This window comes from Siniperca chuatsi, linkage group LG24 (genome assembly GCF_020085105.1).
Source record: "Siniperca chuatsi isolate FFG_IHB_CAS linkage group LG24, ASM2008510v1, whole genome shotgun sequence".
Classification (NCBI taxonomy): Eukaryota; Metazoa; Chordata; class Actinopteri; order Centrarchiformes; family Sinipercidae; genus Siniperca; species Siniperca chuatsi.
Window position 1 is genome coordinate 13,851,277 of NC_058065.1, and position 143,862 is coordinate 13,995,138.

At 39.9% G+C, this 143,862-nt stretch overlaps 8 protein-coding genes across 23 annotated transcripts; 3 read left to right on the plus strand and 5 right to left on the minus strand.

Moving 5' to 3' along the window:
- Nucleotides 1–23,397: 23,397 nt before the first annotated feature.
- ptger2a (prostaglandin E receptor 2a (subtype EP2)) lies at nt 23,398–40,219 on the minus strand. Of its 3 annotated transcripts, XR_006377057.1 has the most exons (5): nt 40,021–40,218; nt 39,202–39,455; nt 37,185–38,116; nt 25,964–27,327; nt 23,398–24,785 (listed from the first exon to the last, which is right to left on the minus strand). XR_006377057.1 is itself a non-coding variant. In XM_044188227.1 (4 exons), the coding sequence occupies exons 3-4, from the start codon at nt 38,019–38,021 to the stop codon at nt 27,037–27,039; spliced, it is 1,128 nt and encodes a 375-aa protein (XP_044044162.1). In that variant the 5' UTR covers nt 38,022–38,116; nt 39,202–39,455; nt 40,021–40,219; the 3' UTR covers nt 23,398–27,036. The 3 variants fall into 3 exon arrangements, 2 of the variants coding, with proteins under 2 accessions (XP_044044162.1, XP_044044161.1); XM_044188227.1 differs by having other exon boundaries at nt 23,398–27,327; nt 40,021–40,219; XM_044188226.1 differs by having other exon boundaries at nt 23,398–27,327; nt 39,206–39,455.
- A 5,781-nt stretch (nt 40,220–46,000) lies between these two features.
- On the plus strand, nt 46,001–95,148 carry nid2a (nidogen 2a (osteonidogen)). 4 transcript variants are annotated; one of them, XM_044188194.1, is made up of 46 exons: nt 46,001–46,351; nt 47,573–47,758; nt 48,006–48,122; nt 57,736–57,837; nt 57,997–58,136; nt 58,748–58,871; nt 58,974–59,288; nt 59,885–59,996; nt 61,760–61,799; nt 62,655–62,764; nt 62,902–63,035; nt 63,197–63,308; nt 63,685–63,885; nt 63,973–64,203; nt 70,429–70,575; nt 71,324–71,452; nt 73,366–73,491; nt 73,956–74,092; nt 74,180–74,285; nt 75,551–75,684; nt 75,796–75,901; nt 76,585–76,718; nt 76,826–76,931; nt 78,031–78,164; nt 78,277–78,382; nt 78,541–78,674; nt 78,751–78,856; nt 80,149–80,282; nt 80,389–80,494; nt 80,653–80,786; nt 80,863–80,968; nt 81,671–81,804; nt 81,895–82,000; nt 82,622–82,755; nt 82,861–82,966; nt 84,452–84,576; nt 84,679–84,784; nt 86,486–86,615; nt 86,699–86,799; nt 86,934–87,106; nt 87,735–87,864; nt 87,965–88,136; nt 90,029–90,186; nt 92,163–92,286; nt 92,444–92,556; nt 94,136–95,148. In XM_044188194.1, exons 1-46 carry the CDS (start codon nt 46,145–46,147, stop codon nt 94,144–94,146), a joined length of 6,039 nt encoding a protein of 2,012 aa, XP_044044129.1. In that variant the 5' UTR covers nt 46,001–46,144; the 3' UTR covers nt 94,147–95,148. The 4 variants fall into 4 exon arrangements, with proteins under 4 accessions (XP_044044129.1, XP_044044132.1, XP_044044131.1 ...); XM_044188195.1 differs by lacking the exons at nt 80,863–80,968; nt 81,671–81,804 and having other exon boundaries at nt 46,029–46,351; XM_044188196.1 differs by lacking the exons at nt 80,149–80,282; nt 80,389–80,494; nt 80,653–80,786; nt 80,863–80,968 and having other exon boundaries at nt 46,023–46,351.
- Nucleotides 95,149–95,274: 126 nt separating this feature from the next.
- rtraf (RNA transcription, translation and transport factor) lies at nt 95,275–98,927 on the minus strand. The gene is made up of 8 exons (XM_044188228.1): nt 98,758–98,927; nt 98,055–98,179; nt 97,725–97,824; nt 97,071–97,151; nt 96,846–96,934; nt 96,567–96,635; nt 96,262–96,310; nt 95,275–95,941 (listed from the first exon to the last, which is right to left on the minus strand). The coding sequence occupies exons 1-8, from the start codon at nt 98,816–98,818 to the stop codon at nt 95,787–95,789; spliced, it is 729 nt and encodes a 242-aa protein (XP_044044163.1). The 5' UTR covers nt 98,819–98,927; the 3' UTR covers nt 95,275–95,786.
- A 440-nt stretch (nt 98,928–99,367) lies between these two features.
- sap18 (Sin3A-associated protein) lies at nt 99,368–101,506 on the minus strand. Its single transcript, XM_044188229.1, has 4 exons — nt 101,327–101,506; nt 100,004–100,113; nt 99,789–99,911; nt 99,368–99,674 (listed from the first exon to the last, which is right to left on the minus strand). Exons 1-4 carry the CDS (start codon nt 101,396–101,398, stop codon nt 99,518–99,520), a joined length of 462 nt encoding a protein of 153 aa, XP_044044164.1. The 5' UTR covers nt 101,399–101,506; the 3' UTR covers nt 99,368–99,517.
- On the plus strand, nt 100,120–108,306 carry LOC122872254 (gap junction beta-2 protein-like). 10 transcript variants are annotated; one of them, XM_044188215.1, is made up of 8 exons: nt 100,120–100,806; nt 104,404–104,492; nt 104,608–104,656; nt 105,258–105,429; nt 106,320–106,472; nt 106,993–107,141; nt 107,235–107,470; nt 107,678–108,306. In XM_044188215.1, exons 1-7 carry the CDS (start codon nt 100,559–100,561, stop codon nt 107,443–107,445), a joined length of 1,071 nt encoding a protein of 356 aa, XP_044044150.1. In that variant the 5' UTR covers nt 100,120–100,558; the 3' UTR covers nt 107,446–107,470; nt 107,678–108,306. The 10 variants fall into 10 exon arrangements, with proteins under 10 accessions (XP_044044150.1, XP_044044151.1, XP_044044149.1 ...); XM_044188216.1 differs by having other exon boundaries at nt 107,235–107,447; XM_044188214.1 differs by having other exon boundaries at nt 107,235–107,441.
- Nucleotides 108,307–109,979: 1,673 nt separating this feature from the next.
- LOC122872250 (gap junction alpha-3 protein-like) lies at nt 109,980–120,271 on the plus strand. The gene is made up of 5 exons (XM_044188207.1): nt 109,980–110,323; nt 114,848–114,909; nt 115,608–115,696; nt 116,470–117,032; nt 118,551–120,271. Exons 3-5 carry the CDS (start codon nt 115,628–115,630, stop codon nt 119,413–119,415), a joined length of 1,497 nt encoding a protein of 498 aa, XP_044044142.1. The 5' UTR covers nt 109,980–110,323; nt 114,848–114,909; nt 115,608–115,627; the 3' UTR covers nt 119,416–120,271.
- Nucleotides 120,272–127,202: 6,931 nt separating this feature from the next.
- Nucleotides 127,203–132,656, minus strand: hpxb (hemopexin b). The gene is made up of 10 exons (XM_044188212.1): nt 132,521–132,656; nt 131,255–131,280; nt 130,993–131,079; nt 130,594–130,751; nt 130,331–130,484; nt 129,613–129,825; nt 129,412–129,504; nt 128,079–128,209; nt 127,651–127,798; nt 127,203–127,502 (listed from the first exon to the last, which is right to left on the minus strand). Exons 1-10 carry the CDS (start codon nt 132,583–132,585, stop codon nt 127,276–127,278), a joined length of 1,302 nt encoding a protein of 433 aa, XP_044044147.1. The 5' UTR covers nt 132,586–132,656; the 3' UTR covers nt 127,203–127,275.
- Nucleotides 132,657–133,198: 542 nt separating this feature from the next.
- LOC122872247 lies at nt 133,199–138,480 on the minus strand. Of its 2 annotated transcripts, XM_044188198.1 has the most exons (3): nt 138,415–138,480; nt 137,619–137,701; nt 133,199–136,437 (listed from the first exon to the last, which is right to left on the minus strand). In XM_044188198.1, exon 3 carries the CDS (start codon nt 136,364–136,366, stop codon nt 133,760–133,762), a length of 2,607 nt encoding a protein of 868 aa, XP_044044133.1. In that variant the 5' UTR covers nt 136,367–136,437; nt 137,619–137,701; nt 138,415–138,480; the 3' UTR covers nt 133,199–133,759. The 2 variants fall into 2 exon arrangements, with proteins under 2 accessions (XP_044044133.1, XP_044044134.1); XM_044188199.1 differs by lacking the exon at nt 137,619–137,701 and having other exon boundaries at nt 138,415–138,474.
- Between the last annotated feature and the right edge of the window lie 5,382 nt (nt 138,481–143,862).

Here is a 143,862-nt window from a genome sequence, read left to right on the forward strand (position 1 = left end):
AGAAAATCTACTGATAAATGCAGACCCGAACTGTGACGATGATGAAGTGCTGAAATTTAATCACCATCACGCACTGCAGTCCTACTTACGTCATAGACTCAGTAGGGCATTAAATAGCTCCCATGTGGTGACTGCAGAGGTCACCTACATGCATTAAACGTGATGTATTTTTGAATGGGGAATGATGAATGGAGGTGCGAGGAGAGAAGTGAAGAGATCGGGCGATTTCTCTATTCTGGTCAGTGTGTGATTCAAGAATGATGCGGGAATATCAACTACAACTCGGATCTGTAAGCTGCATGAATGGTGTGTGTGTCTGTGTGTGCAGAGTTGAAGTGGTCGTAGAAAACTGGAGCAGATAAATCACCTGAATGTGGCAGTATTGCGTGGTGATCTCAAGCATACACACACACACACACACAGAGTGTGATTTGAAGCACTGTATGAATAATAATAATAATATATGGTGTGTGTATCATAAGAGAAAGAACAAACTCAGTAACAGCATCATTTGTATCAGACTGCGTGAAGTGTGTTTTTTCTTGCTCTCTGAAGAAAAGATATAGAGTTGGTTTGAGGGTTTTTTTTTTTTTTTTTTTACAGAAACCATTTACAGAGGAACTGTAGCTATGGCATGTGATATATATAATTAGCAAGTAATTTGTGCAATATTAAATCAAATAAAAAGTAAAACTTGTAATTGTCCCATTACAAAACTGAACAAAACATCTTGAAGCCAGCAAATCATTATATAAAACAGCCATTAGTAGCAGCTTGAATAGGTGTGCAATTGCTCTTTTTCTACTGGTTGGGACTGGGTTTTTTGATGCAACACTTTAGCTGTGTCCCAATTCCACACTACCAATTGTATACAGTATGTACTGTTATACTATTCTTTACAGTACATTGTTTTTTGCAGTTAGGGAAGTAAGTATTTCTTGTTTACTATTTTATAATAACAGGAAATTCTGTATATGTGCCGTTGGGAGTCAAGCAAACTTACAAGCGACTTTAGAATGCCACTGCCAGTGTAACTTCACAGATACTATAATATTATAATAACTGAGATATTTCTGAAGCTGTCTCACCACCTTTCATAATTTATTCAAATGGGACACAGGGAAACAAGCCAAAGCAAGGCTACAGTGAGGGCAGAAAGTGTTCTGTGTTCAATACAGTGAATACAGTGTGTGTGTGTGTGTGTGTTGATTGTGAATGAGAACCACATGATACAAATAGACTGCAAAGGACCTCACAACAGGAAATTAAAGAGCTTTTTTCATTATGGGGGTGTAGCCGCACTGAGCCATGAAGAGCCACAAGCACAACTCGACTGTTTTTTTTTTCTTTCATTACAACGTGGTGTTGCAATAAAAGGCATTGCCTACGTTGCTCACCTTTATCGTGTGTGTGTGTGGGGGGGGGGTGTCTAGCAGCCGATGTAATCAAAGCGACATCTTACTCCTCGGTGTTGGTGTAAACGACAGCATTCAGCACGGAGCTCTTGGTGCTCTCTTGTCACTTGCATATGACGACACATTCTATTCACAAGCTCATCCATACCTCTAATGTAGGAGAGTAAAGAACACTTGATATTTTCATTCCAGACATGTGCACGAATAATCATGTCTTGTATTGTTCTGCAACTGACAAATTCATACGTGAGTTTTCACACATACATGCTTACATGTTCTGTGGCCTTTATAGATCCAGTGTGTATGTCTGTAAAGCTTGTGGTCTCACTTCCTCTCCAGTGATCTGCTCTACTCTCTGTGTGGTTCACTTTTCAAATAACTGCAAAAATTGACTCCCTGGGGTCCCCGTAGCTCACAGTCCTTACTGCAGCGACCCGGGTTTGAATTCCCCGCGCCCCTTTGCTGCATGGCATAACACTTGAACACAACCTGTTGCGATAAAGAGAGAAAAAATCTCTGACTGCACTTACAGTAAGTATACTAAAAATGTCCCGACTTCTCAAGAAAGCAGAGGTCGGTGATCTAATCTCTGAAATTAGTTTAAGTAAACACATCACAGCTATGGTAGGTTTCAGTTTGTTAACAGCCTAGTTGCACTGATGTTCTAACACTTTCACAACTTTTAATGAATTCCAGGAATAATGTGTGTATATTGAAACTTGATATTAGTCAAACAGAGTGCTTTCTAGGAATTAATTCAGTACCTTCCTGTGAACCTTTTGTTCACTAGTGGTTACTTGTGGTTGCAGACAATAAAATGGGTTTTACAAAATCAGGTATTTCTTGTGTTAAAACATACTAAGACTTGATATTTTACAAATTGCTAGAAGAACACCAGCGAGCTGTTTGGGACTTCAGGCCATGCTTCCAGAAGTGCTGCTTTTTGCCATAATTCACGAGGACGCGCAGAGAGTAATGAGGGAGTATAGACATGGCAGAAAAGGAGAGATAAGGAGACGTCTATCAGTATTTATGGATGATTAAACGTCAGAGGGAGATGAAGTTTGACATGGAAAGTGAACAGAAGAAGGTAGAGGTAGATTATGTATGAGGGGGAGAGCAGAGGAAAGAGGGAAGGGAGTGGATAAACAGAGATATTTGGAGATATGTCAAAATTTCTAAGTTTGTTAGAGGGTTAAAAATAATATTTTTACTCCGGCGTACATGCAATTTTAGTCTGAGCTCTTCCTTCTTCAATCTTTTATTTGGAGCAGCAGTTTTATGTTACTGTCACTGCAGGACAGTGTACTGTAGTTTTATCATTTAGCACACATGCAAAAATACACTTTGCTTTAGCTCACAGCTAATTAAAACATACTGATTTATTAGCAGAGAGGCTGACTCGTAGTGAAGAATAAGAGTAAGAAAAAGACTTGAAAGTATGTAAATATGAAAACATTCCCTTTCCTGTCCCCCTTTTGCTCATCAGCAAATATATTGATATATTGCATATCCCATCCAGCTATTAAGCATTTATTAACTTGTAATTGAAATGTATTGGTATTATTATTTACTGTAAAAATGTGTCTTCATTATAGCCTGATATACTGTATTTCTTTCTATTTAAACAAATCACTTTCTTTAATCAGTGCATCATAATTTAACATTGAACAGTTTTTAGTTTTGCTGATTAGTCAGGGTATGTCTCATCTGTTTATCACCTACGTTTCTAACAGCTTGTGAAAAAATATGCAGAAAAATGTTTATACTGGGATATGAATTTTCTGTTAACATCAGTCTATCCACTTAAAGTAGACCAGATGTCCTCCAGCTCTTCCTGGGAGATCCTGAGGCATTCCCAGACCAGATGAGATTTACTGTATAATCCCTCCAGTGTTCACTGAAGTAAACAGTGGAAGTGATCTGTGCCTTCACTGCTATGTAAGAGCATTTATTTCCCACTGTCAGGATGACTAAAGGCAACCGCAATAGAAATGCCGGCGACTGAAGCCTGGTTTATGCTTGACGCAGCGTCCCTGGTGTGAGGGTCTGCGGGCCAAAAATGGCGTCATTGTGCCTTTCGCGTAGAGCCACAAGCTGTCGCGGCGCTTGGTCGTGCACCTCTAAATTTTTGTAACTAGGCGCCCCAGGCGCACGGCGCGCTTTCATTTCAGCGTGGATGCTGAAGGTAGACTGGCCGTGCAGGTTCGCCTCTCCAAACACCTCTACCACCCTTTTTTGAGAGACCACAGGGACGGCCAAATGACTCTCAATTCATGGACAGAGATCGCCAAAACCGCACTGGCAAAAGATAAGTCATTTTGTAGGAAAGTGTGGAAAAGAATGAGGGATCGCCATGCTGGATAATGACATTATTCCGGTAACACTCGCTGACTTCTTGCTTATTCACATGATATTTTGTTTGTACGCCCCCTGGCGTGTCGGAGAATATTGCAACGGACAGCGCGTCGAGCGTAAACGCCTCTTTGCAATGTTTAAACAGCTTAGGGATCATTTTTCTAATAATCGCCATATTTATGGTCGGCCATCCAATCCTCAGAACCAGATTTCACTCTATTTTTTGTGATCTTTCATCAGCTGCACTTATTTCACTGACCTTTTAATAGTTCTGAACTAGTGAATATGCCGACACGCGTGGTCTCCTGTGCTTTTGAGTTCAGCACATTATCTGTCTTGAAATTCAAAGCCTTAAAAAGGAGAAGAAATGTTAGGAAAGAGTGTGAAGGAGACCTGTGAGAAGCAGTGCGACATATTGTATTGACAAACAAAACCTTACCCTTACATTAATCAGCTGCCGTAGTTGCCTAAGCCAATTAGCAGTTCAAGCTACTGACTGATACGTTACCCTTTTGAGGAGCATAACCTCCACATAATTCATGTTGACAAAACTGTTTTGCCTCTTGTGTTAGATTTAGTACCAGGTGGTGCCTCGTTTTCTGCTTTTAGGGAGAGATTTGATGAAGTTGACAAATTCAAAGTGAACTGGCTGAGGTCACGAGAAGAAATATTATGGGGTTTATGGTGGATTTTCCCTTTAGACTGGAGCCTCACAGGGACTCATTGACCTTCACTTTATTGATCTTCAGGAAGCCGCTGCCAGAATGCTTCCTGTTCTATAGCATTGCCTCATATCAGCAATATTACAAAAGTGCACTTAAATATACGACCAACAACAAGATCAACCAAACTGCAGAATTAATGAAAATGTTCCCTCCAAAATAAGATTTCAAAGGATTCCTGCTCCGACTAAGTGAATTTTCAAAAAATGGCCCTCACTGTGGAATATATATTTTAAATAACCACTTTACCATTGACAGTTACAACAACAAAGAGACATACACAAAAAGAAAAGAAAAATTAAGCCAAAGAAAATAAATTTTATGGAAGCTCATTTCTGCCTGAGGAAAAAAAAAATGGATAAAAGGTTATGCATGGTAGAAATAGAAATACTCATGGTAAGTCACAATTATGAGATAGTAAGTCATAATAATGGAATACTATGTCAGTATTCTGAGATTAAATTTAACAGTCAAAATCATGAAATGCTAAGTTGAAAAACTAAGGCAAAATTAGGAAAAACTAAGTTAAAATTAGTAAATCAAAATTATGAGATACTAAAGTCAATGTTTAGTATCTCAATTAAGTAAATTATAAGATAGTCAAAATTATGACTTACTACTACTACTTTTTATTTTTTGATCATCCTTAACTTTTCAAGTATTTTCATTTTCTTTTCTTGGCAGAAATGGGCTTCCTTAAAAATTCTGACTTCATTAAGAGAAAATGTCACAGTGCCGGACATTGTGTTTGACTGGTGATTTCTGGAAAATGCAGTACAAAACATCACAACAATATAAACCAGCAGTGCAGACGGAGCCAAAGTGTGTGATATTTAAAACAGACACTGGTTACTCAATCTCTTGCTGACACAAGATGCTGGGAAATAGCCGCACAAACACACACACACACACACACACACACACACACACACACACACACACACACACACACACACCCTGCATTGCAATAAGTGATAAAGCTTCATTAAAACACACAGAAAAGGCACAGCAGCTGATGGCTAAAAGGCTGCAGCCTCATCAGATAAGTTTTTAGCATGTGGTTAGACATTGATCTTGAAAACAGACTGAGCCTGCTGTTCTGGTTTAATTGCAAAGTCTAACAATGTGGTCGTGTTTCTGCCAAGGATGAATGGAGCATGGAAATACTGAGCTGGTCACATTTTGGTCTTATATGAAACCAGATTGCTTTTTTTGTAGTAAAGACACAATTTCCTTTAGAAATAAATAAACAGCCTACAATACATGCATGTCAGCTAAAAACATCAATTCCAGTCTATTATGAGTACTGTATGGGGATGTATTAATTAAATCAGTACATCTTTAAAATCTCCTCTTAAGACAAGTTTTTAAGACTGTATTTTATTATCTTCAAACTGAGACATTTCACATTTCTTGACAGTTTAAAATCGATATAGAGCGCTCGATGTGACGTCTAAATGTAGTAAGTCTGGGAAATGATTTATGTGAAGAAAGTAATATGGTCGGTGGAATAAGTGGCAGCCTAAACAATATTGCAACATGTGAGGTATGGGTCAACTAAACTCCAATAAAAAGTTAACAAACATTTGCGATGAAACAAACTACTTTCTTTATTGATAATACCAATTAATTGTTATTGGTATCTTAATGCAAACTGATTAAATATGATTTTTACAACTCAATTTTTAGTAGAACACTAAAAATATTGTAGATGAGACCTAAAGGAGATATTTGTTTCCAATGAAAAGGCTTCTTTGTTTTGGGCAGTAAACATCATACATTTAGATTTATTGGCATGTATAGAAAATTTGCTTAAATAAAACCACTTGGAAATTGTATAAAATTTAGAATTTGCTTAAGAAAAAGGTGGAAAAAGCTAGTATCATTAGCACAAAGGAACGGCAATATAGATGAAGGTGATGCAGTGACCACGCCTTTAATGTAGATTAGGAACAAAAGGGGTCCAAGAATGGACCCTTAAGTTTTTGAAAAACATGGAAGGACAGAGAGAATTTAAAACTGCATTATATATAACTAAACCAATATCAAAATCTTGTCCAGAGTTCTGTGGCGTCACTTGTTTTTTTTTTTTTTTTTTTTTGGTCTGGCTTGGAAGGAGACACGACTTGCAATCAATAACATCCATTCATCCCCAGCGTGGCCACAAGAACATCAACAGGAAGACCACAGCAGCATCCGCCTGCCATCGGTCTCTGAAGAAGACAAATACTTTGTCTGCTGACTGTAGATCCTGGAATTTATTTCATAAAGCTGATGGATGCAACTATGCTCCTAGCTCTGCCTGTTTGCCAGGATTATTCAGACATCCGTTTCTTACAGCAAGTCCTGACAAGGCTCGCTGTTGGCTCACATACAGAACTAACGCACTTCCACAAACACACCCCCATGCACACACAAATGTGCACCCAGTGAGAAAGACACCTTACAACATTGCACTGTTTTGTTGAAGCGAAAGACTCATCCCCCCCAAAATGCAGCACAGAGCGCCACAGGAAGTCATTCCTGCCTGTGGCCATCAAACTCTTTAACTCCTCCCTCTAAGTGTCAGTCTGTATGACCCTAGGTCATTAAACTGGACATTGATCATTAACATCAGTGTAATATATTCTCTGTTTAATACTCCTGTGCAATATATCCTGATTTCAGTTTAATATTCCCTGTTTATTGATATTTATTAATACTTATATTATTGCTGTGCAGTATCCACCGTCTAATAATCTGGTTTATCTGCTACACTTAATTTGACAGTACTCATTATTGCACTATTACTTATTACCTATATTATTACATTGTATTATACATACTATATTTATCAACCTGTAAATCCACTTTTCTTACTAGAAATTTCTTATTAGAAATAATTGTCTCGTTGCGGACTTATTTTATTATTATTTATTTTTCTATTCTGTTAGAACTTCTATTCCTGTGTGCATTGACGTAACAGTGAGCAGCTGTAACGAAAGAGTTTCCCCGCAGGGATCAATAAAGTATTTCTCATTCTGATTTAGTTTTAGCTGCCCCCTTGGCCGAGTAGAGAATCTCACATGAATTGTTTGTTTGTTTGTTTGTTTGTATGTAGATGAACTGAAAGAGGAAACGGAGGGGAGAGTTTCTTAGAGCTCAGAGTTTGCTTCCTCATGGGAAGAAGTTGGCTTTGCTCCCTGGATTAGCTCATTGCTATTCACAAAAAGCAGGTAGGGAGACAATTAACTGAGTCGACTGGCCTTTTGGCAACAAATCAATGACTCAGATCACCTACAGCAGGTCCTTTGATGCTGTAATAATTTGAGTTATAGCATAACCTCAGGAAATGGGCTATCATCGCTTTTTAAGCTGACCTTGCTCTGAGGAGCAGTAAGAAAATATTCCACTTCTACGAGCTCACATTAGTGAAAACATCACTGGAAAAGTTGAGAAATACAACGATTCAGCAGGAATTTTAGGATAAAAGTGTGTTTGGCAGGAATCAAGGCTCTGAAGTACAACAGGTGGGACACATCAATATAATGAGGGCGGTACAGGACAAAGTCAAATGTCATTTGAATTAGTGTATAGTGAAATATATGGAGCCCTGAAACTGACAAAATGCAATAAAAGGTTATCAGACAAATCAAAAATGTAACTGAATACATCAATAAATAAAATGGAGTGTAAAACACAGCGCTTTATACTTTTTCTTTATCCTCTAATCAGTTGGTGAAATGAATCAAAACTTTATTTTACTCTTCTATTCATTTTTCTCTAGCTCGTTTTATATTTCAACTCGAAGCATGTCTCTTTTCTTATAATGTCACACAAACCAAGCTAAAAACTTCTAAGTAGCATTAGCTAGCTAACTTTGTTAGCATTACCTTACCAACTAAAATGCTTTTACTATTACAAGAGTCTATACAGTAATGCTACAGCGGTATGCAGTGCAGTATAATGATTAGCATTATCCACACTGGGTGGTGTAGTTTTATGACTGATGTTTTCTGCAACTTGGTGGCTAGCTGAAAAGCCTAGTGCTCAGTGTGTTTAGCCACCATTGTTTTCAGTTCAGCTGGCTAGCCACTCAGTCCTCTCAGCTGCTCCACTCATACACATACTGATACACATGCACACACACTGGACCAATTGTTGCCGTGGACATAGGACATAGGACACGCCCATTTTAATATTAAATAATGATATATTTTAATTAATTATCTAACAATATTGATGTACTCAATTACATTTTGTCAGTTTGGGCGCTCCATAGAATTTCAGGTGTATATGTCCTGCAGCGAGGTGGTTCTAGTGATACTGAACTGTCACCATTTTCACAAACAGAAGTGAACCTTAAAAGCTGAAATGAAATCTTCCTCTTCTGCGATGGGTTATTCATTGTACAGTATTCAAGTAAAAAAAAAAAAAGTTCAAAAGGCTATGATGAATAGAAAGACATTCAAGGTCAACACATTTTGCATGGCCTTTAAGCAACCATTATGTAAGCCATATTTGTGTGTAATAAACTAAAACAAAGTGTGTTTTGTGCTTGTCGTAATCAGCTAAACAAAATATAAAGGGCATTTGACATTTTCAGCTGGTCTTAATAAACTCTCAGACAGACCTGTTGAGAGTTTAATAAGTGCAGCTCTCAGAGAGTCAGAGGACGGGAGGACAATTCCAACAATGTCAGAGTGAAACTGGATGTGTTCAGACCTGAAACAGAGTCGGAGAGTCTTGTGCAAACTGCTCATTGCTGTGGTTTTGTACTACACTTTAGTTTTAGATAGTTCTGTTTATAAAGTTAGAGTTTTAGGTGTTCTCTAGGTGACTCTCGCTGCTCATGCTAAATATCCAGTTCTTGTCCAGTTTTTCCCCCCAAATAAACCAGAAATGTTATTAAAGTTAAAATCCTCAAGATTTCATTCCTGGTTGATTTGGTGACCCCCGTGGTTACTGTTGTAACAGCAAGTGCAGTGATTACTACAGTAAACACATGTTGAGCAGCTACTTTGTCAGAAATACAACAGAAGAGCAGCTAATGTATCCGTTTACGGTGCAACCAAACAAACTTTTAATAAAGAAGTCCGTCAACAGGCATTTTTATTCTGCGTCCGCACCGGCGATAGCTGTGGCCATATCTCAATAACTGATGACCATATTTCACAATTGGTGGACAATGAATTGGTGACACTTTTGACTCAAAGGTCAAGGTCACTGTGACCTCAAAATGACCTTGACAAACATGTTTTTGGCCATAACTCAAGAGTTGATGCGGTAATTATGACAAACTTTCACACAGATGTTTAATGTACAACGGTGAAGTGAAAACATTTTTTACCCAAAAGGTCAACTTCACTGTGACATCATAATATTCTGGAAAAACACTTTGTTGGCCTTTATTCAACGCCATAACTCAGGAACAGAAGGGGAGACTGTGACCATATTTCCGAGTTGATCGGACTCTGAATAGGAGACACTTTTGACTCAAAGGTCAAAGGTCACTGTGACCTCAAAATAGATTTTTAGCCGTAATTAAAAAATGAATTGGGCGATTCCAGTTTCCACACACATGTTGACGGGGACGACACAATGAGTAAACAATAACTAGCACAGTACGGGCTTTCCTCCATCTCGCCCATTCTGCCTTTCACTTCCTGCCTCATTCTGAATTTCAAGCTTCATCGGAATTCCGTGACTGCAAATAATGTATTGGAGCGCGGCTAGCTAATCGTGATCCTGTGAGTGAGTGAGTTTCACCTACAGCTCTTAGAGAGGCTTCACATCTAAAACTGCCAGGAGGAAACAAAAGCACCACATTTTGTGTAGCTGTACTCCTACTATACTAATACTACTACTATAATAATAATCCATCTTTACATAGTAATCAAGTACATGTGTACCTGTTTAGCCATTGCATCTATGATAATCCTTCATTAATCAGTTCAACAATGTATATTCAACTTCCATTTACCAAAAAAACCCAAAACACTTTATACCTTTTATTCACTCAAGTGTTTCTCCAGTTGAACGCTTTTAATGTGAAGCTGTGAAAATGTTGGGTTAGCATTAGCAGTAACTTAACACAGCTCTGATACGGCTGTAGGAGAGTGAACAGTAGACGGTCAGGCTGACATCAGTGAGACAGAATTAAAAACAGTAACCCTGGATTACACTAATTGATTTCATGAAAATCTTAAGGATTAAAGCTTTAAACTGAATATACTGTGCATAGCTTGAGTCACATGTTGTCTGATGACAATTTAATTAGATATTAAAATGCAATGGGATCACAACTCATCTCAACTTCATTGTCCCCATATGCAAAATGTAGCAGACGTTATTACAGTATCCCCTCTAGTAAAACAGGTTTAAAAATTACAGTTAATTCAAGTACGAGTTACAGGAAGATGCTTCCTGACTCTCTGCACTCTGCACACTTCTGCTCTTACTGTGGTTCAATACTAACTGTGGCAGCCTGAGTGATTTATCGTTTTATCTGCAAAAAATGAGAAATGGTAAGACACACACAAACACTCACACACACACTCTTAACTTCTCCCCCAGACAAGACATGTCTAGACCACTGACTTCTCACCCCATCAACTCTCATACACAAACACACACACACACACACACACACACATTTTACCTAGTCAACTTTGGACACTTGCTATTGTCTTTGCGAGTTTCTCTGGACTCACAACATCACATGTCTGCGTTGCTCATGCTCAGAAACACTGTTTTTGTACTTTCCTCTGTGAACAGATGTATCCTGAAGGGACACACAGACCCATCTCTGTGTATCCTCAAAGAACAGATAGCGACTGCAGCTGCAAACCACACTGCTGTCACTCAAGCTCCTATTTTGAACAGTTAGGCAAGCATTAGTTGTGGGATACAGTTTGTTTTTATTTACAGTGGGTAACACATTGTTCTCTCACAGTTCAGACAGTTCTCTTTACCGACATGCAGCTTTGCACAAGTTATTCTCAACAGTTGTTCTCTATGTCTGAGCCATCCCTGGCAGTCTTCTGCAGAAATGTCCAGACATCCATTCATTGTGTCTAGGAGGGGCATCTGATCATGCGGCTCGTGGTCATAAACATTCCACCTCCACAAAGAAAAGACGTCCTCTGTGGGGTTGAGGAATGGAGAGTAAGGTGGAAGGAAACGTGACACCATCCTGGGATGGGCTGTAAAGCACTGTGTGACTTTCCTCACCTGGCAAGTCTTTTGTAGAGGTCATCAAGGAATCAAAAGTGTTCTATGTCCCAATTAGGAGTTTCTGGATTTTATTTTGTTAATTTCTTTTTAGATGTAGTAGAATGTAGCTAATTGCAGTCTCTTTTTTTTTTACTGTAATTTTGTGTTAAGTTAGGTTTTGAATGTAAATTTAACAGTTTTTACAATAGTATGTAAACATGCAGAATGGAGTGTGATTGAGTTTGAGTGAGAAAACCGTTTTTGAATTGTGAATGATTTCTGTCTTTTGTGCTGACTGTGTGAATGAGTGTGAGTCTCACTGTGTGAGTTTTGAAAGAGTGAACTCAGTATTGAGAAATGCGTGTTACCAATTGTCAAAAACTGTAATGTGTCATATCTGTGGTTTCATATTATTAGCATAAATACCTGCCGGGAACATGTCACACTAATCAGTGTTATTCCCACACATGATACACAGCCATGCCAAAAATCACCACAGAGCGCCACAGGAAGTCATTCCTGCCTGTGGCCATCACACTCTTTAACTCCTCCCTCTAAGTGTCAGTCTGTATGACCCTAAGTCACTAAACTGGATATTGGATCATTAACATCTCTGCAATACTTGACATAATTGTGCAATATTCTGTGTTAATACTCCAGTGCAATATATTCTGTTTCAGTTTAAAATTCCCTATTTATTGATATTTATTCATGCCTCTATTACTGCTGTGCAATATGCACCGTCTCATAAATAAGCTACACTTAACTTGGCAGTCCATGCACTATTACTTTATACCCTATTATTTTCACCAACCGGCAAACCCACTTTGTACTTCACACTTATTTTAATTTTATACTTATACCCACTTGGTACTTAATTTATTTATCTGACCTGTATTATAGTGTATTATATTTTTTGCTTAGTACTTCTATCCCTGTGTAACAAAGTGAGCTGCTGTAACAAAAGAGTTTCCCCTCGGGGATCAATAAAGTATTTATTCTGATTCTGATTCAAGTAGACAGTTTTAGCCAAACCTCACGTTGTTTTTCCCCTAGATTGCATTCCTGTCTTAATGAAAAAAGTTACACCTAGAAAATATTTAAGGTGGGCTTTACTTGGAGTTTATGTTGTATTGAGACACATTTTTTGGTCTTATACTAATTATTTTATCAAAACTGTCATCCTCAACAACACCAAGATTATAAAAACCTCATCAGCGCTGCTCTTCAGGAATACCTTTATATCTGCCTACCTCAGTTGCCAGTGGTAAGGTACCAGATCTTAACTGAATGCACAGGGACCCTGCCCTCGCTGTAAATTAAGTTTTATAAATAGTTCTCTGTAGTAATCCTCTTTGATTTTAATGGAATTTCTACAGTTTGGCTAACACCAAAAATCCCTCCTTCCTTAGTTCCGTACGGATCTTTAATTATTCCTGAAAAGAAACTGTAAATCAGAAAGAGAAAATGTTGTGACAACATTTTTCGACCAAGGATAATTGTGTGTTCTCTTTTGGGCCCACTGGACAAGGCAGTTCCTCAGCAAAGGAAAACCATATGAGCAAAGCTTGCATTGATTGACGGTGACCCTTAGCATTGTCTGGTTTTGTCCTTTATCTCTGGAAGTCTATTGAAATATTACTGCTCCTGCCTTGGAACAGCCAACCACACACAGTGCGCTGACTAAGACTAGGCTGGTGCGCTGTCTGGTTTCAAGTGACACTACCTTAGAAACAAGTGGAATTACCTCGTGTGTGCCCACAGACAGTTTTGTTGTTTTTGAGTCACAAAGTGCACTGTTATCATAGTCTAACTTTGGGTTCCAACCCAGTGTACAGCACTAACAGTGCTGCAGACTGGTGCTTGTTTAGGGAGGAAACTGTTTTCACACAGTTGTGATTGTAATACTGCTCTTACAGCTGGGTGAGTTGTGGAAAGACTGTGTTACTATATTTAACTATACTGGGTTTGTTACTGCAGTGTGTAATAGTGGACATTTAAGAGTTAGGCAATCCCCCTTCTGTTTTCTCTGTACTGTATGACCAAAGGGGAAATCCCTCTCTAGTTCGTCCATCCTTTCTCACTCCAACTCACTCTGATTCTTTCTGTCTTTGTCACTGTAAATGAGGCATGAGATCTGTATCGACGTTACAGTGAGAGTGGACGAGAGCGGTTGTGGTTTGCAGAGGAAGTGGTTTCATCATTGAAGGGGAGAGGAAAAAAGGAGAAGAAAAATGTTGGCCTACAGTCAGCCCTCTCCCTGGAATCAACACACCTCTCCCATGTGATTCATGTGTTGTATTTCTCAACAGCCAGTTAGGCAGCAATTACGCCTAATAGGCCTTCAGTGGGTCGATGGAGAAGATGTTATGAAACTTGATGGTTGCAAGATTCCTTTTAAAGTACTCCTCAAGATAGCTTTAATATTTTTCTACATTGTTTGGCATGTCGCATTCTGCGTCTGCTTGCTCCAACGCTTTACTGTTCACGTTCACAAGCAAAATGAGACTTTTATTGGGAAGCAACCCTCGGAAATGCATTGTATTGTCACCAAGGTCAGGGGTGTCAGCGTGCATCACTGCTATTGTCCGCTGTAACTTCGTGTTCAGACCTTTTTTCCCCCCAAGTGGATCACTTTTAAATATAGCAGGGAAGTACTGTAACAGGAGGAACAGAGTTAATGGGCTGGTTACTGGACCCAGCAAACCGCAGCAGCCAACATGTAACGTTAAAGTAAACAGCGCCTTTCATCGTGTAATCTTGTTTGATGGAAAAATCAGTCATGCCATCAAAGCAACCCAAAGCATGGCGCCACCCTATTATTACCCTGAGATCTTAAGCTTTTACATTGGAGGGTGTCTTATAAGCTTGTTTTGGGAGGAGGTGAGGGTGAAAAATTACCATCGTAAATCTATATATATATATATATATATATATATATATATATATATATATATATATATATATATGTGTGTGTGTGTGTGTGTGTGTATGTTGTCGGCAGGGTGTGAGTGTCTTTTTTTAGGCCAATATTTCCCTAAGAGTAGATCTTATCACTTTTCAAGTCCAAATATAAGCTCTTTGCTTGGAAAATGTTGGTGACCAGTGGTCTGCAGCCATGCTTGTGGCTCTATGAGGCTGTACTTTAGCAGGTAGTGTTTACCATGGTCACCTTTGCTAAGCTTATTAGCATGCTAACATTTGGGAAATAGCACAAAACACAAGTACAGCTGAGGCAATTCACCCAATAGTTGTTGAGACATTTCCGTAAAAACATGGCGTCACTAAATGAAAAGTCAGGAGATCATCAAAGTCCAAAAATAGCAAAAGTAGTATATACTATATATACTAGGCTATTTATTTAGAATCTGTTAGTGGTTGGTTGTGTTATGATGATCACTGACTAAAGAGGGCATACTTAGTCCTCTCCTTACCAAGAGTTGAAATCACTAAGAGTTAATATTACATGGCTTCTAGGTCACTTGACAGCACTGATATAGCTTCTCTTTAATGAAACAGATGAAATCGTGGCACTAAACCCTTCTGCCTTGTCTGATTTCATCCCAAGGCTTTCTCTGCCTCCTGTACAGCATTAGACCTATATATTGTGGGATGCAGTCAAATCTCCATCCTAAACTGATCATGAACTAGTGTATTTGTGTATAAACATATTTACTTTTATATATTGTTAGGATGCATGATGTATATGTGCATGCATTGCTTGATCTTAGAGAAACATTTGTTTAATTCAGTCATAAAGAAGGTCATTTACCATAACTGCCACCACCACATTTTAATGTGTTGCAAGATGCTTGTAGGTGGAAGTAGTTCCCACTTCCGGTTTGACAGTCGGACAAGGAAGCTCTGCATGAATTTGATAACAGACAAAACACTTTACCCCAAGAATATTTCAATAAATGACCTTGGAGTTAAACTGTGTGTTTCTTGATGGTAGTTCTTACTGGCTGTGATTACTGTTAATATGCATAGCACAGCCTAGCCTACCATGCTAATGCAAGCCTTAAAGACTGGCACTGATACTTGAACACTGGGGAAGTAGTGCAACAATGGGGTTAGCATAGCACAACACAAGTAGCAGCAATCCGATTAGCCAGCAAGATGGAATTAGAAAAGAATTGTATGTCTCTTAGCTGCGTGTAACAGCTGTGTGCAACCTGCTTAGTTAGAAGGCATGGGATAAACCCATGACAATGCTTCTCTCAAGGTCAAAGTTGATAGCTTTCAGAAACTTGAATAAACACTGCCCTGACTGATAACCACTTAGGTTCCTTTGAGCAAAGCAGCTAATCTCTATTTACTCCGATGCTCACAGGCCAGAGGCAGAAAACTGAGCTGAAGTTCAAATAATGACAAATCAACTTGCTCTGCAGAGAGGAAGGCTCTTGAGGTCAAATTATGCAGTTGTTCAAAACATCTTCTCTCATCCCACCACCTCCCCACATTCCCTCTCCCAAGTCATGCTGGTATCAGAGCAGCAGGGTGGCCCAAAGTTAAAGATTGAAGTGTCCTTCAGCAAGTCGCTGATTGCTATAAACTGTAACTCACTCTGAGGCACAGGAACACACAGTTTGCCTGGAGGCATCAGTAGCATCTCGTATATCACCTCCACCCAGGCTCTGCAGTTGTTGAAGCTGTAGATGGTGATATTTCTTTTCCTATCGCTTCACTCACAGACAACTCCCTCTTAAAAATAATTTTTTTTTGACTTCTTACACAAAATTAAATTAAATCATGTGTATAAATATTTGCAGGTAATGTTAGACTAAATAAACATACTGTTTAATCCAGTCCTTGCATTTATTCTATTAGTGCCAAATTAACAAGAAATATGTGTATAAATAATACATAAAGTTCTCAGTTTATGTAAGAATTGTCCCTGTGTGTTGTCCCTTCATTTTAGTAAATTGGTTTTTGTAAAGCTGCTAAATGACTTTTACCAGATTGGATGATGCATTGTGGCTAAGCTTAGCTATAGCAATATGATTCTAAGAGAGCCTGTTTAAGGCTCCTTTTAATGGAGGGCAAATGAGCTGGCATCGACTGTATATATAAAACCCACTCTTATTAGCCAGCAGTTTTTTCATGTCTTTTGTTCAAACAAGCCATTTACGGTATTTGTCTGCTATCTAGAGACACTCAACTAGAAAGCCCACTACTTGCATTTTGACTCTCCCTCAAATGAGGCAGAGTGGTCCTCAGCTCTCAAGTTTGTGGTTTCAGATGTCTTTGCAATGTGACTGGATGTGATTTCCGTGAGAAAAGCCTTGAGGACAAATGAAGCAGTTTTAAAAGCTATTACCAGAAGAATGTTCCTTCATCTTAGTCAGGATGAAGAAGATGAGTGTTAATTTTCAAATGGAAATCTTAAGTCAGGGTGGAAAAGCACAGCAACGAAGGAGTTTTAACCCTTTTTGCTACCTGACTTTCTCATTGGTTATGTTGGCTTAACTTGGTTGTGACGGACAAAGTCAGTTGAGAGAGCATCATCTGATTGAACCACTGTGCTGATCTGCATTTTAGTCTGAATTAGTCACTTCTCCTAAAGCTATACTTTACTGCGTACATCATGATCTAGTGACCTTTTGCTCAAAAGTTGCTTTTCCAACCTTTGACATGCTGTTACCTGTATTTCATCAGCTGATGTTTGCAGAGAAAATAAGGGCAACGCTCTTTATTATTGTCTGTTGGTTAGTAGTTAACTTTTATAAAAATTGTTAGGATAAAATGTTCAGGTTTGTTAACCCCAGTAAGCTTTTTTTGAAGTGCAACAATTAAAACTATCAGAGAGATTGCTTTTTCATAGAAGCTCAGTCCTGGCAGACTTAAAGTTACAAGCTGATACAGGAAACTCTTTTAATTTACCGTCTTTGATTTTATTTTTATCTACGTAACAGATTGTCTTTCTTGGAACTACAGAGGATTGAAATGTGCATATGAAAGTGGAAAATATTATTCATCATCAACTTGTTTGGCTTGTATGTTAACAGTTTTTTTTTATGAAAACCCAAACCACAAGCATTCCCTTAACCATAGCTGTGGCAGATCAGAAGATTATTATTTTTATTATTAATAATTCTTGTAACTGTTAACTTACTTAAATTTAACTCAGTGCTTACACTTCAGTTCAGTTTAATTTAATGCTTAACACTAAAACTGATATTTCAACTTCTTTCAGTATTCGTATAGGACCCAAAAGCAGGACTCAGACGAGGACTCAAAGTTCAAATAGTTCATTTCACACACAAATAGCACAGTGGTGTTGTCTGGTTTGGCAGGTAGTCTTAAGTTGACACGGAATCCAGGCAGACAGGCAGGCTCATAGGCAGACAGTACACAGGTGAGTATGATCCTGAGGCACAAGGAGAAACACAGGATATTCAAAGACATGTGGAAACAACAGGACACCACCTTGGCTCTGTGTCTGTACCACTTAAGTTAACTGGCGAAGAGTGGAGAGGAGAGCCGGGGTTATATACTGCTGGAGCTGGATGATTGGATGGGTCGCAGGTGTGCAGGAGGCTTGGCGGCAAGGCTTGATTGGTAGTTAGTTGCAGGTCTGCAGGAGAGTTAATGAAGGCCACGCCTAGACCAGATCACACACACACACACACATACACACCAATACAGACAGAAACCAACAGGGGACGAACAGGAAACACAAGGGAAGGGGGAGAACAGCTGGAAACACTAGGGATGAGGGAGAGGCAAAGCCGGACCATGACATGCCACTTCAACTGCTTCGACTCTTTCAGATGTCCAATTTAGTGAAATATCAGCAGCAAGCACGCATTAATGTTCTTCAGAAGATTTAGCCTTTCATAGTCCGAAAAAACTAAAATATGATATGATGAAATACTAAAAATGCCTTAGCAGTACAGTCATAAACTATATATACTGTATATATTATACAATATGTATATTAAATCATAATACAGTATCTGTTTCTTTGATAAAATCACATAAACAAACTTTGCTATGCTGATGACACCTAGCTCTATATCATCTTTAAACACAACGACAGTGTTTCTCCAAAACGTGTTTTTAAATGCTAAATGCTGAGTGGCAAGAAATTAAATTAAAAAGACTGAAGACATTCCATTCCCCCCAGAGATTATAAAACAACATGGCCTTCACATTCAACAAAAGTTCTGCTGTGAAAGTCAGTTCTCAAAAAGCTATAGCCACAACTAAGCCATTCCTCGTATTCTCAGATGTGGACAGTTACACATCAAATCTCATCTGGAATCTCATCTCATTTTCTGTTCATTTGTATTAATTACTCATATTCAGCTTGCCTGTAGCTGGTTAATAATGATGCTGCTACACTGCATGGCTCCCAGTTAACTACAAAGCTACAAATTTTAAGGTTTTATTCTTTGTTAAAGCTTTGAATGAATGCACCTTTCTATATTTGTTTGGGACCAACACCTATGATGAGTTTTAGGGTCACTGTTAGGGGGAAATATTTTTATAAATAATTTTTATAAATAACAACAACGTTCTTGAAATATTACAACTATTTCTCGTGACATTATCGAAATTTTGAATTATTATTTTTTATAACAGTAGCCCTAACACTCTTTGTAAATCCTCACAGTTATCACATCAGGGTCAGCCTCCAATATTATGTTGCCACTATCTGGAATCAGCAAAGTAATCTGCTTACTCTCAACTACAAACTGAACACACACGTCATTTCCTTCCTTCCTCTGACCTAATCAAAACACAAGAAGATATGAGATTATCAAATTAAACAGACAGGGTTAATTAATCAAATAATTAATAATGTGGAATAAACTCAGTTAAAGCTGATGTGTTCCCGATGTCTGGTTCATCAGGTGGATGTAATAGTTTATTGGTGGGACATTAATTGACAGAAGACAGGCAGGATATATAGTGAATTGTGGGTAATTACAAGGGGGAAATTATATTTTTGTCAAAATGTAAACAAATTACGGGTGCTTTCAAGGGTGCAGGTTTGAATCGGACTCTCAACACTTTGGTGCTGGTTTCCCATAATGGCCACAGTTTGATTGTAGGTGGTGTGAGCTTAGTAAGGAGGTGTCATTGATGGAGGACATTATTATACGGACTCCGACAAGCCAGTACCGCTAGTTAGTGTGAGCCTAGCAGTCAAATCATGTCTCATTGTGTTGCATTTGTTGTGTGAATTCATACTTTTAGGACATATATTACTGTTGAATTGCAGAATCTTTTAATATACTTTCCTATTTCCTAACTTTTCCTATAATTTGCTGCTCTTTTAGCCTATAGATAATATATAATAGATTAATTAATATAATGCTTACTTTGTTTTTATGTTAATTGGAATACTTTATCTCCACTGCGGTGGAAAAAATACTCAAATCTCGTATATAAGTAGCTAAATGTATCAGCGCTACAATTTGAAAATACTTGCATTCAATATTTTACTTAAATCTGCATTCATTGATTTTTTATTTTTTTTGGCCACATGGGAACAGTGCAACAAGCTGTAACCACAAAATTGACATATTATCACCTTATTGTTTATTTAAACATCGATCTGACATCGAGCAACATTAGCATTCATTCTGAGTCATGTTTGTGTCCACCTGGCGAATTGAAGTCCAATATTCACTTTCCTTTTAGCGCCGTCTTGCTCTCCACCAACTCCTGAGTGAATTATGCTGAGCAGGTCGTGTACAGTGGGTTTATCAGAGCTTTTGAAATCAGAGCTGAAAACAGCTGCCTGCTGCATCTGAAACTGTACAGTCAGTACAGCCAATTTGATCTGAACATTTTTCACCACAGACATTTTGGCATGTCATAGCGGGACAAACACGTAATTGATAACATTAAAAATGACTGCATTCCATTTAGGTAAGATAGTTGTCGCTGTGTTGTGCATACTGGCTCACTGGCATGGCTTACTGGGACACTTGAACTGAGCTGTTGTTAATGAAATTTGTTTCACCTGTGCTTTTCCTGCTATGACGAGATATATAACTATTGATTATAGTTTTACAGTAAAGTTTTGGTATTTTTCAACCTGGGTCTCATTCTGACTATGGGTCATAATAACTTTGCACTCACCACCTCCGTCAGAGAGATTTTGCCTCCAGCAAAACAACATACCGTACATCAGGGCAAGCATCGCGAGCCTCCCAAAACTTTCTGAATAACCTTCAGTTTTACATCTGTGTACTCTGGTGCAAATAAACAGCTGCAGTCACATTTCCCAGATCCCCTGCAAAAGTCCTTTACTTAACTGGAGGTAAAATGCACTAAAGTGTCAAAATTAAAAGAATTGTATTACAGCATTTTTGCACAAGAAATAACAGTGCAGCTTTCTGTGAGCAGCAACTCTCACAGCTTGCCTTAATTAATCAACAGAAGGACAGCCATGATGACCTTTACAGAGTGCGGGGGCTGAATTAAGTACTTATCTTCATTATGGTTATCATTGTTTATGTTTTGATCAGAGGACTGTGACCTATGCATGCAGAGACACAGGAAGTCTCCGTTACGTAACTTCAGATGCTTTTCTAGAGAGTTTAATCCCATGTTCATTTGCACGCTAATAACAATTTTAATCCACTTGGTAATTCATACTGCAGTACAATGATCAGGCATATTCACATGCAGCCATTCGCACTGTAATACACTAACACACACACACACACACTCACTGATCGGCCAGGTCTGGACTAGCCGATGTGCCTTTTGGGCCGACACAACTTGTCGTTTTGGTTTTTTTTTTGTCTGACCGGCCCATAAAACAGGTAGATCGGCGCATTGGAGAGAGAGCAGCCCAGTGAGCCCAGCGATACCAGTTCTGTTAGCCAAGGTTCTGCAGCTGAAGTGGTACGACAGAAGGCAATAGGGATAGGATAAGCAAGGTTTAGGTTTGGCTAGCTGGCTTTTTAGCTACATGCATTCCATTTTAGCATGCCTTTTGTTGAAACACAACTTTTCATAAAGTCGATGCGCTCGTCAATCTCACTTTTCGGAGGGCTGGTCTGAGTCAATAAGTCCAGGGCCATTTTTCATTCCCAGTCCATCCCTGGTTGCAGCATTTAATGTCTTCGATCCTGAATCATAACTCCTGAAAAATTTGATTATTTCACATCCACTGTCTAATGATGGGAGGAAAGGAGAGAAGGAAATGTCGTAAGAAGAGAGGAGGGAGGAATAGAGAGACAACACTTGATGAAAGTTGAATCCTTTGACGGTTAAATCTGCAAAAGGCCAGACGAAGTGGTAAAGCGTGGCTGCCACACTGGAGTGGCAGATCACCACTGACTGAGGCCCTGATGATTGATTCTAATTACCTAAATGAATTTCTGGTGTTTGATGGGGTGAAAAGCAAAACACAAAGCAACTCCCAAACAGTAGTGTGATGACCCCATCCACACAAAGCTGGACTCATGTAGGGGTATCTCTTAATAATATATTGATATTATATATTAATAATATCTCAAATATGTGTATTTGGATTGATACCAGAAGTGGGCAGGGACTGCACAGGAAATAGGACAAAATATACAAAATAATACTATTTTAACCATATCTCTAAATCAGTTGAATATTAAAGTATGATTTCTATTCTAACAAAGGGTCTAAATGTGAATGGTCTGGGTGGAAATAGAATGTTTTAACAATGGGGAAAATACAAGTCAGAGTTGTTTCCATATTGTATAATTTTTCTTTAAAAAATGGAAAGTTGTGCATGCAATGGGTGGAGGCCCAGATGGAAATAAGGTTGGTCTGTCTATGACTATGACAAAGACAGTCCCTAATTTCAGCCCATGAGTTTCCCGTCTACTGTGAGGTCGAGCAAGGTGCTAGGCAACATCAGTCAAGACTTTTCCACAAATCTGGCGAGGATGAACCTCGCTGAATGTCTGAATATTGAACTTTAAACTATCTACACCTCTATGGTTTTAGCATCTAGTCTGTTTATTTACATTTTGGTAAATCTGTATTATGGAAAGTCATGCTGCTTTGGCTACTAGCAGCTCCTGTTCTCACTGTGCAGACAACAATCACCTGGATTACTGTTGATACCGAAGTCTGAATGCGACAACTCTGAGCCAAGATCTGAAGTTATAAGACGTACCTTCTTTTCCTGTGTTTCTTAAACACATTTATCCTCTTATCCCATCCTGAAGAGCGGATTGTGCTGATTGTAGCAGTCATGAGGGGGGAAGAAACACATTTTCAGATGCTGTTTGTATCTGTTAAGAGTGCATTATCTGTTCATATGTGAATAATGTATTCATATTTGTTTACAACCCTACTCTGATGGTAGACGTAAGAGTGCTGTTTGCTTCAGTAGTGGCACTAGATTAATTGGTTCACCTTTATCATGCAAAAAGTCAAGATTGTTTTTGGTGTGTGTGTGTGTGTGGGATGTAGTCAATGCTCACTCTACCACCCACCTAATACAATGGCCTACTTAGGTTAAACCACAGAAATATGTTGTGTTCAAATGATGGAACACAACATCATCAAAGCAGATAAAGTCATAAAGTGATGTGGAGGGAAAATTGCTCAAGACAGACATACAGAAAGTGAAACACACACACATATCTAACTGAAGGATTTGGTTATATTCTCCACATCTGGAGCCCATCCACAAACTGTGTGTGTGTGTGTGTGTGTGTGTGTGTGTGAAGGAAAAGGGTTACAAAGCAGACACAATATGTGGTGGATGAGATGTTTATTTACACAAGCCTTAAAACACAGACATACACACTCGTGTGCTCAGTGCATTCAGTTTCATCTACAGTACTTTACAGATAATTACAGAGTACAAGACATCCAGAAAGGTAGCATTCTGGTTTGACATCATTACATTTCAGTGCTGTCTGTCACACACGCATGCATACAAACACACACACACACACACATACACTAGCATGTACATAGCTTGCACTTATTTTAGGCGCATGCATACACAAGCATTTATGTGGGAACTTTTTGTATGTATATTTGCAAAAAATACATACACACAAAAACACAAGAGGAAAAAGCATTCACAAAAAAAAAATCACACCTAACATCCACAGGAAGTCACTGCCGTAAACACTGAATATTTTTTATGCTGAGCTGAGAACCGACAGAGGCAATAAACTGCGGTTCTCACAACACAATAGCCAAACAATATCGTCAGTGCTCTGTCACACACACACTCTCTCTCACACACTCACAGCCTGGACACTTTTAAATAAAGGCTTACAGCCCCAAAGTTTACCCGATGCTCACAAATTTTCTGGCATCCTCTAAAATGACAGATAGTTGAGAACTTGTAGGGTTTTTTCCCCTCACATTTTACACACTTTTTCCACACCATAGTATTTCAATTTAAACTGGACCCTTGCTGTTGCATAATCCGAGTCATTCCACACGAGTGTTTTTCTCTTTCGAGAGATTTATGACCAGAGAGCCCGCAAAAAATTGTAGTAGCTTATTTTCTTGCCAGACACTCGAGCCCTGTTGAAATTGGATTTGTTTTAAAGAAGAAGATGCTTTAATAGTTACAATTCCCCATGGTGTTGTGTAATTTAACCCAGTATGAATCCACCATGTGTAACCTTTACCAGTATGCAAACGTAAGAAACAAAGTGGCGAAAACTACCTGCTTTTCCCATGAAACTCAGTGGTCATCTGATTTCAGCAAGCCAGTTAGAACTGACATCATTGTAATGTAATGATGTGTTTTGTTGATGGCTGGCAGATAACCATACTAACTGCAAACTGACTGCTGGAGTCTATGGCAGGGGAGATTTTTAGACTTATTGGTGGACCTGAAAGCAAACCTGCATTTTCTGGGTTTACTTTAGTTGGCAGTTGAACTTGTTTGAACAGCTTGAGGATATAATTAGTGACTGCAATCATGAAGTTGACCATATGGCCTATGAGCGGCAATATAAGTGGATGTCCTTTGTCCCATATAAATGGTAGTCCTCTGGAAAGACACACATTGAACCAAAATAACAGCACTTCAGTCGTAAAGTTTATGGATAAATATGAAGGGCTTTCTTTTCATAGTTTCCAAATAACTTTCAGGCAACGTGACAGAACAAAGTACCTGTCAAGAGAAAATAAAGCAAGATACAGAGTGAAAAATGTAAAGTTGTTAAGAGTTCTGTCCCAAAATGACATGTCTACTAACTGAGAACTGTTATATGGCACACATTGAAAGCAAAACATGGTACTTTTTAAAGGGTATCATTCAATTTATGTCAACAACATACAGGCTCGAAATTTTAGATTGTATACTGTATAAATATTACATTTTGTAAATGAGATTATTATCTTATTAAATGATTAAGACTTTGAAAAACAACATTTTCCAAAGACGGTGCTGGTAATTCCACTATAACCAAACAGTTAAAGGTACCCTGTGGAGTTTCTGACAGTTTTTTATGTGTGGGTCCTCCTCTAATATTAATTAACATATAGAGAACCTAATCTGTAAAATTGTTTTAACAAAATACTCCTAAGTGTGTTATTTTGTCATTAAAGTCATTAGCTTGCTCTTTATGAAGTACCATCATTTGCTACAAGTGTGTGCGAACATTCATTCATTATTTCATAAAGCTCTGCTGTTACTTAATTATATAAGTAGAAGTTTTCAAGTCAAAAGGTAACTGCAGTCTCATATGAGAAACTTTTTATAAAATATCATTATGCTATACTATCTGTGCATGTACATATAAATGAAATATTGTCACTACCATCAACATAACCTTTTCTGTGTTTATCACTCTCTCCCACCCACTCCCTGAGGGAAGTTATCTAACTATCTTGTAGGGCTGCCCCCGACTAAAGATTTTCCTAGTCGACTAGTAGTCATTAGTTCAAGCGATTAGTTGACTAGTCGTCGAAAGTTTATTATATTCATTTAATTATTTAAATGTATATATTTGGTGCATTAGAAAATTGTTTGAGTTCCGGGGCTGAGAAAGAATGTTATAAGTAACATTGTTAACCCTGTGCTACATTACAAAGAAATACAAAACCGTAATAATGAGCCTTTAAAAAATAATTTTTACAGGTGCACACACGACGCACCTGTTAATAACAGCAAAAGCGGTAACATTTTTCTGAAAATGTCGGAACAACAAGGCGACTGAACATTTTGTTAATTTATTTCAACGCAGTATAACATCACACAAGTCTCGTTGTTCAAAACACGGGAATAAATAACAAAAACAAATACTTGCGCTCTTATCAATATGATGGATGATGTATAATGTTACTTACAAATTAACTCGCTACAAACTTGCTCCTCTCCCGCTTCACGCCTCTCCTGTGTCTTCGTCATCCCCGGAGTCCTGGTTGGAGCCGCTATAAATCACCTCGGTACTGTATTCCCTGTCGTCAAACGACCTCCGTCGGTCTTGGAGACCGTGTTCAGTGGGAGGCTGCTAAGCCCGGTTCCGTTGCCTGCTTGCCCAGCTCCGGTTCTGGTACTCATTCCTACTATCAGCCGTACTATCTTGTATACCAAAAGGCCTCTCCCTGCTTCTTGCCCTTTGACCTTTGCAGCAGGAATCTGGTAGGAGTGGCGGGGGAAAGGTTACCAAAGCGACCAGAGCTTAAGGTTGGGGTTATGAAGCTCAGAGGTGATAAGATAATGTTCTCAGGATGATGACCAATGACCGCTTAAGTATTCAAAAGAGAAAGTCATATTTAATATCAAATATTTGAGGTCTCATTTACACTAATATAAACATGTCTTATATGTCTAGGTATTCTTCAGACAGATTACATTTGAAAATGGTTCATGCCTGTATGTGATATCTCGTTCATGTCACCATCCCAGGCCCGGTAACAACTGCTCGGAAAGCGGCAATTGAGCGTCAGAGAAGGCATGTACAGCAAGGCCATAAGGCATTTGGTTACCTCTTCCTTCTGTGTTTGTCCTGAATCGAAGGCTAATCCCATTTCTGTACACATTGACAGATGAATGTCCTTAGCATGTTGCATTCTGTCACATCATCTCCTTGCACAAGATTCTCCAACTGAACATCTTCATCTTAATACAGTGTAGACAAAAGCAGTTTGTCTATTCCAGATCATCACAGAACCTGAATGACGTCTCTTTCTTTTTCTAGTTCCTGTCACCAGCCGTTTTCATTTAATTGATTCATTTGCATAAAATACAAGCAGCACAGGAGCGAAAATGTTGAGCTTTTACACTTAAAATATGAAGCTCTAGAGAAGTCAGTATGCATTCAACATGCATAAACTTAGCTCAAATGCTAGAAGTGGAACACACTATCCAATGCTGTGTCTTATAAATATAAATATCAAATAATAAAGTACAGTTATGGTCATAGAGTTTCCACAGAGTGAAAATGCTCGGTGTACTGCAAGGTTGGGCGAGACAGTTCTAGGATAGCTGCAGAATTATTTTTGGCCAGTGATGATTTAAACGCGGAACCCTTGGAGGTTCCTAGGGGAGCCCGGCAAACCGAGGCCCAGCAAAAGTGCAGCACGCTGGGGGAGAGGAGGATAAAGACCCAGGGGTCGATGATGGAGTTAACGGAGATGAAGCGGAGGGCAATCAGGTCCAAACGGTGAGACTCCTTGCGATCCCCTATGGAGTTGATGTACACCCGGATCTTAGAGATGGATAGAGAGAGAAAAGAAGAGGCAGGGAGATGAAAAAAGAGAGATTGTGTGTGAAATTAGGTGTCAAGGTATTATCCCACTGCTAACGCCATTGATGACAGGCACACACAGACAGCCACATCCCAGCTAACATCCTGGTTTAAATCCCACACTCAGTCCTCTATAGCAGCAGTAACAGATGAAGACTGCGAGCAGTGATACGGGAAATGAACAATAGAAATTGAAACCACTTATCTGTTTAAATGTCAAGCTGATACTCATCATGCATGTTTAGATTCTTCAACTTCAAAGTCAGTTTTGTTATGCCAGGGTCACTGACTGATGTTTTGTTATGACAACACATCTAATCCCATATTTGAGGATACGCTGTTGTTCAAATACCTGAAAGTGCAAGTGGGACATCTCTGAAACCAGTGACCTTTTCTTTGTTTCTCATCCTGCCAGTTCAGCAAGATAGTAATCCACCACACACACTGATAAAACTACTACTTGATAAACAGCTTGTCTATTGTCTGTTGCAGCTACATTTTTCAGTTAGCCATCGTCAGGTCAGACACTATAGAACAGATACTATCCTATTTTAAGCGATCCAGCTGTTCACACAGGCGGTGTAACAGCTTGCGTTTTGCTCACACTATACCTGTATAAATGCAACCCACAGAGTATTTTTATGCTTCAAGGCTATTTTCTTCCACTTTCTGTGCATAACTACAGTCAATGTCATTAGTTTTGCAAGTATTTGGTCATAAACCGAAATATTGGACAAGGTCAAACTTTGACCTATTGGTGGTGCTAGGTGAAAAGGCAGGGGATCACCAAAGTCAGCATTATTCATTTTCACTGCACTAGGAGTGTTTGCACCAAAGTTCATGGCAATCCATCAAGTACTTGTTGAGATATTTCAGTCTGGACCAACCGACATTGCCATACCTAGAGCCAGGCTCTAGCATGACTAAAATACAGATAGACCTCTCAGCAAAACGCATTCAAGTTAAGTACTGCAAAGTTGTATAATTATTATTCAGCTTTTTTAGTCAAATCATGTGCTGAAAAACTGGCTGGTATAGCAAAAATGGCAAACGTTTTTTTTTTTTTTTTTTTTTTTTTTTACTGTCACTAAAGGAACACATGCATGTTAGTTATCAGCATCTCCAAACCAGAAAGACTCCAGAGGTCACTTGAGTGAGAGTTTGCTTTGGGTGTTAGTCTAAATATGCATTTGCTCAAACTAACTGTTGCATACTAAATGTTTACAATGTTTGTAAAAGTTAGCATAGTTCCTAATTTTATCCTCTTTCATGCAGAAAGCACTGTCACTCATCCCAGCACACACAGGATGTTTGTAGAGAGTGGAGTAATGTTCTCATTCAGAGAGGATATTTGAATTACATTTTGTTTGCTATTCAGTCCGACTGCCGAGGCAAACACAGGCAGCATATGAACCAATGAGAACGTGTGTGTATTTTGTGGTTTTAGGAGAGGCTGAGAGGCAGATGTTGCTGAGGCTGAAGCAAATTGAGATTCCCATGCTGATATCTAGCAGAGTTAGTTTGCACACAAAGATACACAAATAATGAAAGACTCTTTGCTGGGAAATAAGGACTTATTTAGTTATTTTATCTTAATACTGTCATGTATGACTATTTGCACAGTATATTCATGCACTGATGGAAATGTCCAGCACCTTTTTACATAATTTGACATGTAAAACAAATCTGTTTTTCTCTTGACATGAAACTGAGAGGAGCGTCCAGGTTTGGACGTTTAATAATTGCCAAGCTACTCTAGATACCTTAAGGCAGGGCTGTTGTGCATTTGGAGGCTGGCACAGATCTGTTTGCCATATCCAGGTCAGATGTTATGATAGATTTAGTTTAGCTGTTTGTTATTCTCAATAATGACTGGATGTAGCTATTGCCTCATTTATGTGGGATAGCTAAATATATTACCAATATGTTGGTTTGTCAGAATTTATATTCTTTAATTTGAGATCACAGCTAGGGAAAAAGTAAGCAAATGTGTCTTTAGCTAAGGCCAGCTAAGACTATCTTATCAGCTAGTTTTAACTTGATATAGCTCTCTTGTCAATTGAGAACTTCCGGATGGGAGCCGAAACGTCTTGATTCTGAAAACAGTGTCCAGATGACTACGACTGAAACCTTTTCTACGATTCTGGTTTTAACTTTGAACAAATATGGTTACTGGGTTTTGCCTTCATAGGGCAGGATAATCAAATGTACAACAATATGTTTTTAATCTTGGTAATGAATTCCTGTCTTGTGAAAAGATAAATATGTACAACCTTTAGCCTTCTTCCAATCAAGTGTGGGAAGATCTACATTCCACCTCACTATATTACACACACACACACATTGTTGTGACGTGTGCTCTTCGGCAACTCTGATCAATAATTGCTGTATTAATGAAGTCTTTGACCTTTTTAAATGGAAGCTGTTTTTATTAGCACCATTGAGGCCAAGAACAAGCAGCGGATTTAACTTGTTAGTTCCTTGTCTGTGGTTAAACTGTGTAGTTGCAATCAATTAAATTTGGCAATCAAGATTATCAAGGATAATCACAAATAACCTTAATGAATAAAGTCCTCAGGGCACCATTCTTTTTAAAGAAGAGAAATGATAGCCAATTAATTGATTGAGTCTCATAAAATACACTAAACTATCAATTTGGAATTCAGATTAATAATTAAATTAATAACTGTAACCAAAATGACCACTGATAGCTAGTAGGTTGAAGGATTTGGAGGTCAACATAGCAGAGGTTGGCAAATTCCTCACTCAACAAAACATTAAAGAAACCAGCATAATTATACACAAGCATTTATTAAAAGATAAAAAAAGCAAAAACACAATATGTGAAGTCTAACTATTAAACTACAGAACAAAGGGATGTATGTGTGTGTGTGCATGTGTCTAAGAAGGCTGCTTAGATCGAGGATGGCGTCAAACAAAAGAATGTGTGTACAGTATGTTTCTTTGTTCTTCCTCTATCTCTAGCGTGCACGAGTCAGAAACAAGAGAACGTGTGAAGCGGGAACTTTAAAGTTCCTTTCCGCCGGATGTGGTTGTCTTTAAGGGCCAAACTAGAGGTGTATGTGTGTGGTCTGTTTAGTATAATGGTGCCAAGTTAAAAGGAGTTAGTTAGCATGCAAATACTCTGTCTGTGTGGAGCACAACATAAACTAACATCAGCTGAGTGGCTGAGAACTACGGTTACAATAATAACCCCACGTTAACCATGGAGAAGATCACAACAATAAAACCTCAATGAAAACACATCAGTAACGTCACATGTACACAAGTTAAACAGTCCTTTGCAGCTGCTCCAAGCAGACCTCCCGAGGTCCGGGCAAATGACCGCTGACCCCTTTTAAAGCATGCAGTCTCCTAATGAAAGTTCAGTTAAAAATCACACAAATGAATGAATTCATCTGTGGAGTCCCAACAGCTGCGATTGGCTGAAATGAAAAGCGGTAGACTCCCTGGGCTGATGGCCACAATGTTGGGAACCAGAACGTTCATACAATCCATGGAAGCTATGACTAGTTTACAGGTTTAGAAATTCTTGCAGCTGGTCTCTCTGGGGGTCAGAGAGGAACAATATCCAATTAAATGTGAAGGGAAAAGTGACTTCACAACAGGTTATAAAGTCAGCCTATTCACTGACACAGCACTGCTTCCCTTCTTCCTTTCACTTTCCATCCTCATCTCTGCCTTCCACCCACCCTTTTCTCTCGCTCTCTGAGTTTCTCATCTCCATCTTAATTCTCATACTGTCTCCTCTCTCTTCCATTCTAATTGTTTTTTTCCTTTAAAATGACTCAGGTTTGACTCCCGTAAAAAGCACTCAATGTCCTGAGATGCCAATGGTTCCGCCAACATTGTCACACCAGTCTCATTAGGCCAATTTCCTGTTGCTCAGTTACACAACCCAGTGGGTGAAGTGTTGCCATGAGGACTAATTGTTTTTTTTTTCTTTGAGAACTGCCTTCCCTCCGACTACATAGCTGCAAATGGCAGTTAAGCACATCAGCAGCTGTTAGTTTGATGGGTGAGAAAGCTCTTTAATGCTCGGTCTTCCAGATTTTCTCAACCGCTGCAGGGAAATAGTAATTGTTGTATAACTCGTTCAGGAAAAGTTATATCACTAGAACAACTCGTTTTAATCAAAACCACATGAGATCATTTCTGTGATTAGTGACAGGCCTTGCCATGTGTGTGAGACAAAAACAGAGTAGGCGAAGGATTGTGTGTGCATGTGGAGACAGATTTTTTTTGTTTAGCCAGGCTCAGCCGTGAAATCCAACTCACACTGTGTTCCCATTTTCTCCCCTCTCAGCACCAACAGGAAGCGTAATAAAAGTGTTAATCTGAAATGTCTGCCAGGGGTTGATGCTCAGAGACCAAAACACTGTTTGAGTTTCATTTTCAAAAACAAACTTTTAAATTGGTTATCTGTGTGCTGAGTAAATACTTGAGTCAGAGGTGATAATATTTTAATATGTGCTTCTGGCTTTCTATTTCAAAGATGCATTCTTGTCTGTACCCAAATGCCTTTTATATATCCTGTTCGCTTCGCAAAAATGCATAACTTGTTGTTGTAGTGCCAGGGCTTCAAAGCCAGCCTAGGACCTTAGTTACCTGTCATATGAAGGCAAAACTGCCCCTAAAATCAATTTATTTGGAACTAACAATTGTACCATTCACAATCACTTACTACGTTCCTGTGCCAAAAGGCTATTGTCTGGCCTTTTCAATTTTTAATGCAGTCACAGATAACCAGAGGCACGTCACATGCACACAAACACATCATCAGTCAACAGTTTTATATCAGCAGAACAATAAATATGATCTTGCTGAGTGTGTGTGTGTGTGTGTGTGTGTGTGTGTGTGTGTGTGTGTGTGTGTGTGTGTGTGTGTGTGTGTGTGTCTGTGTCTGCATGTGATATCCTGACCTCAGAGTGTGGTATCACATTGCTGGCTGGAAACCCATGAGTGTTTATTTGTAGTATTGTTTAGCCTTTGAATGAGTAGCCGTGGGAAGCTTGCATCCACAAAGCAAATATAAAACTCCTTTAAAATCTTAAGTAATATAGTAGTTACCACTACATACCACAGCATGTGTGAAGCTGGCAATATTAACGGCAGCAGATTTACGACTCGAAACTGGTTTCAGACAGAAGTATGCAGCAGTTTACCACACTTTCTGTGGCCATCTAAGTCTATGCTGCAGCAAGAACATTTTTCAGAAGTGTTTAGAGACACTTTTCTCTAAGCAACAGCTCACAAGCTTGTCCCCACCAACACAGCAGACGTCTTAATTTACAGACTCTTGTCGAAGTATCTTTGAAGAGGGCACTGAGGTCCTATATAATGCCCTGCTTAGGCACTAGAACTCATTAAGGATAAACCATCAGCTGAACACTGAAAATGTAAAATGGCTGCTATCAGTGGAGATATTTTTGTCTTCATCTGGATCATAACAGAATGGGAAAGGAAATTCTACTTGAGGGTGGATGTTCCTTTAAATAAGACACCAAATCCCCCTCAGCATAATCACTTAGTGTGTTCTTTGAATGAAACATGGTACATCTTCCTGCAGGGCAACAACTGGAAATGCCTGCCAAGAAGTTAATGTGGCCATTCTGTGGAAATATGAGAAGACGAGTGACAAACGTGACAGCCACAAGTACGTGATTCACTTAGTCACTAGCATGTATGACATATGAGTCCCATTATAAGAATTGATCATAAATGACATTAATAGTATGACTTCTGCCTACAGTGGTGAAAGGTCTGGTGACTGTCACTGGATTTTTGATAAAGACAAGATAAGACACAACAGACATGAAGATGCAGAATCACAGCCTAATGAATAAAACGGCCGACTGGGTAGAGAGACAAAAACCTTTTCAGTGCTGCCAAACTTTAAAAGAGTGACTTAAGAAAATAAAGAAACAAGAACTTGCGAAATAACCGACCCAATTTCTTCTCAACATAGCAAATGGATGTTATGAAATTATACCGATCAATATGTAATTGTAACTCTCCCTTGACAAGACATCACCAAATGCATCTATCTGTGTCGAATTTTCGCTTCATCAATATTAGATAATAATCCTGACATTCCCTGGCAAAAAAACAACAACATCTGATATCGATTCTGACATTTTAAAGTCAAACTGAAATTTTAAATCTCTTCAGTTTTTGAGTAAAGAAATAACATTGCAGGTGTTGCGCATATTTTTCCAATTTTTACAAGACGATAAAACCATTTTTTGGTTGACTGACATTTGAGGGTTGGTGTTGCTTGGAGACAGGCTGTTTTTCCACTTTTTCATCAAGTCCTAGGCTGTCTGTCCAACATTTAACATTTTAGGAGGACTGATGTGAGTCATCCATATTTGTTTGGTTTACAGGCACTTCCATATTATTAAGTGCCAAGTCGGATTTATCAGAGCTTTCAGAAAAATAATAATTACGACTTGGATGTTGATGTGAAGGGGCACTGTACCCGAGTCATGTACTTTATTCAGCCTCCTGAAGAGGCAGTGTAGACAGCCAATGTGGGAAGCTGCTACCAGTGTCCTTTACCTGCCTACAGTAGTCTACACCTGGTACACAGTGTGCAGTGGAGGGCACTGTAATTATCCATCACACTTAAATAGACACAAATAAGGAGATGCTGTTATAAAGATGGTTTTATGGCAAGTTTACTATACACTGTACTCATTCCTGCCAGTTTACTGTTAACGCCCTCTGGATAGGTTGGTATGTATGATGCAGTTTTTGGGAATCATTGCAGAGATGACTGCATTGCAAGCCACAGCTGAGAAGCATCAGCACACGAGATGGCACTTTGGCGCATTACTGCTGGCTGCAATAAAGTTCACATCATACACTGCTGGGAAACTTATTGATTTTTCCATTTGAAATCCAAAATGACACTTTCAGAACCGAGGTGGTTACAAACAGATTGTCCAGGAGTCTTACTGAGACAGCATAATGACTAATCACTGGATGAGGAGTCGTTTGTGGGTGGAATCGATCAATACTGTTTTGGTCTCCAAAATCTAATTGCTGGATCATCTAAATATGAAATATGTCAAAGTTCACTGAAATTACAACACCAAAACTTTGTGCAATGAATGAGAGAAAATGGAAGAGATTAAGGCCAAGTTTAGAAGAATGATGAGAGTAATGCTCGTTAGTTGTTGTTGGTTTTTTTTTCTTCTTTTCTTTATGGTGTTTGTTTATGGTGTATTGATGGCTTGTGATGTGGTGGTAGTGTGGTAATGTCTTGTTTGTATTTGTTTTAATAAAAGAAAAGGCTTTGTGACAGAACTGTCATCAGCTAATCAGGATCCTGTTTTAGATATTGATCATTTTTGGCTTTTTATTTGATGGCTCACAGTCAGTGTATGGTAACCAACAGGAAGTCTGATGACAAGCTAAAGGCCGTTTGCAATCAGGACATCTCAAAAAGTGGCCGTACCCGGCTGCTGCTCGCACGTGTTATCACTTTATACATCCCCTGTGTGTAATTCGTTAATGCACAGGATACAGTGTGTCAGTGGCTATTCTGCTGTGATGGGGTTGATCTCATTAAAATGTCCATCATTTGTGCATGTAACAGGCATGGTAAATGATTGTTAGGTCCATCCCCCAATGAGTCATCAGTCACAGATGACCCGTATCTTCTCATCACAGTCTCTGTCCACATTGCTTCCTGATGACATAACTAATCAAATCCTGGATTTAAAATGATACAGTTTACTGTATGTAAAGTCTGCTGTTGTTATGGTGGATTTTCCCTTTAAATATCAGTTTTGTTTTTCTTTCACCATAGATAAATAAATACTTTTTTTTTTTATAAATATTGAGACCAGGACTAAAATGATTAGTAGATTAATTGATTAGTTGATCAACAGAAAATTAATCTGCAACTATTTTCTGGTTCCGGCTTTCTCAGATTTGAGGATTTGTTGCTTGTCTTTGTCATATATGAGCGTTAATTGAATGTTTTGTGGTTTTGGACGACTGGTCGGACAAAACAGGCTATGTGCAGACATCACCTTGGGGTCTGGGATGAAGGGCATTTTTCACAATTTTCTGACATTTTACAGACCAGTGGATTAATTATTTAATTGAGACAATGATTGATAATCAGCAGATTAATCGATATAGAAAATACTAAGACTGAGTTCTGTGCAAAGCACAGTTCTCTCAAACTAAAAGCAAAATGCAGACATGTACATTAATGTATAGAATAAAAAATGTTTGTTTTTTTTGCATAATTCAACCCTAATGATATTGTCCTTTGAAAGATTTCTTCCTCGTCATCCTTGCTAATGATGCTAAAATGACAGTAGTAATTGTAAAATGATGATTTATATTTTCCTTTACACCCAGAGAAAAAAAATAATCTAAATATATGCATTTTAAAGTAACTTATCAGGGCAAAAAAATGCACTGTACATCTTCCTCTACACACATGATATCTATATTTAAACATCTAGCATTTATACCTGTGGCTTCAACATAAGCAGCTGAGTCAGACCTGCTGTTTCCTGTCTGCAACTTGGCATCAGAACAGCCCATAGTATATTGTATTATTTCTGAATAGCTGCATGTCCACAAACCCCCCCCCCCAAGGGTGCCAAGACACAGTTACACACAGGTATATATCAGATTGCATAGTACATACAACAAATTGTATCTGCTCTGGGTGACATTTTGACATATTTTTAATACGACTTTAATACGATTGTCGTGTTTTCGTGGCTGGCTGGCATTCAGCTCAGAGTCGCAGAGCACTTACATTTTTCAATCAGCTTCCATTAGGGTACTCAAAATGAGATATACTGAAGAGGAAATATGTTGTATAACACAATTTAGATCACTTAGAGGGAATGGTTATATCCTAAAAGGAAACATTCCCATCAATATTGTCCACAGGACTTTTGATAAGATTCCACACACAAACATGAATATTATTTATCTTTCTTATTATTTATATGCATTTGTTCTTAATATTGATCATGCTTTAATCACTCTCTGAGGACAACCTATTGGTGCAAGAAATCGGTCCAATTTCAAGATACCTAATACAAGCACAAACTATTTACTATGGAAGAGTTTCAATTTAAAACATGAACCCTATTTATTTGGCTCCCTATCAACTTGTAAAGCCAAGCAATATATTAATGTAATATCGATATTGTGCTGTGATTGGTTATTTGTAGAATTGTGATGAAGATTATTAGCTATTAATTAAGCTTAATTAATTTAGCTTGAATGTTCTTTTTGTTGGTCCTAATGACTGCATTACAGTTACATGAGGCTATTTTAGCGGAAGCACCAATAGTCATCAATAGACACCCTTCACTTTTTTATATTATTTACTTTTTTTTTAAACTTTTTTTTTTTAAACTATTACTAAAAACAAAAACTAGTTATTTCATGCTGAAAATGAACACAGATATACACTGGGGTTTTTTGGGTGGCAACGGTGGTGTGGTTGGGGGGGCTATGAAGAAATGCGGTGAACCCTGTTCATCAGTGTCAGCAGTCCCATGGGACCTGCTCACTCACAGCATCGTGGAACTTAATAATCAATTTCTGCCTTGACTCTGTTGACCAACTGACCCATTGAGCGAGTTAACCCCAATGAAGTCATTCAATTAGTCCTTATAGAATGAATTCCCCCCAACACAAGTAAAGCAACAAGGTCAACTGCTGTCAGCAGTCAATGATCAACTGGTTGTCACCTTTACTCGCTTTTAAAGTGCAGGTAAAGCATGCATGTGAGTTATCTGCTGTCATCTTACCACCAGTGGCAGTGTGCAGATGATGAAGATGATGGTCATGAAGACCAGCAGGATGAGATGCTCCACCTCCTCGGCCATGGACATCACCCTGCGTTCGCTGTTGGATCTTTTGGTCGCCATCACTGAGCCGCAGTTCCTCCTCCGACGTTGGTACATCCTGAACAACTGGTACACCACAAAACCATTGCAAGCCACGATAGCCAGCACTAGCACCAGCATAACAGTGGCATATAGGTTGGCGTAGGCCCGGTTGTTGTTTCCCACTGGGTTCATGTCAATGAAGCACCATGTGCCGGGGCAGTATTGTACGTATTTACCAAATCCCAAAAAAGGGAGGAGACAGAATAACATGCATAACAAAAACACCAACGGGATTGTGATATAGGCACATTTCTTGGTGACATGCCGGCTGTACAGGTAGGGGTACCCAATGGCAAAGCATCTCTCTAGCGCCATAGTGAAGAGAAGTGACATGGTGACCAGGCTGAAGAAGGTCATGCTGACACCAAAGTACGCACACACGCTGTGAGTTTTAGGTGCCATCCCCACCAAGGTAGTGTTGCGCGAATATGACAGCTGCACCAGCGGACTGATCAGGCACGTCCCTGCCAGGTCCGTGACCACCAGCGACGTGATGAGGACATGAAACAACGAACGCCGCCGCGTTTCCCCTGCCCTCGAGTCTCTGCATCGCCGGATTTCCAGGATCACCAGGGCGGCCACGTTGCCAAAGATGCCTGCGGCGAACATGATGGCACTGATCAGCGGGCTCATGGTGGCGTCGATGTGGTTCTCACTGTGGCACGTGTCATTTTCTGAATCCCTTGAATTCATCATGGCTGAAAACTGTCTGGATTTAATTTAATTTAATATGTCTCTGCTTCCAAAAAAAGTGTCAAAAACGTGTCCTTAAAATGATGTCTGCAGCCATCCTGGTTGAACAGAAAGGAAGAAAGAATATCTCTGAGATTTAGAGTTGCAACAATTAGCCGATTCATTGATTTAGTCAATCGAACATTAATTGAATGAATTAATTGTACATATCATTTCATCAAGTAAAAAATGCCAAACATTCGCTGGTTCCAGCTTCTGAAATGTTAGGATTTGATGTTTTTCTTTATCATATATGATAGAAAATTGAATATCTTTGGGTTTCTGACGGTCATCACCTTGAGCTGTGGGAAATAAAAACAGCCATTTTTCACTGTTTTCTGACATTTCAATTAAACTTGATTCATTGAGAAAACAATCCGCAGATGAATTGATAATGAAAATAATCTTAAATTGCAGCCCGAGTGAGATTAGCAAAATTTTACGAGAGAATCTTTTGAGCAACACGACTTTTCTGTGCTGGGTAAAAAGTGAAAATATATCACTGGTGACATGGATGTTTTCTGAGTTTACTGATCATGTAATTAGAATTTTCAGATTTGTTGAGACATTTTCAATGCATATACAAGATGCATATGAGTTCTACCTTCCAGCACTTTTAAAATGACACTAACTGTCGACAACATTCGTTTACTTGCCTCTCATTGGCCAGATGAGATCCTGCATCATGTGTGAAGGATGTTTACTAGTCTCCCTTACTTTCGGACTCCGTTATGACTCAGTGTCAACCATGCTGACTATACACCACTCTTACTTCATGTTTGCAAGTCTTTGACTAACTTACATACACAGAAAAGGGACAACATCTTCTTCCTCTCATAAAAAGGAACATTTTGCATACATTGAAAAATCCCAGGTCTTAAGTTGTTCCTCTTCTGTCTCACCACTTAACAGATATCAGCTGACAGGCTGAAGGTTCATCTATCTATCTATCTATCTATCTATCTATCTATCTATCTATCTATCTATCTATCTATCTATCTATCTATCTATCTATCTATCTATCTATCACCTTACTCAGAAAACAGGCCTACATAATATTACACATCTGTCCCACTTGTATGACTTTGTATGTGTGTGTGCCTTCACTTTCACTGGGTGTGTAACGACCAGATAACGGACTCACCTACTTGCTCTGTCCAGCGCACGACGCGTCCACTCTGGCGATGCCTGCTGGGGTTTACGGCTCCAAATGTCACTCAATCGGTCAAAAAAAAAAAAAAAAGACACTAACAAGTGTCAAAATCTCCGTTTTCTGCTCCAAAACACAGAGCGGAGCTCTGACAGATGTGTCCAGGTGTTGGGTCTGTGGACGGCTGGTTGTGTTTCGCACAAGTTGAACGCAGATCTCGCGTCAGTTGTGATATCAGCTGGACAATACTGTAAAATCAGACAATAAAGGAAATTCGATTTATTGACATGTCGTTCTTTTGATTTAAGAGATACGATGCCGTTACAATTAACACATTCAGGTTTCCTTGCTTGTGGGCACAGAATACCAGTTAGAACATCACTACAGTCCATTAAGACACGAGCAGGTCCACAGTTAAATGAGATTTTTAGAATTGAGTGTGAAAAAAGTCCGCTCTGTTGTGTACAACACACAACGTGCTGACTGAGTGAGACAACAGGCGAAGCAACTATTATTAACTATAGTTATTAACTATTATAACTATTAATAAGGAACTTATTTTGGAAAAAATGCTGCTGGGTGTAGAAAACGTGTGAAGACTGCAGAAAGCTCGACAGACTTAAGAAATTACTTCCGTCAAGCTCTGACAGAATGACCGTTTGTCAGTCAGCAAGGACATTTTACGCTGGCGAATTTTCTACATGGAGTTTTGCTTTAAGGTCGCTCAGAGTGAGAAAACAGCGCGAGGCAACTACTGTCACATCCGCGCGGACTTTACAGCAACGAAAGGCATCCAAATAATGAAGTTCTCACCTATGTCATAACTTGCTCCCCGTATGTTGCCGTTTATTCCTGTGTTTTACAGTCCAGATTGAGTCGCACAGTGGAGAAATGTACCCCCAGTTTGTCGTTTGTTTCACTTCTAAAGCGTCTCTGGTTTAAAGATAAGGTGTGGAAAGGGCGAGGCGCGCGGCACTGATGAGGCAGGCATGAATAAACCCGCGGTACACACAACGTTGTGGTGACGTCACAAAGAATGGCTACACCCACCCCGTGGAGCTAGCCGAAAAGCTACAAGCCTCCTTCAAAAGCTACTATAAAATTACATTCACCTGTACAGCTTGGTGTTTGCTGACAACCTGTAGACAAATATCAGAAATGCATTATATTAGTAATTTATAATCTACCGTGTAAAAAATATTTAGTTTCACTTCCAGTTTTAAAGAAATTGTTACCAAAGATCTTTGACTAGGAAGAGCAAAAGTGCTGGTCACATTAAAATAATTTGTTTAAAAAAGGGGGGGGGGCACACATATTTTTTTAATTTTGCACAGTCACGAAATGATTATTTTGATTAATCAGTTAATCATTTAGTCTGTAGAACTTGAGAAAATAGTGGGGAAAGTGCCATTGAAAGTACCCAGAGCTCAGGGTGGTGTCATCAAAAAGTTTTCGTCTAGCCAACAGTCCAGAATCCTAAAATATTATATTTAAAATGATATAAAACAGCACAGAAGCAGCATATCCTCCCAGTGTAGAACTTGAACCACGAAATGTTTTGTATTTTTGCTTGAATAACTTAAATGCTTAATCGATCATCCAAATTGTTGCCAATTCATTTTCTGTCAAATGACTAATTGTGTCAGCACTATTGTAATTATCTTACACAGTAATCCAGACAAACAAGACGGATTCATGGCCTCAGAGTTTTTAGAAAAAGTACTGTTGTGTGACATTCTCACATACAACAGACATTTACATAACTACCAATTGTAGCCGTCACTTAGTATGTGTGTGTTCTGGACAATCACGAAGTGTAGGCGCTCATCTTGGCTTGAACTATGCAGCATACAGAAAGTGCTGATCGAGTGAGACAATTTGCACAGCATAAAATACAAATCTGCAGTCCTTTTTCAGTCCTTCAATGAATGTTTCTCTAAACAAACAGCGGGGGGAAAGGACTCCTAAATGTACATGGCACTGTGCAGATGTCCTGGCCTGCAAATACTTTGGGTCCAAAAAAAGAAAAAAAAACCAAGAGTAAACAGTGACATAATGTAGACGCTGCTGTCTCTATGCAATGTGATATTTTGGGAATATCGTGCAACCTTCTGTGTCTATGCGTGCCCTGTTTTCTTCCAGCATGAACGTAACACCAAAACATTCAAAGTGTCCAGCGAGAAAGATGTGTGTTTGGTTTCACATGCGTCTTTATGTGTGGAGATTGCGTGGTGTTCGCCTGGGTTTCCTCCCACAATCACATGGATTTGAGGCTGTAATCTCCCATCGGGATGAATGTGAACAAGTGTTTGTCTTTCCAGTGTACCCCATGTCTTCTAACCTGTCTCCATTCCCCTACGACCCTAAGAAGGTAGAGGAGAACTCATTGAATCATTAATAAATGGCCAGTATAACAATGTCCGATTTTTTTGTTTTGTTTTGCTTTTCAGGGTTGTGCCACGCTTTAAAAAAAAAAAAAAAAAAACCAAACATTTTGAGGTGGATACGGTTGATTTTGTGCAGCGAGGATGACTTCAGTCATAAAGGCATAATACAACATCTGCCCATTTTTAGCGAAATAGCTTTCAAAAATTCCAGAATGCATTAAAATGTTATTCTAATTACCTTTTCACCCATTTTAAGAATAAAATACATGCCAAACAGAATCCTAAAGTGGGCTGTGATGTGTGCTGAAAGCCCTGAGATGACAACACTTGAGTGCTTTTATTCAGACCCATTAACGAATTCTTAATTGTGACATATTGCCATTATGCAATGTTATGTCTCTCTCCTTTGGTCTACACCAGTGTCTCTTTCTGCAGACTTTTGTCCCTCTCCAGAATGACCCCAGACCTTTTAATATTGCTAAACCCTGAAGTGCTTGGGTGTGAAGTGTTGAAGTTATGGCATAAGCAACCCACGCAAACACACAGTACTGGGTGCCTTTTTACATCCTGACTTGTCAAGTTCTGAAGGTTATTTCTACTGTTGACAGCACTCATCAGACACAGGAATACTATGCACTTCCTGCTCCTCTGCCTCTTCTGTCTTTCCTTCTCTCTTTCTTCTCTCTCTTTGTTTTTGAAGCTCAATCTCTCCATTCATTTCTCTCTCTGTCTCCTTTACCCTGGCTCTATATTTGTTTCCTCACACAGCAGAGGCCTCTTTTACCTTGTCCTCTGCCCTTACTGATGCCAAAATACCTTTCTGTACGCTTGCCTGCCTTTCCTCTCATTTCCTGTCTTTTCCTTCCTTTCCTTTCTCTTGCTTCCCTTCCCTTTCCTTTTCTTTCATTTCTTGTCATTTTCTTTCTTTTTCTGTCCTTTCCTCTCTTTTCCTTTCCTTTCTGTCCCTCGTTTCCTTTTCTTTTCTTTTCTTATATTGCCTTTCCTTTTCTTTCATTTCTTGTAATTTTCTTTCTTTTCCTTTCCTTTCCCCCCTTTCTTTTCCTTTCATTTAATTTCCTCTCTTTTCTTTGTCTTTCCTTTCCTACCAAAGCAATGCCAGACAACAACTTTTTAGAGGATTAAGTGTTTCCATGATTTTCACCCAGTGAGTTTATTGTAGATTACTATTACGACATATTTTATCCACTTATGATGCAGTTTTGACCTTTAATCAAAAGTGTCCCAGATAATAGTTTTAAACTAAATCAGACAAGCAGTCAATTTATCTAATACAGAATCCATAAGATAGTCCATAAGAAGTCTCCTCTAAGAATCCAGATTTTTGAAGCGTACTGATCCACCCTTGAGCTGAATTGATCCGGATAAAGACAGGAAATACTAGGGTGGGCGTCTTACATGTAAGTGGTGATCCTCGCTGTCTGTCTGTGCTCTTTATTTAGAATCAATTCAATTATTGATCAAGGTCTTAATCCACAAATTCTATGGTCTGCTCTGCTGGTAAACAGGCTTTGTTGAGAGCTTGGCATCAGTTGAAGCGCTGACAAGTGCTGTACGTATTGTTAGTCTCTCTCGCTCTCTCCCACACTCACATACAGAGTCCCATTGTGAGGCTTAATTTCATCACTCCTTTATGTCAACAGAATGCATTGGTGCGCGCGCTCCAGTCTGCTAATGGCCGTTGTCTGAATCATTGATGAGTGCATTGATTTTTGGTGAATATCTGATGTCACAAATGAAGCCAGTCAGTCAGCAGCCTGTAATTACACACTGGAATACTGAAAAACAGGATCAGATTAGATGGTAATGATTCAACTTTTCAAATTACTGTGAGTGAAATGCGATCAGTTGTGTATTTACAGTATATGCCATGGTTTGTTCAGAGCACAATCATCCAAATGTAAACATGTCACCAGGTTACATGAGGCCGTTTGGGTATTCTGGGTATGCAATACTGATTTTGATCCTTTAATACATGCTAGACTGCAGATATAAAATATTTTTTTCACATACACAGAGTAAAACATACATTATAGTTTTCACACACACTAAATAAATAAAATAAAATGTACTTTGTTGTCAAGCTCTGTGTTGTTCATTATCTAAGCCTTGCCTTTGGCTCCACCTATAGGTTTTTCTGGGTAAGTACAAGCATCGTCGCTACAAAGCAACTTCAACATGCCCCAGATCTCTTTTCATTATCTGGCTTCACTAACCCTAACAACTGCAATCAGGATAAGCGGTCACATGACGCTGTTTATCAGCTCGGTAGGTCAACTCAATAGTTAAGAATTTAAATAAACCTAAAAATTGTAAGAAAAAAAATATAGGACGGTAGGAAGATTTGTGTATTCCATTAAATGAATGTGTTGCTTAGATGTATTCTTATGGCTGTATGATCATTTTAGCCTTATTCTTTGAGCTGCAACCCGAGGGGTGTGAAACGGACTTGGGAGCAAATAAAAGAGAAATATAAAAACCTAATTCAAAGTGGTCAGTAGGCTTTCTTTCACATCTTACAACAAGTACAAGGTTTTAGTGTTTCAACCAGTCTCTGTTGTAGGATGATATTGGGATTTTGATATAAATAGTTTTTGCTTTGTCATTCTGGGTTATTGTGTGTAGAATCAACTGCCAAAATGTGAATCAGTTTTAATTAACAGTGTGTGAAAGTGAAGGCGTCTGAATACTCCGCAGTCAGTGTATTCTTATTGCATATACTGTGACTTTATGTTGTCTGCTTATAGTTTTGCAGTTACCATTTCACAAGTGATATGATTTGATGCTGGGCCAGAGCTGTAGTCACCTGGGCTTTTTGCCCTCAGTTTGGTCTTCAGCAAGTGAAACGTGCTCAGCTGGCCTGACTGTTTGACTGACGTGGCCAGTCAAACGCATTCCACTTGGGTTATCCTGTCTGTGTTTGTCTTTCTGAGTTGCACACATTTTCACTGAATATGGATGTAAACACCCTAAAACAAGCTTAAAGCAGATACTGTAGTCAGCACTTTAAAATCATAGTCACTGTTTCATTTCAAACAGGGCTGCAACTAACAGTTATTTTCATTATCTAATAATCTGCCGACTGTTTTTTTGATTATCTATGAATTATTTTCCCCTCCCTTGTCCTCTCTTTACAGTACCAAGGCGTCTCTGTGCTGGACCATCGGCCGTCCTGGTTCCTCTCCCTCCCCTGGCTGTCGGTGCCTCATTCCCGGTGTTTTGGATCTGGATCTTCGTCCGCCAGGAGACTCAGCCTCACCTCTCATCTCGTCTCCCTGTGTTTGAGTTGTGTGCTTCAGTATTGCCTCCTGTGTGTATGTGTCCTCTTTCCAGGTCTTCGTGGTGGAGAGGAGGTCATGTGGCTCAGGTCCTTCCTGTTTTGGCAGCACCTGGAAGTTGCTCGACATCCAGATCATATTCTTCATTTATGCTGGCTATATCTGTCTACCTAATATTGTCATCGTGAATGTAATTTTACTATGTTACTATGCTATGTACTATTCTGTACACATGACATCTATTGCATGTCTGTCCATCCTGGGAGAGGGATCCCTCCTCTGTTGCTCTTCCTGAGGTTTCTTCAATTTTTCCCCCGTTAAAGGTTTTTTGGGGGAGTTTTTCCTTATCCGAATCGAGGGTCTAAGGACAGAGGGTGTAATTTGCTGTACAGATTGTTCAGGCCTTTGAGGCAGCTTTGTGATTTAAATAAAACTGCTTCGACTTGACTTTTTTAATTGATCGACTAATCGTTTCAGCTCCCGTTTCATATCCAATATGCTGGGAGTACATTGTGTATGCTGTATGCTGCAATGTGCTGTTGCAGATACTAGGTGGCGCACAAGGTTAAGTATTTTAAGGTTGCATCCATGGCCTTTAATGAGTGAATAACCCGGTGAAATAAAATAAAATGCATTAAAATGAAATAAGAGTAACTATGTAACTAACTAACTATGTAAAGTAACGTGTATGATGTGATTGATTGAAGTGTATTTAAAATTAAAGTCTACTTAGAAATACACAAAATAATAGGTAATAAAAATGGCTGAAATTAAAACAATTTACTGCAGATATTAATCTTTAGACTTAAATCTGGACCCCTTTAGAAATTATGATATAGTCTGTATAATGTGTTTTTAAGAATATAAATAAAAATGGCGTTTCCATGTATACTTCTATCTTGATAAATGAAATTCCAGCGAGTAAACCGTTTTTTTCTCACGTCTGCTTGTGTAAAAATTACACAATGCCTCTTTTTCATTGTTGTGAAACAGAGTTACATCCGGATTAAAAACGCTATATTTGTCTTTTGTCTAATACGAGCCAGATGTTACCTCCAGCACCGGCCTGCTGTCACTCAACCCGCCTCTGACCAATCAGAACGGGCCTAAACTCCTCCCTCCACAGTATCAGAGGCTCGGCGAAGAGGAGGAGAGTTCTTCTTTCTGCTGCTCTCCCTCTGAGTCCATCCGAAGCTCTCTCCTGCTGCTCCCGCTCATAGCGCAGAGCTGCTCAAGCACCCCGCCAGCTCTACAATGGAGAGAGGGGAAATACTGGCTGCGTGTCTTCTCTGCTGGAGCTGCAGTGTGTGTGTGGTTACAGCCATCCGGAGGGCTGATATGTTTGCTTATGGCACTTTGAGTGGAGATTTCATATTGGCGCAGGGCGACGATGAAACTTCCAGAGTGCTGTCCCTGCCCAAACCCTTATACTTCTACGACTCCCTCTTCTCCCAGCTATATGTGAGTACAACTTCATTAATACTCATTGGCATGCTTGTGATTGGTGTAAAAGATGCTTTAACTGTGGTGCTTTGTCATATGATTACAGCATTTCCTGACTGTGAAAGCGTGAAATGATTCTCTCTAAAGTTAACATTTTGCAGGTGATGTTTGAATACTCCACAGAGCGGTGGTTTTTTTTTTTTTTTTCTGGTGCCAAATGGAGCGCCTTGTGAACATGTGTGAATGGGGGAAAAAATCAGATTGATTTGAAAGAAAATAATCCTAATAATTCTGATGTCTAAATCAATTAAAAATCCTCAACAGAGCCTGGTGAGTTAGAATAAATGGTGCTTGCAATAACTTTGAGCTTGATTATTAGATCATTTACTTAAATAGAAGTAGCAATACCACACAGCTACAAATAATTAAAGTTTCATGAACTCTTTCTACCCATAGTTCCTTCATGAAACTGCTCATACCAAATTTGTGGATTATCTTGAGTAACCGGGTCATGATTTTTTAAAATTTTTTTTGGGCATTTTGAGCACCACAAGCTGAGTATAGCCATATAGTCCCATTATATTCGAGATAAGGAAGACATGTCTATGGCTGATACCTCCAAAACTCAGCAACTCACACCGAACTCATTCTGCAGAAGAATGGGCCCTGTCAGTGTTGTATTCTATATTACATAATGGGATTATTATTACTATTGCATTAACATGTAAGCACCATTTCACTGTTGTATCTGGTTAAGGTGGAGCTGCTTTTAACTAGTTTATATAGTGCTGGGCAGTTTTATCTCTAACAATGCATCATATTTTATAGCTTGATCATATGTTTTGTTTGTAAAATGTTAATCTGCAAAGTAACCGCAGCTGTTAAATCAATGTAGTGGAGGAAAAATGACTATATTTCTCTGCCAAGTATCACTTACACACATCATCAGAATATGTCATGCTCTGTTACACAGAATGATACATCAAAAGGAAATCATATTGTTTGGTTCCTGGGGTGCCAGGTTCCAGTGGTTTATTAGGGGGCACGGGTTCATTAGGAGGTCCCATGGCTTCATGATGGTGTTCCAGATATTTCTAAGAGGATTCTAGGTTTTTATGATTGGTTTGAAAGTATTCAGGGGTCCTAGGTGGTCTGCAGGAACGCCATTGGCAGCCATCATTAAACTGCTGGTGCCATCAACTGGGCTCATTATTAATTAGGTACTCTCCCTGTCTCTAGGTGGCTACCAATGGTATCATATCAGCCCATGACCTGCCGATGGAAAAGCAATATGTTGACGACGGCTTCCCCACAGATTTCCCTGTGGTCGCGCCATTTCTGGCTGACATTGACACCAGCGGAGGGCGAGGACAGATTTACTACCGGGTGACCGAAACACCCAGTGTACTCAACAGAGTGGCCCAGGTCTGTTCATCAAGAGAAATCAATTCCAATTGTGTGATTGTAAATTGACTACAGACTTTTGAAACAAGCTGGAAAAAGCTTGAAATTACATGTTGAGATGAATACTTTTTGCGCTGCACTTAACTACAGATATGGATTCTTTCCTTTTTTCAGTTCTTCATCCATTAGTTCAATCCATTGTACACGCCATCTTTTTTCTTTTCTCCTTCTTTCCCTTCATCATTCATTTATTCATCTGCTCACCCAGGAAGTACACCGAGGGTTCCCCGATGCAAAATTCACACCCACACACGTTGTGGTTGCAACATGGGAGAACGTCGCGGCATATGAAGAACAAACTCGAACCAATGGACCTTCAAACAAGGTAAGATGGAGGGAGGGATTGAGAGCACTATCTCTAGGCCTCCTTGTCTGTCTGTCTGTCTGTGTATTGATTTATGAATGAATGTTCATTTTATCATCATGTAAACAGCCCACATATCCCTCACTAGTATGTTTTGGATCCCACATTCCTGGAGGATGTGCATCACTTGTAATCAGCCTGGGGTGGGGTCTATTTGTAATTCCCCTTCCCCTCCTAATCTGCCTCTTAACCTTTTCAAGGGGTCAGAGGTCATCTTTAAGGGTCATCAAAGCCCCCCACCCACCCCCGCCCCACCCCGACTCGTTATCCCCTCCTCCAATTCACACACAGGTAGACGCTAACATGCCTTGACCATTCATGCTCCATGCTGTTGGACATTACGTCCCTCCTTTTTTGCCGGCCGGTTACCAGTATCCACCTTCATAACAGTTAGAAAAATACCACTGAATAACTGTGTCTCGCCTCACTGTGAATGTAGCAGTAGAGTAGGGCAGGAGTTTTCAAAGTCTGACACTTAAGGTAAGCCCACAGTGTCAGACTTTGACACCCAACACCTTGTAACTCATAATTTGGGGACTTTAGGGGGTGTGAACAGGAGGTATAATGTTTTCATAGAGTAATTTAGTTAGCTGTGGGCTATAACTTGAGCCCTGTTTTTTTTTTTTGTCTGTATTGTCTTACATTTTCTGGCAAATTGGCACCATTCAAAGTATGCTGAATTAGCAATTCCTGTTTGCAGTGTACCCATGCATGTACAGACAACTGTTACTGGATTACTTTGACACTGAAGAAAACTTAAAAACATGATGATTCACAGGCTCTGGAGTTATATTTGCTCATTTATTTGCGATGGATTTCAAAGATACCCTCTGGAAGCGTAGGTCAGACCGAATCTAAAAAAATGTGTATCGTGTCTGTGTGTTCAGATTTGACTGGGTTATGAGTCAGAGAATGAAAAGTAATTTTGACACAAATTGTGGCAATTGGGCAGTTAGAGTTTTAAAGTACCTTAATTGCCTGAGCTGTGTGTCACATCCGCTGCTGCAGCTACAACTGATGATGGTGTTGGTGAGTGGACCAAATCATCGGTCCAAACTACAATAACTAACTTCCTGTTGGCATACACCTGTCCCTTTCTCCTCACGCAGTATCTGCCTCATGTCTCTCCCTCCACGCCGCCCCTTCAACTCTCCCGCATCAATTAATTGGATAATTAAAGTGTTTCTACAGTGATTTAATATTAGATACTTCCATTAAGTTGGGGGATTCACAAGAGACAGATTTAAAAAAAGAATGGTCAAAGTCGAAGCAGCAGAAGCTGAGATATCCTGATTTTAAAGGTCCAGTGTGTAACATTTAGGAGGAGCTATTGGCAGAAATGGAATACAATAATTATAAGTATGTTTTCATTAGTGTATAATCACCTGAAAATAAGAATCTTTGTGTTTTCATTGCCTTAGAATAAGCCATTTATATCTACAGAGGGAGAGGGTCCCCTTCCACAGAGGCCCCCATGTTACACCACTATGGTTCTACAGTAGCCCAGAACGGACAAACCAAACACTGGCTCTAGATAGGGCCTTTCACATTTTTAGCGAGTTTCGCGGCCACTGTAGTTTCTCCTACACGGTTGCAACGGGAGGGTGATGCGAGCGGTATTCAAATGGTTGCAATCTGCAATTTCACCGCTAGATGCCACTAAATCCTACACGCTGGACCTTTAAGTCTCTAGTATGGGTCCAAAACCGCTGGATCCTACATTTCGCAAAATGCAATTCAATAGCGTCTTGCATTCGATCCTCCCTACCTTCTAAATGCTCACATCTTTGTTTGTAATGCAGATTTTTCCATATACATTCTAAGTCTCGAGACCAAGCTGACCGAGTTGACCCTGATAACATCACTATGACATCATCAGGGTTATTTTTTTCAAACTTTGGAAAGCTCCCTCCAAAGCCGCAGAAGACATTATACAACTTTCTGGACAGGATCAGTAGTACTCGGCAGGTAAACTGAACCAAAATCGGTGCAAAGTTTACCAATTGCACATATTCTCTGTTTTCTTTGTAATTCATACCAAATGTCATGGTTCTTTCTAGGAACCTTCCTGAGAAATGATTAAGAGATTATGGACTTAAATAAAGTGTCTCCTAGAGGAGCACTAGAGGCTTTGCGTAAGTTAATCTCCGGGAAAGACTCCAAAGTAAAGCCAGGCCTACTGAACTTATCGATCAAACAAACAGTGCTTTGTTGTTCTTGGTTTGTAGCATGTGGGATGGAGAGATGAAGGGAGTGGCAGATTTAAGGAAAAACCCCAGGAGATCTCTGTGTCTCTCTCCCTCCCTCTCATCTGTTTGTCCTTTTGCTTTACTCTCATGGTCTGGTTTCTTTTATACCTCCTTCTTTCTTTCTGATTGATCAAAAGCTAAACAATCAAATAGTCTAGTGGGGATACACATCATTAAGCCTCTTATGACATTTCTCAATACCTAGGGCTCATTTTGATTGCATTGCTGCCAAATGGACAAATCAGAGATTGCATCTTCTCTGAGACTCAAATATTGGAATTAAGTTTCCAAATCTCTGTCCACTTATGACCAAATGCTGAATAGAGGCTGGTGTCCAGCTCTTAAAGTGCAAAATGTTTTTACATGTGCTAAGAGGGGGCTTGTTTTGTTATTTAAAGGCTGTGTCTGGCTTGTCAGATTGGAGCAGTCGGGGTCCCGGCTGGGATTTGCTTCAGTGGGTCTCTCTTCGGACTGATAGCATCTTCTTTTGAAGTGATTAGCCAGAGGTGCTGGGTGGGGTGCGTTGGGGGTAGAGTGGTATGTGTGTGTGAGCCGATTAACCTGAGGTGTGTGTTTGTCGGGATGTGTATTAGGGGTGACGGGGTGGGGGAGGGGGCAGACTGTGTGGTGTTTTAGGGTCAGATATGGTGACGAAAAGAGCAGCAAGGGAATTAAAAAGTAGAGGAGAGAAATCCCTAAAAAGTGGGCTTGTGTTTTCTATTAAATTAGTCTTAAAGAGGCTATTATCATAATTGGAAAGTAATTGCTTCACTTTAAACCTAAAACACACCCTCTGTTGTATCTACTCCCATGTAACCCAATTTGCTAATGAGCAGAGCCATTTACACAGAGAATCTGGCCTTCTATATGTTGATGTTTTAAGAGACTTAAAGCAGCAGCATTTTGCTAATCCTTCTTCACACAAGGACACCTGTCACATTGGTGGGTGCTGTTACACAGTTTATCTTCCACTCCAATGAATGTCATTATTTTAAACAGCAGGAATCATCTGGCTGCAAAATGCTGCATGTGCCTCTTGCATCACCCCCAAAAAGTTAATGTGAATGTCCAAGAATTTGATGTTCTGTGTTGCTATTAGCACAGGATTGAAGGTTGCTGGCTTTGTCAAGAAGTTGTTCATGTTCACAAACTTACATTTCACGTCATTTTTGACTAGACCATCATTATATTAAAATTAAAATACATTTTGGGAAATACGCTCATTCGCTTTCTTGCTGATTGTTAGATGATAAGATTGATACCACTCCCAGGTCTGTACGCTAAATATGAAGCTGTGAATATGTTTGACCACAGTAGGCCATTTTTTTGCTCTTAGTTCTCGCCTCGAGCTCTCTTCAAAGCTGCATGTGCAAAAAAGAAAAGTGTTGTAGGTTGAACAGCATTTTACACGTCTGCTGTGTGAAGGTCAGATGAGGCTGAATGAATGAATAAATGGACTCCTCTGTTGGATTTGGCCCTCGCCTCATTTTGCTCTCTTTGCCTCTCTTCCTCTGGTCTCTTCTTCTTTTCTGTAGCACAATAGGAACTATTGTTTCTATTAGTGGTATTTGTTGTTTCTGGGGGCCCCCCTTGCAGTGACACAGGGAGCATCCCTTTAAATACGTTCATCTTGGTTCAAAGCAGACTCTTACTGAACTTCGGCTTTCATAATATGTTATTCTGTCCTCATGCCATGGGACAGATTTGTTTATCAGTGACCATTGAGCCTATCTGTACCATAACCAGAAACAAAAGGGTTTACCTCACCTTGTGGCCGTACAGTACTCAATAATAGCCACTAGAATTGAGACTTAGGATCTTGGCGGCTTTACTTATTACTAGTATAGTCATAGTGCTCTGGTTTGTAGTTGCGGGAAAGATGTTCATGTTCATGTTCATGCACAAATCTTTCAGGATCTGAGAAAAGCAGCTATGGTTTTACCCACCATGTGCTCTTGAGTTGATCAAAAAAAGCTTGAAAAGCTTTCATGAGCCCTGAAGTTGTGTAATTTCCTCAAGTTTTGGAAGAGCAGGAATCCTTTTGAGTGCAGGTGAAGTTATAACGGGAAAGTCACCCAAAAAATTGGAGCAGGGATTTTCATATGACAACAGCGAAATACTGACTGCACTGTTCCTGGCCACAAGCCTGCACTGTGTGTGTGTGTTTGTATATGTGTGTGTGCGTGTGTTTGTGAGTGTGTGCCAGTTCCCACGCTGTAGGCAGTTCCGTTTGTAGCACTCTGGTGAGGCTGGCAACTGGACCGCAGCTGCTCTCCGTCTCTCTCTGCCTGTTTGCAGCTGTTCTGCGGCCAACAAGCTGAAAAATCGGCAACCAATAAACAAGTGTAGTACGTTCATCCTGACCTCCCTCTATGTCTGTCTCTCTCTTCCTCTGGATGTTCCAGGCTAACCAAACTGGGATCCAGCTCTAGATAATTATGATATGATTGAGAACATTTGTGTTACAAAGTGTTGAGTCACTTATTCGAAATCCAAGCAAGATGGAAATTCAACTAAACTATCTTCAGCTTGAGTTATGTATGGCAACGTAGACTAAACTAGATTACGATAGAGTAAACCAGACTAATAAATAAACAAATACTAAACAAGACCAAACTAAGGTAATATATGGAGAGGGTACACTGAATGACAAATCACAAAATTATTTCCACACAACACCTGCTCCAGTTTGCAGCTGCTGTAGGGTATGCAACGGTATAATAAAGCCATGTTATGTTGCAAGTTACGTGCTTGCTAACTTAGTGTTAACTAAGAAGGTCTGCCTGGTTTTCTGCGTAAGTCTGAACGCAAAGACTGGGCAACATGCTGGTAGGCATTAAAAGCTATATAGTATGCTGAAAAATACATGTATGTAATAAATGTTGAATAAGTCTATAGACCTTCACTGTATACATACAATGTTGTCACCTTGGCTTGCACAATAAAACACATGCATGTGTCATGGTTGCAAAACCTACCATTAAATTTCACCAATATGAAGGAATAGTTTTGGGAAATATTTGCTTATTCTCTTTCTTGCCGAGAGTTAGATGAGAAGATCGATGTCACTCTGATGTGTGCAAGCTAAATATGAAGTTAGAGCCCGGAGACATTTAGCTTAGCTTAGCATAAAGATTGGAAGCAGGAGGAAACAGCTAGCCTAGCTATGTCCACAGGCAACAAAATCTACCAACCAGGACCTCTTAAAGCTACCAATTAACAAGTTTCATCTAGTTTGTTTAATTCATACAAGAAGACTAAAAACGACAAGTTGGGGTTTTACAAAAGTTTATTTGCTGGACTACTTTCTTGGCTGAGCGCAGTTCATGAAGTTTTGTCTTCACTGTGAGGTTACTAAGCAAAAAGCGGAGGCCCCAGGAAAATAGGCCAGCACATAAAATCTGGTAAAACCACAAGTTGTTGTTTTTACTTCTTGCTTTTTGTATGGATTAAATAAATGACATGTCACAACGTGTTAATTAGTTAGCTTTAGAGGTGCTTCCAGTCTTTATGCTAAGCTAAGCGTATCGTCTGCTGGCTGTATCTTCATATTTAGATGATATGAGAGTGGTATTGATCTTCTCATCTAATTCTTCGCAAGAAAGTGAATAAGTGTATTTCCCAAAATGTCTAACTAAAAGCAAAACAACAACAACAAAAGAACTTGCCATAGCTCTAAGTCTGGATGATTAGTTATAGTAATTGTAATCACACATGTCTAAATGGGCCTGCCAGGGGGGTAGGAAAGTGGGCACAAAATTGAACAAATAGAATGCCATGTGTTTTCTTCTGATCACCTGAAATAAAAATATGAAATTGACTTTGAAATAGTTCCTTGGAATATTGTATATAGATAAATAAAGTGTGTTTAGTTGCTCCTCAATTATCTAAGTGAACTTCCTGTATATTCATTCATTCAAGCTGTTGTGTATTTCCAGACGCTCAAACCCCCACCGTGCATCAGACAAACATAACAGACCGATGATGTTACCGCCTGAACCTTAAACAGTCGGGACGACCCTGACAACAAACATTTGTTGGTCCCGGAGACGATTAATGTCGTGTGTCTGGTCAGTGTGAGGAGTGTGAGGACACTCTTTAAAAAAGGTGTGACAAAATGCCTGTAGGGAGGTCGAGCTACACGCTGTTTGAAAGTCTTTGATGTGTGTCGGCTGCAATTTGTTGTCTTCCAGCTGTGAGTCTGTAAGGCACACCAGGACTACTTTACACACAGAGACAGACTCAAACACAGCAAATGACCACACAGATAGAGGAGGGATGGAGAAGAGCGCAAAAATTAAAAGGAATAGTTTGACATTTTGGGAAACACACTTATTTTCTTTCTTGCCAAGAGTTAGATGAAAAGATCCATACCACTGTCATGTCTGTATGCTAAATAAGAAGCTAAGCTAGACCCAGCAATACTGACTCTATCCAAAGTTGAAAAATCAGCCCAGCCGCCCCTCCTAAGTTTAACAATTAACATGTTATATTTTGTAAAATGTAAAAACAACTGTTGTAGTTTTAGAGATGCTGATAGGCACTGTCCAAAGGAAATGGATAGCGTCCTGCCCGCAACCCTTGCAGTCCCTTGCGGCTAGCTGTTTCCCTCTGTTTCCAGTCTTTATGCTAAGCTAAGCTGCTGGCTCCAACTTCATAATTACTGTACAAAAATGAGAGTGGTATCTCTCTTCTCATCTAACTCTCATCAAGAAAACAAATAAGCTGATTTCCCAAAATATCAAATTATATTTTTTTATTTAATTTCTGGCAGTGTAGACGTAGCATTGTATTATTTTCACCAACAGGCATGCTAGCGGCTCTGTGATGCTGTACTTGAGCACAGAGGTGCTTTGAGCTAAATGCTAACATCAGCATTCTAACATGCTCACAATGACTATATTAATACGCTGATGTACTCTGAAGCAAGTGTAATGTTAACTGTGTTCACCATCTTAGTTTAGTGTGTTAGCATGCTAACATTTGCGAATTAGCACTAAACAGGTACAGTAAGTACAGCTGAGGCTGATGGGAATGTCAGTAGTTGTGCAGGTATTTGGTCATACACCAAGGTATTGAACCAATCAAAATTTTGACCTGACGATGGTGCTAGATGAAAAGCTACGGGATCACCAAAGTTATTACAATTCATCCTGAGGGGAACATGAAAATACGAACCAAATGGCATGGCAATCCATGACTTTTGTTGACTTGTTGTTGTTAACCCTCATAACTGTACTGTACTGTCTCTCCATATTTTTCCCACTGTAAACCAGACCTATTGCCTCTCTTCCAACTCTGCCTACCCCCCGCATCCTTTCATCTCTCTATCTGTCTATACCTCTCTTCCTCTACCCCCTCCTCCTTTTGCTTCTCATCTTCTCTCTCCCCTCTCCTCCTCCTCCTCCCAGGAAGAAGGAGGGGTAGCAGGAGAGAAAAATACAGACATTTAGAAGGGATATTAAGGACAAAGAAAAAGCAGATCCTCTCTTGTAGCTCCAGCTTCTTCTCCTCCTTCCCCGAAGACAGAAAAGAAAAAAAGAAAAAAAGAAAGACCCCTTCTCACTAATTACATAGAGCCTGGAGGCTACAAAGTCCTCCCCGCCCACAAACAACTAGATAGTTTAAAGATGTTGATGTAAACAATTAGGAACACACACATACATTCACATGAGATGAATATAGGTGGAGGGACATCTGTGCTTGTGTGCATGCTTGTATAAATGTGTATGTGTATGCACCCCATGTCTCACATTGCAACTATGTCTGGTTTGCACGCTGTAACATCATCATGAAAGATGTCCAGACACACAGGAAAACAGCTGTGGAGATCAACATCTGGGCTGGGGGTTGAGAGACCGAAGTGTGTGCATACATTTCTTAGTCTGTGTGTGTGTGCATGTACAGATAATCTGATTCTATCCCAAAGGAAAACAACACGGGATCACTCACAGTCTTTCCCTCGTTCACAATAAGTGGTTTTGGGAAGCAGAGTGGGCCGTACGCCCCCACATACATGTAGGAAATAAGTTTCTCAAGTCACAATCCGCTGTTTAGAAAATAAGTTCTAGGAGAAAAAGTTCCCTGACGCATCAATTCATGCTGATTCGATTCATCCTAATTTGTGCAAAATAAATGTTTAGAAACCCTGATACTCAGGTCAGTATGTCAGTAATTGGTGGTGGTCGGAGGAGGGGGGTGTGAAGGGTGAGAAGTCTAAACATGAATTCCAGCAGAGTGAGAGATGAGAGAGGAAGAGGAGGAGACATAGGGAGGAAGAGAGAGGAGGTGCGAAGAGAGGTGTGAAGTTTAAATATGAGGAGTGAGTGTTAGAATAATTTGAGGGTGGTTGAGCTGGCCTGACTCATCCCTCTGACACTAGCAGAAAATTTTTATTAGACACCATCTAATACCAGTAAGCTGCTAAACCTTCTGCCATCAGGGGCAGAAAATAAAAACAAAATACTGACATTTTACCTGAGAAAATGAAACTTTTGTAGGCGTAACTTGCGTATGAAGAAAATCATTGAAAACCTTAAGGTACTCAGCTTTCTTGAAAGAACTACAATGAATCACAGATTAAATCAAGACTTTAACGTAACGTTTGCTGAACAGCGGCCACTGTGGCCACAAGTGGTACTTACAGGATAGTGGTACATTGAATTTCTCTACGTTTCCTGAGATTCTGTCGAGTCAGTTGCTTAAAAGACATTACTGACCTGACTGAGAGCAAAGGAAGTTAAGCCACAAACAGGAAACAACACACGTTACCTGCTGAGGTGTTACTTTTTGCTTAGTTTTTTTTAACCACTATGTACTTTTATTTTTAGGGGGTTGTCCATTACTCGCAGGGTTGGTGGTTTGTTTCCTGGCTCCTACTTGTCATTGACTTAATAATTGCTGTGTGAGTGTGTGTGTGTGTGGGTGTGTGAATGGGTGAATGAGAGGCAAATTGTAAAAGTGCTTTATCCGCAAAGGTAGAGAAGCCCTATGTAAGTGCAGTCCATTTTGACCACATCTCGTCAGTATCGTCAAAACGTACTTACTACCCTGTAAGAACAGGTGAAGGAATTTTATGTTCTAAAAAATAAATAGAATAAAAATGAACAGACTTTTAAAACTTTCTTTCCTTCCATTTCTTTCTTTTCTCTCCTTATGCTTCTTCAAATATAACTATGCGTTGACTGGAGTTTACCAGGAAAATGGCAAATTGGTGTTTTGCAGAAAACTGCACTTGAACCACCATTGCGAGAGGTTACTTTGAGTTTTTGTCCCTGTTTTTAATTCTGGTTCAGACTGACGCTGTCTCTCTTCTCTCTCTTTAGGTCAATACATTCCAGGCAGTAATTGGTTATGATGAGACCGACTCATACGTTCTATTCCTTTACCCTGAAGGTGGCCTGAACTTCTTTGGGACACGACCCAAGGTAAGCTGGTTATATACACTTAAATCACAGCTAGAGTAGCTTGGATATTTTACCACTGCAGTACTTGTAGACATGCACCATTTAAGTTTAATGTTACTGTTACAACTAATTATTTGAGAAAAATTATATTTTTATTTTTGCACTTTTTTCTGCTTCTAGGAGTCTTATAATGTTGAGATAGAGCTTCCTGCTAGAGTTGGCTTCAGCAGAGGAGAAGTCACATATCTGATCTTCTCTCGAACTGAGGGACCTCACTACAGCGTTACCAGTGATAAGCAGAGTGTTAAAAACCTCTACCAGTAAGTAAAAAACCTCAAGGTTGTGTCACAAATCTCCTTACAATCACATCTAGCAACATTGTAGTTAATCTGAGAATTAGCTGTGTGCAAATAGTGGCTAGCAAAATGGCCAGAAAAACAGAAATAGCTGAAAAATACTGTGTGAGTAAATGTTCAATTTATGATGATGTAGGTTTGTTTTGAAATTGAGGTTAATTATGTGACACAGAAAGCTATATTTAGCTCTACACGTTACACAAAGAAGAAAGCTACATTAGTTAGTTAATTACGAACTAGCTAGCAGGATAATTGAGCAAAGCAGCTGTTCGTTAGCTGTTAGGTGTTGTTGCTAGCGAGCAACACACCTGTAATGCTAGTTTTAACTAAATACAGTACTAAATACACCTTTCTTTAGTACTTTAACTAAATACAGTACTAAAGAAAGGTGTTCATAGTGAGAGTTAGCTAACAAGAGAGTTAGTTAACAAGATAGCATGGTTTGCTAGCTGACAAACTGACATGTTATTGCAGGAAAAGCACAGGTGTAATTAATAACGTATAACGTGTAATTGATAACGATATAAACCTGTGAGGTTGGAAATGCACACACTGACTGGTTTCTTGCTCTTTAGGGTTGGTAATACAGGAATTCCAGGTGTTTGGCTTTTCCACACTGGGAACCGTTACTCTTTCAACAACATTGTTCCTGCGTCCACTGGTGGCCTCCTTGCTACTGGAGGACATGGCCTCTCCCTGGTAATTCTGTTTTCCTGTTTTTTTTTATTTACAGTCAAGAGTTGCTTTTGTGATACAACATGCAGAAAACAAATCTGACTCCTCCATGGTTTCTGCTTCTAGGACACCACCACCCCTGAGTACGCTGAGTTTGAGGAATATCCAGACAACACTTTTGACCCTGATAACCCAGATGAAGAAGATGATTACCCTCTGACAGGCAGGGACCCTGAATCCCTTCAACCAGCAAGTCCTGATGCTCCCTCCTCCCCTTCAGAGGATTCTGGTCATCAGGTGTCATACAGCAGCGAAGATGTACCATTGACCTCTGAACCCAGGTACAGTTCAGAGCGAACAGAGAGGCAGTATGCTCCCCCTAATCCTCCAGAAACAGTACCAGAGGGAGGTGCTCAGCAGACTCAGGAACAGCAGCCACAGGTAACACTAAAATGTCCCTGCAAATGAAATAAATTAACATGTTAGGCAAGACATCCTACTGGCCAAAGACAGCTGTAACATGGGCCAGAATCAGTTTATAACTGGCATTTTTGCTGTGTTTTTTAATCAAAAACACCAAAACTACAAACATTGCAAAGCTACTAGACCATATTTGTGTGTAATGTGACAAAAGCTCATGCAGACAGCAGCACTGTGTGGCAAACTGTTCAAATTCTCTGGAAACATCACTTATTGCAGTGGAAATGAGGAAAAAAAGGAATTTAAACTGTCAATGCTGCCAGTACTGTCAGAGGTTTGTAATAATGATTTGAAATTGTAGTTGCTTTTTGTAAATTCTGTGGTTATAATGGAACGCTGTTTTGGCAACATTATGGTGTTGTCAACAAAAGGCTGGCAAAGCTGCGATCATGAAACTCTACATACTGTATATAATATGTAAAGTATGCGCAGATCATAGCTCTCTGGTTTATAGCATCTGGAAAGAGTTAAAAAGTATTGGCTTGGCTTTCAATGACAACAGGAAAAACATATTTGAAGTTAAACACAGCATATTCCCCCTGTATCTGTCTCTGTAGGTTCCTCTGGAGGTGGTGGATGTCTACCCCCCTCACAGAAATGAACCACCTCTTTCCCCTGGAGGTCACGTGGTCAGCGTGGATGAAGACGATGTTGATTTTGATACAGGAGGTAAGAGACAAACCATATGTGTGTGTATTAATATATATATATATATATATATATATATATACACATATACATGTAGTTGTCTTCTTAACTTATGAAAGGACATTCACTTTGAGAAGCAGGAGGGTAACATTACCTCGCCCTCTGCAGCCCTCTGCTCAGCAGCTGGCAGTACAATACTGCCAGTGTGCTGGGCAGCTCCCAGGTGTGTGTGTGTGTGTGTCCAGCACCCCCTCCCCTGCAACTACTCCCACAGGCTTTTGCCATAAATGAGAATATGTTCTCAGTCAACTTGCCTGGTTACATAAGGGTCAAAAAGTCTGTCAATTCTTCATTTAGTATTTAAAAAGTTACCATATCTTGTTTTAAACAAGTTGTTCTGCATCCCATCAATCAATAATCCTTGATAGTTTTTCGAAAAACTAGATTTTAAATATTAAATGTGTTAGGCAAAAGACTTCTTAAGAGGGATATTTTTGAAGGAAGTGTGTCTACAGCATGAAGTGTGTGTACATATACAGTCGTGCGGCTGTGTGTGCATTTGCAAAAGGTCAAAATATCAAAATCTGAGAAAGAGCATAATTTTCCAATACACACGCCTACATTTTTCAATGCTGTCATGGGTTTAATGTTTATGAAACTTAGACAGAACATAAAAACATTGTGATATTGGCATGTGGGTTTCCCTCCACAGCATTGGTGCGTGTGTGTGTTTGTGTGTAAAAGCACAGTGATTTGTCTCCTGTGTGTGTGCAGTTCCTGAGAAAATATCCTGACATCCTGTGTCATTCATCTGTATGCATGTGTGTGTGTGTGAGAGTGTGTGATGCCCCTGTAGGATGATAGAATGCTGCATTTTGATCCCAAATCAGCCATTTTCCAAAAAGACAAATAGAGAGAAGTACAAGAAGAGAAACTGGAGAGAGTGAAGTACTCACTTGGTAGTTATGCAAGTTCCATGTGGTGTTTTGAATCCAGTGAAAATGACTTACTAAAATCTTATATCACTATTTAGACTATGCAGTTTCAGTGGTCTGAGAAATGTTACCAGAAATGTCAGTGTAATTCTTACTTTTTGTCTGCACAGCAACTACCACTTTTCATGCTGACCATCCAGTTCTTCCTCTGTTTATTCTAAATAAATCAAGAACAGAGCGCATCACTTCCTGTGTGTCAGAAGATTTATTTCAGGAAAGAGCAATCGTGTTTAGAACAGCACATGTAAAAGCTTCTATAAACTACATCTAATGTAGATATACATTACTTTATATATATATAACTTTTTTCCCCTTTCAGTTGAAACTTCTGAAATATGAGTTGAAGCTGCCTTTTTAGATGCCTTTAGGAGTTCATGAAGTGGCAGTGAATTTGTGTGTGTGAGTGATCAGTGGGCGTGGGAGGCAGGACTGCAACAGCTGGTTTCTCTCCAAGTAGTGCCTTGACATGTGTGTCTTATTCTTTCTGTACTTGGAGACATCCTTTAATGCTCTGTCTCCATTTAAACTTTTATGTTTGTGTGATGTAAATACTGGAAACAAAATCAATATATCTACAATATATAACAATTTTTATATTTATACAATAGAGATCAAGGTAAAACCTTTGACGTGAATATTGCAAATGACGACAGTGGGTCTGCATGTACATTTTTCTCTGTTTTGTCCTATTGCCATTTTGCTATTATCTTAAGTAGGAGACATTAGGATATTAATTATATATTTATTGTATTGTATATGTAATGCATAATCATTTTCTCTCTCTCTCAGTGATTCAGTACACTACAGAAAATAAGGAAACATGTGCCAGGTATGTGAAGTCTCATGCATGAGATAGCATGATATGTACCTGTTGTTGCTGTTATAAGAAATGTATCTTAGCTATTTGTAGTGGTTGTTGATTGTTTTAATTAGGGACTGTATGGAAATGTTTGGGATGGGGAGGGGGGGTTTCACTTTCTTAAAGGCCCTCCCAAGCATTATCAATATTTTCTTTGAGCCCTCCCCTTGACTTAGAGAAAAACTGCAACACCCTCCCCCCAACATGTCAAAATAATAAGGCATAAAGAATTTAAGATTGTCTACCCCAATTAAACTTTCAATATCGTGAGAGCACATTCATTTTAAGAGGGGAACTTCACCAACTTTACACATCAAAGTCTGTTTACAGGTCTTGTGGAGTACTACTGCATATGTGAAAAAAAGTTTTGTGGCTCAAAAAATCTGATTTAAAAAAATGCCTCAAGTGATGTCACTTGAGTCAGCGTCAGTTGGGGCTGAAGACTACAAGTTTGAAAATGAAAGAAATCTGGGGGAGCGGAGTTAGAAAGAAGTGAGCTTATCAGACCTCTGTAGCCCGCTCCTCATCTCTGCTTGAGGCTAGCAGCTCGAGGCTACATTAGCCGCTACTAGCCGTTAACACACCTGAATCTCCGACTGAACTGTCGAGTTGCATAAATCAGTACTTTTACATCAATGTGCACCACCAAGATGCACATTAATGTAATTAGCAAATTGCCAAAAATATGGTGAACATAGTAACCCCCAAATAATGTTCATACAATCCCATTCCACTCTCAACCTGACAGCGATAGTAATGGAAGTCCAAATTTTCATCTGCAGCATTCAACATGTGTTGTTTTTCTTTGTTCTCTCATCATTTTAGATTCCAGCAGCAGTGCTCCCAGAATGCATTTTGCTCCGACTACGCCACAGGCTTCTGCTGTCACTGCCGGCCTGGCTTCTATGGAAATGGACGCCACTGTCTACCCGACGGTTAGAGCGCTACCATTAATCCACAGAGATATATTAATCTTAATTCTGTTTTTAAATCTAGTAGTGAACATTTGCACAATAATTTCTTAAAATGTTAAAGTTGTTTTTTTTGTGTAATCCCTGTGCTGCTCCTCCAGGTGCTCCACAGCGTGTTAGCGGTAAGGTGAGCGGAACAGTGACTGTGGGTTCGACTCCAGTGGAGCTGAACAACATTGATCTTCACGCCTACATCGTGGTGGGAGATGGGAGAGCGTACACTGCCATCAGCAAGGTAGGAGTCTGAAAAATAAACATTTCAATAAGTTATTTTTACTTGCATTTTTAAATGTAGTTTTGTTTAAAAACTTGATATAAATTATCTTCTACTCATCCACATTTAATTTTCTGGTTTCTGGTTGGTTTTCCTTTGTAAACTTTGTGCTGATTGGTCAGGTACCTGAGCCAGTAGGCTGGGCTCTGATGCCACTTGCACCAATAGGAGAGCTGTTTGGATGGATGTTTGCTCTGGAGCTGCCTAATAGCCAAGCAGGATTCAAAATCACAGGTAAACTGTGTGTGTGTGTTAAGTATGTTGCCTTGTACATCTTGACTCCTGAGCACATCTGTAGAGAGATGAACTCCTCTACAGTGTGTATGTGTGTGTTTTTGGTTTCCCAGCCAGCTGTATTGTCTCCAGGGATGTGATGTGATATCAGGATTCTACCTCCCCTCTCTAATAGGAAGCAGCTGTGTGTGTGTGTGTGTCTGTGTATGTGTGTGTGTTCTGTACAGATGTAACCATTGCAGACATTACACTTTTTATGATATGCAACTACTGCACTGTTGGTGTGTCTGCAGTAATGTGTTAATGAAAATAATCCTTAAATAGATAAACAAAAGATGAACTGACTGATTGATCGATCGACTAATTGTATTACCAGGTGCTGAGTTCACTCGTCGTGCAGAGGTGATTTTCTACCCTGGCAACCAGCACCTGTCAATCATCCAGGTGGGCCGGGGCCTTGACGACCACAACCACCTCACCGTGGATACTGTAGTCAGCGGCAACGTGCCCTTTCTGCCCCCAGGAGCTGAAGTTACCATGGATCCCTTCAAGGAGATCTACCAGTACTACCCATCTGGTAACCATAACAACCACAAGAGACAAATTGTGTGTAACATTTGATGCCGCCGTTTGCCTAAAACCTGTTACTTTCTCTTTTCTTCAGTTGCCACCTCCACCTCTGTGAGGGAGTTTTCAGTCGTCTCGGCAGACCGAGGCTCTGAGTCCTTCTCCTTCCAGCTGAAGCAGAACATCACCTACCGCGACTGTCGACATGACAACCGTGCTGCCGCCCCGGAGACGCTGCAGATCACCATGGAGAGGGTGTTTGTAATGTACGTAAAGGAGGAGCGGATCCTGAGATACGCCATCACCAACAAGATCAGCCCAGTCGGAGGTGAGTCAAACCAGGATTAGATGGATACATCACCTAAAGATATCAGGTTTTTATTACATACCAGATGTGGTCCAACACCAACGGAACCAATCTGAGAAAGGCTGAAATACTGGATACGTGTGTTCATCAGCCTTCAGAAGCGTATATCACCAAGATCATTTCTCTGGTCATCAATCTGAAATAAATATACAGTATCAATAAAATAACAGAAGGCCAATATTTGCCCACTATACTGAGAACCGAGTATCTGAGTGACTGCCTAAATCTATTCCAGACCATCACTATCAGTCTGTGGGTGAAGTGGGTGAACACTCTGGAGGCGTTAAAAACGTGAGGTTTTCTGTTCCAGAGCCACAACTAGCAACCAGACCATCTTGTAATTGTTGCAGTGCTGCCACAGAAACCTCAGCCAAACCACGGTGCAGAGTTGGCCAGAGCTCAGCTTTAGACACACATGCTGCAAGCTGAGGGATAATTATACACTGAAACCATAGAAAACATGTTGAAATGTCTGTATTACCTCTGCCGTTTCTGGGTTCATTGTCTAACAAAGGCTGCAGACACACAACGCCACTTTGAGGATCTTTATAACCGCAATTTGCGTCACAGCTGATTTGACTAGTTTGGTTTGTTAATGCAGATGATTGGTATTTATGACTTGAATCTGGACTGAGTGCTGACATTGTCCTGTAGAGTGAGCTGGTCAAGCACTTAAAGCTGAATAGAGGCCAGCAATATCCAATGAAATTCTACCATGAGGAAAAATAAATAAATGGAGAGAATAATGTCGACCTCATTGTTGGGTTTGGTATCTGAAAGTACTTTGTGGTACCAGAACACAAAACCAAAACCACGAAATTTAATAGCCATAATGATTTTAATCTAGTGTACCGAGCCAATTGAAGCTGAGATTTTGTCTTGAATTTTTAGATCCAAATGGAGCTTATTGAATTTGAGCAATTTGAATGTAGGTTTTGAATACTGGGTACTTAATGTTTTATCTGAAGAGTACATATATACTGGAAATAACGTTTTTGAAATAGCACAACTTGAAATTTACTACTGAAAGGGGAATTCAGATCACCTAAATTCAGATAGATGGTGCTATAAATTCGGTGGTATTTAAATTTCACAATGTATCACATACTATATCTCTGCTTGTGTTTGGAAGTATGTGTACAGCTGACAAGCGTATTGAAAATATATTTTCCTGTTTATGTTTTCATGGTTGTTAAATCTTTTATTGCGTGTGAATGGTAAATCCAGCACTTCCACCACCAATATCAGCCAAAGAAACAAAGGTTTCTTTTGGATCCCAGTCAATGGGAAGTTGAGCACACAAGGAAGCACATTTTTAATTGTTTTATTAGATGCAAGGTTTCTCACACCTTTGTGTCATCCTTTTTCCAGATACCGGCAGAAAAACACAAAGAATATACAAATATGGAAATGTGTATAGAAATACAGCATGAACATGTGTCATGTTCTTTTTCTGTCAACACACAGTGGTCATGCTTTCTTTACCCACTCTTTCTGATAAAAGCCAGATAGTGAGACAAGCAACTTGAAAAGATGGAGAGGAAAAGAAAGAAATGGAGAGAGAGAAAGAGAGAGAGAGAGGATTTTTTTTCTCCCCGTTTTTGAATCCAGACCAAGTTTCTGTCATTTAAACGTCAACACACTGATTAAAAAGGTTCTGATGACACATCTCACACATGCACATGTACACACATACACCCAGAGCACAGCTGGAAGAGCTTTCGGGGGTCAGGGGTTTTGTAAACATGGGTTAAGTGGTGTGTGCGTGAGTGAGAGAGAGAGCGCGTGTGTGTGTGTTCAAAGGTCTTACACTTTCTGGGAAATAATATCCCAGCCAATGACAGATTTTCTAGTGGGGGGGTTGCTGGGCAGAATAGCTGCCCACTGAGGTCATGAGAATCAGAGATTGAAGGAGAAACACTGAACTGATAGAAAGAGGATGAGCGATACAGAGAGATATCCTCCTACAATGTACAACATTCGATGAAATAAGGAACGTTTACTTTATCAAATTCAACTCTGTAATCTCAGATTTCTGAAAATTAAAAATACTCCTAGGACAAGGAGACAGGGCATATCGTGCTGCTCAGTACAGTATATCTACATGCCACAACCTGAGGGACAATGAATGACCCACACACACACACACACACACACTCATAAAAAAAAGCTTTGTTCACCATGAAAAGCTGTCATACAGTATAATTCAAGGTTCTTAGATGCCACAAAATGAATTATTTTCACTTCTCGAATTATTTTTAATTAAGGCAATGGAGGCAGCAGCACATACTGTATGTGCAGTATTATTTGTATGCTACAGCATACATACTGTTGTGGGCCTTTTAAAATGTGTTTCAGTTAACAGTGTGATTGAATAGAAGTAGAGTTTGTGGAAATTGAATAAAATAGAAACAAATTATTACTGCAGACACTCCAGTGGTCCAGTGACTTGTTGAAATCAGACTGTGGTTTGTTAAATATCTGGACAACCTAAACCTTGAATAATACCTGTCACACTGTAAAACGCCATGTTCAGATCAACAATGACTGACACTACATGTAAATACGCTGCCTCCTCTTTCATTTCAGTGACACCATTGGCAAAGGGGGGTTCAAGCTAAAAAGTTGGAGCTGTCTCAGCCAGATGATGCTGCACGGTGTCAATCAACAAATTGTTTGTAAAATCCTATCTCATAGGATTTTAAAGGGGTATTCTAGGTATTAAGTATTGCATTTCCATACAGTAGGGGACTTGTGAGAGACAGATGGTCAAGAATGAAACAAACTCCTCCAGAGCCACACAAGACATTTTGCAACTGTTGGAATAGTACAGCTGGATTAGTACTCTCCATGATGAGTAAACTGACCTTTTATGTGGAAAATTGGTGAGTGCCCCATTAAACTGCCGGCTTTAAACTCATGGATCTATTAGTCATACTGAACATTATTATATTTTATCTTCTCTCCTGGACCAGTAGCAACACGGCCACTTGCTGCCCCTTGCATTTATTTAACAAAGGGCTATTTTCGACCTGAACACCCGCTAAGATGCTGCTTTCATCACTTAGCCAACCACGCTCTCTTAAATTTCAGGTCATTTCAGCGTGTCAGTAAAAGTCAGTGATGAAAGATAGATAATTTTGTGTTCCACCAAGGGTGGCTCATTGGAGTTCAAGAGTAGCCAATGTACCATGGCCATCTTGACACGGTTCTAGCTACGCCCCTGTAAAACCAGTCTGTTTGTGTGTGTGTGTGTGTGTGTGTGTGTGTTCTCCACCCCTCTCTCCTGCTCGTGTGTGGAGGAGTTTTCTAAAAAAGCAACAGGTGGGAAACTGCAGTCATTGCTTTGATGGTGTGTAGTGAATGTGTGTGTGTGTGTGTGTGTGTGTGTTCTCCACCCCTCTCTCCCTCTCGACTTCTCTCTCTCTCTCTCTCTCTTTCTCTCTCTAATTATCCCTCAGTCTTTTCTCCCATCCACATGTATCTCGCCCTCTCATCTCCCCTTCTTCCCGGCCACATTCAGGACTTTGAAGAGTCTCTCTCTCTCTCTCTCTCTCTCTCTCTCTCTCTCTGATAATGAGCTGAAATTGGCCTCTGGCTATAGGAGATGGAAGCAAGCTGTGCCCTGTTTAGGTGTAAGTGTGTGTGTTGTTGTTTATAGTGGATGATGCCCCTGATGGTAAAGAAAAAGTCCATCCTTAAACACTTAAACATAATTTAAAACTGATATTAGTGATGTGATTGTTTATTTTCTTTCTGGTGGTTTGCTTTTCTTATTCTTGTGGAAAACTGCCCATATGTAGACATTATGACCAACTGGACTTCAAACCTCTAATTGCAATGGCATTTTCCTTAAATAGAAGTGAAACCATGCAGACACTGCAACTCTCTCTTTAAACTTAATACAAATGCCATATTTGGAATAATATTTACATGTTGTAGTGAAAAGGTTCTCCAATGAAAACCATACTAATGCATGGTATTTTGGAAAGATATTTAGACAACATGACAACCAAGTCATCCCTCAAAAGATCTATATGTTTTTATCCAACAACAAATGCGACACCAGAATATTCCTCGCAATTCAAGTCAAAAACGACATTTTTTAGAGCATTATTTAAACCATGAGACACCAAATCCACAACCAAACCAGCCAAATGATCAGATAAAGGCTTTCAGAATTGCCCTTGAAACCAATACTAATTCACAGCCTTGCAGTGGTGCAGTGGATCAGAGTCACTTGGTAGAGAAAGGCACTAACACTGCCAGGATTTGGGGCTGGATTCCCACTGTGCCACCCATCCTGTCGTGTGCTCTCTGGAACACTGAAGTAGAGTGCCACTTAATTCTAAACATATTTACAAGTCTTTCACATTCTTTTCTAATGATTTCCCATGTTTTTCTTTTACTCTGCTGTTTTTCTTTCTGATTGTTGTTGTTTAAATTGTCTTGTGTGTCCGAGCCGTGCGTTGGTATGAGGAAAACCCTGAACACACATCCGCTCACTCATCCCTCTGTCTGTGGGTCTCTCTCATGTGTATGTGTGTCTAACCTTATCCATATGTTGAATATTGAGAACATGAAGGGAGTCACTTTCTAAGAGGAAGCCATCCTGTGGGAATTTGTCTGGAGTGATTTTACATATGTATTTGGTTAGGCTGTCCCGTAATCATCGCTGTAATCACTGACTGTTGAATAATCCAGATCTCATTTAATCTCAATTCAGGACATTTGGAGTGTTGCAGAGTCTGCAGTAGATTTTTCTTGTCATGTGTCTCTCTGGATGCAGAGACAATACTTTAAGTATGTTACTGTTTTTCTGTCTCTTTAGGTTTATTTTAGGTCTCTTTAGGTATATTTGGAACCTATTCATTGTTTTTTTTAATCTCATCTCTCTATTTGCTGCTAAATTCTCTTTACTAGGGTGTTTTTACATTCATCCCAGAAGTAGTACGGTACTAACAGTTTACGAGGTGCCAGTGGTGGAATGTACCTAGGTACATTTACTTAAGTACTATACAGTACAGTTTTTTACCTGAGTATTTATTTTCTGCTACTTTATACGCTCCGCTACATTTATTTGGTAAATGGACTTGTGTAGCACTTTTATCCAAAGCGCTTTACAATTTGCCTCATTCACACACAGATGGCAGCGAGCTACCTTGCAAGGCACTAGCTGGCGTGACAGTTGGGAGCAATTTGGGGTTCAGTGTCTTGCCCAAGGACATTTCGGCATGTGGACAGGAGGAGTCAGGAATCGAACCGCCAACCCTTCGTTTAGTGAATGACCCACTCTCACAGCTGCCACAGCTATAGTTACGGGTCACTTTTCAGATTCAGATTTTACACTATTACAACATATGATACGCTTATAAAATACAATGCATTTCTAAAGATTAAATCAGTGGTTTCCAACTTTTTGGAACGCTTATAAACAATCAGTGTCTAGTTGGGGCCCTTTGTCACGTTTCAGATGCCTTTATGTTACACCATAGAGTGAGTTTAGAGTGAGAGTTTATCCAAGATATCAAAATATTTCACAAACAAAGCAAAGATTAGAGAAAGGTCCAAAAAATGTAACTTTATGTTGCAGAACTTTTTTTTTTTCCTTTGCTACCCCTTTAATCATCTGCCTTTGGAGGGAGGTGGGCCCCTAGGTTGGGAAACACTGGACTAAGCTATTAAACTGTACCATATAAAGTAGCTACGATAAACGGTAAATTGCTGCTTATTGATGCATCGGCATTAACAGTCGAATAATGTAATAATATATCAGTCACAAGGGCCATTCCACTTAATGAGAACTTTTGGTGATAATACTTCTGTACTTTTACTTGGAGTATTTTTACATTGTTGTATTGCTAATTTTACTTAAATACAGTATCTCAGTACTTTTTCCACCATTGCAAAGTGCTTCACAAAAAGAAGGCAGTGATATAAATTAAACATGGAAAACCATACCGTAAGCCATATAGACAAGCACCAAGGTGTATCATTCCACCGAAAAACCATTACTGACTCCATCCTGAGCTCAAGTGGATTTTTACCTTCCAGACAGCATGTGTTTAGAACAACAAATGTTTAAGCTTGAATCACTGCTATATCAAATAATGATGAACTTAAATAAAAGGATTATTTCTTTTTTATCCCTCATGTCACTTAATCTGTCTCTCCTCCTCTCTGTAGTTGAGCCAACAGGGCCGGAGCTGGTCAACCCCTGCTATGCTGGGAACCACGACTGTGACACCACGGCCCAGTGTATCCCGCTAGAGGGCCAGGCCTTCCAGTGTCAGTGTGCTACTGGTTACAGAGGGGATGGACGCAACTGTTACGGTATCTTTGAGTGTCAGCACTTTATATGAGCATGCAAGTACACATACAGCGTACTGTTAAAGTCTTTCTGGATATACTGTCCAGCACCATGACAGTGTATGTACACCAATGCTTCCCTCCATTTTGCTTAGTCTGTTACTTACACACACAAACACATGCAGACAAAGTTAAAGACAGTTCAAGGCAGTGTGTCTGTGTTTTATCAACATCTGTCCATCCAGTGTAGAGGGGTCAAGTAATGGCTGGATGGAAGGAATCATGTGTACTCTCATCTTTCTCTCTTCTCTTCGTCCCATCCTGTCTTGCCCTCATCCTTCATTTTATTCTGTAGTTAACAGGGACTTCCAAAGCTTTAAGCTGGTGCGTGGCCTGTCATTAGCCCAGCAGCAGGTCTTTCTCTCCTGCTGACAGCACTAGGAAAGCCCCAGGCTCGGCCTTTGTTCCCACGATTGGGCCTCAGTGTCTCTCTCTGGTCACATAAGCTGTGTGTGGTTTTGTCCTGTGTATTGCACAATACATTTAAGAATGCAGTCAAGAATCCAGGTGTGGGGGTACATGTTATAGTAACACAAACAAGCAGGCACACAATGTATATACACTAAAAGCACCAGTAATGACCCTTAATTACAGCTTTTACACTAACATACACATGCAGCATGCTACATGTTGTTAGATAGGGGATTCCTGGTTTACAGGCATATGAGTCAGAAAAAACGGTCTCACTTTCTTTCCTTTTCTCTCCCTACAGACATAGATGAGTGTACTGAGGGCTTGAGTTCATGCGGTGCTCATGCTCAGTGCATGAACCTGCCTGGTAGCCATCGCTGCCAGTGCCAGAGTGGCTATGAGTTTGGCTACGACGGGCGTACCTGTGTTGGTGAGTTGCAATGAGTGAAATGCACTAAAGACCAGACTACGGTGTACAGTATGTACTCATGACATGACATGGGTTTGAGTTCTGAGCTCTTTCTGGAAACAAAAGCATGTTAACATTTTAGCGACTTCAGTGCACTCAAGGGTTTTGCCACTACAGCCTTATTTGGTCTGGTATGACCAGTAGCTTATGGTGGCTAATGTTAGCAAATGTTAGTTAACTTTATATGCTGTGTAACTGACATTACCAAGTCAGTTCTCTGATTTGATGACTCTTCTTTACTTTTGCTGTTATAACACTACGTGTTAGTATTTACCATTATCCCATAATTGTCACTTGGGGCCCCAGTGGCGCTGTTTGGCAAAAGTTATGTAGTCTTGCTTTAAAGGTCCAGTGTGTAACATTTAGGAGGAGCTATCGGCAGAAATGGAATATAATAATTATAAGTATGTTTTCATTAGTGTATAATCACCTGAAAATAAGAATCTTTGTGTTTTCATTACCTTAGAATAAGCCCTTTATATCCACAGAGGGAGAGGGTCCCCTTCCATGGAGGTCGCCATGTTGCACTGCCATGTTTCTACAGTAGCCCAGAATGGACAAACCAAACACTGGCTCTAGATAGGTCCTTTTGGGCACAAATTGGAAAGTCAGGGGATCACCAGCGTTGTAACAATTCATCCTAACGGATACATAAATGCCTGTGCCAAATTCCATTGCAATTCATCCAATAATTGTTGACACATTTCACTAAAAAACTGAAATGTCAACCTCATAGTGAGACTAGAGGAAAACTGTGGATCACCAAAATCAGTAGGATTCATTCTCTGGAATCTGTATAGAATGTCATGGCAATCCATCCAATAGTTGGCCTGATATTTTGATGTAATCACAGTTGCTATATTAATTTCAATATGTTTCAACACCTGTTAATTATTCTCTAAAATGAATGACAAGCACATTGCAGTGGTTTGTCTTTGAGCTGAGCTCCATGACACTCCATCATTTAACTGAAACACTACGTCAGCAAAGATATTAACTAAAGCCACATTAGGGCTTGACTATAAAAACGTCAAATAGAACCACTAAACATGCATCTTTCTGCTGAATCAAGCAGTGTCAGCCTATCGTTCTGCATGTACCGTAAATGCTCTTCACATGCAGATAACAATGAACCCTCTGTAAACATATACTTTATTAAAATGGCAACCATGTCATTCTCCTATCTTCATCATGGTCTCATCTTGTCCCATGGGTTGGTTGTCAGTTACACTTGTTGGTCACATAAGAGATGTTTGGAGCATGCAGTACTGCATGTTCCAAAATGAGATGAATATTTGGAAGATAGCCACATATTTGTCCAAGCACAGGCATAACATTTCTTCCACAACAGTAACGCACAGCTGCAAAAGCTAGGAAACACAGCAAGAGGGGAGGATGGGTGACAAATATGAGAGCAAGAGTGGGAACAAGAGGACTAATGTGAGAGAGTGAGATTAGACAGGGGAGAGGGTGAAAGTGAAAGATAAATGGACCAATGACACAATGTGTGTTTTGCTTTGGAATGTGTGGAGGAGAGGTCCTAACCGGTGTGTGTATGTGTATGTGTGTGTGTTTGTGTATGTGTTCTCCTTTCACCCATCAGTATGAACTTTTGATGAACTTCCTTTAAACCCTCCCTATAGATAATGTAATACTTTACATAAGGCTTTAAAATTATCCAAAACCACAAACCAAATATTGATAAGATACCACTGAACTGATTTATTTCTAGCCAGCAGCCAGACATCATTTATATATCTGTATTCATTTGTGGAGTTTGTGGAATTTATATTTATTTCCAAATTCCAATTTGAGTTTCTATATTTGTGGTTGTTGATTTTTTTATTTATTTTTTGCTCCCTCTGTTTTCATAGATGTAGATGAATGCAGCTCCTCTCCATGTCACATCAATGGCAGATGTATCAATGGACTGGGTTCCTTCCAGTGTCAGTGCCAGCCTGGGTTTTATGGTGATGGCTTCTACTGTTCCCAGCAGGAAGGTCAGAAAAAGTTACACTATTGTCATGCATGACAGTGATGAAAGTTGCAATATAAATCTTATATAATTTTCAATAACACAGAAAGATCTGCTTTGAGGTTGTCACTATCATAATAATATTTTTATAAGGTTTTGTACAGTTAGGGATAATTACTGTCTCTAATTCCAGTGTTATTATTTTCAGTTGCTTTCAGTTCAGTTTTCACTTTACACATTCTGAGCTCTCCCTATGAGTGCTGCTCAGTTTGTCTATTAAAGCACTGTGGGTGTATTATAGAGACATATCAGAAAGTACAGTTTGTTAGATAGGAACATAAACAAATATATGAATATGTATGCAGTGTAGAAATAACAATAACTGTATAAATAACAATACATATCCAAAATGAACCAAATCAGATATATGGGAGGAAAGAAAAAAAAAACAATCATAAAATGTTTTTCTTTTTAATAATTTGTCTACAGGACAGACAGTTAGCCCAAAGAGCCAGTGTGAGCAGCACAGAGACAGCCTGCAGAGTGGAGTGGAACATGGTGGTCGACCGAGTCTTGGAGCCTTCATCCCTCAGTGCGACTCTGATGGACGGTATCGACCTCTGCAGGTGGGCACTGACAGATAGACGGGTAAAGTGCATGGCTGACTTATAAAGTGACTTACTGATTTGGAAACGTTTAATAATTCATTACAGTGTCATGGCTCCACTGGACATTGTTGGTGTGTGGACAGTAGGGGCCAGGAGAGAGGAGGAACCAGGACACCACCTGGTACAGCACCCAAAGATTGTGACAAACCAGGTGAGATATACACCCACTGACAAAACCACACTTACAGTCTATCGTATCAAAAAGCATCAAAGAGAGATTTCTTGATGGCAACATTTGTGTTTTCAAGGTTGCTAACTTTTTCCCTAGTAAAAAAATTAGATAGTGTATGTATTTTTATTTTTCTATTTTGTTCATCTTTATCTCTCCAGATGAACCTGTGCTTTGTGCAAACCAATTTGGTCAGATTGGCCTACACAAAGACACAACTATTATTCTGGCATATAAGGGGTACTTCAGTCATTTAGTGTTTAATTTCCATAAAGTTCGGGAACTTGTGAGCGACAGAAAAAAATAATGGTCAAAATCGAAGCAGCAGGAGCCGAGATATCCTGACTTTTAGTCCTTAGTATAGGTCATGCTCCAAAACATTGGGTCCTACATTACCCACAATGCAACTGAGTATCATCTTTCTTTAGACCCTCCCTGCATGGTAAACACCCACATCTTTCAAACTCCACACCTCTGGTTTGTAATGCAGACTTTCTGTTTTGTAGTCTCCAAGCCTAAACTGAGATAACCCACTTATGACATCACTATGACATCTTCAGATTTTATTTTCTCAGATTTGACAAAGCTCCTCCAGAGCCACAGAAGACATACAACTGTTTTCACAGGTTTAGTTGGATTAACCATAACCAATAAACTAAATGACTTATTTTGTCAAATCTGTGCCCTTTTAAAAGCCAATGAAAAGCCAATGAGGCAAAAAAAACAATTATGGGCTAACCACACAAAGTATAAACTTTCGCACCAGGATGTAACATTAGCTGCTGAAACATTGTTTTCATGGATCTAAACTTGATTCAGCTTGGTACATCTGGCCATTAAACCACATAAAATGCTCAAATGTGCAGATGACACCATCCTGGTGTGCCTCATCACCATTGAGGAGGAGAAGGAATGGAAGGATGAAACTTAACTTCAAAAGGGACCTGCCTTCTTATCTTTGTGTTAACTTAGCTTAGTTTGAGAAAGTGGACAGGACACCACTTTCCACTTTTTGAATGCTAATTATTTAATAAACACATTTTTTTAAGCTTATTATTTGAAGAGAATATGATGGGGTCAAAAGATATATGGAAAATGTAAATGCTAGAATTTGCTAACCAGCATGAGAAAGAAATCACAAAATCTATTCTCTGAGAACCAGCATTAGTACCTGATCACACATTTGTTCAACAGCACATTCATTAATCATTTTCATTATTATTTCTTTTTTTTTTTTTCCTATACAGATGAACCAGAGCGTCCTAAAACTCACTGTGAACACCACAGAGACAGTGTACAGACTAGCAGTCCAGAGGGATATCCTGTTGTTGGAGCCTATGTACCTCAGTGTGATGCTAATGGACAGTACAGACCATTACAAGTCAGTGCTTGTAATTAGTTTAATCCATGAAATATTATTTCAGTAATTTATCCGTATTTTTTAAACTTAAAATACATTAATTTATTATGGTTACTACTATTGTTATTTTAGTGTCATGGCTCCACTGGACATTGTTGGTGTGTGGATAGTAGGGGGCAGGAGAGAGCAGGAACCAGGACGCCACCTGGTACACAACCAAAAGACTGTGACAGACCAGGTGAGATTTTGGCTGGCAGCCTGTACACACCAAATTTTATCTAATTTGAAAGGAAACTCCCCGCTCTAGAATGAGATCATTGTTCAAGCAGACAACTTGGCATCCCTCTTGCTATAGAGACCTTCAGGCATTAATGAAACAGTTCAACATTTTGGGAAATCAGCCTATTCACTTTCTTCCTTGTACACCAAATATTAAGCTAGAGCCAGGAGACTGTTAGCTTAGCATAAATACTGGATTTTGGGTTACTACATTTTGGGTTTTGTATGTAAGCTGTTTCCTCTGCTACCAGTCTTTATGCTAAGCTAAGATAATCGCCCGCTGGCTCTAGCTTCATATTTAACGTACAGACATGAGATCGTATCAATCATCTAACTCTCAACAAGAAAGCGAATAAGCAAATTTTCCAAAATATCAAACTATTCCTTCAAATAACTGAAAGAAAGTGGAAAATGTATTAAAAAGTTAGATTAAAGAAATTTTCAATGTAGTAGTTTGTAGTTTCTACAGGGATTGAATATTCAATTTTTAAATGTCTACATCTTGCAGTGTTTTTTCCAGCTTTCCCTACTCTGTCAAACAGACTTGACAGAGTAGGGAAAGTACTATTTTATAGTTGTGGCCCATTTGTGTTATCTGTTAAAGATTTCTACTGTAACTACATTTTATGCTTTCCTACCCAGATGAACCAGAGCGTCCTAAAACTTACTGTGAGCACCACAGAGACAGTGTACAAACCACAAGTCCAGAGGGATATCCTATAATAGGAGCCTTTGTACCCCAGTGTGATTCTGATGGACAGTACACACCACTGCAGGTCAGCATCTAATGACTGATTAGCTAATTGACAGACAGATGAACTGATATTGTTTCTGAATTTCATTTAATATAACACAAGAAATTAATAAAATGTATATTTTTCAGTGCCATGGCTCCACTGGACATTGCTGGTGTGTGGACAGTAGGGGACAGGAAAGAGCAGGAACCAGAACATCACCTGGTGCACCACCTACAGACTGTGACAAACCAGGTGAGAAAGAAACATATACATGAATAGAAAGACCTCTCCCTCTATCCAGCTTCCCATGAGTGCTTATAACGGTTTTGTTATCTGCAGTAACAGTACCAGCATCAGCAGATGTATTATGTCATGGCTCTCCAAAGCTTTCTTGCTAAACATTGACCTGTGAACCCCGTAATTCCTCAAGTCAATGACAAGTCAAACAGACAGCACGTTTACATGAGTGTGTGTCTAACCTTGTAAGTGGTGCACTATTGAGGTCATTGGGTCATATCCTTGGAATGCCTGGAAAAACAGGTGATATCACTGTGTGGTGGGAAGTTCAAAGTAAAGGATAGCAGAGTGAAACAGTAAGATGACGCTACAAAAATATGAGAGAAAAGAAAAAAATACATTTGGTAAATATACTGTTGGTAAAAGTAACTGCAACTGTGTTATTTTTTTATATTAACTAAAAGTTGACACATGTGTATATATCAGCTGAATGGATTTATGACCTTTGGCCCTTTTAACTATGAGTTGTCAGTGAGAAATTAAACATTGCCCCAGTCATCCCTTTCAAATGTGCCTTTTTAAGGTACATTTGTCTTTACACAAACACAGCCCAGTCCACATATCCAACATTAACCTAAAGTAATAGCCTATGCAGTAATGGATAATGTCATTATAATACAAAATTATAATTTGTAAAAGGAGATTTAGGAAATGCGTTAAAATATGTACATTTGTAACAATTTCTAGTCTTAATTGACGTTTGTTTTATGATAGACTGCATTTGTTGTTCAAAATTAACGTTAAAATGAAGGACTGATTATGCACTCCATATCTTAAACTTAATCAACAATAATCAGTAATTATTATATACATTTAATTAGTCTATATTAGAAATATATAGATGTTTTTATTCCTGTATACAATGAAAAGAACTTTTTAAGGTATAAGAAAACAGGAATAACTTTGATCTAATTGTTATCTAGTATTACACAGTGTATTTAAATCCCTACCAATCCATTTTGGCATGACAGCAGGGTTCCTAACCTATCTACTCTTATACATGCTTTAAAAGAATATTTATATTATTCTGTTATTGTCCATCCTTCTCATCTAGATGAACCAGAGCGTCCTAAAACTCACTGTGAGCATCACAGAGACAGTATACAGACTACCAGTCCAGAGGGATATCCCATAGCTGGAGCATATGTACCCCATTGTGATGCTGAAGGACAGTACACACCATTGCAGGTTAGCATCTGATGACGATTGATTATTGATTGATTATTTGTGAAATTCATACAACGTTTAGTAGCATGAAAAAATATAACCATAATTTTGATATTAATCGTTATTGCTCCAGTGTCATGGCTCCTCTGGACATTGTTGGTGTGTGGACAATAGGGGGCAGGAGAGAGCAGGAACAAGGACACCACCTGGTACAGCACCTAAAGACTGTGACAGACCAGGTAAGGGAAAGGGTCTATCCTCTTTGTGTCCTTCATGCTCCATCGTAACATACACTGAAGTATGATTTAAGTAAAAAGAGAGAAGTATCTGCTCACTGGAATTAAGGCTTCCTCTGGAGTGACTATATATTTACTATTATTTAATCTGAAATCCTCAGATGAACCTGTGCGTCCTAAAACTCACTGTGAGCAGCACAGAGACAGTGTACAGACTACCAGTCCAGAGGGATATCCTATACCAGGAGTGTTTGTACCTCAGTGTGATTCAAATGGACAATACACAGCTCAACAGGTACGATCTGGTTTTAATTTATTGAGACGTAATGTCTTTCCTCTGTCATTATGATTACTATTATTGTGTATTTCAGTGTCATGGTTCCTCTGGACATTGTTGGTGTGTGGACAGTAGGGGACAGGAGAAAGCAGGAACCAGGACTCCACCTGGTGCACCACATGTAGACTGTGACAAACCAGGTGAGACTGCTGTTTCTAGCTTCACAAGACTTGTTGCATCCAAAGTTGTCAAGACATATAGACACATTCAAGTATTGGGTCTCAGCTAAACGGGAAACCGGAAGGAAGGGATTGGATGATAATAGATAATCTGTGGCGGGTACAATCAATTTAGGGTCTTAAGAGAATACTTAGGAGCCCAGTCAGAAGGGATTTATAGTAGTCCTTGCAGGATATGAGTAGATCTTGAACAATCTAGTAGCAGCAGTAACAGGAAGGTTTTGGGTTGTCCCAATAGAGCTGAGGGATTTAGTGTGGGGGAGAATAGTAGTGGGCTCAGTGCTGAACCATGTGGTACCTCGGTGCAGAAGATGTGTGGTAAAAACTGACACAAGTCAAACAGACAGCACGTTTACATGAGTGTGTGTCTAACATGGTAAGTGGTGCACTATTGAGTTCATTGGGTCATAGCCTTGGAATGCCTGGAAAAACAGGTGACATCACTGTGTGTGGTGGGACATTGAAAGTAAAGGATAGCAGAGTGAAACAGTAAGATGACGCTAAAAAATATGAGAGAAAAAGAAAAAAAAGTACATTTGGTAAATATACTGTTGGTAAAAGTAACTGCAACTGTGTTATTTTTTTATATTAACTAAAAGTTGACACGTGTATATATCAGCTGAATGGATTTATGACCTTTGGCCCTTTTAACTATGAGTTGTCAGTGAGAAATTAAACATTGCCCTAGTCATCCCTTTCAAATGTGCCATTTTAAAATACATTTGTAGGTCTTTACACAAACACAGCCCAGTCCACATATCCAATATTAACCTATAGTAGTAGCCTATGCAGTAATGGATAATGTCATTATAATACAAAATTATAATTTGTAAAAGGAGATTTAGGAAATGCGTTAAACTATGTACATCTGTAACAATTTCTAGTCTTAATTGACATGTGTGTTTTATGATAGACTGCATTTGTTGTTCAAAATTAACATTAAAATGAAGGACTGACTATGCACTCCATATCTTAAACTTAATCAACAATAATCAGTAATTATTATATACATTTAATTAGTCTATATTAGAAATATATAGATGTTTTTATTCCTGTATACAATGAAAATAACTTTTTACAGTATAAGAAAACAGGAATAACTTTGATCTAATTGTTATCTAGTATTACACAGTGTATTTAAATCCCTACCAATCCATTTTGGCATGACAGCAGGGTTCCTAACCTATCTACTCTTATACATGCTTTAAAAGAATATTTATATTATTCTGTTATTGTCCATCCTTCTCATCTAGATGAACCAGAGCGTCCTAAAACTCACTGTGAGCATCACAGAGACAGTATACAGACTACCAGTCCAGAGGGATATCCCATAGCTGGAGCATATGTACCCCATTGTGATGCTGAAGGACAGTACACACCATTGCAGGTTAGCATCTGATGACGATTGATAGTTTTATTTATGAAATTCATGCAATGTTTAGTAGCATGAAAAAATATAACCATCATTTTGATATAAATCGTTATTGCTCCAGTGTCATGGCTCCTCTGGACATTGTTGGTGTGTGGACAATAGGGGGCAGGAGAGAGCAGGAACAAGGACACCACCTGGTACAGCACCTAAAGACTGTGACAGACCAGGTAAGGGAAAGGGTCTATCCTCTTTGTGTCCTTCATGCTCCATCGTAACATACACTGAAGTATGATTTAAGTAAAAAGAGAGAAGTATCTGCTCACTGGAATTAAGGCTTCCTCTGGAGTGACTATATATTTACTATTATTTAATCTGAAATCCTCAGATGAACCTGTGCGTCCTAAAACTCACTGTGAGCAGCACAGAGACAGTGTACAGACTACCAGTCCAGAGGGATATCCTATACCAGGAGTGTTTGTACCTCAGTGTGATTCAAATGGACAATACACAGCTCAACAGGTACGATCTGGTTTTAATTTATTGAGACGTAATGTCTTTCCTCTGTCATTATGATTACTATTATTGTGTATTTCAGTGTCATGGTTCCTCTGGACATTGTTGGTGTGTGGACAGTAGGGGACAGGAGAAAGCAGGAACCAGGACTCCACCTGGTACACCACATGTAGACTGTGACAAACCAGGTGAGACTGCTGTTTCTAGCTTCACAAGACTTGTTGCATCCAAAGTTGTCAAGACATATAGACACATTCAAATATTGGGTTTCAGCTAAACGGGAAACCGGAAGGAAGGGATTGGATGATAATAGATAATCTGTGGCGGGTACAATCAATTTAGGGTCTTAAGAGAATACTTAGGAGCCCAGTCAGAAGGGATTTATAGTAGTCCTTGCAGGATATGAGTAGATCTTGAACAATCTAGTAGCAGCAGTAACAGGAAGGTTTTGGGTTGTCCCAATAGAGCTGAGGGATTTAGTGTGGGGGAGAATAGTAGTGGGCTCAGTGCTGAACCATGTGGTACCTCAGTGTGAAAGATGTGTGGTAAAAACATCACATGCACAGTCAGTGAGGAGACCGTATATCCTAAACCTCTTAAAAGCCTTTTAAAGTGGAAAGCTTGTAAAATGTATAAGAGGATAGGGACTGAGGAAAGAGCATCCATCAGCAAAAGCAAGAAATTAGGTCATATAATGTTAAAAACGGTTATTTGTACTTTGAAGATGTTATTCTGTGAAGGATATTGATGTGTTGAATTGGTATTTCCTAAATATTATAACTTAGGAGCAGCGGAAAGTCTATAAGAAAACATAATGACTCACCTCTGTTTTGCTAGTAACACCTTCGTATCCTACTCACTTGTGAAAATGTATACATTTTTTTAACCAGATGAACCAGAGCGTGCAAAAACTCGCTGTGAGCACCACAGAGACAGTGTACAGACTACCAGTCCAGAGGGATATCCTATATCAGGAGTGTTTGTACCTCAGTGTGACCTAAATGGACAATACACAGCTCAACAGGTATCATTCTGATTGTTTTGTAAATGAGATACTATGCATCCTTGTTCTATATTGTTATGGCTATTACAATTATTCTTTTTTCTATTTCAGTGTCACGGTTCAACTGGACATTGTTGGTGTGTGGACAGTAGGGGGCAGGAGAGAGCAGGAACCAGGACGCCACCTGGTACACAACCAAAAGACTGTGACAAACCAGGTGAGACTGCTAATTCTAGCTGCCCAAGACTCGTTGGGCTGAGTTTCATATCGATCCAAACTCTCAGAGTGGACTATGTGCATCAACTAAGAAGCAGGAGGCCAGAGTGAAGGTGCAAGATGATAACGCATAATATCTGGGAGTTAGACACAACCATTCTGCAGCATTCTTGATGAGTTGTAGGGTTTGTCGAAAATACTTAAGGAGTCCAACCAGGGGGGGATTTATAATGGCTTGTATAGGATATGAGGAGAGCTTTAACAAACTGCTGAGCAGAGTCAAATGTTGTACAGTTGCAGACCTACAGAACTAGAAATGTCCTTAATGAATGCCAGGTATTCAGGAGTGCCAGGGATCGTACAAAGACTGCAGTATGTGCAGTAGTCATCATCAGACCATCAAAGAGAATGGAAAGGTCTTTCAGAAGTCAGCTTGTCAAGATAGTTGATTGTCATCAGCATAGTGGGATAGGAGGACGGCGAGGAGTGCAGTCTTTTAATGAGGCATGTTGAGTTCCTACAGGCCAGTCTGTGAAACTTTACATAATAACTCACCAGGGCTGATATGGATTTTAGGTGCGTGTTGCTCAATAACTTGTGTAAACTTGTAAATGTTTTCCAGATGAACCAGAGCGTCCTAAAACTCACTGTGAACACCACAGAGAAAGAGCCCAGACTATCAGTCCAGAGGGATATCCTATAGTTGGAGCTTATGTGCCCCAGTGCGATCCTGATGGACAGTACCTACTACTGCAGGTTAGCATCGAATGACAGACCTATTTAACTGTCTTTTGACTTTGAGTAACTTGAAAAGAATTATAGATTATACAATACCTAAATTATCTTTCTTTATTGTTTTAGTGCCACAGCTCCACTGGACATTGTTGGTGTGTGGACAGTAGGGGACAGGAGAGACCAGGAACCAGGACACCACCTGGTACAGCACCCAAAGACTGTGACAAACCAGGTGAGGCTGCAGTTTTATCCTGCTATGTTTCATTTATGATTGTTATAGTGGATACAACAAGATAACACTTAGTTTTAGGACTTAGACACAAACACTCTGCAGCATGTTGTACAGAGCCCCCTAAAGGTCACAGTGAGAAATTTTTTAGAACAACTTTTGCATTCCCTCGCAATATGTTTTGCGTTCCCTCGCAATATTTTTGCGTTACCTCACAATACTTTTCTTTTTCTATTCATTCGGATTCATATGTCTATTTCTGCTCAGCTGCTCCCAGCGCAACAGTATATCAGCTCATTGAATTTTACTTTGAACTGGGCATTAAGATATAGTACTACTGCTCAATAGGCATGTATGGTTATGTAATTAGTGAAAGTAAAATAAAACAAATTCTTAGATCAAGAGGTCTCTCCAGAAGAAAGCAGTACGGTAATCGGATACTGTCGGTTTCATTCGTGAACAGTTAATGTACTCTATACTGTAACCCAGAGGGGTTGACTGAGGAAAAGGGGACGTCTCCTGTTGCAAGTTAGAAAGCTTTTTGCGTTGTTGTACAGGGTCCTCTGTTCTTTGCACAAAACAAATTAAAGTAACCTTTGATGCTGAAACATATTTTGGTAGAAGGCCTGTTGCTGTAAGTGTGGAGCAATAATTGATGTTCCTTATACGTACAGCTCCTACCCAGAAGTTTGATAATGTTCTATATGATAACATCTTTGCAATAGACATGATATAAGGTGAGGTGTCCATAAACAATGCTAAATGCATTAACTTGAGAATCTCCACACTAACTTCTTTTTCAGACATATGGCTTTTATGAGGCCAGCCAGAAATATTTATAGTATAACGTTTATAAGGGATATAAGAAGAGCTTAAACAAGCCAAATATTGTAGATTGCAGACCCACATAACAAAAAAATGTCCATGATGCATGTCAGATGGTTATCGGGGATTGTACCAAAATAACATGCTGTGTAGGAGTCACTAGTATTTTAACAGATCACCAAAAAGAGGTGTTGCAGAGGTCAGGATTAATAACTACAAAGTTCTTGCTCACCAGAAAGTCTTACAGACAGGTGCATCGGATCAAAAACTCTGACCAAACCGTTGTAAATAAAGTGAGTACAAGTGATTGACAGAATGCAGGATTTTTGGGTTCTTTCACAGTCAGAGGTCAGGATTACGAAGAAAGAATATAGTTTTCTTACAGCTAAATTGAGGTGATGAGTAGGCAGCTTGAGTGCACTGACTCCAGCCTCCACCTATGTGCATGAAGGACAAGATTGATGAATGACATCTGCATAGAGTTGGTAGGGTTGGATAAGGACTGACAGCAAAGTAAACAGTCTTGGTAGTCAGGAGACATAACCAGCCAAGTTAAGGTCCAACAGGCTAATCTGTGAAAATGTTCAGTGACGTTTTGCCAAGAACCCTTGTGTGTTTCTTAATAACATATGTACATTTGTTAATTTTCTCTGGATGAACCAGAGCGTCCCAAAACTCACTGTGAGCACCACAGAGACAGTGTAAAGACTACCAGTGAAGAGGGATATCCTATAATTGGAGCCTATGTACCTCAGTGTGATGCAGAAGGACAGTACACACCTCGACAGGTAAAAGTTTGATTTCTCTGCAAACACAGATAGCTTCTTCTATTTCGCGTTTCTCTTGTTTTTGTTCTTCTTCTTATTGTTTTTAATTGTTATGTATTTCAGTGCCACGGTTCCACTGGACATTGTTGGTGTGTGGATGATAGGGGACAGGAAAGAGCAGGAACCAGGACACCACCTGGTACACCATCTGTAGACTGTGACAGACCAGGTGAGATTATTATCACTGCTTGTGTTTCACAGATATTGATTCAGCCAAGGATTTGTACATCCATGTGAAATTAAATCTGATTAAAAGAATAGTTTGACATTTTTGGAAATATGCTTTTTTGCTTTCTTGCTGAGATTTAGATGAGAGGATCATTACCCCCCTATGTCTGTACGCTAAATATAAGGCTACAGCCAGCAGCTGGTTAGCTTAGCATAAAGACTGGAAACTCGGGGAAACAGCTAGCCTGGCTCCAATTTAAACTGAAAAAACATCACTTGAATCTTTGCCTCTCTGTGATGCTTTCTCGCCCTCTCACTCACACTCTATGGTACACACAGAGGTTGTTCTATAGATTCAGTTCTTCCTATAAATTCCATTTATGGCCATCCAAACATCTGAAGTGGTCGTTTCGTGGTAAGATGAGCTGTCGGCTGTTGCCAGGAAACCAAACCAAAACAAGACGGGCTGCCTGACCAGCTGAGTGACAAAACAGTGTTACACCCGCCCTACTGATGCACAGAGAGACAAACACATGCTTTTGGATTTGTACGTTTGCTCTGCTTTTTTAAAACCTAACTTATCTGAACTCATAATTTATTGCTACTTTGCCTCATATTCAGCTGCACTCATTCACACCCAGAAGCTGCACAGTACAACCACAGTCTTTCTATTTATTTATTTTTTGGTGGTTACTGCACTGGAGCCTTTATTCAGGGATTCCTCTGTAATAGTTAATGATGAGGGAGGAAAGGGAATTTCCTGCTCATTTTTGGTTTGTGATTCATATCCTCTGGTCCAAATCAGGAGTTGAGACAAGAAGCATTATTTGTGGGGATGTAACCCCATAATTTGACAATTTTAGTTGTATTCGCAAATTAAATTTAGCAGTTTACGTGATGCAGGCATTAAACACCCACATTAAACTCTAAATTTGTGTGCTGGTTGAAGTTAGTCTTTATTTATGTGTACCCACATAAGTAATACAACTCATGGCCAACACAGTAAGCCAGCCTGAGGATTGAAATATCATTGATTTAGTGGACAATCTACATGTTACATGCTACACAGGAACCACTAAGTTCAGCTGGTCATGTGGTTCAACAGTAAATAGAAGTAAAACCAAGTGATTCATAAGACTGCATTGCAGCATGCTCCACAATAAATTCTGCTTGAAAAACGCATTACAAGACATTAGTCTAATTGTTTAGTTAGTCTTTGTCTCTCGTTACCTCTCTGATATCTCACTATAGAGCTGTTGTCTTCTCACCCTCCATTCAAATATTACCCTAATCTCCTTCTTAGTCTAGAAGCTGTGCTGTCTCACATTAGAAATTTACACAGAGGGAGAGAGGCCAGTATAAACATTAGTGGAAGCCTAAAGTAGTTTCAGGTTTATTTTTAAAGCTCAACTATAAAGTGAGTTATAAAAGGGATTTTACAAGGTAAACAAAATTGACAAAAGCAAGATGTGTGTATGTGTGTGTGCCTCTTTAAACAAAGGGCCTCCCCACACTATTAATCAAGCACTCCACCTGTCACTGTGATATAAACTCGAGCTAGAAAACGCCCTAAGAATATAATTAAATAATGATAAACTACAACAGTATTTGATCTGAATTGTAATTTTACAACCATGTAGCATTATATTTAATTTTAAAAATTGTACTAGCGTTGGGTTTGTTTTATTCGTGTCCCCCTCAGTCCCTGTGGCTCCAACCCAGCGCCCTGAGAGTGTGTGTGAGCGCTGGAGGGCCAGTTTGATTGAGCACTATGGTGGAAAACCAGAGCCGCAACAATACGTGCCTCAGTGCGAGCGAGATGGACAATTCAGGTACACACCGTACATACACGCACACACACAAAAAACCAGCAGTTGAAATTGTTTTTAATGACAGATAGTGAATTGTCTCTCAGTCCAGTCCAGTGTTACGGAGAGACCACTTACTGCTGGTGTGTGGACCAGGACGGGCGGGAGGTTCCCGGCACCCGATCACATGATGTTGTCAAACCTGCATGTAAGTACCATTTCACCTGTACCACATGTCTGCTTACGTGGTCAGAATGACATGCGACTGTACTTTTTCTTGTCAGTGTTAGTGCCACCAATCATGGCTGAAACTTTTTTTTAATCCATCCAATCTTGTCCCAGGTCTTCCCTCAGTGGCCCCACCCACTGTGCGCCCATTGCCCCGTCCAGATGTGACCCCTCCGACAAACACTGACATCACACTGCTGTACGCTCAGGGACAGAAAATAGGAGCGTTGCCTCTCAACGGGACCAGGCTAGATGCAACCCGCTCCAAAACACTACTGACTCTACATGTAAGAGATGTCACTTTTTAGGAAGATGTTTAAAGTTTAACAAAAAGTTTTACTCAACATTATCTCCCATTTTGAAACCCAGTTCTTTTGCCTTTTAACTTCCTGTCTACGCCAGAAATCGGAATGTGTCGCATTATGTAGGTTGACATCTGCCGCTTGTGATCACCTTGCACCTGCATTTGAGCAAATATTAGTTTTACCAGTTTTACAATACAACATATAGCGTTAAGGCCTGTCAGAGCTGGAAGAACATTAGAGACTTATGAAGAACTTTCTACAATCGAGCTGGTTATAAGCTAGTTAACGTTGATGATCTTTGTACCAACGGTCTTTTTAATCTGATATCTGTGGTGAATGAGGTGGTTTCTGACCATATGACCTTCTCATAAATGTGGATGTGTGTTTCCAGCTTTGAGAAATGTATAGTAGGCTGTGTGAACCAATCAGGGCAGAGACCGTTGACTTGTATTTACTTTAGCCAGCAATAGCAACCGGAGGTTAAGAGGCAAAACCGTAAATGGAACAAACAATAAAAGGAGCGAGCCGCAAGAGGTCAATACTGATGTGGCTGTAATTATGTTAACATATCTCATTATGTGTATGCTTATGTTCATGTGTGTGTGTCCAGGGTTCCATAGTTGTTGGTTTAGCCTATGACTGCAAAGAGAACCGAGTCTATTGGACAGATTTGTCTGCAAGAACAATCAACAGAGCTTCAATGGCGCCTGGAGCCGAGCCTGAGATACTCATTAACACAAGTAAGAACACACACTTGCACTCCTTCATTTCTATAATAAATCTTGTATGATGTTTTAAATGACCTCAATACTTTCTAAATGGTTTCCCTGCTCCATGTAGATCTGGTCAGTCCGGAGGGTTTGGCGGTGGATGCAAAACGTAGGTTGATGTTCTGGGTGGACTCAAACCCTGACATGATCGAAAGCGCCAACCTGGATGGCAGTGGCAGGCGGACGCTGTTTGACACAGACTTGGTCAACCCCCGGGCCATCATAGTGGACTCTTCCACTGGGTAAAGCCCTCTGTCCGTCCACCAGCTTCTGTTTTTGTCTTTCTGTCTTCTAGCATTTTTTCTTTCATCTTGCTTAACGTTTTAAGTGCAAAAAAACAACAACTTGGGACAGTTTAGTCTGGATTTGTAAATATGTACAAATCTCTTCCCTGAGAAAGAAACAAACAAGCACCCACATGCTCTCTTCGGGATCAAGTGTAACATCCTGGAGGTGCTCCACTGAGACAGAATGAGATACAGCTTTCACTGTATCCAGAGTGAGTTTATACCAGAAGAGGGCACAGATGGTTTTCAGCCCATTAGCACGACCATGAAATCAAACACATTTAATTCCTCAGACAGGCTATGAGTCAACAAGGCCTGTATCTTATTTAGTAGTACAGTGCAGATTATATTTAAAGCCATTTTGCAGAAAGGATTCTTGTTGAGTCTGGTTTCTAGACTTGAGAGACTGTGACCTAAACATGACTTCATCAGTATGAGACAAGTGATCGCAGGAAAATCGATGGGTTTGGCTTTTAGGGTGCAGTGTCACTTTAGCAACGCATGTTTGATAATTCTTTCATATAAGTGACTTTTAGTGCTTTTTCTGAGCCAAGAAAACTGTACTGGATTTATTGATGCTATTCATCTTGGACAGTCACACACACACACACACACACACACACACTCACACACTTTCCAGGAATAACATCTGCTTTTCATCATTGCAACTAATCACATAATCAACAGGTATGTGTGTGTGTGAGTGTGTGTGTGTGTGTTAATGTGGTTGATACAAATGATTAAACACAGCAGCAATAACCCAAATCATAAAACTTTAAATGTGTGTTTCACATTATTGGTTTGACAGTTTAAAGTTTATTTTCTGACTGAAAGCCAAGTATGTGTGTATGTGTGTGTGTTCTGACAAAAAGCCAAGTCCTAAAGGTAATTACTGCTTCACACGGGTACACTTATGATTAAGCATCTGCTCTGGGATTTCTGAACCTGCACGTTTCCCTTACACACACACACACACACACACACACACACACACACACACACACACACACACACATACAGAAATGTAACCACACACAGCGAAGCAGAGACATCGAAATGACGTGCACACACATTATAAAAGCATCTACATGTGTATGAATGTTCTCATACACCAACATCTGCTCACCCATACGTTCATCAAATTGATTAACACACACACTCATAAACCCAGTGTGTGTGTGTGTGTGTGTGTGTGTAAGTTGATTGCTCATGTGGTGTGTATTACCTGTAGTTCCCAGTGGACTGCCCACATGTACACCATCATCTACAGATGAAAAGCAGCGTGGCGTCATAAGCAATCCACACACACTCTGCCTAAAGCACTGTTAGCATCCTGAGAATAATGTGTTCAAACAATAAGATATTATTTGATTCATCACAAAAACACATCCGAGAAATATGAAACCGCTAGTTTATTCAAAATTGGAAAATGTGTCTATTTCCGTTAGCCAGTGTTGTCCATTTTTTCTGATGTATACAGATGAAACACCCGCAAAAAATGCACTGGGAGAGCTGGGGTCAAAGGTCGCACGTTGCTCAGAGTAACCTGACCGTGACCTCATCAGCATGCAACAGCTGGTCCCTCGAGCCCCGTGCTCTTGTACCTTTATGTACCCGCTCTTGTGTGTGTGTGTGTGGTTTTCCTCTTGTCTCATTATATTAGCCAGATCCCAGCGCTCAGTATCAAATAAAGTCCATGATAAAAACACTGCAAAAACAGGTTCACGTGTCCAATCTAAAGTGGTCGACATATTGCAAATCCAGCCCAGATAAAGTTAAATAATTTACAGAAAGGAGTTCAAGTGTCATAAGTTCTGTATCCCTCACTCCTGTTTTTCTCTCTGCAGAACTCTGTATTGGACAGATTGGAACCGAGAGGCTCCTAAGATCGAGAGTTCGTCAGTGGACGGTCAGAACCGCAGGGTGGTGGTGTCTGACGGGATTGGTTTGCCAAACGCTCTCACCTATGACTCTTCTTCGGGACAAGTCTGCTGGGCCGATGCAGGTAAACACCACTTCTACTACTACCACTGTCAATGTGACCACTGGTCAACTGCTTCTGCCACTATTACTAGTACGGCTGCTCAAGGGAGTCATTTCCACTGGGGATGGGGTGACATGTCCCCCTCACTTTTCAGAATCCTAGTTTTGGAAGATGTGCAGGCAAGACACAGGGCTAAAAACCTCCTATACATGTTTTTAAAAATCATTTAATCTGTTTTTATATAGTTCATTTTCTCCCCAAAAGATGCTAGCATTGAAGATAAAGATAAAGGACAGTGCTCTTTATAATAGATCATGTTGTATTTGCGTCTTTATTACAAAGTATCCGGTCTTTATCAAGCAAACTAAATGTGATTATAAGTAGAGTTAGTGTGTACATAATGCAGCAATTTACACTGCATTTTTCAAAACGGGTTATGTTACCATTAATATGGAAAGGACAATAACCAATTTCATAATAATTTGTCATTTGAGAGATTGATCTAAATGTGCAGGATGTAGCGTTCCCCTTTTTAGTACTAATGTTAATACTACAACTACAATTACTATTTATACACCTATTATATGCTGCTGCTGTTATTACTGCTACTACTACTAATGCTAGTACTAATTACTCCAATACTACTAATATTAGCAGTGGTGGAATGTTACTAAGTACATTTACTTACTAGAAGAGTGCACTCAATAGAGTGCAGGTCTCCGCCAGGCCTGGTATCACCAAATGGCGAGGGAATAACAGAGCAATGTCTGAAGTCTTTTCACGTGTCATTTCACGCCATTTAGTCTCTACTAACTTATATTGTGCAGAGACAATTTCAATTTCAAAGTGAAAATGCCAACATTAACCTGCCCCGTACGTTGCCCCTAGCGCAGAGATGGGCGGATGATACCGAAGCTCCGAAGCTTGTTTAACTCCTGTGAAGCGCACTGTTTCAGTGCATTGTGCCGGAGCTTGTGTCAAATGAAGAATAAAAGTAATGGAATAAAAGTAATAGGCTAATTTAATGATTATCACTCTCCAATCACATCACACTGCAACTATGAAATGTCCCATAAATATCAGCCATGAAGTTTAAAAGCCTGAGCCCACACCAAAAAAATACATTAATGTTTCATGTGAGAAAAAGTATTTTATATGTACATACATATTGCACAATAAAAACATCTGTATTAAATGCGGCACTTCTGACCAAAAATATACAGATTCAATAATAACACGCAGGCTTCTTGGACTTTTATTGCACACACACGAGACTGAAAGTGTTAATAACAGCGAGGTGTGGCGGTGCTTCGGCCCGCTCTTGATGGGCTGCTGTAAGCTTTACAAGCCACCAGATGTCGCTGTGTTTGCTGAGTCTAAAGCTTCGAATCGTTTTCGGCACAAATAGAAAGAAAGCCCCAAAGCTTCATCAGGCTTCATCACTACTACTAGCGGAAACATGATTCCAAACTGAAGACGTTGATCGCTTGCGGCCCCTACCGGCCGGTTAAGAGGAGTATGTGAGTGGAGCGAGGAGTCAGCAGTCAGTGGCGGTATAAAGCAGAGCAGTCAATACAATAGGTTTTTCAAAAACTGTCAATTACCGCAACCACCAGAGCTCATAAATGTGCACAATAAATGTTAGGCTGATGGGTCCAGTAGTATGCGAGATTAGCTGTGGACACACACACACGACCAAACACACTTGTAGTTTACTTAAGTATTTCTGTTTTAAGTTACTTTATATTTCACAAAACATATGAGCTTATAGAATATGATGAATTGTTATAGATAAATAAACAACCTAACAGATCTTTAAAGGTTTAAATTAGCTCCACCTAAACAAACTACAGAAGTAAAATGCTATTTACATGTGAATGCATCAGTAATAATTAATGCAATAACGTAATATATAAAAAATACACAGACGGAGGCCATTCTGCTGCATATGCTTAAGATAATAATGAGCCATGTTTTTCTTTTGCGCTGAATGTCAGGTACAAAGCGTTTAGAGTGTGTATCCCCGGATGGCTCAGGTCGAAGAGTGATCCACCCCAGCCTCAACTACCCATTCAGCATGGTCTACTACAGGAACCACTTCTATTACACTGACTGGAGGAGGTAGCCATCTTTATTTAGCTTTCTGTCTATTTGTTTGTTTGTTTTTTAAACTACAATTTGGCATTTTACAGCGCTGTTGTCTTTATTCGTGACTGATCGCTAACCAATGATCCGATCAGTATGAAGCCCTGCTGTCTCTCTGTCTGCTGCCTCGTAGGGATGGAGTGATCGCAGTGAGCAAAGACAGCAGTCAGTTCACTGATGAATACCTGCCTGACCAGCGCTCTCACCTGTACGGCATCGCCATAGCAACCAGCCACTGTCTATCAGGTGAGATATGTGTTGTGCTTTCACAAATCTTAATGAACACTAAACATGGTTTGATGTATTATTGATTTAATGTGTTTGCCTTGCTGTTTCTTACAAACACACACACACACACTTTGTTCAGACACGTCATTCTGGCTCTATATCATAACAACCAAACCCCCCCTCTCTCACACACACATACACTGACTGCAAGGTGTACCAGACAGTGAGCTCATTGGTTTGTGTGCAATGAGATCATCACATCAGTCAACTCCCACCAGATGTCACCTTAACCCTGAAGGCTGCATTTACACCGAGACAGAAAACACAGTCAACCCTACACAGGGATGTAGTGGAGGAGAATGCTGCATTCAAGTCTAATAGAAAAATAAATTAATCAAATTAGCTATCAATTATGAATAGTTTTCCTATGAAGTAAATAATTACCACTATATACTGTATACTATACTGGATGTATAATGGGCCTGACTTAAAAAAAAAAGAAAAAAAGAAGAAGAAGCATTGTTAACAGAATCTGCTGGTTTCAATGAGAAGGTTGAAAAACAGATTTTTTCGGGCCGATGTAAATGCAGCCTTTGTCGTCTGAAAAAACCCACGTTAGTGTTTCATCACCCTGCACCCAGAAAACAATCATCACATACTGGCTTACACCCTCTACTCCACACCTATACCTGTGAGTGTGTATGATGACTTCACGTACACCCTTGAAATAGACACAAGAACAATGATTACACAGCTGGCTGCGACCCTCTACTTGTAACCTGTGTGTGTGCGTACATGAGACCAAAGAACAATGATTACACAGCTGTAGGACCCTCTACCTGTATTTTGTGCTTGTGTGTGTCATGTTTGATGTGTTGATGTCTGCAGATGGCTTCAAGTCCTTTCAAAGCCTTGTGTTAAACACCTTTACAGTACAAAGTAACCCTCTGAACACAGGATAATCCCTAAAGTAGCACCTTGGCAGATGTCGTCAAAGCTACACACATGTGCGGAGTGTAAAATCTGGTCATGATAGAAGAGTTTGTGCACATGATTCAGTTTGTGCGTCTGACTCTCAAAATGGTCAGAATGATGGCTGCCACTAGTGTGTGTTGCTGTAAATGTCACGTCTGCGCGTCCTCTAACACTCTCTAAAGCCTCAGACTAAATAACAGCCGCTTGCTTCAAAGACGTCGGTGTGTGGTGTAATTCTGACTATGATGACAGCTCTAAAACACACTTGTTAAGGGTTTGGGAGCTGGTTGTAAGAGGCTTAAAAGCTGTTATTGTTGAATACATGAACACACACACACACACACACTCTTTACGGAGATAATTCTCAGTTGCCACAAGTTGTTAAGTGTAGGGCTTTGTTCACGATGGAGGGTCTGTTTGTTCTGTCATTAGGCCACTGCAGCACTTAAGCTTTCATTCTGTCACATTTGGAGACACACAGGAAGAGAAAATCATACCGTTAACTCTTCATTTCCACCTGCAGCTATAAACTTAAAAAAAAAAAAGGTTTGTACTTGTATGTGTCAAAGTGATAAAAAAATAAGCCATTTTGTCTTCTAAATTTCTGATTTCTGTGTCTCAGGGAGCCACTGATGACGGACTGGCAGCCACAGGGTCCTTTGGTGCTAAAGTTCTGGGGCGATTCCTGATCAGAGGGCGGGATCACCCTAAAAAGTGCCCTCTCCAGGGTCCCTCAGAAGAAAGGACACTCAGCAGGGAGCAAGATGGCTTCCTGTTGCCAGATCAACTGTCAGAACAAATCTACACCCCCTCCCCTCACCCTGACCCCAACCCCGTTATCTCACCTTAAAGATATAATCCCAAAATAAATGTTTTGTAAATTTGTTTTATACCTCATTTTTAGTTTTTTTTTCTATTGTATTTTTGTACGTGAGTTGTTTTTGTTTTTCTATCAATTAAAGCTACAGAACAATGAAATCAGATTTTTAAAAGTATGTGAGTGTAGGTTTTATGTTCTTTAAAGCCAAAGAAGAATGACATGAAGAGCTTCAAAACTGTTCAAACCAAAATTCAGTTGCGAAACTGAGCAGACCACAGTGGCTTTTAAATTCAGTCTTAATTATTTAGCATTCAGAGTGGATTCTGGACACAAATACAAACAGGTAAAAGGAATAGTTAAATGTTTTGGGAAATTTGTTATTTGATTTCTTGCTGAGAGTTAGATGAGAAGATTGATACCACTCTCTGTCTGTACGACAAAGTGATTTACAAGAATTGAAGTGGAAGTTAAAAGCCTTGAATAATCAGCACTGATTATTCATTACCTGATTAGAAATGGAAAACTTGTATTTTTTATTTTTTCAAATTCCATAAAATATGCTAAGTGGAAAATCATTGACTGACAATGTTTTTGTAGTTAGATGACTGTAATGTGTTTCCCTCAGCCCTGTGTGCCACCTCAGATCACAGCGACTACAGTCCGGCCATATTTCTCTGCACTACTAATCTGTATTTCACACATGATGAAATGACGTTATTCTTTTTTTGCCAAATATTTTTTACTACTACTTTTCAAATCTTTATCTTTTTATAAGATGTGATATTTATAACAATAAAATGTGATTTGGTACTTGACAGACTTTTTGGAGATTATTGTGTGCTTTTGTGTTTATGTCCAAACTTTGATGCTCCGTTAAGATGCTTAACAGAGGAAAATTATCACCAAACATCCACCACACAAGAAGCACAGGAGCCAAACTGTTCAGCTGTATTTATATATTTTCCCACACAGCGTCAATGTAAATCATTTCAAAATAAGCTTTTCTTCCATCTACAAAAAAAAAGTTTTTTCTGGAAACTAAAGATACAAATATAGCTGTCAGTTTGAATATTTCAGAAGCTTCACTGAGGGAGAGATTGTGGCAGGAGATGATCAGAAGGTTCAACCTCAGTCTCTGAAGAGATGAATGACTTAACATGTTAGTGGAAATTAGTATTTCTATACTAACTATTCAGCAATTACTGCAACATGTTTTGGCATCAACTTAACCATGCTGCCATACAAAAATGAAAGACAGCATCTGAAAACTTGGCATTTGCTCAACTTCGCTCCAAAATCCCAATTCGAACAGTCTGATCTCACGCAGCAACGGAAAAAATACAAACCCTTTATGTCCACCTCAAACGAAGGCTTTTCCTCTCAAAATCAAATTAAAACTCCTGTGGTTCAGTCCCTCCCTTCCTTCCTCCAGCGTCCCTCTTCATCCTCACTCTCACCTGCCGACCTTGCCCAGCCTGTGGTCTGTCTTGGGGTCGGCTATGATGGCTTGAACGGCTACGATGGCCTCGTTGATCTTGGTCTGGAGCTCCCTCAGGTCCTCGATGTGCAGCAGGCGCAGGATCTGGGCCGCTTCGTTCAGAGTCGCATCTGAGAAGAAATGTTTTTTTACTTTACTTTTAAGTTTTACTGGATACATATGTGTTCACGCCATAGCACTCGGAGATTTCTAATCACAGGACTGCCTGTGCCTGTAAATAAAATACTGAGTAGGAAAAAAAAAAAAAATCACTGCTCACATCCCATGACAACATAAACTGTGATGAGAGGTCACAAGTACATGTTGCTTCATTTTAAGGGGTCACAATTCAAAAAGGCTGGGGACCCCCTCCTGTCAAAAATTCCAGACAAACCCTTCAACATCAATTTGCCCCTCCTGAACTTCTAACATCAAAAAAAGCAGCACTCACCTCCAGTGTCGAAACCCAAGATGTGCTTGTCTAAAGCTACTGGAACACCCTGGGGAACACAGGAACATACGCGTTACAAATACACACGACTGGGACTGCAGTCCAACCAAAGAGACCTTATCATCCTGGCTGAAGTGAAAAAAATAATAATAATCAAGGCTGAAAACCACAGGATCCAAGACTTTTCCTCATTTAAACCATCTCTGCAGCACCCCTTTAAAAGGTTTTAATTGAAGTACTTGTAATGTAAATAGAAGAACCTCTAGATACCATTCTTGACACAATACATCTTCAGTTTCCAATACCTCTCTATTCTGGCTGGCTTTAGTGATGGCTTCTGGAGAAAGTCTCTCCTGGATCAGAATCCGAATGGCCTGGCAAGAGTACATGAAAACACAGACAGTGATTAATATGACAATTTTCTATTAAATAAGTGATAACTACTGATAAGCTGAATATAAAGTCTTAAGAGCCTGGGTCATGAAGCTGAGACACAAAATCTAAATGCATCATGTGAATACATTTAACAGAAATGTAAAGACAAAGAGAACACACACATATACAGCGCATGGGCACACTCCCACCTTGAGCATAACCAGGTAGTCATCGTGTCGTTGTATCTTGAGGATGTTGGACAGAGCTGTCACTCCTGCTTTGAAATCTGGAGAATCGCCTGCAAAACGCAAACAAATGGTGATCTCATTTTATCACGTGGAACAGAGAGACAAAGAAATCAAAAAGAAAAAGGAAGGAATAAGAGAAAGCAAAGCGCAAGGACGGGCAGAGGAGCAGAAGTGTTTTCTGCTTACTGTCAAGGTTGACGAGAGGGTCCACTGCTTTGTCACTGTTGCTGGAGGCGGCCAGCGGCTCACAGTTCTTGTACTTGTCCACTGAGGAGACACGCACGCAAAACACACACACGTAAGATAAACACTTACATCCATTAACCTAGCAGCAGAGTGTGTAAGTAACACTGGAGATGCATGACGTGACTTTTAAGGAGATTATAGCCAAGGGCTTGACATTGTTCTTAAAATGGGAGTCAGTGCCAGTCGGTGGTATTGTACAGAGAATATATTAGTGTCGTGTGAGGATCCAAACAGGAATATAAATGTTTTGAGTTCATTTGTTTAAGGGCTTCCAACTTAATTTCTGTAAAAAAATAACTGTGCAGCAATAGGAGGCTGGTGAGCTGGCATCTTTAGAGAACATTATTCCTTTTATAATGTCTCCATCTACTGGTATACATCAGTATTACAGCATAGTAGTTCAGGGGTATGCACTACATGTTGGTCTACAGATCGTCAGTGTTGACACAAGCTCAGACTGAAGTCTCATGATCACTTCTGAAGAAGGGAGAGAGGCCACACTGGAAACTATGCTTAACAGTCGCTGTCGTTATCCTTTAAAACTTTGCACCGATATCTCAAACACTCATCACAACAGCCGTACTGCCTTCTTACCATTGTCTCCATATTCATATCGTACAGCCAGGCCCAGTAACCAGTCTAAAGCCTCCTGCCTCTCCTGAACTCCAAATGGACAGTTCACGTCCTGCAGGTACTGCACACAGGAAAAGGACACATAACCTATCATGCATGTAAGAAAGTGCTGACAGTTCCACAACAATGAGTTCTCTGGTAGCAGACCAAATTTCTATTCATAAATACCATTCATGTCAGCTTTAAGGTGGTATTTTCTAGAAAAAGTCAAAGTCTGGAAATGGACCGAGACTTCATAGACCGTCTGACTTGTGTTGTCATAAAAATGACATTTAATGGTGGTGGGCTCACCTTCTGGTAGGCTTGGGGCCAGTCTGAGCTAGGGATGTTCCTCAAGTTTCCTCTGTCCTCGATCTTATAATGTCGAATCTTCTGGTCCTCCAGCCACACGATGCAGTTCCTAAACTGTGTCTCGTCTGAGCAGAGAGGACACGGATGCACGTTTGCAGATCAATGGGCGAATGTCAACCTCTCAGCAGCTACATACGCTAATTTGGCGTCGTGTAGTAGAGGCAACTGAATAAATGTGTCTCAGCCTTCTTTGTAGGAATAAGATAAGGGGCTTTATGCCTACGTTAACTTCATAGCGTTCATTCTCAAAATTCTCACATTTGCGTCTGGGCATCGACAGTGGTAAATTGATAGTTACAGCCCAGTAATGAACCCTTTTACATATTGTTAGTTATATAGTGTTTGCTAAATTGCTCATTTTCGAGTTACAATGCATAACATTGACAATTTGTCGGAATAAAACTGTGGACACAATTACCTATGCCGAATAAAAGTGCATGAAGATGCTGTGAAAGGGTTTATCTCGCGTTTTAACACACATACAGGTTTGTCAGCCAAAAAAAAAAAAAAAACACCATGAAACTGCTATTTTAGAGATTGGCATGTCGTCGTCTCCAGTGACAGGACCTGCGCACACGTTAGCCAGCTCCACGTTAAACTCACCGAACCAAATTCAAGAGCTCTATGGCGAGTGTTGTCTTACCTGTGCAGTCAAATCCATTGGGATTGTGATAATCTATCGCTGTCAGTTTTCTTCGAAACATTTCAACGTATGCTTTGTGTGTTAATGACTGCTTTCTTTAGCTAACAGTTGGCTAACTTTGCTGTTTTTTCTGCTGGCTGTCAGTATGTGGTATTACGCATGCGCCGCCATACGGGCTACAACTTCCTGTTATAACTACCAAAATAAAATTATCTGACCACCAGCACTACGCGTACAAAACATCAATTATCCAAAAGACAGTGTTAGTAAAGCATTGCCACGAGAGCAATTTTTGTAGAGACCTTGCCTGTCCCACTTCCATAAATACTGGTGTGTTTTTTTTGGCTTACTCAAAAACCCACATTTCATACCATAACATTCCTGCAGTTTCGACCAGCATTCAACCAATTTCAGTATTGGAAATCAACCATAGATACTTTAGTTCAACTAGCTCCCGACTTACAAGGTTCCCAAAGTTACATTCACTGCATTAGTAGTTCCCCATGATACAAATGCTGTTTAATGCACCGGAGAAAAAAAAAAAAAATGCAGATTGAGATTAATTTCCCAATACCATCTCACAGTATATTAGACAAAAAAGGGCACAAACTTTGGAAAAAAAATCACAACTTTATTACCTGTCAATTTTTATAAAATGAGGCAAAAACCATCCAAGATGATGCAAAGGAAAAAATAAACAAAAAGCAAACAACGGTTGATGTGTGTTGGTTAATGCATGCATGTTGGCATGTGTGCACGTTCAGAAGGGCCTCATGCGTGTGCTGAGGGGCGGGGCTCTGTTGGGTGGCGTGATAGCTATGTCCAGATAGTCTCCAATCTGGAAGCGCTGAGACTGCAACGTCATGGAGTCATCTGTGCCCTTCCTGCCGGATACAGTGTTTCCGATATCTTTCAACCTGAAAAGGGGGACAGCACATGGTTCAGTATACAGTGCACACAACTTCACCAGACCATATAGTAAGTGGCCTGCTCCATAAATCCAACCAGTGCTGTTGTAACGTGATACCAACCTGTACACCTTCCCTCTAGGGTCGGGGTAGACGATGGAAAAGCTGAAGTGGGTCCCCTTTTTCCTCGCCTCTGGATATACTTCCTTCACCAGGCTGGTCAGCTCCTTCAGAGTAGCATCCATCCTGAAAAACAGAATCAGACACCTGCTTCAGTGCAAACGCTCGATTGACACACGTAAAGACAAAGAAATAAAGTGAAACGTTTGCGATCTCACCATGTGTATATCTGCAGTTCGCTGGAGGGAACGTTGCCACGAGCAAATTCATCTACTCTGTGGTGTCTGCCACTGTTGGTGGTGAATACTCTCAGCAGAAGGGGGCAGGTCTGCAGCAAAAACAAGCATCAAACAAAAGCATATAAAGTATGCAGAATGGCCGGCTGCGCAAGCCAATAGACACATATTCTAATGAATCTGAATACAGAAAATTTTTATAAATCATAATAAATTGGTTTCTTCAAATAATCTCATTTGAGGGCACTATAACTATCAACATAAATATATTAACATGATCAGCATGAATCCTTGGATATGAACCCATTACACACAGACATGGAAACTGATACAACACAGGGATCACATCTGTGTATTTTGCAAGTTTTATTTTGAAAGTTTGCCCCGGAAGATATGGTATGCTATTGCGTTTAGCGTGACAGTGACCGCGTAACTACAGCTCGACATTTTTTGTACTACAGTATATTAAAACTACTATTATCATCCTTAAAAAAAGGTGTTGAAACTTGACTAGTTACTAATGCAAACCATATCTGTATGCATACACATAATACATACATAGTTATCAAACTTAATGAACTCGCTTTGTTAATACTTTGTCCACCCCAAATGAATGGAGATGAAAAGATTTTTAGAAACACCTGTAGAAAGTGGCCTGAGTCTTCTCAAATCCTACCAATGTGTCTCCTGAAAGTCACCAATATACTACTGCAATTTTACTGTATTTTGGGTGCAAAACACAAACGCAAGGCGATGAGCCCATCAGGACAACTAAGCTGTCTAGGGTAAGTTGCAAATATATCCAATTTTTACACGCCGAACTTATCCGAACACGCTAGAGATTCGTAAAAGACCTGAAAGTTACATTTTGCTAGCTTTGTGGGTCTATCCAATCAGTTTCATTTAAATTTCCCCAATTCCCTTGGGAAATGTTAAGTCAAGTGTCGTTATCAAAGTCTCAAGTTAAGCAATGTAAACTACAAAATGTCTGTATCCGTTGGTTGATGAGGATTAGACATTTATGATTAAGCTAGCTAGCACTAGCACGCTGCAAAGGCTACTATTCAATTTCCATTTATTTACTCAAAATAGAAATGCAGGGCACCACGTAGCTTAGAAATAAAGCAGGAACGCTGATCTACTTATGTTCTACCTATCTTATAATGTTTTGGAGTTTGTTCTGAACATAAATCCACCAGTCTCCGAACTGTTACCATTAGAGCTAGCACTAGCAGGACCCGGTTAGCTTACGCTCCTAAGGTAAACAAGCTAACCCAGGCTCTGAAATAGAATCCCGCTCTCTACCTTTTCTCGGTCAATTGGCTTCTCTGGTTCCTTCTTGATTTCTTCCTGTGTGATCCGCGATTCAAGGGCCATTGTTATTTTTCACCGATATATGAATGCACTTATGTAGTGACTTCTACCACCTTGCTTGAATATTTTATCGTAGCTGCAGCAACGAATAATGAGGCCGTTTCCGTTTCCGGCGTCGTTTTAGCGGACTACGCGGCGTTTAGCAACCAGCGACAACTTTATCGCTCTCTACTGTTTCGGAGGATGGATGTATACAGAGAAATACGTTGAACATAAAGATAAAACAATCCACTCCTTCTTACTTTGTTCATAGATCGTTCTCAAGGTTGCACATCTATTAATTACAGGTCTAATGATTAAACATACAAGACCCCCCCAGTCTTATTCTTTATTTGACTGATTTGACTGTAGCCAACAAGGGCAAGAACTCGTGTTGTTTTGTCATAATGACGTTTTTGCTTTATGCAAGATATTTATTTTTGTTTGCATAAAAAAAGCTACTGAAGAGCAACATAGTTTGCTTTAAATTTTAGATTTTATTGTATAATGTCCTGATGTCCAGGACTTTTTAAATGGTCTGCCCTGTTAATATGATGTAGTATCACAGCTTCATCCCATCTCTGCAAAGTGCAGTGCAGAAACATCACAGCAGTGAGAAGTTACCATAAGGCAGCAAAGGAAATCTGAATCTAGCAGAGAACCTGTTCAATGTTACTGAAGAGAAAACAAAAATGTGCAAGTTCCAGAAATCATCAGGATGTCTCGCAGTGCTTGTACAGACTTTCATACAGTAGAGTGGCTGATCCAGGATCAGTCAGCCAAGTCCACCTACGGAAGTGAGACCTTCAGTCACATGCTGCTCTCCCCCTCACTCATTACAGTGCGTGTGTGTGCTTTTCTGGGTAACATACATGTGAGTGTTGTGCAGTGTGTGTTTCGTACAGTGTGTGTGTGTGTACATACTGACACTGGCCCCCTCTGTTCTCCTGCTGGCTGGCTGATCAGGAGCTACTCTAACAATCAACTCTATTTTACCTCTCTCTCTTTCTCCCTACTCATTCACTTTGTGTGACCCCCACTCATCAGAATGGATGGCACGGACCTGCATGAAACAATCCTCCAGCCTTTCTCTCTGTGTTTTTTTTTTTTTTTAGCCCTGTCCTGACTGAAAGATCAAACAGTGGGTCTTTGAGTCTGGTCCTGACACAGATATCCATTCATTGATATGCATCAGGAAAATAAGTGTCGCCGTTATACCCCTAATGACTCCATTAGAATCACTGACGCCCTCTCTCTCAACCCAGGTTGTTTTCCTGCCCCTCGAGATCATTGCAGCTCATTTTGCAGGTCATGTTATATGCAGTGATGTGACACAGTGCCTGCAATTCACCACCAACAACTCTTGCTTCATTGTTCCTTCAATATACTGGTGCACCGATGTCTACACATTTTTACATCCCAACTTACACTATATACCTACCCTATCATAGCTCAAGCAGAATATGCAGAATACATTACTGCTCCTTCAAAAGCTTTCATTGCAGTTTTGTGAGCGTCCACAGTGTAAGCTGAGGAAGTTGCTTTTGCTCCCACACTTCAACAAACAGTGGGGAAAAGCGGTTACAGTCGTTAGCAGCACACAGAGCAGCACTGTCCTGCAGGCTGACTGCTGCCAAGTGATGGCTTGGCTCAGAAAAGTCACTTTGAATCTCTACCTGTGTCCTATTACAGTCACAAAGGGATCACACACACACACACCTTTGCACTACAATGCAACTTTGTTCTTTCAACCCTTTGACTTCCATGCTGCATGGGCACCCTGTAAGAACAATAGATGGTGACCATTTTATATTTGAAGTTGGTTTGTGTAACATTTGTGAACATCCTTGCTGTCAAATCAATGGTGGTACCATGGCATATTTAAAGGAGCATTCTGCTGGTTTTACACATGAAATTCAGTTTGCTTGTTACAAAGAGTTCTACTCAGCCTGCAGAAACAGTTGCGTAATGTCCCCTGTGGCTCTGGAGGAGCTTTCCAAAGTAAAAAAAACAACCCCCAGATGATGTCATCAGGGTTATCTTGGCTTGGGCTTGAGACTATCAAGAAATCCCAATTCATGCTTGCTGCACCCGCGTGTCTACGTGGATTCATGTAAATTTCATCATCTGCTCATGTGCATGACATGTCCAGAGGAGCTCTTCTTCTTGCTGTCGTGAGGTCGGCATCTTGTTTTCTTAGTGCGCATGTCTGGAGTGCGTCTGCATCCACATGTCTCCAGTTGTAGTATGTATAGAAGCGTGTGCGTGTCCGCAGCTCCCCATACTGAAGTATAAACAAACTTTAAAAGTCTAGAGGCACGCTATCTGCTCTGTGTGGTTGTACTTAGGCACAGCAATGCTTTGAGCTGAATACTTACATCATCAGCATGCAAACATCCTCACAAAGACTGCTGATGTTTAACAGGTATGTTTACCATTGTCACAATCTTAGTTTAGCATGTTAGCATGCTTACATTTACTAATTAGCACTAAACACAAAGTACGGCTGAGGCTGATGGGAATGTCATTAGTTCTGCAGGTATTTGGTCATAAACCAAAGCACTGGGCAAATTAATTTTTTGACCTGATGATGGATGGAAAAGTTAAGGTTTCACAAAAGTTATAAGCATTCAGCCTGAGGGGGACATGAATGTATGTACCCAATTCCATGGCAAGCCGTCCAGTAATTGATGAGCTATTTCACTCAGAACCACAAATGTGAACGTCATTTAGGAGGCAGGGAAGGTCTAATAAAAGATGTGCAGTATGGAAATTGTAGGTTCGAGTATTTTTACTAAAAAACTCTCAAAAAAACAATTTTAGGTGTATTTTTTACATCCATACAGGACAAACCCAATATATAGTAATAGTGGTTTATTATCAGTAACTGTGCTGAAATTAAATCAAAATCACTTCACAGTTTCTCACATCTGTCCTTGATTATTATCTCCATGTCTACATCTGTAATATTTATGTGGCTTCTTGCTCAAAAATATTGCAACAGCTTCTAGGAGGTTTTATTTTGAAAGTCCTCACAGGAAGTCATCTCATATTGTTCTGGCTGATTTGACAGTGGCGGTGCATCTTTTATTTCATGCAAAGGAAGCAGGAGCTGCAGGTTTGTGTTTAGTTCAGCATATTAGGTCCAGATTCCATTCAATTTCATTTCATTTTAATTATGCCAGCACTGATTGTTTTGCACTGATTGTTCTGCTTGTTTTTGTGCTGGAAAGGACCATGTGGAATATTTTCCCGCAAACAACCTGACTCTCCAGACTCAAGGTGAGAAAAGTACTTGGCATTGCCTAAAGACTGAATCACTTTTGGAAAAAGAATTTTAGAAAATAACACATTTTTTATCATCAAAATTATTTTACTTTTTTTTTAGGAAGCATTTTACAACCGAAAGCAATTGCTCTTAATGAATATATCACGCATATCATAGATATATCAGTACAATACATGTTTTAAATAATCAGTGAATCAAGAAATCAATCAGTTGTTGAATATGAATGGTGAGGCTCAGTGAAGACTGTAGTAGTGTGGGTTTGTACAGTGTGTTCAGTGTGTTTTTAGTTGAGTGGGCTTAGTTCAGTACAGTCCACAGTGGGCAGAAAGGTTCATCAGTTCACATGAATGTTGGCGCTTGGCCTTCTCTCCTCCTCCTCTCACTTTCATTCCTTTTCATCCTCTTCTTCTTTCAAACTTCTCTTTTGTTTCATTGCCTGTCTCTGCTTTCATCTTTTGCCACTGCCTTCCGTCTGAATTTCCATCTGTGTTGCTGTCAGACGTGTAGTTCAAAGAACCCCAGCCAAACCTGGTGCTTATATCCTGGCAATCCTTATCTTTATTCTTATCCTCATGTTCCTGACTGTTTCCCCAGGATGTCTTGGCCAGCTCTGTACGCTCAGTTAGTCGGAGCAAACCGTCACTCCACCAGCCTGGGTAAAGTCTGGCTCTCGGTGCTGTTTGTTTTCCGGGTCATGGTGCTGGTTGTTGCTGCTGAGAGCGTCTGGGGAGACGAGCAGTCTGACTTCACCTGTAATACACTACAGGTAGGGAACCCAGCCACTGATATCATTATGTAAATATTATATATATATATATATATATATTTTCACGTCTTGTCACCTTGGTATGTAGTATATGGGATGTTATGTCATCAAGATGTCATTTACCTGTATGTGAATACAACATCTCAAAAGCAGTATGTTATAGTAACCTCAGGTACTGCCTCCTATATAGAAGTGGATCCATTAGATTTTGGAGCACTATGCTGAATGAATTAGAATAATAATAAAAGAAATCTTAAACTACTGTCATTACTAAATGGTTTTTGATAGCATTAATTAATTCTTACACACAGTCCTTACACAAATGAATTGCTAATTGACGTATTAAAGCGAGACCGTCACTTCTGAAAGATGAAATTACATAATATTCCTCTTAACAAGGCTGACAAAGCTGAATTCACAAGCAATAAAACTCACACTAGTACAATTCAATTATTTACTGTAGCTACTGAAGCTACATTGTAACACTTACTTGTTTGGAGAAGGGCTGAAGAAAACATTGTCATTAATATTAAATGTTTGAATAGCTCAAGTCTGAATATTTTACTGTGCTTGACCTCCATAAATACTTTACACGTGTCACTGTTGACAAAGACTGCAGGACTGGCAGGGCTGGGGATGAGATCGAAAAGATGTCATCAGTATAGGTTAAGAGAGGGACATAGGTATCCTGAAGAGAATCCCTAGTGGCTCCACAACATAATACATCCATTCTCCAGAGGCACTGCGCTGTAGCTCACCTGCGACCTCTGACCTCACTGGAACAGGCAACATACAGTGCAGTTTCTCTACAGGAATATGTAAAGCAGCTAAACTGTTATATTTTCATTGCTGCAACGATCGGTATGTCTGTCTCTGTTTTTTTTTTTCAGCCTGGCTGTGAAAATGTCTGCTATGATCAGTTCTTCCCTGTCTCCCACATCCGTCTCTGGTGTCTTCAGCTTGTCTTTGTCTCCACACCAACGCTCCTGGTAACTATGTACGTGGCCTATCGGAACCATAGCGATAAGAAGAGGCTCCTACAGGTGTGTGTACTGTTGAATTTGTCTGCCATCCAGGTGGGAGAGAAACCTCCTGTTTCATATAATGTTATGTCATGTGATGTAATGCCATCCTATATCTTGTCTTGTCTTTTCTGGTCGTGTCTTATCTTGTTTTGTTTTGTCATGTCTTGTCTTTTGTTGTCTGTCTCATCACATGACATGTCATGTTTTGTCTTGTCATGTCTTCTCTGGTCCTGTCTTTTTTTTTTTTTTTGGTCATGTCATGGGATGTCTTTATCTTGTCATGTCTTATTTCTTCTCTTTTATCATGTCATGTCGTGTCATATTTGGTCATGTCACGCCTCGCTTTATGTCTTCATACCTCATGTCGTTTCTGGTCATGATTTGTGTTGTTTTATCTTGTCATGTCTGGTCTTATCATGTCACAGGTGGTTTCTTTGTGTCATGAGTTGTCTTGTCATGTCTTGTAATGTCTTTTCTGGTTCTGTCTTGTTTTATCTAGTCTTCTTGTCATGTCATGTCATGTTATCCTGTGCGACAGAGTTCTGGTAGAGCTGGTTTCCTCAGCAACAAAGGCCAGGAGGAAGAGTTGGAGACTCTAAAGAGACGGAGACTCCCAATAGCTGGTGCCCTCTGGTGGACGTACGCCTGCAGCCTGGTGTTCAGGCTGTTGTTTGAAGGAGGCTTCATGTAAGATCTGCGATTCTGATTTTCTGTCTGTCTATTGCTGGTTTGGCATAATCATACCATGTGGCCTCCATACAGTATGTGTCTTCTCTTCAGGTATGCCCTGTACGTGGTATATGATGGTTTCCAGATGCCACGGCTGGTGCAGTGTGACCAGTGGCCGTGTCCTAACCTGGTGGACTGTTTCATCTCACGCCCCACCGAGAAAACCATCTTTACCGTGTTCATGGCCACTGCCTCTTCTATCTGCATGGTCCTTAACATGGCTGAACTTGCATATCTTGTCACCAAGGCTGTCACTAGGTAGAGGTATTAATCACTCAGACAGTCAGGTGATTAATCAACTGATTCATTTATTAGTTATTCCGTCAATGATCATTTTTAGCAATGTTAAAATGACTAGTTGTGTATTCCATATGTGTTTGAGTCTCTGATCAGCTCTTGCAACATAAGTATGTCAGGGCCTGTCAAAATCCGTCATCTGGGTTATCAAAATGCAGAAAGTCCTCAAGTCCACGTATACCTTCTTCTTTTTTCAGGGTTCACTGTGGACAGAAGGAAAGGAAAACAGGCAGCAAATCCAGCAGAGAGAGGACGCAGAATAAGACAAACCAGAAGTTACATGTCTCAACCTGAGGAAGCAGCAACAAGGTGGATGATACATGCAGACGAAAGACTTGAAACACTTTAAAGCTGTATAATTACAAGTGGCACACATGTGAATGACCCCAAACATGTGTAAATACAACTCAAAAAGTGAACATTTTCTATGATACCCGAGGTGTTCAAATGTAACATTTAAGGGGCGGAGAGGATGGAATCAGTGTCAGCAACTCAAAACTGTATTTTTACATGATATTATTTGAGATTGTGTGTCAGTACTTAGTTTGTGATTATAACTTTTGTATATTTTAATGTAACAGCAAAAATAGGCCAAGACAGAAAGTGTATAACAATGCTGAGTAGAATCTCGAGCCATCATGCCATCTATTGGGCAACAAGAAAACAACATGAGGAAAGAAATGTGAGGGCTCACTAGCAGCTACACACACATTACTATACACACACACACCGAAAAGTTGTTTGTCTTTTTCATGGATTCATTGAATCTAAATGCACTCACCATTTCTTACTTTATATCCACAAATAAAGTTTTATCTTATTGTAATTTTGTGTTAGTCTGATGTTTCAGTTAATAATTATATGATACTAATAACGCAGTCTGGGAAAACTAAAGTGACTAACTCAGGGATTATTTTGTTGCATATAAAATAAATAGGTGGTTCAATCTCAAACATACACTTGCATCACATGGAAAAGCTTAACCATGTGATTGTATTCACAACTCATATTTAACCTATTTAAGACTTTAAAAATGAACTTAAATTCCAACAGATGCACATTTTTGATAAACTAAATGAAAAGAATGTGTAAAATGTCCAACTTTGTACTTTGGCAGTGAGGCATGAATGAAGTTTTTAAAGTATTTTATAACCCTGACAGTAGACTGCACATTACTGAAATCTACAAAAAGTAAAAATGGATTAAACTGTGAATAAACAACAAGCTCCGGCATGTAGAATGTCTATCTCGACATGATATAAAATACAGTTCAATAAACAAACTGTTAAACTACATTAGAGGATTCATACTATGCAGACTTTGATGACTTAACAACTATATGGTTTATCCGTTGCGGAGACTACATCATACATTACAATACATTTTTGGGTCATGTCTGCACGCGCCACAGTCAGCGGATGAGTTGACTGTGTTGACACATTTTTTTTTTCCTTCAAATGGGGCATGTATATTTCTTTTATAAATGTGTATAAGCTAAAGGATGAGGTTGAAGCATTGGTGACATTGATTTCCATGTGGGAGCTTTTGTTCTTTCTCACAGTATTGTTTCTTTTGCCTTTTTCGCTGAAGGATTCCCATTGCTGATGTTATATTTAAAAAAAAAAAACAACAACTGTTAAACTGTTTTGACAAAAGAAAAAGGAAAGAACTGGAGCGAGCAGGATAACAAATGCATTTTAATTTACAACAGATGCAAGTGATCTACTGTATTAACCTCTGTTGACCTCTGCTGGTGACCAGCTGTGACTGCAACAACTTTGGCAGGTCCATGGGTCCTCCCTCCCCTCTGGGGGCCATTCACTGACACTAAACAGTTACAACAGAAATGTTTGGTGAAGAGATGATGTCATCCTATAACAAGCAACCATGGTGAAATAGTTGTTTAATCACTGGTACTAAGCAATCATCTTTTATAAATCATAGTTATTTGGAGCTATAAACCAACAAAATTCTTTAAAAGTTCCTTTAAATAGTTTGTGGTCTTTAAATTAGCCTACTTATTCAGAAATAAAAGTATGCGAGACATGCTAACTTTAATGCTATGGAGAAATTTCATTTGTATTTTATTTAATGCCATGTTTTTCATTCATTTTTCCTCATTTTGGCATATCTTGCATATTTCCAGGACTCATGAGATACTAGGCTAGGCTACTGCTAAATATGAGCTATTTCTAATACCAATACTACTTCTACTTTCGTGACTTCAGTAACTACATAGAACAACAACTAGTCTACTAACATTATTGCCACTACTAGCCTACAACTATAGCAGTAATAATAATCATTATAATGTTTAAAATAAATAACAGGTCTTCTCAGCAAAAATCATTTTCTTTTTTTCTTGCTTTAAATCGTTTTCAACGGTATAAAATGTGGCTTGTCAGTGATGTGATGGAATGGCCTCTGCCCCCTGCCCTACACATTCACACGCGCGCGCGCGCGTATACAAGCACGTACCTCCCCCCACCACCACCCCCCTCGTGCGTCCCATGCACGGGGACACCAATGTGTGACAGTGGCGGATGGCCTTGGCCACGCGGGACGCAGCCGCTGCGCTTCGCCTTCGCGGGACAGGTTCCACACGCGCCCTTTTTTAGACTAGACTAGCCTCTCGTCTTTTTTTACTCTCTCTCTCTCTCTCTCTCTCTCTCTGTAATTCTCTCTCTGTGTCTCTCTCCCTCCCCCTCCTCTCCCACTAATCTCACCTACTCCTCGTTTGGTCGCCTCGAGCCCACCCGTGGGAGTTTAAAGAAAGAAGAAGAAGGAAAGAAGTGAGAGAAGAAGCGCGCTGCCGGGAGGGAGACGTGTTTCAGAGGAGAGCGGTAAGCAGGTGGATGCTGGAGTGATGGTGTTGGCTGAAGTGGGAGGGAAGAGGAGGGATTATCATCTTTCCACCTGCTGGATTATCAGCACCTCTCATGCTGCGTTCACTTCCCTGTGGGAAAGACGGCAGCCTGGAAGCCACTAATATTTCATGAATTGAAAATAGGATAGTTTTTTTTTTGATAAAAGATGAACATAGAATCTTTGAAATTAATGCAGTGTGTTTTTTGATATCACAATTACTATTATAATTAAAAACACATTAAACTGAGTCCTGGGCAGTAAATAAGTATGTTTTACATAGTTGGCCTCAATAGTTTGTCTCCCCATTGCCAGCCACCCTATTCTCTTAAAAAAGTGGCTCTGAAGTGTATAAGAGCAACTTTTTTGTCATTTTTGTATTTATTCAAACAAGCTAAACAAGCAAAGTTCTGCATTTATCACAGTTCTTACTATTTTTAATATAATACTGTATTTTGAATGTACCCAAAACCAGTGTTCCTAGTGGTTGACTAATGCTGTTTTGGCAGACCGAACAGTGTTCAAACTTTTTGCAAACTGATAGGGCCATTGTACTTACGTTATTATTATAAATCTTTTTGTGTGTGTGAAAATATCCTTGTTTATTCAGGTACCTTGTATTTCATTGTTCATTCTCTATATTGCTAGCTCAATAGCTATACAAAGAGGGCAGATGACAGACCTGGACCAGACTGGACCTCAGAGTTTGGAGATGAGCCATAATTTATGCATCATTGTGAGGTCTGTCATCACCAGTTAAGAAATATCGGTAGTCAAATGGAAAATACAGTGCGTGAAATACTATAGACCTACATCATACATCAGACCTCTTATACTAACTCTGCAGGGCACAACGTCCTACATGGTTTCTATTTGTTGGAATACTAATGTCTGGGTTGCTGTAGAGAATGAAGTGAAAGGTAACAGTGTCACCGAGCTGATCGGGGCAACCAAATGAACAGAAAATGGTCATCATAATAACACATTGAAGTTGCTGCTCTTAACCATCCTGTTGTTAAATTGATCATTTCCATATTCCCATCCCGGGATGTTTCATTAGTGGATGTTGCTTTCTTTGGGCCCACGTCTTTGTCTATATTTATAGAACTGTTAACGCCCTTTTTCACCCTGTTATGTGCTTTTACACACGTTTAGTGTCTTTATTTCTATTTGTGGTATTGCACACCTTTATCCACCTTTATACATCCTCAGACACCTTCATGCACCTTTTTGTGAAACATTTATTCACTGTTAGGTACATTACATTTGCAAACCTTTGCACATTTAAGGCACTATTACAGAGCTTTTTGTACCTTTGTGCCACTTTATGCACCCTTATACATCTTTATGCATCGTTATCAAAATTGTATGTATTTCTTAACAATCAACATTGGTCGTGTCTACATGCTTGGAGTAATTTATTGACCGTAAGCTTACCTAGGTTAATCTAACGGACTTATAATGTGTACGTATGTGCATCTAACCAAAATAAGGCTACTTGATTAACTGGGTAACAAACAAATTGTCTTTCATGTGAACATTGCCACTGTCTGCATATCCTAAAAAGGTTTTCATGGCGCAAAAGGCAGGCTAAGAGTTAACTGTTTGGGCTGTTTTAGCACAAAGACCTCTGATCCATCAAAAGCACACGTCAGCCAGCACAATGTCTATCTGGCAGCTTCTCTATTGTCTGTCGTGACAGATGGTATTTCATCACGTCAACACATCATGTACATGTACACATGCCACTGTTAGATTGGTGTATCAGTAGACAGTTACAGTAATTAGTCCATTCTTTTATTTGCTGAAAATATTATTCAACTGTGGGGTTTGGAAAAGTCACTGAATGCGTGTGAACTTCAGTTTAGTAGAGATGTATGATATAATTTATGAAGGTGGATCTAGAAACTTTTATTGTATTAAAGGGGCAGTGTAACAAAACACAACTTCATTATGACTATGATATTTCCTTAATGGACTTTCAGTGCTTTTTCGGACTGCTGATTTACTTCTTGTGAGGGTAAATCAGATAGAAGTACTGGGTTTACCTTACATATTAGAAGTAAAATAAGTTGTCAATGGCTTCACATTGGTGGGTCAGATATACAGCATCTATAACTTTGAGTGTGTGTGTGTGTGTGTGTGTGTATGTGTATGCATGTGTGTACATATCAGTCGATCCCAGTCAAACATTTGCCCTCCTCAGCATTCCTGGGATGTGATGAGTCCAGCATTCAACTGGGACACCCTGTTATCCACTCATTCACTTCCCACAGATGGCCAGCTATTGTCCACTAGTCAGCCAGCTCTGCAGCGCGCACACACACACACACACACGCACACACACACATAATGTACATGTGGATAAAGTAATAAAGAGGCGTGCACATACCGATTTTTCCTTACATGCATAAACACATACATCGACATACAGATACGTGAATAGATACATCTGATTATTCTGTCTTTATAGTTATGTTTTGCCAGTTCTAAAACAGAACTGAAAACTATAAACCATCTACTGATTTCTTTTAATTATAATTGTAAGGACTGGAGGTACACCGATAAATTGGCTGGGGCAATATATCGGCACATATGGATTATTGCACATATGTCGGTATCGGTGCGTATGTCGGCCAATAACAACTGCCAAAGTTTGTTTAGAAACAATGTCTCCAATACTTAGGTTGTCCACCAGAGAGCACTGACAAGTTCATTTTTCAACTCCAAAATGTCTGGCTCACTAGATATCGTAGCATCAAACAAGGCATCAATTTAAGGCAAAACGCTTATGTCACGCATTTATGACAAAAATGTATATCGGCCAATATATCTGACTTTTTAAAAAGCTGCTATAATCCATATTCTTATATTAACAATAGATCAAATGACTATGTTTTTGTGAAAAGTGTCGCTCATAGTGTTGATCCCACAGAGAATTATCACCCGACTCTGCAGCTCCCCTCAGCTCTACGGAGCTTTTTAGTCTAGCAGGAGAAAGAGGTTCCCATGTACCCGCATGGCATGTTTTTGTAACCTGTTTTTTTTGGACCCTAATGGTGTCTAGGCAAGAATTTTTCATTTTGCCAAGGTCAACTAATAGCCCATGGGGTTCGTTTGACAGCCGATTCAAGCTGATTTTCATAACTCCTGAACCAGACAACATACAAAGACAAATGAACCCACTTTATATCATTTTGGCACCAGAAATCAAATGGAAAGGTCATTGACCTGGTACAACCACTCCTTATTGGTGAAAAACAGGCATATAACCAATTTTAAGCTCATAACAATCTAACTTTAGCTATTTTGTTTCACAGTAGTTTCCTGCAATAGCCAAATGCAACTAGTTTATTGTCTTATATCAATTGCAAGGTTATTAAATGGATGGTGGTCACTCTAACTGACATAGATGGCAATCTAATAATACTAGCTAATGGAAAGCAAAAATCATCAAAACCCTGTTTCACTGATCATCATCATTGTCCATCTCATCATCAATCTCCACCTCATCCTCTTCCCCCTGATCATCATCATCATCATCACTGACGACACCAGCAGCCAACAGGCCAGTGAGAGACGGGGGCAGAATTGGTCCACAAGACCAAACAGACTCCAAAATCCCTGCCTCTTTCTTCTCCCACCCCTGACCCTCGTCATATGGTTTCGGCATCCAGAAGATCGGCTCAGCTGCCCGCTTGTAACAGGCCACTCTATAGTTCACCTGCTGGATGTGGGGGATGAGTGAGTCTTGGCCGGGGGGCAGGCGAGCAAAATCGACTCTCGACTTGCTGCTGAGGGTCTCGTCTTCTCCCACAATCTTCTTGAGCATCTTGCTCCTAACCAGGTTGACTGATGTCTCACGTGCTTGGCTGTGCATCACGCACGTGAAGCCCTCCAGCTCCTGCACTTCTGGCTTCACCTTCCACTCATCGCCCAGCTGATTGTATAAAGATTATTGGGATAGTTGCTAAGTTTGCTCTTTCCAAGCCTTGCATTCTAGTCAATATACATAACATGCCAAAGTACCCCCCCAAAATAATCATCCACCAACCTAAAAGCCTTTTGAAATTTTTAGCATCGTTCAGCTAATTGTTTTGGTTTTACTGCCCACAACTCCAGATGCAGTAGACAGCTGTTTTCAGCCAAAAAGCTCTAAAACCCCACTGTACACAACCTGTCCAGCACCACACAGCAGACAGACACAGTTAGTGACTAACTGGTGAACGTAGAACAGGATTTAGCTGCTTTAGAGCCAGATATTTCCCTCAGGAGAGTGAACATTGGATTGGTGCAGAGTCTTCATTGTAGTAGGCCTAGATTCACTAAACATGATTCTGGTTTAATTTGATGTGTTGTACGGTAAATTGACTCCACACAGTTCTCAAACTTTGATTGCCTCTGGTTTATTTGATCCGATTATGAGAAATGAGAATTCTGTGCGATTTCTGTTTGACAATGACCTATGAAGTTGACAAGAGCATTTTGTCTCTCCTTTCCAGATACTGTTTTTCTTCTGATCTCTGGTCGATGGATTTATCACTGACAATACAACAATATTTTAGTAAGTCTGCTATCCCTTTTCATTATTAGGACACTTTTTGCTGTCTCCTCTGACATCCAGATCCTGGTCTGCTCTATTACTGAAAGGGTTTTCAGTGCAGAGCAGTAAGTATTGTAGCTTTTAGGTAAATAGGGACCTATCATCAATTAATGAGCCACACCGTTGCACTGGGTGATGTGTTCCTTTATTACAATGAACATGGCACTGTAGTTTATTTCAAGTCAGTCCCATTCTGGTGCCATAATTACTCCCAGCACCAAATGTGTATTAGTCCACCACTGAAACAAATGCACTATTACATCCTGTTTGAGAGATGTTTGATAAAAACTACAGTGCCCAGCTGTTTTTAAAAAAATTACTGAGCCTTTTTTAACAAAACTATTTATGGGACCCATTTGAAATTGATGACTCTTCAGTAGGAACCAGTGGGCTTGGGGCTTGAGTGCCAGAGTAGAGAAGTAGAAAAATATTGAGAGACAAACTTGGTTTTGGTCTTTTCATAAGAAAAATGTAGCAGAACACCAACCTTATCATTTACGTCTTAATTCCCTATACTTCAGAATCTGTTCATCTCTGGTGTTTCTTTCTCCAGACAGTACTTCTGCTCCTCTCTCTGTCGTCTGCTTCTCCTCTCATTTTGCAACTCCTCGCTGGGGCTTCCTGTGTTGTTCACCACAGGCTCTTGTTTCTCTCTCCAGGCTAGAAAATCGAGTGAAGCATGGGTGACTGGAGCTTTCTAGGGCGGCTGCTGGAGAATGCTCAAGAACACTCCACTGTGATTGGAAAGGTGACTGACTGACTCTTGATTATTTTAATGAACATTAACTTTACCCCCTTCTTCTCACATGATCCTTGATCATGATCATGATCCCTAAACGGCAACCATTTAGAATATTTAACCAATTTCTTGGTAATCTTCAGATATCTGCTTTCACAGTATTTGAAACAGATGATTCAGATTGACCACACTGCTCTGTCTTTCTCATTGTAACAGGGCAAGCAAAGCAGCTGAGACTTTTTCCTATTTGTCACTTTACTGAAAGGGAGACACCTTATTTCTGGTGTTTCTATGTTTCTATGCAAACAAAGATCATCCAATAACTTAAGAGCTTCACCTTATGGCTTCAGCGCAGTATCCCAGGAATTATGTCCATATTGTACGATTCCACCAATCACAATTTACATCCAATGCCAACGTGTGAGTGAGTCAATCTTTTTTATGAACCACAATCGTGATCTTTCCCTAACCTTCATCTAGTGTTTTAGTTGCCTAACCCTAACCATACCGTAACTATAGTTTATTTGCCATAACCACAATCCTTCTTTAACTTTAACCATGCCATAGTTGCCATGCGCAGATATTGTGGAAAGCAAGAATTTTAAAAACGTCATTGAACTCTCTGGGAGTTCTTGTCTGGTAACAGGGTTGCGTGGCTCAGTTCAATCTTTTGCACCAAAATCTAATACAACGGCCACATTAAGTCCAGCTGAAGTAAGATATGTGACCTTCTCCATCTGGGCTGACTGACTTTTTTTAATCCTTCCATCCTTCCTCCCCAGGTTTGGCTGACCGTCCTCTTCATCTTCCGCATCTTGGTGCTGGGCGCAGCAGCTGAGGAGGTCTGGGGTGACGAGCAGTCTGACTTTACTTGTAACACGCAGCAGCCCGGTTGCGAGAACGTCTGCTACGACGAGGCCTTTCCCATCTCCCACATCCGCTTCTGGGTGCTGCAGATCATCTTTGTCTCCACGCCCACCCTCATCTACCTGGGCCATGTGCTGCACATTATCCGCATGGAGGAGAAGAGGAGGGAAAGGGAGGAGGAGCTCAGAAAGGCCGGACGGCACCAGGAGGACCATGACCCTCTCTATCACAACGGAGTCGGCGATGGAGGAGGAGGAGGTGGTGGGAAGAAGGAGAAGCCGCCAATTCGTGATGAGCACGGGAAGATCCGTATCCGAGGGGCGTTATTGAGGACCTACATCTTCAACATCATCTTTAAGACTCTGTTTGAGGTGGGCTTCATCCTGGGACAGTACTTCCTCTATGGCTTCCACCTGAGGCCGCTCTATAAATGTGGCCGCTGGCCCTGCCCCAATACTGTGGACTGCTTCATCTCCAGGTTAGAGATTTTAGAGAGGATTTAGTTTATGTATTTCTGTGTTTTTATTTTTTCTTATTCGTTTGTGTTTGTTCATTTGCTATGCAAAACCAACTTTCCCACTCTGCACTGAAACTCTTTCATATTACTCTATACATTTGCTTCAATTGACCATTCGCTAAGCCCTGCCCCCCTTAATTACTATTGCTATGCCTATCAAGCTTTCTGTTCTCGCACGACACATTGGCAGTTGTGATAATGGTGGCAGATTTACCACTCGAAATTCTTTGAAACTTTTGAAAAAATGGGTCCTTGATTTCACACAGCAGACAAAAGCAGGATTCTTATTGCTAGCCCACAAATGTCAATTTTGTCAAAATGACTGTTGCTAATAGATTTCATCAGCTGTAGCTATTTAGCTAATTAAGCTAACATTAGCTCTATGAGTTTGTCTCCGGCTGACTGCACTTGATGGCTGCATACACGATATTGTGCTAATGCTGCATATCCCGGGCAAAAAGTCCTCACCAGTTTATGATCTAGGTGACATGGATATAAAGAAACAGCATTGTTCTTGTATTGCAGCGCTGTGCTAGTTTATTATTATTAGTTAATTATAAGAATGATGAGGAAAAATGTAAGATCAGACTGTATCGCTCTAACATAACCTTGTTTGTATTTGGCTGCTGTTACCCTAAACTGTGATACAGCAGCATCCAGGACAGGTTGTCACACAGTGGATGAGTTAGTTGTGAACGGTGCTTTTTTAAATGTAACCCCAAAAACTAAAGCAGTTAATTAATGATGTGCTCCCTGGACTTGGAAGTAACGCTTTGTTACTAGGCTAATGTAGGTAGCAAGCTAGTTATCCGGACATGCTAACATTTGCAGCTTATGTTAGAGCAGACACACTGCTTAATCTATTCCTTACACTTTTGGTCTTGTGTTTTTGATTTTGGAAAGGCTAAACAAAGACTTCGCCCTTACAAATCTTTAGCTCTGTGTAAAGAAAAGCAGCACGTCATTTATTTGAATGAGGCCAGAGTGACAATGCAGAGGGCTCCCACAAAAAAAATGCAGAAAAGTTTAATCTGGCTCAACTTTTGTCACAACATCATCCGGCATAATGCTGCAGTATGCAAGCTCACAGTCCTGGTGGATTACTTTGTAACATGAACGCTGTATTTCCACTGTTTCCCTCGCGAACGTTGCAACGAAAGTTAAAGTAGTAGCCGTCGTCATAATAGCATAAACCATTGTGCAGTGTTTTGGCGCGCTATAAGCCTTTAAACACATTAATTTGCACCTCCAACTGGACTTTGACTTGATTGTATTGCATTGCCTCACTAGTACCTTAAAAACATGCACCCACCAACACAGCCCCTGTGCTGTTTTAAATCAGGGCTGTTTTTGATCGGAATGCCGGCTTACTACAGCCCCATGTATGCTGCTTCAACATGTGGCGAAATCCAAAGTTTGACAGGCTGGCTTTGTTTTCATCTGTGAATTAAATCAGTTTTTGTTCGTCTGTTGTCGCAGGCCCACTGAAAAGACAATCTTCATCATCTTCATGCTGGTGGTTGCCTGTGTCTCTCTGGTCCTCAACCTGCTGGAGATCTACCACCTGGGCTGGAAGAAAGTCAAGCAGGGGGTCACCAATGAGTTTGTACCCGACAGTGAGTCGCTGCAGCTGGGCGCAGATGAGCCCGGAGACGCAGAGACGATTCCCGAGCAGACCTCTCCGTCAGTGTTCAACTGTTTGCCAGTGTATGCCAGCGTGAAAGTGGTGGGGGTTGGAGCAGCAGCAGGAGGAGTCTACACTCCAACTGAGGCCTCCCCTGCAGTGATCTCTTTAAACCCTAACACCGCCTCTGTGCCCGTCAGACTCAAGATGGACGGCACAGCGTTGCAACCAGATGACTTCCTGTTGGAGGCCCTGCCCCCTTCTTTTTATGGCAGCGGTGAGAAAGTGAGTGTCGGGAGCCACGGGCAGCTGACGGCAATGGAGCAAAACTGGAGCAACATGGCGCTGGAGCTCCACAATCTGGATGGGAGAAACTCCTCCTCCTCCTACCCTCCTCCTCTTCCCTCTCCTCCCCCCTCCACCTCCTCCTCTCCTCAGGAGGAGAAAACCCCACCACTCCCACAAGGGGAGCAACACTCCACGTTTCCTACACTTCCTCGGCATACCCCTCTTTACCCCCGCACACCGGAGGAGGCGGCGGTGGATGAGGAAAACACTGTCGCCACAGCACCTTGTATGGTCCCACATGACGACTTCACCGTGGTTACCAGGGCAGAGATGCATCAGCCTCCTGCTGCTGCGGCGACAGACATCCGGAAGCCAAATCGGGCCAGCAAGAGCAGCGGCGTCCGAGCTCGCCCTGATGACCTGGCAGTGTAGCTAAAACACACACACTCACACATTTACACAACCATGCATACATGCTGTGTACCTGCTGTGTCACATAGAAAACCAACATAAGCATTTTTTTCACATATGCACAACAGCATAAAACCACACACAAGCATGCCCACCAGCAAAAGACATGCCTGCAAGGAAGACATGCAAAACACATTACCACATACATTCAGCTGGAGCTGGCTGCTTATTTTAATCTCAGAATTATGAACCAGAAGTAGGGATAGAAAGTTTGGCCAGATTACACTGATGGCATCATGCTGATGCCCTGTCTAAATATTAGTAACACATCAACTGTAAGATAACAGCTCATACAGGCTTTGCAGAAATCTCCTAGTAATGAAGTGGATGATATTTGATTTCACACTGAGGGGCCTCTATGATATAATAATAATAATAATAATAATAATAATAATAATAATAATAATAATAATAATATAGCCATATTTCTGAGCTTTGGAGTGAGTCAGGCTAGCTGTCTCCCCCTGCCTCTTGTCTTTATGCTAAGCTAAGCTAATCGACTTGTGGCTCTAGCTCCATGTTTTATGCACAGGCCAACATGGCTGCCACTTACAGTTCTGGCCACACTCTCATTTTTTTTTGGAGAGGTTGGACAGTGGAGGTATATAGGCCCATGAAATGGGATTACAAACATACACACTTGTACACACATACTTAGACACACACACACACACACACCTACAGTATATATATATATATATATATATATATATATATATATATATATATTTAATTATATATATATATATATAAATAACCAGCACAGACACAAATAAGGAAAGGTTATAGTGATATAGTGATGATGATGATGATGATGATTGGACTAACTAATAAGTTTGGGAGCGTAGAGGCAGCAATACTATATTCTTTTATTTTCATCTTACTTTCATTTCTTTGCTGGGAGACATCAGAGGAGAGGTTTGCACTTTTGTTTCTTTCTTTTTCTTTTTCTTGTGACGTGATGATGGAGCTGAACAGTCCGTGTGTCGTGTTGGATCTGTGCGTCTGTGTGTACTGCTCTCAGCCAGCCTGTAGTTTCAATGAAGAGAGGGATGCACTGACGTTAGGACAGAGCAGATGACTAGAGGAAAGCAATAGAGCAGTCCCACCCTGAGACATAGTCCTTAGGCTTCACAGGCTGTCTGTGTGTGTTTAGGTACCTTAATCTTGTCTCAGTGTTTACAAGATGACATCTCTGCAGTTACATCAGGGTAAACTATATAAAGTATATAAATATGTAAATACATAATGATTACTAGTATTGATAGGCACCACAAGATGTTATACAGAACTACCTACATTTTAACAAAAAGTTTCTGGTCAAGCTGCAATTTATAGCAATTTTTACCTAGAAAATCAAAAGTGCTTTAGCGTTTTCTGACATTGGCCCCACAGGTCACTTTATGCAAAGATCCAATGTTAGAAGAGTTGAGGCAGTTTTAAAAACGAATACACAATCAAGGGCTTAAACTACACTTCAGCGAATTCTTTATTGAGCAATTTTAAGCTTTGCAGCTTGAACAGAGAAATCAGTTCACCTTTCTGATGCTTGTGTTTGCAGTGTGTTACAGAACTGTCGAGTTCCCCCTAGCTGTTCTGTATAGGAGGACTCTAAGTTAATTTTCTAGACTAGCTGTAGATTTTACTGTAGCTTTTAGATTTTTTGAAAGAAAGAAAGCAATGTGATCTAAAAAAGTGATCACTTTTATTTCTCTGTCAGTTCTTAACAGGCATCCCACATAGGAATGTTTATTTTTCCTGTTCTTCTCATTAATTCCTGCCAACCCCCCCCCCCAAAACATACAGAAAATGGCTAATACAAGTTCATATAACTTCCAAACAGCTTTAATTTATCAAATCAAATTATTGATGTTTCACCCAACATTCAGGAATAAAATATACCCTAGTAGCAAGTCAACAAAGGAGAGTGGTTTGGGGCAAACAGCATTTTGGGTTTGTACATCTTTGTGTTTCTCTCTGAGCAGAATATTAGTTGATTATACTTAAGATACTTGAAAAATTCTAGAAAACGTGTTAGATTATATGACATGTGCCTGAATTAGCATTTGAACACCATAACTAAAAAAAAAGCAAATGAAAGTAAAGTCTGATTCCATATGTTTACATTTCGATATAAACAAAATGTTGTTTTTGTAGTTTGATAAAATATCTTAATCTTAATTCAAGGTCCACTTGCTCGCTTTTTCAGGAACTTTCAACCACATCTCACCGTCTTCGTTGTTATTGTAGTTTTGTCCAGGTCTGGTAAAATGTTTTACCAACAGGTAAATAACCCATGAGACTGTCCTGGGCTCATTCTCCTAAAAACAGGACTGTCATGCTGCATGAGATTTATTATTTCAGCTGGCTGTCAAATCTTAGAATGCCTCAGTTAACATTTGACTCTAAAATGGTCACATACCGTATAAATAAATCAATATACAGGGAATGCTGCTCATCTACATTTATGACAACTTGTTTATGAGCGCAATACTCAATTAAAACTTTTGGGTATAGCAGCCATGGCCTAAGTAGATTAAGGCATCTCAGAATTAGCACAGAGGCTAACTTCTAAATTGCTAATGTTACTTGCATGTTGTATGTTTATCACACATTATTAACGTTGTTAATTATTGTCAGTTATCAACACATTATCATAACTGGTATCCTCAATGTTTTGAATTATTAAATTGTTAAAGAAATAGTTTGATATTTTAGTTTGGCTGGATTTTTTAAAATTTCAGACAGGGCTAGCTTCATATTTAATGGACAGACATGAGAGCGGTATCAACCTTCTCGTCTTACTCTCGGCAAGAAAGCAAATAAGCATATTTCCCAAAAATGACAAACTATTCCTTTAACATATCCATTTGATTGTTGAGGTACCACAAAAGATTTTGTCCATGCAGTTTAGAAAGGTCATGGCTTATCAATGAAGTCCATTCAAAGAGGTTGCAATTCAAATGTTGCAGTGGCTAATTGTAATAAACAGCAGACTTCAAATAACCTGACACAACAACTCTGTCACTGTTGCAGAGTACAACAACATGTGCAAAGCTTTTGGAATTAAGTAAGCAATTAACAGGTCCAGGCTACAAATGTTATTAATTGTTGCATTCCAGTCAGGTGTTCCATTTCCAGGGACACTGTGCCATTTGGCTCACTGTCATGGCTTCGTCAGAGCCATCTTTAACGGCATTTCCTAATGTGCCATGATGCTACGCTATGATTGGAAGATGAACATAAAGTTTGCGATTAAGGCTTCATTTATAGTAAAAATGTAACTGTTGTACTGCTGTAACTTAACTTTAGAACGCTGAGTTTGAAAATGTCTGATTTCCAACTTGTCATGAATGCAACAACTTGTATAAACCAAATAAAACATGAGGGGACAAATGAGAAGCAAGATGCAGTAAAAGGCACTTACGTTTTGGTACATTTGGTAACATATTTTCTAACGATATGCTGATCCATAGACTGAATCTATGCTGTTTGCTGGCCCTGTCAAATGTTTACATGTCTCTGATCAAACCTAGGTGCCTTCAGCACACTATGACAACTGACACACTTGATCTATTTTTAGAAAAGTTATTAGTTGTGATGTGTAAGACTTAACCAAAGATATTTGTGCCAAAAATATCACAATACATGACAGATTTTTAAAGAGCTTTGCTTGGGAACCGCACCCCTAACAATCATGGCTCCAACCATAAACAAGGTTCATTTTACTTATTTCTATTGCTGAAATGTTTTTCATAACCTTGTTGTTCCAAGCTGTTCTTAGTACCTTTGATATGTAGATAAGGATTTGCACAGTTAGATAGTTATAGACCACTGTTATGAGGATATGAAGATATTATAAATAGAAAAGAAAAAGGGTGTCCTTGGAAGAGGGATATTAACATATTTTTGTTTATTTATGGAAATAACACTATCAAATTAGACTTGGAATGGACAAGAAATGGATTGTGATGTTCTTTTTTCTGTCCTGAATATGAATTGAGAGACTTTTGGCTACTTCAACTTTTACACCATGGATGTGCCTTGAATCAAAAATCCTGCGATGGTGTGACCAGCAGGGACACGGACTCCCATGTGTTAAATATGAAGAATCCCTGCTATTACTCCCGTTGTAAAATTACTGTCTTTGAAGAGAAGTGCCTTGCGTCTGAACCTTTTGTTAAAGAACATGTTGATGTAAATGTTCATTTACCTCAGATGTTTACAGAACTGTTACTGAATAAACTTTTTGTACCATACCTGTTTTCTGTCATGGTTGCCGTTTTCCTTTTGGATGATTTCTTTTCCATTTGGGGTCCAGAAACCAAAACCATTTCACCAGTTATCCATCCTCAAACTGAATTTGCGAAAACAAGTGACATAATTGGCCATTCAGTAAACACCTCTCCCAAACAGCAATTGCCCAATCATGTAGTCATGTCTTTTTTAGCCTTTCTAAAACCAAAAGCAAAATCGTAAGGAATGGATGAAACAGTGTGTTTGTCTGCTAAAGTAAAGTAAGCCACTAACATTAGCATGGCTGGCTAACTAGCAAACCTACAGAGTTATGTAACGTAACGTTACTTCCAAGAGTTAGCACATCATTAGCTTACTGCATTATTATGTGGGGTTGCAAGTTATGTTATGTATAAAATTCAGGACTGGAAGTTGGTCTAACACCATTTCCAGATGCTACTAACTAAATCAAAGTTTAGAGTAATGTTAGTGGCTCTGCCCTGTTCTGGATTGGATTTGCCGGAGTTTACCTGAGTGGCCAAACTCACCAGTTAGTCCTCTCCTCTTATGTAAAAATGAAACAATATTTAAAAATACAGATAATAAAGCCTAAATCTAACACCCTTGTTGCTTGTCCAAGAAACCTCCTATTTCCATAATTGGACATCTGAATGTGTTGTGTCACAAATAAAAGTATGACATACTGTAATATTTGGGCTTAGCTCTACCAGCAATACAAAACCAATGCTGCTCTTGTATTTGCATGTCCTCTACATGTTAACTGGTGAGGATGAGGACTTTTTACCTGACATGTAAGCTTTACCAATTCTTCTCAAGTCTTTTGTTCCGCATTCACAGCGCTAGAGTTAGCATGGTATCATAGTCATCAATGCTTTGAGACACTGGTTTCTCATTTCATACGAGTCAACAGTAGAAAACATTAAAAAGTCAGCTGGAGACGGAGTTTTCAACTAATAGTGTTTGTTAATGTTAATTAGCTAGCTCGCTAAATCTGCCATCAACAGTCAGCTGGCAAAATCTATGGTCGTCAGCTAGACATGAGAACCCTGCTTTCGTCTATTTTTTTTTCTTTTGTATGAAATCAAGGACTCTTGGTTTAAAAAAATTACTAAGAATTTCAAGTGTTCATTGTAGTGTGCCAGTAGTAACATTCCTTAAAGATACTGAAAACTAATGGCTGGATTGGGAGGAAATTTGATGTAGATGTTCATGGTCCCCAGAGAATGAATGTTTTTAGTGACCCTCTGAAAATTTCTACTTGTTGATGAGAAACATAAAAATCTAATACGCAGATTGGAATTAAATGTATTGATCAGATCCATGGCCCATGAACCTGAACCTACCACTTCCTGAGCTCCAGATGCCAGTAAAATGAGTCTCTGACAAAAATAACTAATGACCAGCAACACTAGCTAGTATCTTCTCGGAATGAACAATTAAACATTTTAGCATGTGCTCTCTTTTGTTTTTGATTGACCTCAAACTTTTTCCTTACCAGCCACCATACACTCTGTCTGACTGGTCTGACCTTAATATTAACTGGAAATGACATTTTAAACATGTCGCTGATTGGCTTTTTATTTTTCTTCAGGAAAACAAAATGACATGAAATAAATAAAAGAATGCATGTTCATCACTTTAGCATTATTGCAGGGCCACTTATTAATATTACTGGAAGTTGGTGGCTCTGTGTGTGTGTGTGTGTGTGTGTGTGTGTGTGTGTGTGCAAAGAAAACAGTCTGTACTGTCTGCTATGCATGTGTGTATGTGCGGTGGTGTTTCTATGTGCACATGCATGTGAGTTCCGGTGTGTGTGTGTGTGTGTGTGTGTGTGTGTGTGTCCTCATGGCCTCACCCATTAAGCTGTGCTGAGGCCAGCACTTCCTTTATGCTTGCTGAAAGTCCCAGGGATTTTGGCTGAACAAAAACCTCTCCAGGGAGTGAAAAGGCCTTGAATGCCTGCTAATGCCGTCCCGACCTCTGGACTCTTGCAGGCTGCTGCGTACGTGTCCATATGGACCAATGTGAGCATGGACCGTTTGTGAAAATACTGTATATTGTAATAATGACAGAGACTAGGACTCTTCAATAAAAAAAACAACAACAGTTTTTAGACATCTTGGCCATAGAAGTTTTGACTTTTGGATGGTAGAAATGGAAAGCTTGACTATGATGTGGCAGAGAATATTTTAAAAAATGACAATAACTTACAATTATATTTAAAATAAAAAATAAATTGAAAATTATCTTTTAGATTTTGAACAGCATATAAAGACCCAGCACATTGACAGGCATGCAGTTAAAAGCCATTAAAAGCTAACAATAAAGCGATGTCTAGCCTAAATATCATATTAGTCTCATTCCTGAATGGTTGGTTAGTTTACAACAACAACAAAAAAATAGCATGAAATTGAAAGAAGCCGAAATAAGCTAACAGTCCCATTCATCAAATAAAAACATGGGAATGTTTGACTATATTTTGTTGGTGAGAATATCGAGAAATGTTCTGTTTTTATTAGGAGCAAATCTGTCTGTGATTCTGTTGTGTCTCAGCTGGACAAGTGTTTCTCTCTCAGTTGACACGTCTGCACGACTATGAAGCACTACTGCTTGCAAGGTCAACCTTGATATCTGAAGGAAATATCTCTGTTTCAAATTGGTTGTTTTCTTGCAAGAAATAAAGTGTACAGCTTCATACCTGCCTGGAGCCCTTTTACTGAGCTTGCATCTGAACCTGCAACTTGTTGCTTGAAATCACTGAAAATTCAATACAAGGAGGGGAACAGCAACTCCCTTCTCAGTTGTTCTCATCTGTCAAAGTTTGTGGCTGAATGTAGCGTTGTCTCCAACAATCTCTTCTGACAGAAGGAAATACTACAAATAAAACACACAAAAAAGACAGAAATGCTACAATATGCACACAACTGGGCTGAGCTACAAGAAAGCTCATTGCTTGCATGTGCAAATGATGTTATTTGCACAGCGTCAGCTGTCCTCGTGGATCTGTGCTGTCCACAGACTCAGGGGTGAAAATGAATACGGGACACATCTTCCATGTATAGGGTTGGGGTAAGGGCACTTGCGCTTACAAAAGTGCCATTTAGACCACTTAAGTGCCCATTGGGGTACAGACATCCTGGTTAAAAACGGGCACTTTGACAATCTGGAAACATTTAGAAAAATAGTTGTAAGACATGATCGGCAGGCGGTTTGTAAAAAACGTCTGCTTCTGAATATCATTAAAATGGTGATACATTCAATCTCCGCCTGTATTAAGTTTACGCAGCTGTTTCATGTTCTGGTCAAATGGATTCTCTCATTAGTCCTTGTTTGACACATTCATTTGCACAGTAGGTCCTCTAGTGGCCAAACTCTGATTACATTAAGTTCCCTCTGGTTCTTCATAATTGGTTTCAGTCAGTTGACTTTTGTATTATCATGAAACTGTTTTCATGATAATCACTTATATGAACAAAATAACACTCCAGATGAGCAGTTTCCCACTTTTTATTCACCAAACAAGTCAGACTTGACTCTCTTTGATATTCTCTCGTTCCCTGAATCCTAATCCTGACATCCTAACATTGCTGAGGTAATTTTTTGAGGCATAGGGGCAATTCTGCTCAAAATCAGTGTTGCGGCGCTTTCATAGTGGTAATACTGCGAGCCCTTGAACAAATTAACTCCCCCTGAATTGCACATAGCAGCATCAATGTCGGACAAGGGCAAGGGCAGATCTCGGGTCACGACCCTGGGCGTGGCGGTTAGGTCGACATCGCGAATCCTCTGTCCTGTTGAAAGAAATACGTGTATGAAGATGTTTGTCAATCACTTGTGAGCAAACGTACATTTCAAGAGATTTGCTAATATTCAAAACAAGTTCAACCCAATAATTCACCAAAAAAAAAAAAGGAGAAATAAGCACTCCTGTAGCCTTACCTTGGATTATATAAACTGTGTGTTCATTAGGACAGAGAAAAGCAGCGTCCACATGTCCTTCAATGCCAAGCTCCTCCTTCAGGGTTTTAGGGTAGCCTTCAGTCAGGGTGGAGCGAGTAGCTGCTTTATAGATGTAAACCTGATCATCCTGCAGGTGTTTGGCAGAATAGGAGGGATTTTAGTTTTAACTTCAACACATATAGATAGATAGATAGATAGATAGATAGATAGATAGATAGATAGATAGATAGATAGATAGATAGATAGATAGATAGATAGATAGATAGATAGATAGATAGATAGATAGATAGATAGATAGATAGATAGATAGATAGATAGATAGATAGATAGATAGATAGATAAACATTCCCTTTTCTATCTAAATGTCCTGTATCTGCGACCAGATGGAAGTAGAGTGAAAGGTTTACCTTAATCACGTAGATTTTGTCAGTGTAGGAAAAGACAGCGTCCACCCCTCTGGTCATATTTTTCCACACATTGGTGATTGGGAAGGCGTGAAGGCCGTCACGATGGGTGTCCAGACGCATGTAGATGCGGCCTGAGCAGATTGAACTGTAGTCTTAGTGAAAGCTTTACAGCAAGCTTAAAAGCAATAATCAAAGGGAAAAAAAATCCAAAGGAATAGTTTGACATATTGGGAGATATGCTTATTCGCTTTCTTGGTGAGAAGAGTCACATGAGAAGCTCGATACCACTCTCATGTACAGACATGAAGTGTCTTAATATGGAGTCAGGCCACCACGAGCCTCTAGAACTGCTTCAGTGCTCCTTGCCAAGTCTGTGGAACTCTATTTGAAGGATGAACACCATTTGAAGATGAAAGTTTATGTTATATAAATTGGTCTTATGGAGATAGTGGTGGAGAGCATTGCCTTACATGCGGATCCAGAATCTTCTATAGGTGTGGAACTGGGTTGAGATCTGGTGACTGTAAAGGGCGTAGCATTTTATTCACATCATTCACTCACCAAACCATTCACTGAGCCCTGGTGCATGGAAGCATCTGCATTTGATATGTTTCTCCACTCTGTTATTCAGGTTTTTCCTTTAATTTGTCCCTGTCTGTATGTATGAGTGTAAGGATGAAGCTCGGGGGCGCCCGGTGGCTCACCTGGTGGAGCGCGTGCCATGTATCGGGGCTGGGCCTATTGCTGCGTGCCGCCCCCTCTGTCTCTCCCCCTGCCTTTCCTGTCTATCTCCAGCTGTGACTATCTTAATAAAGCAGAAATGCCAAAAAAAATAATCTTTTAAAAAAAAGGATGAAGCTAGAGCCAGCGGGCAATTAGCTTAGCTTAGCATAAAGCCTGGAAGCAGGGGGAAACAGCTATCCTGGCACTTGCTAAAGTTAAAAAAAATACTTCAGTACCTAACTAATTACACTAATTAACATTTTATGTCTTGTTTGTTTAATCTGCACAAAAACTAAAATGTAACAAGACTAAGAGTCTACAGCCATGCTAGCGTCTCTGTGAGGCTGCAGCCTACTTAGGCACAGTGGTGCTTTGAGCTAAATGCTAAGGTCAGCATGCTAATATGCTCACAATGACAATGCTAAGATGCTGACGTTGCTGCTGTTTCTGCCTGCTTCCAGTCTTTATGCTAAGCTAAGCTAATCGCCTCCTAACTCTAGCTTCATACTTCATACATCCAACTCTCAGCAAGAAAACAAATAGTCTACTGTATCTCCCAAAATGTTGAACTATTCCTTTAAGACTACTATCTTAGTTTATTTGACTTTACCTGCAAATAAATACTTTTTGCCTGCATCATCAGAGGTGATGGCATCAAGTTTGACATCACTGCAATTAAGGACTTTATAATGATGTCCATGACCTGCAGTCAAATACAGATGATTACACTTTTTATCAACACAGATCACTTTCTATTTCTTGTACAAAATATTGCAATTGTAAGATTTGAACCAAATTTGACCGTTCTCACCAAAGTTGGGGCACTTCATGAAGTAATTGCGGGCATCTTTTGGGTAGGTACCGTTCACCTCTCCAGTTAACGGGTTGAACCTGGTGAAGTTGTGTCCATGGAAACAGTAGTGGTGCTCCAGCCAGCGTAAAACAGAAGTGCAGACAGGCAGGTGCGACCACGTCTTGGTCTTCACTGTCTTTGTGGCAATATCATAAAGATGCACATCATGTCCTATGGGGGGAAATAATTAGTTTGAGAAAATGGTTGCCAATCATCTCCATCATATGCTCATCTATTTACAGTAGCCTAATTATATCACAGCTCATTGGACAATAATTGATTCACATATGACTAACCTGAAACATGGATTGATATGCTTAAATTCTTAAAAAACTAAAAATATAAACAATTCAGCCAGTATTTGCTGGACAACCTGTTAGATATACTGTATGCATGTTACATTAGGACAATTCGAATAAGTTAAATATGACTAATAGGCTTAAATTCCAAATGATTGCAATTTGTGTGTGAAACAACAACTACTGCTTTAAAACATGATGACAAAATGCACTCCTGCTGCAGCTAATTTCCTCCACTATGGGGCAGCATTATCTTTATAATACTGAGCTAATTCATCTCTCTTTATCTCATTCCATTATTTCTTCCTTTTATTTTAACATTATTTTACAGCTTAGAGTTAGTGAGATGAATATTTTTGCAGTGAATGCCAACATACCCTTGAAGAAAAGAACAGAGTCGGTAATGCATTCTCCTTTGGGACACTCCACAGCAGCATCCAGGTGAGTAGGGACTCCTGGGAAGTCCTCCTGGATCTCTTTTGGATACCCAGCTTCCAGAGTGTGGTTGTAATATCTGAACACCTTGTCATCCTGGAGATTACATCAGAAAAAGCAGAGATCAGTGGCAGATATTGCTCTGCTTCTTGATCTGAATTTATAACAGAATCATGTCGCAAATGAAAGTATCTGCGGATCATACCAGGAAGAAATAGATGTGCTCATGCACGTCTGTGTTCTCTGTGTTGTGCATGCGGAAGGCAGCGTCGACATGGCCGATGTGATGGATGTCATCCAGCTCCTTGAAGGACTCGTTGGAAAGCTGAGCTGGGCCATGGAAACCCTTCCACAAGTGGGCACCTGAAGGGAAAACATCAGAGGAGATTCATTACACTGCAATAAATAAATATTCAGTTTTTAAAAAATATATAAAATGAAACTTAAATAATCCCATGAGAAAATAAAGTCCATCATTCAGTCATTCCAAATTTCAAAAAAGAGAGTCCTTTTTTATAGAGGCTTGGCTTCAAAGTAACGAAAATTGATACGATTAGGATATTGCCAAGCCTCATGTAAATTTAAAAAAAAAAATGCTCCATACCTTTGAAGAAGAACATTTTTCCTTCCTCATCAGGAGTGATGGCATCAAACTCAATACCTTCACACCGGTCTGGCAGAGGAGCTCCATCTTTATTTCAAAGATAACATAACTATATATATATACATATATATATATATACACACCATAAATGCAATTGAAATATTGCAAATGTTGTCATTAGACATGCATTATACTGTGTAACAGACAAATTATGGACAAACCAGTGAGAAAGCAGCACATTATATTTTAATCAAAAACCCACCTTCTACTGTTTCATCTTGTGGGTGCCTGTGGATGATAAAAAAAAAGATCCTTAGGTGATATGAGGGGGGATGTCATCCCTCTTGTTACTAAAATGACTAAAATGCATCGCCCTTGTTAACCTGTCATACCCCTTCTCCATCTCCTTTGTTTGACTGAGGTTTGTGCAAGTTAATCTACGGCCCCGACCGTGGCTCTGAAATATCAGTAGCCTAACTGTGCTGTGTATTGAAAAATCTATGGCGCTGTCCGTGGTGCTGAAGTGGCATAATTCGACTACTCGACTATTTGCAAAACTACATGTGTTTTGAAAAATAAGCATTATTAAAATTCTTAATGTCCACATCCAGTAAAAGAATGGGCCTACACAAAATAAGTATTTCGCCTAATAGCAGGTCTATTAAATCGAAATTAGAATCGCAATTATATCAAGAATTAGGCTAGGCCTATATGATAATCCTGCAGTCCTAATATAAAGTAGCCATACAGAAGCGGATGTGGGTCTCTCTTAATAGAGCTCGGAGAAAAAGTGCCCCTAAACTTTGAATGCTTCTTCTCATGAACTTTTTTTTTGTGCGGTTCTCACTTGTTATTTTTCAAGTAAAACACATCTTTGTGCCACAAATTGAGTGTTTGACATTAGAATGTAATAATTATACATTATTTCAGAGTTTAGTAAATGCCCCTAAAAATCAGTTCAAGGGGCAAAAAATAGGCTACCCACTGAAAAAAAGGCACCTCTCCACCCTCCCTCTCTCCTCTTGCGGGTGGGGGGTTTCTCCCATTGGGCCATCAACCCTGTTAAAAATGAACAAATCATTTCCAAAAATCCTTGAGTCAGGAGGACAGGGGGTCAATCAGTGACACACCACCAAGGTAATACGATGTCTTTGTTTGCACTCTTGTATTTGTTCAATTGATCCATCCGGTAAACTTTGTGAACTAGCAAATAGAGTTATGAAATGAAGAAACAGTGACTTGCGCATGTCTGCTGCACTGGTTAAACTGATAAGAGAAAATACAGAAAAGTAGGAATGATTCAAATCAGTTACAGAGGGTGGACAAAATAACGGGAACACCTAACAGTTTAATGTAATCTAATACAACAAAAACACGAAGTACAGCCTTGAAAAACTCTTCAAACATGCGCAAGATGTCAGCAGTAAAGGATCTTGGGATCAGGATATTAGGACTGGCTCGCCCTGACCTGAAAGACCTATTTTGAGTGTTAATTCATTACAAGATAGAGGAATTCATTAATACTCACGTAGGTGCTCCATTAGTGAGGGCAAGTGCTAAGCACAGAAACAGAGTTTTGGTGATCAGCTCCATGCTGTGTGGTCCTGATGAAGTACTCTGATGTGGACTCTCACTGTGGAGCAGAGCTGTAGCTGTGCAGGAGCTGAACCTGCACTTTTATACTGAAATGTGTGTGTGGGTGGACAAGTTAGGGAACTGTGTGTGCATGTGTGTGTGTGTGCAGTGACAGGGTTTTGAACTTTCTGTTGTTGCAAAATGAGGCTTTATCATGCGATGCATTACAATTTACTCATTTGTTGACATGTTTAGTTTCTTAAAATGTCAGTATTATGTGCAGCACAAGCTATGTTCTGTACTGTTAGTATTTGCCTTGAAGCACAATATCTATCTTTAATAAAACTGTTCAATGCTTGAGGAAATCTACTTGGAGAGGAGGTAAAAAGGAGAAGCTTTACTTTGCCTGTGATGTAGATTTCATGAAATGATTGATGTATGGTTAACATTTGTTTGATGTTCTTCTAATCAGGATCAGTAAATTCCCTTTGTTCCATTTTTTATTTGATGGTGACGTTTTTGTGCAAACATTGTAATCAGAGAAACCAGTAAACAGCCTTGATGTTGTGTGGAAAGGTGTGGTTAGGCAATAGCCCAAGTAACAACAAAATCATGCAAAAGTAGATGTAAATCAAAGTTGAATTCTTTTTACTCAGACATATTGACAGTACAAAAATCATTAAGCCCCTCCCAAGCATAAGCCAACTAAAGTGTTTGTTCTGCTGATTACACTGATAGATTACACTGAGAGTTCTCAAACTTGTCTTGATTATTCATTAATTAAATGCGAAATATGGGCATAATTCCCAGAATTTCATTCAATATCACTCAGGCACAAAAAAAAGATTAGAAACACTCAAGGGGAATTCAAAAGCATCCATTAGTACTTTTATCCACAGCTTTTATTGATTTTTTTTTTTACTAATGTTCTACACTTGCCTTGCTTCTACTGATTATTATAATGAAAAAAGCATAGTATTATTTTCATTTTGAAATCTCATCAAACATGATTTTATCAAATTAAAGCAGGTAGGAGGTAGAGGCTGTAAATTATACTCAAAGAAACTCACATTATAAATTTCCAAGGATATTGCCTGCTATTACAGATTTAACCCTATCAGTTTCTCACAGCAATTGGTCTTAACTCTATCCATTTTTGTTTCTCATCTCTGTCTTCGTCATCCTCTGCAGTTCACTTGTAACGGTAGATCTTGATACAATGATTCATGCTGTCTGACACGACCATGTGGCCATCAGGGACCAGTGCCAGGCCCCTTGGGCTACTCAGGTTATCGGTCACCAGAGGCCAGCCAACTCCTTTGGATGGGTAGAAAAGAACACGGTGGTGCTGCTTGCCCCAGTCTGCCACCAGGACATCCCCATCGCTGTCGATACAGAGACCCCAAGGGCAGGTCAGAACAGGCCCCAGGCCAGAGCACACCCCCAGGATTCGGATAGTGTTCCAGTCAGGCTCCAGGACTCGGATGCATGGGACACGGCCAGTCTCATTTCCTCGTTCAGATACTGCCATGAGCCCAGTGGTGAGACAGGCTGCCACCAGGTAGGGTCTGTGGTACCCAGTCACCACCGTGCGCTCCAATCTGGCCCCTGTTTTGGGGTCTAGCTTCAGGGAAGTTAGGGTGCCACGCTTGATGTCAGCGACCAAGAACTCATCTTGGCGGGTAACAGTCACCCCTCTGGGAGCATCCAACTCCTCATTGGCGGAACCAATCATTGTGCCTCCAAACGTTTGCAGGAGGCGTCCATGACGGCTGAACACCAACACAGCTCGTTCAGCAGCACAGGTCAGGGCAATGAGGCCCTTTGAGTTCACAGCCACGTCAAAGTAGTTGCAGATGCGGGAAGACCTTTCTGATCCCGTAGGAGACACTTGCTGTACAACATTCTTCTGGAGATCAGTCACCTGAATGCGGGCATTTCCACAATCCACCACAAATAGCTGCCCTTTGACAGTTGCATGGACGCCACTTGGTAGGTTGAAGTCAGTGCGGCCTGATCCTTGTTTTCCAAACTGTTTGACCAGATAAGCCGAGTCAAGCGCAGTTTGACCACCCTCTTCCACTAGTTCCCTCAAAGCGGGCACAACTCTCTCTTTCTTGTCTTGGTTATATTGCTGTGATTTCTTGACTTGGTGTAATTTATCTCCTTCAATAGCTGACATTGACAGAGATCTGCTCATGTGGTTTAAGCTTAAACCATGTGTAGCACAAGTCTGGGATCTTGATTGTTGTTCATCAGAACACATGGTGTTCCTGTCAGATTCTGTGTCATATGCTTGGCCTTGTTCAAGAGTTGAAGGTTCAGAGGCAAGACGCATTCTGTTGACCTTCCTGATTCCTCTACACTCACCCTTGTCACCGTTAATCAAAGGGTGAAGTTTACCTGAGAGGTCAGTGATTGACATTGAATGGCAGTGCTCTTGCTTGAGGGATCCATTGGCTGGAATATTCACAGTATAGGTGTAACAGGAATCCTCGCTGTCCACTGGGGATGGAGGGCTTCCACTGTCCACTGAAGATTCATTTGAGGTCTTTTTCTTGAATAGAATGTGTCGAGAAGATGGATGATGTCTTGCAGAAAGATCTACAAGACTGTGCCTGGAGAGTGAACCCTTGCGCCTAATCTTAGGAGATATTGCCACATCACTGCTTTTTTCATCAGTTTCTTCAGGAGGGCAGGATGGTTCTTCACATGAGACCAAGATAAGGGCCTTTTGCTTCTTCTTACCCTTCAGTGTGGAGTGCCTCTTTTTTCCATTTTGTCTGCCGTCAGATTCATCCCCTTCAGATTCACCTTGACTAGAGACTGGCGGGATAGCAAGGAAAAGGTCTTGCCCCTGTGTGTCTGAACACACAGACTCCACTTCCTCATCTTGGGATGACTCAGATACACCACGATGTCTTGGTGTGGGGGACTTTAAGGTGGGTGATTTGAGCTGGTCCTCATTCTCTGTAGAGCTTGACAGACGTAGTTTCCGGACAACACGCATGTTGCCATTGTTTGCCTTATTGCTTTCCTCTGGACTGTACCTTTGCCCAGCTCTGTTTGGTTGTGGTTCCTTTCGAATTTCAAGAGGGGCAATGTTTGAAAACATCTTATCCCCTGAGTGTAAGGCACACTTTTGTCCTTGGACACCACAGACACCAATTGGGTAGGTCATACCTTGCTCACGAACATCAACATCCCCTAAGATTGAGGCCTTGGACCCAGGGCTTGGTAAGAAACTGACCCTTTTCAGTGTTAGAGAGATCTCCCAAGGTTGGGTGACCTCTGTCACTCCTCTTTGGAGCTGATTTTTGTTGGATCCACCAGCGGTACTGCCCCATCTTTGTATCTGCTCCTTCAGCTGTCCAATTTTTCTAAGTTGCTGGTCAACAAGTGACTGCACAACTCGCACCGCTGCAGCATTCTCCCTCTTTACCTGACTAAGGTGCCGCTGGGCTTCTCTGTGGTCCTTCTCAACCTTCTCAAGAAGGCGACGCTCCTCTCTCTGAGCTTCAATCACAGCATTGTCCAATTCACGGTTCACCTCCTCCACTTCGGCCTGCTGTCGCTCCCTGAGGCTCTGCAGTTCTCGTTCTCCTTTCTCCAGGTTAGAAAGGGCCTGAGTCACCCAGGGAGGTGGTGAAGTAAGAGATATGGGTGTAAAGATGGACTCCCGTGGGGTGAAGGATAGGGGAGGTGGAGAGGTCACATCTCTCTGTTTTGGAGTGCTGTGTGTCAGCAGGGCTGAGAACCCAAGGAGTGCTCTTCTCTCTGAATGAGACCGCATTAACATTGTGGATGGCAGATTTGAACAATCCTCTTGTCAAATGGGATTTCACTTTTCACAGCTTTTTGAGTATGTGTCTGTAAAGACAAAGAGAAAATGCAAAAGAAAAATGTGTTATCATCAAAACCCTGTTACCATTAAAAACATTGAAAGATTATACACACAAATAAAAAAGGCACAGCCCTTACAACAAATCATTTAATGGTATTACAACATATACTTAGGTGCTTTTTTAAAACTGTACAAGGACAATTAAAGCATTTCTATTCAAAACAAGATGTCCAGCTTTGGAAAAAAGTGATACTGCACTACATCTACAAAGACTGAATTAATTTGAAACAAAACTAAGGATTGTATGCGATAAGAAGGTCTTGGTTCAGAACATCTGTCATTTCTTCACCAAAACAGTCACCCTGTAATGTTTTGCAAGTTAACTCTTCAGTCCCCCTGGAAATCTTTTTGACCTACATGTTGACTCAGGTGTATCAGATAAACCTTGTGAGGACTTGTGTACATTTCTGTTGCTGTTTTAAAACTAGGACACAGGTTCCCTTTCGTTGCAACTTTATCTATCCCACACAATATTCAGTTTCTCATGAGACTCTAAAGTGCTCTCAGGTAACCATTTGTCCTGTTTCCCTGAGGTCAGCGTTGTATTCAGACTTCAACACTGTTGGCAGACACGGATCACTACAACAATAAATGTCCTAAATTGGATGTTAATCAACACATCTAATGCACATCTCTATTGAGCAAACATTTGGCTTGAATTACCAGAGTAATGCTATACTTCTTCATCTACATTATATAATTTAATCAGTGTTTATAGTTATTTCCGACATTAGATGATCACTGAGTGGTCATTGAATGCAAGCTGAGGCAGGAAGGCTTATGAGTCTTTGTTTGCCAAGTCACTTCTCAAAACAGTCTCAAATAGTTGCTTCCGAATGCAGCACAGACCCTCATTGTCACTTTTGGTGGAAACAGCAGCGCTTATCTGCTGAAGGTATTGAAACTGAAAGGTCTTTCACCACCAACACAAGGTATGCGAGAGGCTGCCAGGAGAGGGGTCATTTATTTTTTTATTTTTTTTATTGAGTCTCGATGACCATGCAAGATGGATCATATTCTCAGTTGGCAATCGTGGGTACCAGCATGCATATGTTAACAGTGTAGACCTAGTTAGAGAGCCTTTTACCCTCCCTGGAGCAAAACAACAAGGCTTTTGCAAGGATGAAAGGGTGAGGTGTCAGTTTACCTCTGCATGTTCACAATAAGGTCCCCCTGGAAGCATGTGACCAATGGATAAAATCTGTTTCCCATGTTTTATAAAGATGTTATCTGTGGGTGACATTTGTTATATAATATTCAGGACACTTGAAATTTTACTTAAAAAAGAACATAAAGGAGAAATTAGGAGCAGGAGGTCATGGAAGACATAATCTCGAGTACAATCTCATTGTCAAAGCTACACTTTATGCACAGATGGGTTAACAGGTAAAGAGTCATCAATCTGTTTGTTAGAATGAGGGAAAATGTAGGTTATGTGTCAGTTACAAATCCCTGTCACTCTCCTGGAGTGAGGCCACTGGGTCTTCTCATGTTACACTTTAATGTTGAATGAGAGGCACTAGTTGCTAAGTTACCAGATGGCCTTCACTGAGGTGCTGAGACTATAGAATACGTGATACCATTCATAATTGAGGGCATTATGCAGGATGTTCAGGAGCATTCCAGCGTATCAAAACTAAACAATGGAGCCATTCACTGCAGGTTACAGAGCTTAAAGCTCACAGGTAAATGCCTCTTTGAAATGTTAAATGAAACGTACTTCAGTTAGTTAAAAAACTGAAATCTGTAGGCAGCAAATTGCCCCAAACAAAGACTTTTTTATTTTTAAACTTACGTTCTGAGTACAAATGCATAACAGACGTTTTTATTCAGATTTTAAACTGCAGCATGTAAGAATGAAATATATAAGACAATATAAGATTACACCAGTGCTTGTGCAAAAATAGCATTTAAAAATAAAAACAAAGTTAAAGATGTCCTACCTGAATTCCAGGTGTGTGCTTCTTCCTCCGCTGCTCTCCCTGCTCTGTCCGGCAGCCTCCACTCCTTCTTCCCTCCACCTCTCTCTGTCACTCCCCCATCTCAACTCTCTTCCCCTCCCTCTTTCTTTTCATCGCATTCTGCACAGGTTGTTGTCTAATGTGACAAATAAATTAATATTTGACTTGTGCATGGAAAATTAACATTTTGGGTATTACTCAGTAGTCTGATGACATTTCTGATATGCACCTTACCATTTAACCGTGGATCAAAAGCAGGCTGATTTTGTTCGTTTTGGGGCTTCACAAACATTAATGTCCATCCAAAAATGGAAAAACTGTCTCCGGAAAAAATTATACTTTTACAGACTTTATTGTTAAATAATTACTACTACTAATTATTATTTTTTTTTAAAGGAACATTGTATTTTACAAATTAACTTCTGAACTGGTACCTGCTAATGAAAATGTTAATTATTTTGTGCTGTAAATTAACTATTTCACTGTATTTGCAAAGCCACATAAGTAATAATTATACACCATGGAATTTACAATGAATGAACACAAATATATTGATTACACCTGTGATACAGACACCTGTTCTCCAGATCCATTTTATTGACAAATACAGTAGTTTGACTAAGTCATTAGATTTGCTTTTAACTATTTAACCACTAGATGTCAGCAAATACAAAGCTTCAAAAAGAATACAACCTGTACAGTTAATGTACTGTGTTCTCTCGAATCAGATGTACTTTAAATAAGATATTATAGATTACAGTAAATAAATCATCACTCTACTTAGTTATAACAATGCAATCTGTCTAGCTAATTTACTCTACAATAGGCTTTCATGGAAGCCTGCCATATGGTAGATCATCCATGTGCACTAAGGCAGAGGTACTGAGGGACAAGTCAAATGACAAAATAATTGATTCCAAGGTTTATCTTTTACTGGGTCTACTTTTTTGCTGAAAGTGTATTTTTTATTTAGAAACCAATAAAACCAGGAAGTGGTTTACCCTCTAACTAGATATTTCAGAAAGAAATTACTTTTAAAATTTAAATCATGTCATATAAAGGTACTTATAAAAAAGGGAAATTCCTATTGCATAACATGTTGCAGATGGCTGACTTGTCTGTACTGTAGCTGGTGTCTGTTGCAGGTCTGCACAGAACAGATTTTTAACAAGGTTTGGTCCCAATTAGGGAATTTACCTTCAAATGTTGGCTTGTGTAATTCCACTCACACTGATTTCAAAATCTGTGCAGGGTGGAAGCTTTGGAAAAGAAGAACATTTCAAGAAATCTGGAAGAAATTCATTAAAAATCAGTGCATGTGATGCAAATCTACAGGTTTCATGGCTGAAAAAAATCCTCCACCACTGATGCCATACATGTTCAACATTTGAACGTAGAGCTTCAGCTGCATTCTGGGACTGTACACGTAGTCTAAATCAACTGCCCTTTAGTCAAAATTGAACTTATGCCTCCGTTTTCAGAGACTGTCTCTGTATCGTTCAATGTTGCTATTGCACTCTGTCTCTCTGGGTTGAAACATCTCATTACAGAGGAAAGAAAGTTAAAGAGAGTATGTTGAAAATCATGTCCTGTTTATTATGTAAAAATCTTGGCTACTTTCCCCCAGATACCAAAGTACATTTTGCTTTTTGAAAGCAGAATTCCATCTTGTCGTGTTCTCACAGCAGATGATTTTTTATCTTCTGTTGTCAGGCTGCTCCTAATCTCATCCCCCAAAACAAGACAGGATAGTTCAGTTAGTTTAATATCTAACTTAGAAGTGAACATTTTAGACGCCACAGAACGTACCTAAATTTGTTTATAACTCAAATGAACACATATAAAGGCCACTGATCAAGTCATTTTGGGTTTCTACTGTAAAAGCCTTTAAGTAGTGTAACAGATTTCCTCTTCTTATAGGATCCAGCATCTTCTCACCAATTATCCTCACACACACACAGTCAAACACACGCGCGCACTGAGCATTGCCCCCTGGACACAGATGGGTCCTGAGCCATCAGTGTTGCTGGATGTCACACGAGGTCCTACAGGCTGCCTGGCTGGTGTTGTGACTGATTATTTCTATCTTCCACTCTGTCAGGAGAGATGGAAAATTATATCGGCCTAAGGTGGCGCTCCGTTATTGATATCACTGTTAAAACTCTCCAATCCAGCTGCTCGCTTCGCCTGCAACATCACTGCAATTAAATCTACCGGCCTGTGTGTGTGGCAGAGAGTAATGGGCCCAATAGTTACTGTAACAAAACAATAATGTGATTCAGCATGGCAGCATAACAACCACATATATATAAATATCAGTGCGATATATGACAAGGACGTTAATGGGTTATTATTACAACTCCCAAACAAATGGCAGCATCACAGCAAAGCAGGTACTAAGTGGACTTGTTGCAAACAAACAATTAAAAAAGAAGTCTGCAAGCTTTCACAGATGGAATTAGAAAGGTGGTCAAGAAAGTCATATTGCACTCTTCTCTCCCACTCTCTGCATACAGCAGGCAATATTAGGTGATGAATATGGTAATGGTCCTCATTCTAGTGGGACTATCTCCTTTCAGAGGGGAAGATCTGGTTCTGCTGTTAGATTCGATTAATTCCTCTTCATGCCACTCCTCATTTTTGCGCCCCCCCCTCCGCTCCCCCTTCCTCTCTAACACTTTCAGGCCTATGATATTAGACGAACAATCGCAGAAACAAAACGAGCTTGGAACAACCAAGATGGGAACAGATGGCACGTAATTGCCTGGTGGAGGAAGCCAGGGAGTCAATTTTTACCCGTCCTGGGGGAGTTGCAGTTGCAAGAAGGAAAAAAAAAAAAAAATGCAGGTGCATTTGTTTTGATCAGATATGGCCTAGAGGAAGCATCTGAAAAATATTCATCACACGCACATTAGGGAGAGGAATTCAACAAAAGTGTTGTGGGTGAGACCTGGGATGCGATGCTGAGCTTTCATCAGGGCAAGGAGGAAGATGTGTGGCTGAGGCAACAGCAGCAGATGCATCACAAATTAATATCACACTGAAGTGTTGCAAAAACTGTAAAACTTTCAGATGGTAGCAGTCTGTTCCAGCATTTGTCAACCTAATTTTAAGGTTTTGTGATAAAGTGGCACTGTAAGTAATGTGAGAATACTTCTTTGGAATAACTGATATAGTTATAAAATATAAATATGTAAATAGATATATAAATAATAAAAATATAATTCTTATTTTTATTTGCCCTTGTATATGAGAAGTATTAGCCAGCTTTAAAATATGTATAAATTCATATTTTGTACAGGTACAAGTACAGTTTTTTTAAAATATATTTCCAAAATGTCTTCCAACAGACAACCTTTAAAATACTTATCAGACCTCTGAAGAAACAACTATTCAACAGTCTGCATACTAGCACTAAAGGCCTAACATCCTCCATAGACTGTGACCTAATCAATTACTGAACCCAGATTTTGAAAAACATTTTATAAAACATGAATGGGAGCTGGATTTACACTGCTCCAACAATGAGGCAGATTGGAATAACTCATTGGATCAAGCACAAACCGTTTAATTTTCACAAATCATAGACAAACATAGCCCAAGAAGAACATTACTAAAATAACTTTTGATAGTATAGAAGCTAACATTCCATATAATTATGACATATATAACTGTTAAATATGTTATTCCACTAGCTAGTAACCTGAGAAATTTTTTATTTAGATTTCTTATTATGCAAGAACAAGAGTCTACAGCCATGCTAGCAGCTCTGTGAGGCTGCACAGTGTTGCTTTGAGCTAAATGCTAACATCAGCATGCTAACATTCTCGCAATGACAACGCTAACCTGCTGATGTTTAGCAGGTATAATGCTTACCATGTTCTCTGTCTCAGTTTAGCGTATTAGCATGCTAAAATTTGCTAATTAGTACTAAACATTAGGATTCATCTTCTGGGAACCACGAATGTCTGCACTTGTAGAGAGTAGATGTTGAGATGTTTTTAATGTGACCTTCAGGATTCATCCTGAGAGCACCAGGGATATCTGTTGGCAGCAACTGGTTGGCGATTTTTCTTTGTTGTTTCCCTTTAACATTCATGACTAGTTTGTTTGGCTTTTCTTTCTTCTTCATTGCCTTAAAAGTGAGAATTACATGTAAGACATTATTTTTTATACCTTTGTACTGACTTATAATACAATATTTTGATATATTGGGAAGAGAGAAGACTGATACTAGAAGACTGGTGTCACTCTCATATCTGTCCGGTAAATATACAGCCAGTAGCCGGTTAGCTTAGCTTAGCTTAGCTTAGCACGAAGACTGGAAAGTGGGGGAAAGAGCTAGCCGGGCTCTGTCCAAAGGTAGCAAAAACCAGCATCTCTAAAGACAACTAATTAAAATGCTATATCTTGTTGTTTAATCCATACAAAAACCAAAATGTAAAAATGAAAGTTGTGGTTTTACAGGGGGGTTATGTGTCTGACTATTTCTTGGCTGGGAGCATGGACTTCCTGGAGTCTAGTCATCGCCACAACATGTTAATTGGTCAGCTTTAGAGGTGTTGGTAGGCTGATTTTGTTACCTTTGGACAGAGCTAACCTAGCTGTTTCTCCCTGTTTCCAGTTTTATGGACAAACATGAGAGTGGCATCAATCATCTCATCTAACTCATAGTAAGAAAGTGAATAGGCATGTTTCCCAAAATGTCTACCTATTCCTTGAAATGCTGAGTAACCTACATTCCAGTTGATGAACAGACCAGACATTTATCATATTTTGCTTTTAATTTAGCTTTTAATTTATTAGAAAATCCTTTATTTCAGGATATGTGTTAACTTAATCAGTCTGATGCAAGTTTTGCATGAATTTATATAACAGGGTTAACTCTGCCATGACTACAAAGCTTGATAACACTATTTGTCTGGACCCACTTCATCCTTGGACATGAATCAGTCACATACTGTACTGAGATGACTTCCTTTTTCTGGGTCCTCTAAGCTCTGACCACATCTGTTCAATTACCAGCATGAAAAGTGCATTACCATTGGCTTTGTTGTTGGAGATGCTTGATTTTCTTAGTAAAAAGCAGATGAATTTATAATGTTGTGATCCCCTCTGTTGTGAATCTCTTCAGCGGACCGGAGACTGGGAACAGAATAAGCATTTTGATGAGCTATAGGCCGTCTCTTCTTTTTACAATCCCAAACTTGCGCTGCCTGCCCAATATCAAACTAATAAATTACAGCCCCCGTCTCCCACATAACTCACTGATAAATAAAAAAAAGGGTTTGCCATAGTGTGCAGCTGTGACCCAGGGTTACCTAGCAACAGGTCATGCCCAGACGTGATGCACAAGGTAGAGATACACCTCTAAGGAGCGGGAGAGGAGGGAGGAATGGAGATGGAGGAGATGGAGGAGCAGGGGGAGGG

Excerpts from the sequence above, each read along its gene's own strand:
- sap18 (XM_044188229.1), bottom strand. The coding sequence starts at position 101,398 with ATGGCCCTTGAATCGCGGATCACACAGGAAGAAATCAAGAAGGAACCA. Across the intron at positions 100,114-101,326 it reads AGCCAATTGACCGAGAAAAG|ACCTGCCCCCTTCTGCTGAG; the intron begins GTAGAGAGCGGG and ends TTTTTGCTGCAG. Across the intron at positions 99,675-99,788 it reads CCTAGAGGGAAGGTGTACAG|GTTGAAAGATATCGGAAACA; the intron begins GTTGGTATCACG and ends CCCCCTTTTCAG.
- rtraf (XM_044188228.1), bottom strand. The coding sequence starts at position 98,818 with ATGTTTCGAAGAAAACTGACAGCGATAGATTATCACAATCCCAATGGA. Across the intron at positions 98,180-98,757 it reads CAATGGATTTGACTGCACAG|ACGAGACACAGTTTAGGAAC; the intron begins GTAAGACAACAC and ends CTCTCTGCTCAG. Across the intron at positions 96,935-97,070 it reads CCCTCTCGTCAACCTTGACA|GCGATTCTCCAGATTTCAAA; the intron begins GTAAGCAGAAAA and ends TGCGTTTTGCAG.
- LOC122872250 (XM_044188207.1), top strand. The coding sequence starts at position 115,628 with ATGGGTGACTGGAGCTTTCTAGGGCGGCTGCTGGAGAATGCTCAAGAA. Across the intron at positions 115,697-116,469 it reads ACTCCACTGTGATTGGAAAG|GTTTGGCTGACCGTCCTCTT; the intron begins GTGACTGACTGA and ends CTTCCTCCCCAG. Across the intron at positions 117,033-118,550 it reads GTGGACTGCTTCATCTCCAG|GCCCACTGAAAAGACAATCT; the intron begins GTTAGAGATTTT and ends CTGTTGTCGCAG.
- hpxb (XM_044188212.1), bottom strand. The coding sequence starts at position 132,585 with ATGGAGCTGATCACCAAAACTCTGTTTCTGTGCTTAGCACTTGCCCTC. Across the intron at positions 128,210-129,411 it reads CAAAAAGTATTTATTTGCAG|GCCGCATCTACATGCGTCTG; the intron begins GTAAAGTCAAAT and ends CAATCTGCTCAG. Across the intron at positions 127,503-127,650 it reads CACAGTTTATATAATCCAAG|GACAGAGGATTCGCGATGTC; the intron begins GTAAGGCTACAG and ends TTCTTTCAACAG.
- nid2a (XM_044188194.1), top strand. The coding sequence starts at position 46,145 with ATGGAGAGAGGGGAAATACTGGCTGCGTGTCTTCTCTGCTGGAGCTGC. Across the intron at positions 86,616-86,698 it reads GAGCGAGATGGACAATTCAG|TCCAGTCCAGTGTTACGGAG; the intron begins GTACACACCGTA and ends ATTGTCTCTCAG. Across the intron at positions 90,187-92,162 it reads AGTCTGCTGGGCCGATGCAG|GTACAAAGCGTTTAGAGTGT; the intron begins GTAAACACCACT and ends GCTGAATGTCAG.
- ptger2a (XM_044188227.1), bottom strand. The coding sequence starts at position 38,021 with ATGATGAATTCAAGGGATTCAGAAAATGACACGTGCCACAGTGAGAAC. Across the intron at positions 27,328-37,184 it reads TCTGCACACTGCCACTGGTG|ATCCGGGTGTACATCAACTC; the intron begins GTAAGATGACAG and ends TCCATCTCTAAG.
- LOC122872247 (XM_044188198.1), bottom strand. The coding sequence starts at position 136,366 with ATGTTAATGCGGTCTCATTCAGAGAGAAGAGCACTCCTTGGGTTCTCA.
- LOC122872254 (XM_044188214.1), top strand. The coding sequence starts at position 100,559 with ATGCATACACATAATACATACATAGTTATCAAACTTAATGAACTCGCT. Across the intron at positions 105,430-106,319 it reads TCACCTGTAATACACTACAG|CCTGGCTGTGAAAATGTCTG; the intron begins GTAGGGAACCCA and ends TTTTTTTTTCAG. Across the intron at positions 106,473-106,992 it reads ATAAGAAGAGGCTCCTACAG|AGTTCTGGTAGAGCTGGTTT; the intron begins GTGTGTGTACTG and ends CCTGTGCGACAG.